The sequence below is a fragment of the Coregonus lavaretus genome (assembly GCF_964263955.1).
Source record: "Coregonus lavaretus genome assembly, chromosome: 15".
Taxonomy (NCBI): Eukaryota; Metazoa; Chordata; class Actinopteri; order Salmoniformes; family Salmonidae; genus Coregonus; species Coregonus lavaretus.
The window spans coordinates 47,673,457-47,811,407 of record NC_140002.1 but is presented as its reverse complement, the minus strand read 5'-3'; the positions used below and the strand labels follow the sequence as shown (position 1 = coordinate 47,811,407).

At 43.4% G+C, this 137,951-nt stretch overlaps 4 protein-coding genes across 5 annotated transcripts; 3 read left to right on the top strand and 1 right to left on the bottom strand.

Moving 5' to 3' along the window:
* The first annotated feature begins 14,046 nt into the window (after nucleotides 1-14,046).
* h2ax (H2A.X variant histone) lies at nucleotides 14,047-14,711 on the top strand. The gene has a single exon (XM_084177970.1). The coding sequence runs from the start codon at nucleotides 14,114-14,116 to the stop codon at nucleotides 14,540-14,542; it is 429 nt and encodes a 142-aa protein (XP_084034096.1). The 5' UTR covers nucleotides 14,047-14,113; the 3' UTR covers nucleotides 14,543-14,711.
* An 828-nt stretch (nucleotides 14,712-15,539) lies between these two features.
* On the bottom strand, nucleotides 15,540-34,668 carry hmbsa (hydroxymethylbilane synthase a). 2 transcript variants are annotated; one of them, XM_084178650.1, is made up of 15 exons: nucleotides 34,469-34,666; nucleotides 29,308-29,361; nucleotides 24,836-24,908; nucleotides 24,370-24,419; nucleotides 24,157-24,212; nucleotides 23,340-23,417; nucleotides 22,980-23,057; nucleotides 22,663-22,738; nucleotides 21,367-21,480; nucleotides 21,084-21,122; nucleotides 17,339-17,458; nucleotides 17,050-17,103; nucleotides 16,727-16,813; nucleotides 16,285-16,473; nucleotides 15,583-16,216 (listed from the first exon to the last, which is right to left on the bottom strand). In XM_084178650.1, the coding sequence occupies exons 1-14, from the start codon at nucleotides 34,493-34,495 to the stop codon at nucleotides 16,306-16,308; spliced, it is 1,074 nt and encodes a 357-aa protein (XP_084034776.1). In that variant the 5' UTR covers nucleotides 34,496-34,666; the 3' UTR covers nucleotides 15,583-16,216; nucleotides 16,285-16,305. The 2 variants fall into 2 exon arrangements, with proteins under 2 accessions (XP_084034775.1, XP_084034776.1); XM_084178649.1 differs by having other exon boundaries at nucleotides 15,540-16,473; nucleotides 34,469-34,668.
* A 19,864-nt stretch (nucleotides 34,669-54,532) lies between these two features.
* On the top strand, nucleotides 54,533-65,682 carry arcn1a (archain 1a). Its single transcript, XM_084178741.1, has 10 exons — nucleotides 54,533-54,696; nucleotides 58,954-59,217; nucleotides 59,554-59,733; nucleotides 59,930-60,141; nucleotides 60,348-60,509; nucleotides 60,749-60,914; nucleotides 61,148-61,295; nucleotides 63,476-63,584; nucleotides 63,740-63,944; nucleotides 64,149-65,682. The coding sequence occupies exons 1-10, from the start codon at nucleotides 54,694-54,696 to the stop codon at nucleotides 64,236-64,238; spliced, it is 1,539 nt and encodes a 512-aa protein (XP_084034867.1). The 5' UTR covers nucleotides 54,533-54,693; the 3' UTR covers nucleotides 64,239-65,682.
* Nucleotides 65,683-67,039: 1,357 nt separating this feature from the next.
* Nucleotides 67,040-137,422, top strand: phldb1a (pleckstrin homology-like domain, family B, member 1a; the record flags this gene model as incomplete). Its single annotated transcript, XM_084177591.1, has 24 exons — nucleotides 67,040-67,174; nucleotides 91,479-91,589; nucleotides 92,967-93,090; nucleotides 94,735-94,905; nucleotides 105,829-105,954; nucleotides 112,259-113,460; nucleotides 123,167-123,418; nucleotides 124,551-124,727; nucleotides 125,322-125,459; nucleotides 125,855-125,983; nucleotides 127,902-128,057; nucleotides 128,363-128,563; nucleotides 129,183-129,335; nucleotides 130,031-130,156; nucleotides 130,473-130,631; nucleotides 131,067-131,213; nucleotides 131,448-131,570; nucleotides 131,773-131,863; nucleotides 133,307-133,454; nucleotides 134,009-134,099; nucleotides 134,381-134,527; nucleotides 135,275-135,494; nucleotides 136,668-136,753; nucleotides 137,282-137,422. 24 exons carry the CDS (start codon nucleotides 67,040-67,042, stop codon nucleotides 137,420-137,422), a joined length of 4,554 nt encoding a protein of 1,517 aa, XP_084033717.1.
* Between the last annotated feature and the right edge of the window lie 529 nt (nucleotides 137,423-137,951).

The following is a 137,951-nucleotide window of genomic DNA, read 5'->3' as shown; positions in this document are numbered from 1 at the left end:
TGCTTGAAAATATGAAGAGTGGTACTCAGTGATGTGTTGTGTTTGATTTACCCCAAACATAATGCTTTGTATTCAGGACAAAAAGTTAACTTCTTTGCCACATTTTGTTGGAGTATTACTTTAGTGCCTTATTGCAAACAGGATGCAGGTTTTGGAATATTTGTATTCTGTACAGACTTCCTTCTTTTCACTCTGTCATTTCGGTTAGTATTGTGGAGTAACTACAACGTTGTTGATCCATCCTCAGTTTTCTCCTATCACAGCCATTAAACTCTGTAACTGTTTTAAAATCACGATTTGCCTCATGGTGAAATCCCTGAGCGGTTTCCTTCCTCTCCAGCAACTGAGTTAAAAAGGACGCCTGTATCTTTGTAGTGACTGGATGTATTGATACACCATCCAAAGCGTAATTAATAACTTCACCATGCTTAAAGGGATATTCAGCGTCTGCTTTTTTTATTTGTACCCATCTACCAATAGGTGCCCTTCGTGCGAGGCATTGGAAAACCTCCCTGGTCTTTGTGGTTGAATCTGTGCTTGAAATTTACTACTCGACTGAGGGACCTTACAGATAATTCTGTGTGTGGGGTAAATTTTTACTCCTGAACGTATTTAGGCTTGCCATAACAAAGGGGTTGAATACTTATTGACTCAAGACATTTCAGCTTTAGATATATATTTTTTGTAAACATTTCTAAAAACAAAATTCCACTTTGACATTGTAGGGTATTGTGTGTAGGTCAGTGTCACACAATCTCAATATAATCCATTTTAAATTGAGGCTGTAACACAACAGAATTTGGAAAACGTCAAGGGGTGTGAATACTTTCTGAAGGAACTGTATGTTTTTTAGGGGTTCAAGCAATTTGGTGAAAAAATTCAAATTCCCATGAGATGGTAAGCCATAGGGGTGCAACATTGCATGACGTTAAAGGGCCATGGGCCACAACTTCTCATGCGATGCCATGCCAATTGCCCACATGGTGGCGCTATAATAAACAATTGAAACTTTGAACGCTCACGCCCCTCACCCCGTGTGACGTAGCGTTGTAAAATTCGGTACATAGGTCCCTCTCCTCACAAGGAACAAATTTGCGTTAAGGACCCATAACAAAGATTTTTATAACTAACCCAAGCTAGACCACAGCCTGTCGTTTCCAATGGGAACAAATTAGTCATAGTGGGCAGAACCAGCAAGAAGGGGGGCAGAGCCAAGCACAAGTTAGCGAGATCCTATTGGCAGCTTCTAGCATGTATTCACATTTTTTGGTTAGGGAATGCCAATTCTGTGAAGTGTGCGAGTGCAATAATTTAATTTGCCCTTGCACTCCTTCTAAACAATTTTTTACTAACTTTGACAAAGGGTAAAATCTACAAACTTTGTCCACTCTGTTCGTAACAGAAAACTGTATTAAGGTCAAATGTTTCATTTATGAGAAAATTTGCATGTCTGCCAAAATCCATCTCCATTGCTGGCCACTGGGCTTCCTCTCATCACCATATTTGGTAGTGAGTAGAAACGCCAGTCGGATGCTTCACACTTATACATTCGGTTAAATATTTTCTGCCATTTAGAATTTATAAAAAAACACTTAAAATGCTACTTAGAATGACCGATCTGCACGAAACTTGAATATGGCATCTATGGACCAAGATTTCTCAACGTAACATTTTACAGACTAGTATGTTAAACAACATGGCCGCTACTGACCAATAAACATACAGGTGGGTGTGGTAAGGCACATAAATGCATGTAAATCAGACACTGTTATTCATATCGTAAAAACACTTAGTACACATGTTCCAAACATTGTCAAGACTCAACATATGCAAGCACATTCCGATCGACCGCATGGTGGCGCTATAATGGGCACGTTTATATCTCTTGACCAATTTGTCCTGATGGTGGCACAATGGGCCCACAGCTTGATCGCCGCATTGCTGCTTGCAGCTATATGTTTTTTGGAGATTTTCCAGGCAGCCAACTTGGTCCGTCCTGTGTTGTACAGGTACAGGTTTGAATATCATGCGAAAAACAGGAAAACTATTTTAACTTTTGATTCTTAAGAGATCCTTTCTATTTGAAGTCTAAAGTATGATGTGATCATTTAAATGTTTAATTTATTTGAAATAAATTATTTTTTTAAACACACTGCTACCCATCATTTGTCACATCTCTAGTGTAGCGATGTGTCGTTTGAATGTCATACTGTATGTTGAACAATGCTGAACATTATGTTGAATTGACCTTAACCAACTTTAGGTTTCCTCCCCAAAATACTTTCTCTACCTCCAAGGCAATGGGTCGTAAAAATGGCTGCTCCCTTTTCTCAACTCTGGACCCAAAGGAGGGAGAAGTAGCTCCAGCTACAGTAGGCCGACGACAGCCCTGGACTTTGCCTTTAATGGCCTGAACTGGTAACTGATAAATTAGGGGGAAAGTACCTTTTTAGGGAATAGTACTTGTAATCCAGCACATAAATTGGGACGGAAGTGCCCACGCACTAAACAGGCTCCGAAAAAGACATAAGACTTAAAAGAGCTTGTGTAGCCTGAACGTTACACTTAAGCTAACCTTCTTCAAGGAAAGAAGGAGAAGACTATTAGAGCACAGCCTCTGCAACTCAAGCAAGGAGCCAACGGAGAAGAGCAACAAGCATAAGGACACCAACTCCGGACCAAAGGAGCAACCTGAAGGAGGAACCACCCAACTCAACAAGAAAGGACACACAGCCATCTTCCTTTGTTCTCCTCCATGCAGCCTGAACAATCAAGAAGCCACAACAGACTTTGATCGCAGACTGAGAATAACATAATTTTATGTTCAGGATCTCAAGTTCTTCAATTCTTGTCTTTCATTCTATTTCCTAACTTTTCATGATAATTTTCATTATGTTTGTAAATATTTTGATTAGTGTTATTAAATATTGATCGTATAAAGAAATTGTGTTTGTCTTGTTATTCTGGTAAAGAACTCCCAATTGATTCTCAAAATAATTCACACCTTCAGATAAGTCAATATTACTATTGTTCTAATTGTAGTCTTATAGAGTTATTCCTAAAATATCTCATAAACCAATACTATTTTTGTCCAATACTGGACTGGTGCCCTGTTAATAACCTCATAGTAATGTGTACCACTACCACACTAGGCTAAACGTGTGAGTGAGAAAGGAACCCCAAAGATTCACTTTGGTGTGGGGGTAGAGTGACAGACGGTGTAGATTGCCCAGTGAATATGTCGACCAGTGGAGGCTGCTGAGGGGAGGATGGCTCATAATAATGACTGGAACGGCGCAAACGGAATGGCATCAAACACATGGAAACCATGTGTTTGATGTATTTGATTCCATTCCACTGATTCTGCTCCAGCCATTAACACGAGGCAGTCATCCCCAATTAAGGTGCCACCAACCTCCTGTGATGCCGTCTCCTGTGAATTTCTACATTTGCGAGAGACTACAATTTCCATAACTGATTGTGGCAGGCGATGGCACATATCTAGCCCATTTAGTCATCTAATCAAGGGACACAGTAAAAAAAATATTTAATGAGGGATCGTTTTTTTGCAGGAGGGATGAGCAGATTATGTTCCAGAACAGATTCCAAACTAGCAACACGGCTGTGCAGACATACTAATATTTTTTATGGAAAATAAATAATGCATTTTATTTTTCAAAACCAGATCTGACCTACCCTATCTACCCAGCTACCTCAGGAGTAGCCTGCTCTCAAGACAACTGGTGCCGCATTCAAAACAACTGGGAACTGCGCACAATTGGGGTGGCGCACAATTGGCCCAGCGCCGTCCAGGGTATGGGAGGGAATGGCCGGCAGGGATGTAGCTCAGTTGGTAGAGCATGGCGTTTGCAACACCAGGGTTGTGGGTTCGATTCCCACGGGGGGCCAGTATGAAAAAAATTAATAATAATAAATAAAATAAATAATGTATGCACTCACTAACTGTAAGTCGCTCTGGATAAGAGCGTCTGCTAAATGACGTAAATGTAAATGGGAACTCGGAAATCTAGGGAAAAAACGAGATCCGACTGGGAAAAATAGTTTTGAAAGAAAGGTCATCCAACTCGGAAACTCGGGCCTCTTTCTAGAGCTCCGACTTCTGACCTGAAGATCACTGACGTCATGATTCGACCTCATATTTTTCAGAGTTCCCAGTTGTCTTGAAAGCACCATGGGGCCTCTGGAAAAAAACGAGGTCAAATCATGATGTTGGTGATTGGCACTCGAAAGGTGACCGAGTGTCCAACATGGAATTCTGAGTTGGATGACCATTCAAAACGATTTTCCCCCAGTCAGAGCTCGTTTTTTTCAGAGTTCCCAGATATCTTGAACACACTGAAGTCGGAGATTTCCAAGTTCCCAGTTGTTTTGAACACGGCATAGTGCTCGCCAGTTTGTATTCCTAAAACCCGGAAATAAGTTATTTCTAGTTCATTCAGGCATCCCTTTGGGAAAAATAAATGGTGAAAGAATAATGTTTTGGAATAAACGCTGAAAATAATGTCTGAGGTTAACACAAGTTTAGAAGCAGGGTTGGAAATGAACGCCGCCACCCCCCAAATGCGGGTAGATTTTGTCATTGGCGGGTAAGAATGTATATTTCACCAGCCACGTTGGCGGTTGGTCACACAGCATTTGGGAACTATTTTTCTTATCCAAAGCCCACATGTAGAAGTTGGTCGAATTGACAAGAAAGGCTACTAAAGTATGACTTTGTCCTTGTGTTTCTTGGCCAGTTAGGCTACATTGTTTTGTTGACATGCTAGATTGTTTTTCAATAGTTAGTTTTAGTTTGCTGCTGTTGAATTTTTTTTTATCAGACAAGTGATTGACCAAATTCTATATCGTGGCGCTCCGCCCCATTAGAGGGCTCTGCTCCTACAGTGAGGGAAAAAATTATTTGATCCCCTGCTGATTTTGCCCACTGACAAAGAAATGATCAGTCTATAATTTTAATGGTAGGTTTATTTGAACAGTGAGAGACAGAATAACAACAAAAAAATCCAGAAAAACGCATGTCAAAAATGTTAGAAATTGATTTGCATTTTAATGAGGGAAATAAGTATTTGACCCCCTCTCAATCAGAAAGATTTCTGGCTCCCAGGTGTCTTTTATACAGGTAACGAGCTGAGATTAGGAGCACACTCTTAAAGGGAGTGCTCCTAATCTCAGCTTGTTACCTGTATAAAATACACCTGTCCACAGAAGCAATCAATCAATCAGATTCCAAACGCTCCACCATGGCCAAGACCAAAGAGCTCTCCAAGGATGTCAGGGACAAGATTTTAGACCTACACGAGGCTGGAATGGGCTACAAGACCATCGCCAACAGCTTGGTGAGAAGGTGACAACAGTTGGTGCAATTATTTGCAAATGAAAGAAACACAAAAGAGCTGTCAATCTCCCTCGGCTTGGGGCTCCATGCAAGATCTCACCTCGTGGAGTTGCAATGATCATGAGAACGGTGAGGAATCAGCTCAGAACTACACGGGAGGATCTTGTCAATGATCTCAAGGCAGCTGGGACCATAGTCACCAAGAAAACAATTGGTAACACACTACACCGTGAAGGACTGAAATCCTGCAGCGCCCGCAAGGTCCCCCTGCTCAAGAAAGCACATATACAGGCCCGTCTGAAGTTTGCCAATGAACATCTGAATGATTCAGAGGAGAACTGGGTGAAAGTGTTGTGGTCAGATGAGACCAAAATCGAGCTCTTTGGCATCAACGCAACTCGCCGTGTTTGGAGGATGAGGAATGCTGCCTATGACCCCAAGAACACCATCCCCACCGTCAAACATGGAGGTGGAAACATTATGCTTTGGGGGTGTTTTTCTGCTAAGGGGACAGGACAACTTCACCGCATCAAAGGGACGATGGACGTGGCCATGTACCGTCAAATCTTGGGTGAGAACCTCCTTCCCTCAGCCAGGGCATTGAAAATCGGTCGTGGATCGGTATTCCAGCATGACAATGACCCAAAACACACGGCCAAGGCAACAAAGGAGTGGCTCAAGAAGAAGCACATTAAGGTCCTGGAGTGGCCTAGCCAGTCTCCAGACCTTAATCCCATAGAAAATCTGTGGAGGGCGCTAAAGGTTCGAGTTGCCAAACGTCAGCCTCGAAACCTTAATTGGAGAAGATCTGCAAAGAGGAGTGGGACAAAATCCCCCCTGAGATGTGTGCAAACCTGGTGGCCAACTACAAGAAAAGTCTGACCTCTGTGATTGCCAACAAGGGTTTTGCCACCAAGTACTAAGTCATGTTTTGCAGAGGGGTCAAATAATTATTTCCCTCATTAAAATGCAAATACATTTATAACATTTTTGACATGCGTTTTTCTGGATTTTTGTTGTTGTTATTCTGTCTCTCACTGTTCAAATAAACCTACCATTAAAATTATAGACTGATCATGTCTTTGTCAGTGGGCAAACGTACAAAATCAGCAGGGGATCAAATACTTTTTCCCCTCACTGTATTGGTTTACCCCGCAGCCTAGGCAGCGAATAGCCTGAGAAATTAATTATGCACACCCTGCAGCCAATGGGAGTACAGGTGTCCCTATATAAGGGGACGCGCCCCCACAATCAGCCTCCCATTATCTTCAGCGACTTGGACAAGACTGAAGAAGCCACGAGAAGAAGAGGACAAAGCTCGGGCCGAATTTCGCCGTCGATTTCCAAGCTCTTGACGTCATCCTAAAATGAGCACACCAGGAAGTTCTTCCATGGCGGCGTCTGTGGACTCACACCACCTATGTTTTGTGTGTTTGGGACCACAGCACGCCAGGAGTGGCCTCACGGATCCCTTGCAATGTGCCAGCTGCGCCCTCCCTCCTTTGAAAGAGAGGAAGCAGCGGTGGGCTTTTTTTGGGAGGATATCCCTCTAGAACAGTGGGCACAGTTAAACATGGTACTGTGGCGTCCTCCATTCTCTCCCCCGCGTCCAGTCAAACGTGGCAACGCTTCTAGCCGCCCTTCGGGTGATGCCAGGTGGATTTTTAATGGAATATCTACATAGGCAGAATTGCAAAGAAAAAGATATGGCCTTTTAAAATGATAAACTTTGATTAGCAAACACAACGTGCCATTGGAACACAGGACTGATGGTTGCTGATAATGGGCCTCTGTACGCCTATGTAGATATTCCATAAAAAATCAGCCATTTCCAGCTACAATAGCCATTTACAACATTAACAATGTCTACACTGTATTTCTGATCAATTTGATGTTATTTTAATGGTCAAAAAAATTGCTTTTCTTTCAAAAACAAGGGCATTTCTATGTGACCCAAAACTTTTGAACGGTAGTGTATGTGGAAGGCTCATGGGAGTCACCTCTAATGGCGCGTTCGCCGGTTAGAGCATATCTCCCGTTTACCAGAGTGGACGGTAGACAGCAGGGTATTTCCCAGGGAATCCCCAGACTTGAGAGGGCCATGGCTGCGTATCTCGTTCCGGGTTCGAGTTCCTGGCCCTCCTTTAAGAAGGCCACTCTGCCAACACTCAAGGACCGATTCAGAGCACAGCTGGTAGAGAAGTCCTTTGTGTTGGGAGCCCAGGCTGTAGCAGCAGCAAACAATATTGCCCTCCTCGCAGCCTCTTTGTACCGTCTCATCATGGGTAGGTCAGCGCTCACAGGAAAGGAGATCGAAGAGGCGTCGAGAATTTCCGGCGCCATACTTCATCTCACACAGGCGTTGGCTAAATGTGCGGGGAGGTCCATGGCCACTTCGGTGGTCGCGGAGCGACACCTCCGGGTGTCCTTGACGGCCATGAAGGAAACCGACAAAACCGCGCTTTAGAACACCCCCATTTCTGACGGCGGTCTTTTTGGGGTCGCCGTCAAGGAACCGACGGAGCGTTTTGGCAAGTTGGATGAAGAAAAGAAGCAGCTCTCTAGAACCTGCAGTTCCCTGCCCAGACCACCATACAAACCTACCGCCTTCAGCAGACCCGGCTCTATTGCTCGGCGTCGTGCCCGGCGCCAGACGGCAGCCTCCAGCAGCACGGGAGCGGGCCACGTCCCCCCTGCAGCGCCGGAGATACCAGCCGTCCCGCCGAGAAGAGAGGTCGTCAGCGCATCCACCTGGCATCACCCGAAGGGCGGCTAGAAGCGACGCCGCGTTTGACTGGACGCGGGGGAGAGAATGGAGGACGCCACAGTACCATGTTTAACTGTGCCCACTGTTCCCCACCCCCACCCCCACCCCATTGTTAAGGGGATAGCGGAGCCTATGTGTTGTTTGCTCGACTTTGCACACCGACCGTGGCTGAAAGTTCTCCTGTACGCATTTCCACCGCTGTCCTGCATTCTCCCACTACTAGCTTGGGTAAGGTCAGGCGGGCTGTCAATCATATTGATAGCTCCCGATCGCCCAGGGGCTCCATGGTTTGCAGAGATGATTCAGATGCTGGATTTGCCACCTTGGCCCATCCACATCGATGGGACGCGTTGTCTCAGGCAAGAGGCCAACCCCTGATGGTCTGGTTCCTGAGAGGAACAGGTTAAAGCGCTGTGGGTTATCTGATGCAGTGATCAGAACCATACAGGGCTCACGTGCCAGTTCCACATCCAGGACTTATGCCAGTAAATGGAACGTGTTTTCACAGTGGTGTGTCACAGAGAATGTTGACCCCGTGTGCTGTCAGGTCGAGAGCGTCCTCTCATTCCTACAGTTTCTATTTGATAAGCAGCGCTTATCATTAAAGTGTTCGCGGCGGCGATTTCTGCTTGTCATGAGGGTTTTGGCAGAGACACCGTCTTCAGCCACCCACTAGTGAAACGCTTCCTATTGGGAACTTGGCGGCTTAGGCCAATGCCTATAGCCACGCTCCCTCAGCTGGACTTTGCTTTGGTACTCGAAGCGCGTTGTAAGCCTCCATTCGAGCCATTGAACCAAATCCCCCTCAAAATGTTATCTTTGAAGATGGCACAGTTACTCGCTCTGACCATTGCTAAGTGTGTCAGTGATTTGTGCGCTCTTTAGAGGAGAACCGACTGCCTTGCCATTCATGTCGATCTGAGCAGGGCAGTGTTATGTCCTAACCCAGCATTTATGCCTAGGGTTATTAAGAGTTCATACAGATCACAGATTGTAGAGTACAGATCACAGATCGTCTCCCCCTCCACACGCTGAGAGGAGAGAAGAACAGCTCCATCGCCTGTGCCCATTGCACGCCTTGGCACGCTAAGTGGAGCGCACAGTGGCGATTAGGTCATGTGTCACGGTGCTGCGGCTCTCGGTAGACTCTAAACAGCGTCTGTCTCATTGGCTTTGTGATGGCATTGAGACGGCTTATGAGGTTGCAGGGCGTCCATTGCCTCTGGGTATAAGAGCCCACTCCACGCATGGAGTTGCGGCTTCTGCTGCCCTTTTCAGAGAAACAGGGGTAGAGGATATTTGCGTGGTGGTGTCCTGGTCGTCCCTTTTATCCCTTTAGATACATCTTCCAACTCTCTGGCTCAGTCCGTACTCAGCGTTGCTGATGGGAGGACTTGAACTAAAGGAGAAAGATGCTGGGTCAATGGGCACGTTCCCAAGAGGCCCGCTTTTTCTCTATTAGAGTGACATATGAGACATGACTCCTGACTGATGTTCAGTGCAGTAGAGTTAATATATTTCTTAGCTGCCCACCAGTTTAAGACAGTGTTGGGGCGGAATGATGAGGGAAATAGTATTTGTAACCTTGTATTACATTACTATTATACAGCATTATTGCTGTCGGAGGGTTCAGTTCAGTATTTGCCCCTGTTTTATATACTCGTTTTTTACCCATCATACCTCAGATTGAATGTGGTGGATTACTGAATACACAGTATATGATAACACCTTGTGTTATATAACTGTTGTGTCCGTGATTGAGAGCACATCATATATTAACTGTGCATGTGCACACAGTGGCGGCTCCTGAAAAAATTCTCAGGAGGGGCAATTTTTCTGATGATTTAGGTGACCTACACACATTTTTAAAAAGATATGTCCAGCAACAACATTTATTTATTTATTTATTTTTATTTATTTATTGTCATTTAGCAGACGCTCTTATCCAGAGCGACTTACAGGAGCAATTAGGGTTAAGTGCCTTGCTCAAGGGCACATCGACAGATTTTTCACCTAGTCGGCTCGGGGATTAGAACCAGCGACCTTTCGGTTACTGGCACAACGCTCTTAACCACTAAGCTACCTGCCGCCCCGGCATGAAGACAGGGGCAGCATATAAGTCAATACCAGAAGCATTTATTGACTGATCTCAAAAGTGTTGGCTTACAAAAGCAAAATAAGTTATCACAGTAAAAATAATCAAGGGTGTTCTTTCACATTCCTCAACACTGCATAAACAATATGTATGGCTTTGTAAAAATGAACAACCATATTCTGGCCAATTGTATAGATTTGTAAATATGAACAACCATATTCTGGCCAATTGTATAGATTTGTAAAAATGAACATGAACAGATTTTTTATTTTTTTGAATGGCAGTACCTTTCAAACATGTCTGCTTGCAGTAAGGTAGCACTCACAAGGTGGCCAGAGAAAGAGAACCTTTCTTTGGTGTGATCCAGGATGGTGTTGCAGACCTCTTCAGACAGCCTCTGCTTCTCCTCTTCTCTCAAAGCTGTTCTGGGTCTTTTGGCTCCTGTTGCTTCTTGCAGCTGCTGTTGAGAGGAGTCCCTGAAGGCAAACAGACCAATGTGTTTGTTGGCTTTGTACAGTATTGTTGTCTATGTGATGCACAGGTATATGCAATGTATCCATGTATAGTACAAATACTTCAGTTCCACTTAAAATGGGCAGGGATGCATAAAGTCTTTAGTGTTTAAGTTAGCCTTTGTGTCTCACATAGCCTGGATGTTCAGCACAGTATACAGTGGTGCTCATAAGCTTATGATCCCATGCTAAAGTTGACTAAAAAGAGGAATAAAAAAGAAAAGAAAATTGGTGTCCTTAAAGGTTGGATTTTCCAACTTTTTTAATTAAGTCATTAAGATCAATTTCCAAAAGATGATTTTTTTATTTTTTTATTCCTCTTTTTAGTCAGCTTTAGAATGTGTTCATACACTTATGAGCACCACTGTACAGTACACATAGTATATAAAATAAGATAGATTACACCACTGGCCATATATAATGACAATAATGTAATTTCAAACACAAATGCAGTCTCCTTTCATGCATACATTTTCAAATAAAGCTCTGCTTTGAGAAAGATCGAATGATATTGTTTAATCTTTATCTTACCTTATGGCCTGCACACTGCTTGCGAAGCTGTCGAGGGCACGTTTGATAAAGACAGCATCGATGTCCTTATTCTGTAGCTTCTGGTACGGTGGGCTGGTCAAATGAACCCAATGAACCCGTCCGGATGGCTTCAAAACATTCTATGAGGTCGTCTCGATTCTCGTAGACAGTGTTCACGACTCTGCTGTTGCTAACCTCATCGTTGTGGCGGCGGACAGCTAGCCTGTATCCCTCATCCAGTTGAGTGGCAATATTCACTCTCACCAAAGCAGACAATCTCAAACAGCTATCAATGTGGGTCTTTGACAGCTCATTTTTCTTAATCTTTTCTGAAAGATGGTGCATGTCGGTTACACCAGTCGCTGTCCAAGCGTTGCTGTCTGCCGTTCATGGTTACGTTACGTTACGTATGACGAAAGCGCGTAAGTGCAAGCCCTCAGACACCCATAGAGAATGTATTGAAAGCTCAGAAATTTGAAAAAAATATATTTTACATTAGAGGCTATGAGAGACTTCTGGGCGATTTTCATCCTGACTGAAATCGCCCCAAAACGGGCGGGGACATTTGAAGCACGACTTTAGCCTGATTGGACATTTAGTGGCTGGCAGATCAGACGTGAACACTGAACTACTGTTGCCATGATATAATTGATTAGAAAAAAAATCCCTTCCTTTTCCCGTTTGGCAGTGCGTCGCCCATATCGCCCTATTGAACACACCGCCCATGTGTGCACATTCTGGGTTGATGTTTTTTGTTCCCTCTGCCCGCTACTATCTGGTTCTCCTTAGACTGAGTGAGGCGGATTGACTGATAAAACGGTCTAGGGCGACACCTTGTGTCACTTCACTGTAATATCAGTTGTTTTTTATTTTTATTTTATTCACCTTTATTTAACCAGGTAAACCAGTTGAGAACAAGTTCTCATTTACAACTGCGACCTGGCCAAGATAAAGCAAAGCAGTGCGATTAAAAACAACAACACAGAGTTACATATGGGGTAAAACAAAACAAAGTTTAAAAAAATACAACAGAAATACATATATATACAGTGTGTGCAAATTTAGCACGTTATGGAGGTAAGGCAATAAAATAGGCTATAGTGCAAAATAATTACAATTAGTATTAACACTGGAATGATAGATGTGCAAGAGATGATGTGCAAATAGAGATACTGGGGTACAAATGAGCAAAATAAATAACAATATAGGGATGAGGTAGTTGGGCGGGCTAATTTCAGATGGGCTGTGTACAATATTTCAGATCACTGTGTGGGAATATTGGAACACAAACTGCCTGATGGTTCAGGTCAGTGTTGGTTCATGTCCTTTTCTCTGCCCGCTAGTTTTTGGATTATTCCTCATACTGGGTGAGGCGGATTTACTGATGACACGGTGAAGGACGACACCTGGTGTCGCATCACTGTTGAGTGTCAATTATTGAAGGGATATTGGAGCGGTAACTGTCTGCTTGTTCAGTTCAGTTGGGCTCTTGTATTTACTTTTCTGCCCACTAGTCTTCGGTTTCCTTAGACTAGGGGAGGCAGATTACTGGAGGCACAGTGTAGGGCGACTCCTTGTGTTGCAGCACTTTAGTACTATCGTTACCACCAGCCATCTGAAATGATTTTGGCTCACCTAATGATTGTGCTTGACTGAGTATGGATCAATCCCCAAAACGTTTATTCATGTTTTAGTCATTGTTCTCCTAGATGTGTGCTTCTACATTTCTAATTAGGAGCACATCGTGTAGGCCCTACTCCTTGTAAAAAAAAAAAAAAATCATCGTAGAGCCCTGAACCATACAAATAAATAAGCCGTATCACTCAGCATTTTGTGGAAGGTCAGGCACTTCGTTGATTATTGATGTTCAGTTGTAGAACTGTTTATCTGTTTATTATTGGATCTAAATGATTTATTTTAACACACATTGACGCAGGTAACAACAATTTAATTTAATTAAACAATAGACCCCATTACTTACTAGTAATACATCTCTGAGTGACTGCTACATTATTATTTTTTTCTCCCTGCCACATTGGCTGTTCGACCAAAAAAAAATCAATTTCCCACCCTGCTTAGGAGATCTTATACGTTTTGTTCCATGCTATAATAGCAGTCAGTTAACATGACCTTTATGAATTATGAAGCCTTTGTGATTTAAGTGTTTTTATTATTACATAGGCTAAATTCTTCAAATTCACAAAAAATGACCACAGACCTTTTTTCGGCGTTTATCCAAAAACGCCATTCATTTTCCTCATAGGCTTTGTCCAACGAACCATGACCTACAAAAAGACGTCATTACTATTTCTCTCTATTGTTTGTAGCAGTAGCACTACCCCCGCTCCCCAACAATTCGTTGTTTACCAAAATATACTTTGCCCTACTCATCTGTGATATACTTTGAAAAAAACGCCTAGCTATGAACTCGCTGATTAATGTTACAAATAATTGTTTGGCTTTCCTCAAAAATTTAAATTGGGTGGGAGGGTATTTGATTGGCGTGACATTTCCCCCCCGAATTTGATCGACAGCAATATGATGCAATGACAACAGAGACAAGCACAACAAACCCAATCAAACGCGGTCCTTAGTATGGACTACTCTGATTGGTTTACTATCATACCCTAATTATGCACAGAAATGCAAGGCCAATGAGGGTTCATCTCTTTCAAGCAGTCACTTCTCAACGCCAATTATATGCGCCCTCACATTTCAATCTCCAATAGGATTTGAAGGCGGGATTAAATTGTAGTGTTTATATTCCGCAGTAGTTCCTTTGCCATCCATTAATTCTTTGAACCACAGCTTGTTAGTTTCTTCTGTACACCTGAGTCTTGAGAATCTACATCATGTCTGGAAGAGGCAAAACCGGAGGAAAGGCCCGCGCTAAGGCGAAGTCCCGTAGCTCCCGCGCTGGTCTTCAATTCCCCGTCGGTCGTGTTCACCGTCTGCTGAGGAAGGGCAACTACGCTCATAGAGTAGGCGCGGGTGCTCCCGTGTACATGGCTGCTGTCCTCGAGTACCTGACTGCTGAGATCCTGGAGTTGGCTGGCAACGCCGCTAGGGACAACAAGAAGTCCCGTATCATTCCCCGCCATCTGCAACTGGCTGTTCGTAACGACGAGGAGTTGAACAAACTACTCGGCGGCGTAACCATCGCCCAGGGAGGTGTGTTGCCCAACATCCAGGCGGTTTTGCTACCAAAGAAGACCGGGGCGGCCGCTGCACCAAGCGGGAAGGCGGGAAAGAAGGCTTCCTCACAGTCCCAAGAATATTAGATAACTATGTAACTAAACCGCCAACGAACTCTTACACCCAAAGGCCCTTTTAAGGGCCACCCATACATTCTGAAAAGGGTTACATTTCCATTCCTATTTTCCTTTGTTGAAAATGTGCTGTTTTTTTCGCGCTTAAAATTCTTATGTTGCAATAAATTCTTTTGATACATATTGTGTTCTCCTGTTTTGTATGCAATCGAAGGCTAAACAAGTGTTGACTAACATCACTGTTTGAGAGGGCTAACCCAAGTATTTGCGACAGGGTTGAACATGCTAATAGCAACTACGCTACTGTTGGGACATGGCTAACCAATATAGCAACCGTAGATCTCCAAAAGGACATGCCGTGGCGAATACCTTTAGCTTGTCCGGACCACAAACCAACTAGATGTTAAAGTATTTATGTACTGTGCGTATACATCTCATCGCTCCTTGGGAAATGTCGCTAACCCTGGATGTAAAAGGTTCGCGTGTAGTCACAACTAAACAAACACTAATCTGGTGAAACAAAGGCGATGTGAGGTTGTATCCATGAAAGTGGTCAGGAGCAACACTCCTGTAGCTGAATTATCAACTAGTAACAACCTCGTCGGTAGTGCGGCGCGATTACCCGACACTTGCTTTTAAACGGATTACTGACCGACATAGGTTCAATTTAATTCCATTTCGTATTTCTTCCTGTACGCTCATTGCGCAGTTTCTCTAGCGATAAATCAGGTCAAACCCGAACTGTGCGATGTAGGGAGTTGTAGTTTTCTACATTGTAGTTACGTTTTCTGCGGTAAACTATGACCGTAATCCATTGCAAGAATACACGGTCTGTTTCTCTTTTACACATGCTACAGACATAATTCGCAATCGAGAAGGATATCTCTACCTGAAAATAAACGATCTAAGTGATAGTCAAAACTGCCGTATTTACTTTCAAGAACTAAAATAGCGATTGTCACAACATAGGCAGCAGCTCACTGAATGAAATGTTAAACATGAAATATTTGGTAAAGTAACGTGAATAAATAGTTAACTGATGAGCAGTCACTACCATCATGGGACTTTTATTGTTTTAGTCTGTAACAGCATTCAACCCGCATTTAATGTTTTTAAAAAATCAGCCCCTGCGATCATTTTTTAAATAATCGAAATGACCTCAAAAACCACTAATCGCTCAGTACTACTGGTCGGTATTTAAAGAGCTGAAGCAGATATGTGCTTTCTATGAGGCATTCATAACTCAATGTATACAAACATGGCACTATCGGTATGAGACATTTTCCAGTAAGAGTTGATAATTATATAGTCATTTGTGACAACATTCTCTTGCTGTCAATATATTTAAAAAAGGCCAAGGGCCTTGCCTGAGATGTGTCATATGGTTAAGTTGTAATAGTGCATGTGGAGTTGGTCAGTCCTACTCACATAAATCTGTGTGTGGTGTTGGTTTGGTACATTCCTAACCCTCAGCATCTATACAAATCTTCACCTAGTATTTACCCATTCTCAAGAGTAGTAGGTCATACATTAATAGGATCATATACATTTAGCTTATACAATAATACAACTGAGGTGAATCCATACATATGCAGAGTAAACATTATTCAAGGCCCTGCCCGACTTCTGCTGGTCTTGGATGCTGATGGCTTGCACAGTGTCTGGCAGCCGGTCACAATTTGCTCCCTACTCGTTCCCCTTGGCCGAAAGGTTAGAGAGCCAAAGGAAGGGGTAGGGAGCAAATTGTGACCCGCTGTAGGAGTGGAGAGAGGGCCTTAGCGGGCGTCGTTGAGTTTCCGAGCAGTGGTCAGGATCTCCATGGCTCCTTTGCTGAGCAGGAGATCGGCCAGGTCCACCCCCAGCTTCTCAGCTGCTACCTGGGCACACTGAGGCACATTGTGGGCTGTTACCCCAACATGCTGGATGTCTGCTGACTCCTCTACCTGAGAAGAGGAAAGTGGAGACAACCAATTAGATAAAATATCACATTCACTTTCTAGGAATACAATTAAACTAGCCGGGAATCCAAACTTTCACCACAATGTTGAAACTGAGCATATCAGTTTAGATTCCAGGACAATCGTAAGCATGACGACCATACAAAAACAGAAAATATCACATACAGTAAATAATACATTCGGAATATGGCAGTGAATACGGCATGACGGCCATATAAAAACAGGCCCTGTCCCCAACCTTATTGCCTGGGTCTACACTGGTCTCCATGGTCTCCTTCAAGCTGTCAGCTCCATCCAGACTGTACACAGCACCTGTCAGAGAGAGCTGGAAGAGAAGAGAAGAGCATTAAAACACATGAGCACACTCACTCTCATCAATTACAGAAAACGTAATTTCTACAGTTTAGGCTTCCTGGTTACTTGAAATAACCAGGAAGCCATTGGAAGTGACTGAATAAAATCAGTACAGCAAACTGCTTAGAGGTTCCTCTGCTCAGCTCTATGGTTGGTGGTTTCTGCATCTATTCCCGATTCTGATTAGATGTCTAACTATTTCCTTACCACAGAGTCCTTCACTTCTGTGTTCACAGCAACTGGTACACTGCAACCTCCCTCCTGTGTACACAAAGGACCAAGCAGCAAGGGTCAGAGTGATAGTATAGGAGAAGGGTTTGTAATACTGATGCACACAAATTATGATCCATACACCAAAGAAATTGATTGTGTGAGGCTAGAAAGACATTATTTCTATAAGCAGCAGCTTTTAAACCGTAACTATTCTGCAGCTGCCAGCTGGTGTCCTGTATGTTTTTGTCAGGCGTGTGTATGGGGAAACGCATGGTTAACTTGCCAGGCGTCTGAGGAAGGCCCTCTCTGCGATGCAGCGCAGCACAGTCTCTGAGTGGTGCAGGGTAGACACCATCTGTAGGATGTCACAGTCTCGCGCCCGCACCTCCACGGCAAGGGCACCCTGGGGGATACAGACTCTTAAAGGCTCAGGGCAATCAAAAACGTGATTTTCCTATGTTTGTATATACACACACACACACACACACACACACACACACATACATACATACACACACATAGTGCATTCGGAAAGTATTCATACCCCTTCCCTTTTTCCACATTTGTTTACGTTACAGACTTATTCTAAAATGGATTAAATAAAACATTTTTCTCATCAACCTACACACAACACCCCATAATGACAAAGCGAAAACAGGTTTTTAGAAATGTTAGCAAATGTATTAAAACTAAAAACTGTTTTTGCTTTGTCATTATGGGGTATTGTGAGTAGATTGATGAGGGGGGGAAAAACAATTTAATCAATTTTAGAACAAGGCTGTAATGTAACAAAATGTGGAAAAAGTCAAAGGGTCTGAACACTTTCCGAATGCACTGTGTGTGTGTGTGTGTGTGTGTGTGTGTGTGTGTGTGTGTGTGTGTGTTTATATATATATATATATACAGCACCCGTCAAAAGTTTGGACAAACCTACTCATTCAAGGGTATTTCTTTATTTTTACTATTTTCTACATTGTAGAATATTAGTGAAGACATCAAAACTATGAAATAACACATATGGAATCATGTAGTAACCAAGGAAAGGAAGACCCAGAGTTACCTCTGCTGCAGAGGATAAGTTCATTAGAGTTACCAGCCTCAGAAATTGCAGCCCAAATAAATGCTTCAGAGTTCAAGTAACAGACACATCTCAACATAAACTGTTCAGAGGGGACTGGGTGAATCAGGCCTTCATGGTCGAATTGCTGCAAAGAAACCACTACTAAAGGACACCAATAATAAGAAGAGACTTGCTTGGGCCAAGAAACACAAGCAATGGTCATTAGACCGGTGAAAATCTATCCTTTTGTCTGATGAGTCCAAATTTGACATTTTTGGTTCCAACCGCCGTGTCTTTGTGAGACGCAGAGTAGGTGAACGGATGATCTCTGCATGTGTGGTTCCCACTGTGAAGAATGGAGGAGGGGGAGTGCTGGTGTGGGGGTACTTTGCTGGTGACATTGTCAGTGATTTATTTAGAATTCAAGGCACAATTACCCGACCTCAACCCAATTGAATTGTTTGGGATGAGTTGGACCACAGAGTGAAGGAAAAGCAGCCAACAAGTGCTCAGCATATGTGTGAACTCCTTCAAGACTGTTGGAAAAGCATTCCAAGAGAAACTGGTTGAGAGAATGCCAAGAGTGTGCAAAGCTGTCATCAAGGCAAAGGGTGGCTACTTTGAAGAATATAAAATATATTTTGATTTGTTTAACACTTTTTTGGTTACTACATGATTCCAAATGTGTTATTTCATAGTTGTGATGTCTTCACTATTATTCTACAATGTAGAAAATAGTAAAAATAAAGAAAAACCCTTGAATGAGTAGGTGTGTCCAAACTTTTGACTGGTACTGTATAAAGCTGTCTAAAACTGAGAAGTTTTGAAAAACAGAGGTACATTTTTTATCTTTTTACCTTTCTAACGCTCATCCCCCTGGGACGAGCCCAACCAAAACAAAACTAATCTCCAATATGGCAAAACGTGCCAGATGACATTTCTCCAAAAAGTACGATATTTGTCCCCATGTGCAGTTGCAAACCGTAGTCTGTCTTTTTTAATGGCGGTTTTGGAGCAGTGACTTCTTCCTTGCTGAGCGGCCTTTCAGGTTATGTCGATATAGGACTTGTTTTTACGGTGGATATAGATACTTTTGTACCTGTTTCCTCCAGCATCTTCACAAGGTCCTTTGCTGTTGTTCTAGGTTTGATTTGCACTTTTCGCACCAAAGTACGTTCATCTCTAGGAGACAGAACGAGTCTCCTTCCTGAGCGGTATGACGGCTGCGTGGTCCCATGGTGTTTATACTTGCGTACTATTGTTTGTACAGTTGAACGTGGTACCTTCAGCCGTTTGGAAATTGCTCCCAAGGATGAACCAGACTTCTGGAGGTCTACAATTATTTTTCTGAGGTCTTGGCTGATTTCTTTTGATTTTCCTATGATGTCAAGCAAAGAGGCACTGAGTTTGAAGGTAGGCCTTGAAATACATCCACAGGTACACCTCCAATTGACTCAAATTATGTCAATTAGCCTATCAGAAGCTTCTAAAGCCATGACATCATTTTCTGGAATTTTCCAAGCTGTTTAAAGGCACAGTCAACTTAGTGTATGTAAACTTCTGACCCACTGGAATTGTGATACAGTGAATTATAAGTGAAATAATCTGTCTGTAAATAATTGTTGGAAAAATTACTTGTGTCATGCACAAAGTAGATGAACTAACCGACTTGCCAAAACTATAGTTTATTAACAACAAATTTGTGGAGTGGTTGAAAAACAAGTTTTAATGACTCCAACCTAAGTGTATGTAAACTACCGACTTCAACTGTGTGTGTGTGTATATATATATATATATATATATATACACATACACACACACACATATACTTTTCCCCCCTCACTGTATGTATGTATGTATGTATGTATATATATATATATGAAGACACACGCACACACTCAGTGGCCACTTTATTAGGTGCGAAAATGGTTCGCTCCTACAGACATTGAGTCACGTGGCCTTGACTTGCTATATAAAGCAGGCAGACAGGCAGAGGCATTCAGCTACTGTTTGATTGAAGGTTAGAATGGACAAAATGAGTGCCCTACGCGACTTTGAGTGTGGTATGATTGTCGGTGCCAGGCGCGCCGGTTCCAGTATCTCAGAAACGGCCAGCCTCCTGGGCTTTTCACACACACGAGTGTCTAGGGTTTTCCCGAGAATGGTGCGACAAACAAAAAACATCCAGTCAGCGGCAGGTCGAAGGAGAATGGCAAGAATTGTGCAAGCTAACAGGCGGGTCACAAACAGGCAAATAATGGCGCAGTACAAGTGGTGTGCAGAACGGCACAACTCGTCAGTCCTTGTCACAGATGGGCTATTGCATGGCCCCATCCTGCCTGGTGTCAACAGTACAGGTTGGTGGCGGTGGTGTAATGGTGTGGGGAATGTTTTCCTGGCACATGCCCTGAAGAATTCAGGCTGATCTGGAGGCAAATGGGGTTCCGACCCGGTACTAGATGGGTGTGCCTAATAAACTGGCCACTGAGTGTATATTTCCACATTGAGGTTGGAATACTGTGAAATTGTAAAAATGCCCTTTCAGTAAATTAGTTAATAAACCAATAAGAAAGAGTTCCAAAGCTCTCTGCCAATAACAGCTAGTTTTCAGTTTTCCCCTCCCCACTCAGACCACTCCCAGACAGTCCTGGCAAAATTCTTGCTTGAGAAATGTCTCTGCTAAGAAGCTATTTTTATTTATTTTTATTGAAAACAAATCACAGTAAGTTACTTTATTGTTACCTACAAATAATTTAATATAGAGATAAAAACAGCTGTTTTGGACCTTTAACTATCATCAAAGGATTCATATGCCTTTGGTCATCCAAGATTAAATATTTTACAGTGAATCTACACCAACATGCAGAACGGATGTGCACGGTGTGGCACTTATGGCGTAACGGTTATAGCGGCTGGCAGCCCAGGTGCTTCCTGTAAATATACACAATAGCACAAAACATGTACCCACCTGGCCAACAGCATACATACAGTCCTCAGGGCCAAGAACCTGTAGAGACAAACCCAACAAACATTTAATTTCTACAGCAGCTACAATAGCTACCAAGAGACATACGACACAACAAAATTATCAAATAATTTTTCCTAGCATATTGATCAACTTAAGGAAAGGGGGATACCTAGTCAATTTATAGGTATGCACTGTGCAATTGTATTGTTTTGTGAAAAGTTTTGTCTTGTGGGCCAGGCACACCAGAGATGTTTGGGGAGGCTGGTAGCTGGGTGTACTGTACCTGGCTGACTCGTGCCTCCCACCCCATCCTCTTCAGCCCTGCTGCCGCCAGGATGATGGCAGCATAGTCCTCCTTCTCATCCAGCTTCTTCAGACGAGTGTTGAGGTTACCTCGCTATAGTGCTCAGGATAAGGAACAATTACTAGGGGAGACAGGGCAATTGTAACACCTTGAATTTCGCCAAACAGAAACTAGCTAGAGTGATTAAACACACAGTACATGCCCAATTAGGTTTCCTCCCTGCTCGAAAAGTTAAAGCCAAATATCTCACGTTTTATGGGCAATTTCTTTTTTTTAGGGGTGAAAGTAGTATTTTTAAAAATTGGCTGTATTTTTCTTACACTGCCCTGAGCAATAATGTCCAATAAATCCAACTACCATAATTTATGCACTATATGTTTGCTAAACATTGACATGAATGACGTGTGTCACTATTCAAGATGGCGCTGACAGACATGGCAGCTCTGCTTCTAGCTTCTAAGCAACTTTGCAGTATTTCGTTTTTTTGTGTCTTATTTCTTACATAAACATTTTCACAAGCATTTCGCTACACCCGCAATAACACCTGCTAAATATGTGTATGTGACCAATAAAATGTGATTTGTTGTCTCTTGCTAGGCACATGAGGTTGTGTCATGGCTGCTGGGTTGGGGGCAATTGTAACACAGTTAAAATGACCCTGAGCCAAGCAGCCAAATTATGAAAACAAGTTATTTTAACTTTAAGATTGTATGAATTATACATTAATTGTACAAATAATAACTGTAAATAGCCTTGGGGTCCTGTAAAGTGCCAAATAAATTGTAAACGGATATAATCTCGGCACCATCGACTATTCAGATGTTTTGAGAGGAACCGAATGGCCATGTAATTATTGGTTACGTACATAGAAATAGTCATATTTCTTGCAAAATCATTACATACGTCTATGATATGACTATTCATAAACATAACTTTTTTAAATTAAGGTACATTTATTTGGTTGATTTTGTAGGTGTTACATTTGACCCCAGCTACTGTTACAATTGCCCCTGGCATGGGCGACTTTTCGGATTAAAATCAATATTGTGTTCCGACTGTCTTATGTACAGACATAAGGTACAGGTATGAATGATTAGGTGACAGATATATAAGAAACCTGAATGCCTGGCCTAGTTCAAGTGTTCTCTGAGCAATAGAGTAGGACAAAAACTGTTACAATTGCCTCCAGTCTCTCCTACAATAGCTACATGCATGAATACTGACAGCAACGAGACAGACAGTAAATCATAGCAGTTCTGCATTAGAAAACGATACAATGTCTTTAAACTCCAGGTGAGGAAACCTCTTCTTCAGCTGAGCAGCCCGACGCAGAGAGCTAGTACCGATCACACTGTGAGAACAGAACAGACACAGGCATCAGTGGAGTTTGGTTTGAAAATCATCCATTGAAGTATTCTCTCAAAAGGATCAAATATAGATATACACATTGACCATTGTAACAGTCATGCCATGTCCTCGTCTTAAAGATGGATGAAGATTTTATAGGCTGTGTGATGTGCCAAGTTTACCACAGAACACTGAGAATTGGACTCCATCATTCACTATTCTCCCTGGCACAGTGGCACACCTACCTGCCATCTGGCAAAGTGTCCAGGGTGAGCCCACTGTTCCTTGGATGTAGCACCACTGCATCATGTGGGCTTTCACGCCTTAGAGAAACATTGGAAAGGAAGAGAAAGCGTATACGCAGAGAATCTTAGTATTCAAAAGGGATACCTTTTTTGCAGAAAAGACTCAATGAATGTGAAAACTAAAACTCATTTCCATAGATCAGTTCAAAATTGATTTGTATGAATGGACATTCATTGGAAGACATCAGCTTCCGGCTGTTGTTGTTGGTGCTATTCATCCCACAACACTGTCCAACTATAAGAAGAGTGTGGATGACAATGGACAGTGCTGATGATGTAGTAAGTAGGGTTTGTACTCACTGAAGCACTGCTCCTATAGTGAAGCCATTGGGCAGAGTTGTAGGGAGGTCTTTGAGAGAGTGCACTACTAGGTCTACCCTGTTAGAAAGAGAGATGCTGGTTATAGAGGAGTAGTACACTCCCAAGTTTTTGCATTAGCTCCGCAGCCTTGTCATTTCAAAACACCAAAATAAACCCCCATTTCACAATATAGTTATTACTATAATAAAGAACTGCGTTTTATTTTCCAACCTCTAATGCACTCATATACAAGTAACTGACAAAATAAATTAAACACCAACATAGTGTCTTAATAGGGCGTTGGGCCACCACGACCCGCCAGAACAGCTTCAATGCACCTTGGCATAGATTCTACAAGTGTCTTGAACTCTATTGGAGGGATGCGACACAATTCTTCCACGAGAAATTACATCATTTGGTGTTTTGTTGATGGTGGTGGAAAACGCTGTCTCAGGCGCCGCTCCAGAATCACCCATAAGTGTTCAATTGGGTTGAGATCTGGTGGTCTAGCCATGGTAGTCAAAATAATGGGCATTTTTATACATGACCCTAAGCATGATGGGATGTTTTGCTTAATTAACTCAGGAACCACACCTGTGTGGAAGCACCTGCTTTCAATATACTTTGTATTCCTCATTTACTCAAGTGTTTCCTTTATTTTGGCAGTTACCTGTATGCGTTCTTATGCAATGAAATTTGATACAGTTCGGAGTTCTGTCAACAGAGGGCGCTGTTTATCAGACTTGCTACTTGTCACCAGGAGAGTGTCACTCAAATCGATACTGTAACTACTTTCATTAACATTGTCCATACTTACTCATTCCTCTCCAGAGCATTCTCCAGCTCCTTTGTGAAAAGACTTTTCTCACCAATCTGAAACAACCAAGACACTTTGAGACGCTGAAGTAGACAGACATACCAGCCACGTTGCCATTCCACCAGCACTGATAAAGTTAATAAAAATAGCAATGGTTTGGCAATGATCTCAAACCTACAAATACATTTCAAGCATTATTTATTCAGAACAAACCTTTGATAATGCAGTGTCCAAGATTTTGTCGCCAATCGTGGACATGGCAACTGGAATGAATGTAAAAGTAGTGCATTACAATCATGACTATGAATGACAGTGGTAGTGAGGTCATCAGTTCCATTTCAGCAGATTCTCTTTAAAGACAGTCAGAGTAACAAAGCCGAAAGACAGTAAACTGTGTGTCAGTACAGTTGTATGCTTTACACCATCTTCTCCCAAACACAATCTACTATTTGTTCAGAAACTGAAAAGGCTGACAGAGGAGAGAAATACAGAGAGAGTCTGGGAGTGAAAGAGAGAAAGCAGGAATGAAAGAGAGAGAGAGTCAGAGAGTGAAAGAGAGAAACGGGAGGGAAAGAGAGAGAGAGCGGGAGGAAGAGAGAGAGAAAGAGAGAGTGGGAAGGGGAGAGAGCGTGTATGGCTGTATGAGCGTTCTTGTATTACGCATCTCTACTTTTCTCACCTATTTCCAGATGGACATCTGGATAAAGTGCCTTCAGTTTCTCTGCCACATAGTCAGTCTGGATGCGAGCCAACTGAAATATAAAAATACATTATTTTATATTATTACATGCATTATGTAGATATGTAAGGAATGATGTGCCAGGTGCAACTGATTTATCATTGCTTTGTGCAGATGTGGGCACTTGGCAGAATGAACTTGCCTTGAAAAGGCTATGACATGGACATTAAAGTGAAAAATAAAGTGAAATTACAACATTGAACAGTGAACCAACATAATTTTGTATAAAATATCTAATAATGAGAGAAAGAATAGCGGTTTAGCATTTGGTTAAGTTAGTGTGGGAGAGGTGGAAGAACTATCGTTATCCATCAATAATGATAAACCACCAGGTATAGGTATAGACAACCTAGATGGGAAACTATTGAGAATGGTAGCAGACTGCATTGCCACCCCTATTTGTCATATCTTTAACTACAGCCTAAAAGGAGTGCGTGTCCACAGGCGTGGAAGGAAGTTAAAGTAATTCCACCACCTAAAAATAATAAAGCACCATTTGCTGGCTCTAACAGCCATCCAATCAGTTTGCTGACTATTCTTAGTAAATGCTATTTTTCAAAATAACAAGTTAACTACTGACCATTCAGTGACCACTCGTGTCCTGTGGATAGGGGCATTGTCATCCTATGGGGGCATAGCCATGGCAGCCAAAATAATGGCCTGCCCAACATTTTTATACATGACCCTAAGCATGATGCAATGTTAATTGCTTAATTAACTCAGGAACCACGCCTGTGTGGAAGCACCTGCTTTCAATATACTTTGCATCCCTAATTTACTCAAATGTTTGCATTATTTTGGCAGCTACCTGTAACTCTCCAACCATGTGATGGTAGGTGATGTAAACTGAGTTTTTTCAATAACAAATGAAGATCAATAACATCAAAGGCTGCACTGAAATCTAACAATACAGCTCCAACTATCATCTTATCAATATATTTTAGCCAATCATCAGTCATCTGAGTCAATACAATACAAGGGTGAGATTCCACACCGGAGTAGGCAGAAAATATTTTTGGTATCTCAGATTGTTCTGGCAAGTCTCACATATAAACGTCATTGGGAGGAAGGCTTTTTACATTTGTATCACAAAGATATTAATTTTTTAAAATCATGATGAAAGTGGCCATTTCAGGCCCTTTTTAGACCTATACATGCCTCCTGTAAGATGTTATGATCTTTGAACCGTACATTAGACAGACAACATCTTGGTCTCATTAGCCTCCTTATAATCTATAGCTTTAACATATGGAGTATATCTAGATTCTGAAATAAAAATGTTCACATTCATTCATTCATTCAACATAAAAAATATTCATATGAATATCTCAACTGTACACTTTTTGCTTTTGCTTTTTAGACATTATTTGGATCAATATGCTCTTCAAATATGTCACATTTCCGGAGTGGGCTCTCTGCTAATTCTGAAGTTATGATGAATTATATGAGCAACACCAACACAGTAAATGGGTCAAGGGTGTGACCATTGAGCAAGTTGAGGAAGCTGAACTCCTAGGAGTAACATTGGATGGTCAGTTATCATGGTCAAGTAAGTCATATTGACAAAGCTGTATTAAAGATGACTGTTATAAAAAGTTTCTGTGTTTTTGACAAAACTCGACTGTACTAGTTGTTCAGGCGCTAGTTTTGTCCGATCTTGATTACTGTCCGGTAATTTGGTCAGGTGCATCAAAGAATGACCTTGCAAAGCTGCAGCTGGCTCAAAACAGAGCAGCACGCCTTGCCCTTAACTGCACACACAGAACTAATATCAACAACATGCATGATAGTCTTTCCTGGTTGAAGAGAGATTGACTACTTCTCTTCTTAGGAAACATTTGTGTGCTGAAAATTCCTAACCACTTGTATGATCTACTTGCATACACTTCAGATAGACATACATATCCCACTAGACATGCCACTATGTGTTTCTTCACGGTACCCAAACAAAAAACTGATTTAAATGTGTCGATCAGTTATGTAGAGCAATGTCATCATGGAATGCTCTGCCACTAGAGGTTACTCAGGCAAAAAGCAAGTTTAGTAAAAACTTGCACCTCTCCTCTTTCTAAAGATCTAATTTAACTGTACTGTATATACAGTGGGGAGAACAAGTATTTGATACACTGCCGATTTTGCAGGTTATCCTACTTACAAAGCATGTAGAGGTCTGTAATTTTTTATCATAGGTACACTTCAACTGTGAGACACGGAATCTAAAACAAAAATCCAGAAAATCACATTGTATGATTTTTAAGTAATGAATTTGCATGTTATTGCATGACATAAGTATTTGATCACCTACCAACCAGTAAGAATTCCGGCTCTCACAGACCTGTTAGTTTTTCTTTAAGAAGCCCTCCTGTTCTCCACTCATTACCTGTATTAACTGCACCTGTTTGAACTCGTTACCTGTATAAAAGCCACCTGTCCACACACTCAATCAAACAGACTCCAACCTCTCCACAATGGCCAAGACCAGAGAGCTGTGTAAGGACATCAGGGATAAAAATTGTAGACCTGCACAAGGCTGGGATGGGCTACAGGACAATAGGCAAGCAGCTTGGTGAGAAAGCAACAACTGTTGGCGCAATTATTAGAAAATTGAAGAAGTTCAAGATGATGGTCAATCACCCTCGGTCTGGGGCTCCATGCAAGATCTCACCTCGTGGAGCATCAACGATCATGAGGAAGGTGAGGGATCAGCCCAGAACTACACGGCAGGACCTGGTCAATGACCTGAAGAGAGCTGGGACCACAGTCTCAAAGAAAACCATTAGTAACACACTACGCCATCATGGATTAAAAATCCTGCAGCGCATGCAAGGTCCCCCTGCTCAAGCCAGCGCATGTCCAGGCCCGTCTGAAGTTTGCCAATGACCATCTGGATGATCCAGAGGAGGAATGGGAGAAGGTCATGTGGTCTGATGAGACAAAAATAGAGCTTTTTGGTCTAAACTCCACTCGCCGTGTTTGGAGGCAGAAGAAGGATGAGTACAACCCCAAGAACACCATCCCAACCGTGAGGCATGGAGGTGGAAACATCATTCTTTGGGGATACTTTTCTGCAAAGGGGACAGGACGACTGCACCGTATTGAGGGGAGGATGGATGGGGCCATGTATCGCGAGATCTTGGCCAACAACCTCCTTCCCTCAGTAAGAGCATTGAAGATGGGTCGTGGCTGGGTCTTCCAGCATGACAACGACCCGAAACACTCAGCCAGGGCAACTAAGGAGTGGCACCGTAAGAAGCATCTCAAGGTCCTGGAGTGGCCTAGCCAGTCTCCAGACCTGAACCCAATAGAAAATCTTTGGAGGGAGCTGAAAGTCCGTATTGCCCAGCGACAGCCCCGAAACCTGAAGGATCTGGAGAAGGTCTGTATGGAGAGTGGGCCAAAATCCCTGCTGCAGTGTGTGCAAACCTGGTCAAGACCTACAGGAAACGTATGATCTCTGTAATTGCAAACAAAGGTTTCTGTACCAAATATTAAGCTCTGCTTTTCTGATGTATCAAATACTTATGTCATGCAATAAAATGCAAATTCATTACTTAAAAATCATACAATGTGATTTTCTGGATTTTTGTGTACCTATGATAGAAATGACAGACCTCTACATGCTTTGTAAGTAGGAAAACCTGCAAAATCGGCAGTGTATCAAATACTTGTTCTCCCCACTGTAAGTATGTGAATATGTATATATGAATAGTGTGTAAATAGTTTTTAAAAATGGTCTCTTGGTGCCTTGACAATATATTACTTTTAATTGTAATGTAATAATATCTTATGCTGTTCTTGTCTATAATTGTTCTTTACCCTTTCATGTATTTTATGTGGACCCCAGGAAGCGTAACTGCTGCATGTGCAACAGCTAATGGGGATACTAATAAACGTCAAGTTAACCACAAATGTATGCATTGTCATAAGTTAAATAGCCTGTGCAGTATCTGTGACACATGGCCACAGACACTTGTGTGACTATCACAATGGTGACAGATCAGGGATAAGCTCTTATCAGATGAGTACACACAGACCCACCCTTTTCAAGATGACCTCCCTCCCTAACTTCCCAACTGAAAAATCCTTACTAATATAGAGGTTGAATACAGAGGCTTTTTGAGAATATATTTTACTATGATGACTAAATGATTTTAAGTCAACGTTTGATGACCTGAATTAGTGAACAGTAACATTAATGACATGAAGTTATCAAATATCCTACAGTAGATCATCTGAACAAGCTTGTGAATTAATTAATTATTTGATTTTAATTTAGTCACATGCACAGATGTAGTTGCTGTGTACAGTGAAATTCTTAAGCTCGGAGCGCCAACAGCGCAGGTGTGAATAAAAATAATAATAATAATAATATACATTTACAACTAAATGAATGACTGAATAAATGAATTTACCTGGCTCTTCCTGGTCCCCATCCTAATGACCCGATTCACTGTTCCGTTTCCATCCTGTTAAAAAAGATAATAAAAACACAAACTTCCTTATAAGCGATCTTCCTCATAACTCCAGCTTGTTAGGCAAGTACCAGGTTAAACCTTAATCACTCACTCTAACACACTTATAAGGTCCTTCCTCCATTATTTCGGCTGACTTAAAGGTGGATCTTCCTGGTAAGGGCGAAAGAAGACTAGAGCTCTTCCTCAGGCTCTACAATGAAGTATCTGTGAGGAGTATGTGATGAGCACTGCTATGAGTGTCTTTGCCCTGTAGTGTCTTAAGACTACTGTATAGTGCCTCCACTCTCTGTCTCCTGGCATATGCTGAGAAATTGTGTCAGTTGTTGTGTGGGTGGGTGTGTGTGGTAAGCCTACACATTGACTTCATGCTGTATTTAGGGCTGAATTAAGAGTTTCGGCTATTCTTTTCACATTTCTTCCAATCATTGCCAGTGCATGTTCTGTGATTGTAACACTTATCAATCCAATAATATAATACAATCGTACAAATTGAATAACAGAATATTATTTTAATGGCAAAAACAGAGATAAATAGAGAGATTTTGATATCGTTTTTCCAATTCTCTAGTAGACATTTTATTCGTTTGCAGAGAGTCTAAAAGCTAGGCCAAACCTATATGTCCAAACGGAAGGTTAATTTACAAATCTGTGCATAATGGCATGGTGTTTTATGTACAAATCCTATGAAGTAGCCTCGTAGGACTAGGCTTATCTTGTGAATTTAGCCTAATGCATGGATTGCATAAAGAAGGATTGCGCTACCCTGCCGGCTCACAGGCTGACCCCAAACTCCAGTGATGGACACCTTGCATAGCCACGGGGCAGGGGGCATGGGTAAAGACCCATCTGAGACAGCAATTTTACAGTCCATTGTTATAACCTACTACAGGTCTAGACACTAGCCTCTCTATACGATGAACAAGTGGTAGCCTAAAATAGCGGTATAGCAGAGAGAAATGCATAGCCTATAATGGAGATGATACCCCTGTTTTGGGATAACCTATGCATCCTTCATTCCTCCCATCCTTGAAGACATCACCGATAGATGGATAGGTGAAAGGAGATTTTCCATCATAGACTACCAACCAAGTTTTGTCAGATCAGTGATTATTTCTATAGCCTATGATCATTGATCATCACTTATCTAATACAGAAAGTATTCAAACCCATTCCCTTTTTCCACATTTTGTTACGTTACAGCTTTATTCTAAAATTGATAAAATTATTTGTTTTCCTCATCAATCTACACACAATACCCCATAATGACAAAGTGAAAACAGGTTTTTAGAAATGTTTGCATATTTATTAAAAATAAAAACAGAAATACCTTATTTACATTAGTATTCAGACCCTTTGCTATGAGACTCGAAATTGAGCTTAAGTGCATCCGATTTCCATTGATCATCCTTGAGATGTTTCTACAATTGATTGGACATGATTAGTCAGAATCGAGGCAAAGATGAACGGAGCAAAGTACAGAGAGATCCTTGATGAAAACCGGCTCCAGAGCACTCAGGACCTCAGACTGTGGCGAAGGTTCACCTTCCAACAGAACAACGACCATAACCACACAGCCAAGACAACGCAGGAGTGGCTTCGGGACAAGTCTCTGAATGTCCTTGAGTGGCCCAGCCAGAGCCCGGACTTGAACCCAATCTCTGGAGAGACCTGAAAATAGCTGTGCAGCAATGCTCCCCATCCAACCTGAGCTTGAGAGGATCTGCAGAGAAGAAATGGGAGAAACTCCCCAAATACAGACGTGCCAAGCTTGTAGCGTCATACGCAAGAAGACTTGAGGCTGTAATCGCTGCCAAAGGTGCTTCAACAAAGTACTAAGTGAAGGGTCTGAATACTTAGGTAAATGTGACATTTCCGTTTTTTCTTTTTTATTCTTAATAAATTAGCAAACATTTATAAAAACCTGTTTTTGCTTTGTCATTGTGTGTAGATTGATGAGGGAAAAAAACTAATCAATTTTAGAATAAGGCTGTAACCTAACAAAATGTGGAAAAAGTCAAGGGATCTGAATACTTTCCAAAGGCACTGTATACTAGGGTTGAGGTTAGCGCATCTGACTAGTGATTATTTGTTTTTTCTCCCCAATTTTGTGATATCCAATTGGTAGTTACAGACTCGGGAGAGGCGAAGGTCGAGAGACACGCTGCTCGCTTAACCCGGGAAGCCAGCCCACCAATGTGTCAGAGGAAACACTGTACAGCTGGCGACCGGCCCGCCACAAGGAGTCGTTAGATCGCGATGGGACAAGGACATGCCGGCCAAACCCTCCCCTAACCCGGACGATGCTAGGCCAATTGTGCGCCGCCTCATGGGTCTCCCGGTCGCGGCCGGCTGCGACACAGCCCGGGATTGAACCCGGGTCTGTAGTGACGCCTCTAGCACTGCAATGCAGTGCCTTAGACCGCTGCGCCACTCGAGAGGCCCCTGACTAGTGATTTTTTGGCTCTCCCAAAAGCAACACAGGCCTAATAATAACTATATATATATATATATATATATAGCTGTAAAGTAATGAGTAACCATTTTAGAAACTCATGGGACATAGTCTTTGGTTGCATGTTATTTTATGTCAATCATATTGCTGCTATAGCCTATAACTGATGCTTCATGGTCTTATGTTGCCATCTATTATAAATATTTAGCAATTAAAAGTTATTAATTCACATAAAGACATTGGTGAGGCAGCTGAGAAATAAAGTGTATTTTTCTTATTAATTCCTGAGATCAGTCTCAAACCTGTCGCACCTATCCCACGCCAATTGCTGGACTTTTAAATAGAGGTTACTAGGTCAAACCCAGTTCAAACCACATTAAAAAATAATATTAATAATGTGGCTTATTTATCAAGTGTTCTGCCTTTCCATAATAAATATCATAAAATAACTAATAAAAATAAGAAAAAAACTGCAAAATGCTTACATAGGTTTTGATGTAAAGAAATAATCAAAATGCTATTTAGCACTATAAATGGTATTTAGTAACATAATATTATTACTAAAATAGTTTCTACAAGTTTTAGGCTACCCTACCCTAAAATTAGGGTTTGGGCTAAAATAGGTTATGCGTAGGTTTAGGGTTTTTAAGGCAAAAAACGGTATGCGTTTATAGCTCTCTTGCTCCTCCCTGTGGCCTTCTGCGGGTACTACATACCTCATTCGCGACACTTGCTAGGCTCATAATCTGAGGTAACAACTGCGTCAGATCTACAAATCAATCAGCTAGACCTATCCATTTAGTTTGCAACTCAGTGAACCTGCGCAGCATTCGATCAATTCCATGCCCACGAACGAACAGATTTCGACGCATATCAAATGACCCAGCAGCCATTTAGAAACAAATCGTCAAAAAAAAAAAAGTTCTCTTTTCACTACAAAATGTCTTCCGGCTGTTTAAATTGGCCACATCTTGAAAAAGAGGACAGGGACATGCATTTTGTTTAGGTTTTACACCTTTTTCTGAAAATAAATATGGTTAACCTTGACCAGAAAATGTTTAACGTTTGATGGCTATGCGCCAGACATCGCTAGCACTGTGGGTCACCACAACGTGTACCCAGGCGAACAGTGAGCTTGCCGTAACCTTGTTAATTACATTTTACATTTTAGTCATTTAGCAGACGCTCTTATCCAGAGCGACTTACAGTTAGTGATTAGATATATATATATATATATATATATATATATATTTTTTTTTTATACTGGCCCCCCGTGGGAATCGAACCCACAACCCTGGCGTTGCAAACGCCATGCTCTATCAACTGAGCTACATCCCTGCCGGCCATTCCCTCCCCTACCCTAGACGACGCTGGGCCAATTGTGCGCCGCCCATGAGTCTCCCGGTCGCGGCCGGCTGCGACAGAGCCTGGATTCGAACCAGGATCTCTAGTGGCACATTTAGCACTGCGATGCAGTGCCTTAGACCACTGCGCCACTCAGGAGCTCTTAATAATAAGTTACCTGAGGTAAGTATACAGGGTTAACGCCAGCAGGTCTCATTGCCAACAATAGCGAAGCTGACATTGTGATGCAGAACAATGGGCTGGGAATAGAACGTTTGAATGCTGAGTTAGTGCCACGGTGCTCAACAGAACTAATAGGAGCTGGCAGGGTGAAAAACGCCCTAAAATAAGGTCTATTTTTTTTCAAGAACACTTCACAACTACGGCAAGCAGCTGGGACATATGGTAATATTATGAAACTGGGCTCCATGGCGGATGCAATGAACTAGTTTTATCAGAAAAAGGCATTGTTAAAAATGTGATGTGTCCAGCCTACTACCGTTGTCGCCCCACCCCTTCTTCTGTAGAGTTTATCTGCAGCTGGAATCCAACATTATTGTGCATTAACGCCACCTAATGTACTGGAGCATCCCCGCCTCCCGCTAACCTAAAAATGTACTAATATAAGTATAAAGAGGGGTTCCTGCAGATGCGGTAATGCCCACATACAGGAACGCCCCGAATTACGGGTCGCAATTGCACCCTTCTCCAAGCTAGCTGCTGTGGTAGACAGAGCGCAAAACGCGTATTCTACCACAGCAGAGTTATAGGTGCCGGTTTGGAGAAAAAGTCGGATCAGACGGTTTCTATACAGATATCCACACATTATACTATCCTGACCGACGGACAAGGAGTTACGGATTATAGATTAGCTTTCAATAACAAGATTTTCGTAAACAAGTACCTCCCCCCCAAAAAATACATTTTGCCAGTTATTTTTCGGCCTCTGCATTATAATCACCCAGGACGCCCATGTGCGGCGTCCTTTATAGGGCTATTAACTAGCTAGCTACACAGAAACAAGTCAATGTGAAATATATATCTGGAGTGATTCATTGAAAGCCAATTAACCACTTCAGAGTAATACATGTTCTTATAACTGATATCTTTCAGCATTACGTGATCGCGTGCTGGATTATTTCTTGAAAGTTTCCTCCTCGAGTAGCAAATACCAAATGCCCATTCATTTGTTTAGCCAATAGCAGCGCGTGATATGTAATTTTTCACCAATCAATGTTCAATGAAGGCGGTCCCAAAAACAAAAAACTCAACTCCTCGTGCACAGTACTCTCAGGTTCTTACCTGTTCGTTTAGAACTTCACCAGACATCTCCCCGCAAACATAAACTGCCCAGCGATGTTATCAAAATGGTCTTCAAAATCATTCAAATATATATGCTGTTATCATAACGAAATAGTAAATTAATGTAAAGTTCCAGTCCACCTTGGATCAGTGACCTCGACGACAATGTCACTTCCGTCAGAGTAAAAATGAGGCGGGGCGAGTGTAGTTATGTGGCGCGTTCAAGGGAGTCTGACTATGCAGGCAGCGCTGCTCAGTCTGTCTGTCCGTCTGTCCGTCCGTTTGTTTCTTTGCCTCGCCATAGTTGAGAGACCCAAGGCATAGGCCTACTTTTCTTACTGATAGCATGGAATATAGTTCATAACTAGTGCAGCTATATAAAAGGCATATTGCCCCATAATATTTACACATGGACAATGGTTTCTCTGCTAATAGTAATATACTGTATTGAACATTAACTACTTATTTCAATTGACAGTCTTGTGTAAACACATTTATTTGTAGAATGAACGTTTTGTTTATTGTAATGGCCAAACCTGGGAAATAAAATGATGGCTGATGGGTTGCAGTGCACTTAGCTAATAAGTCTGTGTTATTTGGATTCAATGCACTTTGGGGGAATCATGGCGGAAGTGGATGTGGAGAGTGAAACGAGAAGCGAGTTGAGTGGAGTTGGAGAAGATGAATGGAAAATAGTAGTGTTGAAGAATGGAATGAAAATAATAAAGTGTTGAAAACTGAAGGGGATGATAAGTGTATGTCAGACAAGGATTTGTTTCTTGTTTGGATGTGATTTTTGGATAATGATGTTTATCTGGGAGATCCGTTTGGGGGTTTCAAGGAAGGTGAATCTTGTGCTGGTAAAAATGGGATCCATCAGCGTGACCAGGAGTGGGCTTGTCCTGATTAATAGTGTATCTGACGAACAGAGGAAGATGGCAGTGCCTACTGGGCACAGACATCAATTCAACATCTATTCCACATTAGTTCAACATCATTTCATTGAAATGACGTGGAAACAATGTTGATTCAACCACTGTGTGGGCATCACGAGAGTTATGTAGTGCTTCGAACTCCGGAGTAGGGCACCTGTTAAGGGAGTCATCTCTGGGGTGTCATTGGATATCCTTGCGACAAGAATCCCAGGTGTGGTTAGCGCCCGTTGCAGTGGCGTGGCGCAGTTTCGTGGGTGTGAACAATAACTTTAAAAAATGTCAGCATAATATATGCGCAAACTGTTTCGACTGGGAAGCATGCGACAGGCTTAAGAAGGTAAGAGGTTGATGTGGCAAAAGTTAGGGCGGTACATCAGATTTCAGAAGATGTGATGCCCTCCCAGGCTCCTGGATAATTGATTTTAACAGATGAAGGAGGGAGCATTTTGATGAATGATTTTTTGGTAGTTAATATGAGTTGTAGTTTTTTTTCACATTATATATTTGTCATTTTAAAAAAAATCCTCCTGCACAGTAGGCGACGGCAATACAACTTTTTGGATGTAGTCCGCTGTAAAACCCCAACGAAGAAGAAGATTCAATCAAAGACAGAAGGGGAAACCTAGACACGTCACATGGACTATAAAGCTTATGCGTCTGTTTAGAACGTTTTCTCGGCACAGAGCTGGAGATGGAGTTACGTTGGGATGCCACTGCTAGCAAAGCCGGGAGAAGAGGAATATTGGAACAGGGACATGGAAAGGTGGATTTCGGAGGAGGAATGGAGGAGGAAAAAGAGGAAGAAGAGGTCAAAGAGAATGAGGAAAACAGGTTGAATCTGAATTTGATGAAAATGGTGATAAAAAGGGAGATGGTGTGTCGAAAAAGACTGGGTCAAGTACAAAAAGAGTAAGATGTCCGCCAGACCGAGTTCTGGAGGTGAAATGGAAGTGAATGAGGGAGATTTAAGTGCGGTGGAAGGTGTGGTGAGGAGCTCGGAGCCCAAGCCTTGCATCAATGGACATGGTTATGACAAAGTTTGGCCCAGTGGGAGTGAGATTCTTGGAGAAAGTGGATCCAGGCCTTTTGGCTGATCCATATGTGGTATCAGGTTGGGTGGAAAAGATGTTGGGTACTGTTAAATGTGTGAAGGTAACCCGAAGTGGACTTGTGATGTTTGTTTCTGTTTCTTCCACCCAGTGGGGGCGGGCACTCTGTGCCACGCAACTCGGGTCAAGATCATTGAAAGGAGTGATTTCTGGGATAGTGTTGTGTGAAGGCGGAGCAGTTGAAGTTTAAGATTCCTGGTATTTGTAATGCCCATCATTTGGTGCGACGCAGACCCAGCGGGGAGTGTAGTGAAACAGAGGTGTCAGTCTGTCCTTTTGAGTTTTTATTCTTTATCTAACAAAGTCATGTTAGCATGTATAAGTTACGCTGTTAGAGCTTTTGTGCCGAATCCACTGCGGTGTTTCAGGTGCCAAGATTATGGTCATGTGGCAGCAGTGTGTAGGAGGAAGATTCCAAAATGTGGGAAGTGTGCAGGAGGGCATGGGACAGAGGATTGTGTAGTTTCGGTGGGAAAAGTTGTGTCAACTGTAGGGGTAACCATGTTGCTGGGGCTCGGAAGTGTCCGATGCAAGAGAGGCAGGTTGAGGTGGCCATGGTCAGAAGTGAAGAAGGTGTCTTATGCTGAGGCAATCAAGAAAGTAGAGGAGGATGGCTCAAGGGTTAGGGATCCTGAGAGGATCCCTGTGAGTAGTAGATCTGTGCCAGCACAGAGGGAAAGGCCAACAAGTGATATATGCTTCTGTACTTGGGTGTACGAGATTGAGTTCACAAGAGTTACAGAGTGTGTTGAGTGGTGGTGTCCTGTCCTCCGAGGCCGTTGGCGTGGTTCAGGAGCAGATAGGGTAAAAGTAATGGGATGGAGTAGTGTGTTTTTTAATGACTGTAGGGTTACTTGGAAGGTTGTTCTTCCATTTTGTATCACAAAGTGTAATGGATGTATACTATAGTCCAGTTGGGGACGGTAATGCAACATATTGGATGCCAACCGCCATTAAAGCCCACCGAAGAAGAATAATGTTTTCTTACCACCAAATATGGTAGTGAGAGGAAGTCCAGTCGTGGGTTGTGGGAAAGGATGGAACTAGGTAAAACTGGGCCGACATCCTGCACATTTACTCAGCGATGAAACATCTGATCTCAATACATTTTTCTGTTCCCAAAACTAGAATATGTTACGAAAACACTGCACTAAGTGTTATAGACCTGACGCTTTGCCAAAGAAGGAGTGCAAGGTCGAATTGAGTTTGTGCACACAGAATTCACAGAGGAGGCATTCCCTAATGGAAATATGCAAATACATGCTACAATGAGCCAATAGGATCTCGCTAGCTCGTGCTGGGCTTTGCCCACCTCCTTGCTTGTTCTGCCCACTATGTTTCATTTGCTCCCACTGTACACGACACAGATTAACCATCTTGGGTTAGTTATAAATATATTTAATTCAATGCACTCTTTTGAATGAGTTCTGCTTGCTGCTGATGGTAAATAGGGCTCCAACGAGGGGTTCCGGAAGTGGATTCTCGAACCTCGTTACCGGTGGTGATTTCAAATATTAGCGATAGCATATTACTGTGCAACGTAGACATTCTATCTTCTTCCGAGATTGCAAAAACAATTTGCATGTTAATGTAGTGGTAGTGCCCATCAGTTATGAACGTTTCGACCTCTGTGTTGAGAAGTCGTGTTTTATACGGTTAGTTTCTGGTATCAAAGAGCACCATAAACGACACTAACAATAAGCCCATTTCTGCCGCCTGAGAAACTGACCTTGGGACTGTTCTAACCATTCTCACGTGACCAACAAGTTACCATGGAACTACCGCCAGAGTTTGGAGTTATGTTTTGAAGCCAGAGGATGAGACTGAGTTGTATTTCACTGTTAGTTTTACACAAATAGATTTACATTTTCAGTTAATTAAACTGACAATTGTTTATTTTTTATTAAAAGTACTGTTGCTTGTATACATTGTATGCATGTGCTTACTGTGACTGTCACCCTGATATTTGGCACGTTTGAGTGGTAAGGCTAAAGCCTGTCACATACTTGCCAGTTGTAACAGTTTGTGATGTTTGTTTTGGTGTTCGGCAGGTTTTTTTCCGGCTGTTCGTGCACACAACCTTTTTTCTTGAGGCAAATTGAAGTTCGGTAGCCGAAGTCTACACCCCTTTGTCGTTGATTGGTCAACAGCACTTCTCCTAGTAGGAGTGGGAACTATGGATGGGAATCTTTAATGAAGTGTTTGTTGTCATTCAGAGACAACTACACTGAACAAAAATATAAACGGCAACATGCAACAATTACAAAGATTTTACTAAGTTACAGTTCATTTAAGGAAATAAGTCCATTTAAATAAATTCATTAGGCCCTAATCTATGGATTTCACGTGACTGGGAATACAGATATGCATCTGTTGGTCACAGATACCTTAGAAATAAAGGTAGGGGTGTGGATCAGAAAACCAGTCAGTGTCTGGTGTGACCACCATTTGCCTCATGTAGAGCGACACATCTCCTTTGCATAGAGTTGATCAGGCTGTTGAATGTGGCCTGTGGAATGTTGTCCCACTTCTCTTCAATAGCTTTTCGAAGTTACTGGATATTGGCGGGAACTGGAACACGCTGTCGTACAAGTTGATCCAGAGCATCCCAAACATGCTCAATGGGTGACATGTCTAGTGAGTATGCAGGCCTTGGAAGAACTGGGACATTTTAAGCTTCCAGGAATTGTGTACAGATCCTTGGGGCCGTGCATGGGGCCGTGCATTATCATGCTGAAACATGAGGTGATGGCGGAGGATGAATGGCACGACATTGGACCTCAGGATCTCGTCACGGTATCTCTGTGCATTCAAATTGCCATTGATAAAATGCAATTGTGTTCATTGTCAATAGCTTATGCCTGCCATACCATAACCCCATCACCACCATGGGGCACTCTGTTCACAACGTTGACATCAGCAAACCACTCGCCTACACACGCTGTCTGCAATCTGCCCAGTACAGTTGGAACTGAGATTCCTCTGTGAAGAGCACACTTCTCCAGCGTGCCAGTGGCCATCGAAGGTGAGCATTTGCCCACTGAAGTCGGTTACGACACCAAACTGCAGTCAGGTCAAGACCCTGGTGAGGACGATGAGCACGCAGATGAGCTTCCTTGAGACGGTTTCTGACAGTTTGTTCAGAAAATCTTCGGTTGTGCAAACCCACAGTTTCATCAGCTGTCCGGGTGGCTGGTCTCAGACGATCCCGCAGGTGAAGAGGCCGGATGTGGAGGTCCTGGGCTGGTGTGGTTACACGTGGTCTGCGGTTGTGAGGCCGGATGGATGTACTGCCAAATTCTCTAAAACAATAAAGGCGGCTTATGGTAGAGAAATTAACATTAAATTATCTGGCAACAGCTCTGGTGGACATTCCTGCAGTCAGCATGCCAATTTCACGCTCCCTCAATACTTGAGACATCTGTGGCATTGTGTTGTGTGACCAAACTGCACATTTTAGAGTGGCATTTTATTGTCCCCAGGACAAGGTGCACCTGTGTAATGATCATGCTGTTTAATCAGCTTCCTGATATGCCACACCTGTCAGGTGGATGGATTATCTTGGCAAAGGAGAAATGCTCACTAACAGGGATGTAAACACATTTGTGCGCAAAATTTGAGAGAAATAATTTTTGTGCGTATGGAAGAATTCGGGGAACTTTTATTTCAGCTCATGAAACATGGGACCAACACTTTATATGTTGGGTTTATATTTTTGTTCAGTGCAGTTTTCATGAATTGTTTTTCAATTGAGAAGTACTGCACCAAACATCTTAATGTAAAATTGAGCGACTAAGACCTCTTTTGCAAAAACATTAACATTAATTACAGATTTCATGATTTATCTTACATGAATTCAGAATATTTTGAGGAAGTCTTATCAAAGACAGTACAGTATGAAGATGGGTAGAAACTGCTTCTCCAATCAAAATCCCTGATTATATTTGTAGGCGATGTCATGGCGACTTTGGCTAGCTAAGCTCATGCACAGAAACACATAATCAGGTCCAGCGGTGTAGTGGTGCTGGGAGAATTGGGTATACTCTAATATTGCAAAACAAAATAAAAAATGGCCCTCCCGGCGAAGGAAAGGCGCCCTGTGGGAAAATGTATATGAGAAACAGTGACATACAGTGCATTCGGAAAGTTTTCAGACCCCTTGACTTTTTCCGCATTTTGTTACGTTACAGCCTTGTTCTAAAATTGATTAAATACATGTTTTTCATCATCAATCTACACACAATACCCCATAATGGCATTCTCTCAACCAGGTTCACCTGGAATGCTTTTCCAACAGTCTTGAAGGACTTCCCACATATGCTGAGCACTTGTTGGCTGCTGTTCCTTCACTCTGCGGTCCAACTCATCCCAAACCATCTCAATTGGGTTGAGGTCGGGTGATTGTGGAGGCCAGGTCATCTGCTGCAGCACTCCATCACTCTCCTTCTTGGTCAAATAGCTCTTACACAGCCTGGGGGTGTGTTGGGTTGTTGTTTCCTGTTGAAAAACAAATGATAGTCCCACTAAGCGTGAACCAGATGGTATGGCGTATCGCTGCAGAATGCTGTGGTAGCCATGCTGTTTAAGTGTGCCTTGAATTCTAAATAAATCACAGACAGTGTCACCAGCAAAGCCCCCCCACACCATCACACCTCCTCCTCCATGCTTCACGATGGGAACCACACATGCGGAGATCATCAGTTCACCTACTCTGCGTCTCACAAAGACACGGCGGTTGGAACCGAAGATCTCACATTTGGACTCATCAGACCAAAGGACAGATTTCCACCGGTCTAATGTCCATTTCTCGTGTTTCTTGGCCCAAGCAAGTCTCTTCTTCTTATTGGTGTCCTTTAGTAATGGTTTCTTTTCAGCAATTCGACCATGAAGGCCTGATTCACGCAGTCTCCTCTGAACAGTTGATGTTGAGATGTGTCTGTTACTTGAACTCTGTGAAACATTTATTTGGGCTGCAATTTCTAAGGTGTAGTTAACACTAATGAACTTATCCTCTGCAGCAGAGGTAACTCTGGGTCTTCCTTTCCTGTGGCGGTCCTCATGAGAGCCAGTTTCATCATAGCATTTGATGTTTTTAGCGACTGCACTTGAAGAAACGCTCAAAGTTCTTGACATTTTCCGGATTGACTGACCTTCATGTCTTAAAGTAATGATGGACTGTCGTTTCTCTTTGCTTATTTGAGCTGTTCTTGTCATAAATGGTCTTTTACCAAATAGGGCTATCTTCTATATACCAACCCCACCATGTCACAACACAACTGATTGGCTCAAACGCATTAAGAAGGAAAGAAATTCCACAAATTAACTTTTAAGAAGGCACACCTGTTAATTGAAATGCATTCCAGGTGACTACCTCATGAATCTGGTTGAGAGAATGCCAAGAGTGCTCAAAGCTGTCATCAAGGCAAAGGGTGGCTACTTTGAAGAATCTCAAATATAAAACATATTTTGATTTTTTTAACACTTTTTTGGTTACTACATGATTCCATATGTGTTATTTCATAGTTTTGATGTCTTCACTATTATTCTACAATGTAGAAAATAGTAAAAATAAAGAAAAACCCTTGAATGAGTAGGTGTTTTAAAACTTTTGACCGGTACTGTATATAAACTCAGCAAAAAAAGAAACGTCCTCTCACTGTCAACTGCATTTATTTTCAGCAAACATAACATGTGTAAATATTTGTATGAACATAACAATATTTAACAACTGAGACATAAACTGAACAAGTTCCACAGACATGTGACTAACAGAAATAGAAAAATGTGTCCCTGAACAAAGGGGGGTCAAAATAAAAAGTAACAGTCCGTATCTGGTGTGGCCACCAGCTGCATTAAGTACTGCAGTGCATCTCCTCCTCATGGACTGCACCAGATTTGCCAGTTCTTGCTGTGAGATGTTAACCCACTCTTCCACCAAGGCACCTGCAAGTTCCCAGACATTTCTGGGGGGAATGGCCCTAGCCCTCACCCTCCGATCCAACAGGTCCCAGACGTGCTCAAGGGGATTGAGATCCGGGCACTTCAATGGCCATGGCAGAACACTGACATTCCTGTCTTGCAGGAAATCACGCACAGAACAAGCAGTATGGCTGGTGGCATTGTCATGCTGGAGGGTCATGTCAGGATGAGCCTGCAGGAAGGGTACCACATGAGGGAGGAGGACGTCTTCCCTGTAACGCACAGCGTTGAGATTGCCTGCAAGAAAATAGTAAAAAAATAAAGTTAAACCCTAGAATGAGTAGGTGTGTCCAAACTTTTGACTGGTACTGTATATATATATATACAGTGAGGGAAAAAGTATTTGATCCCCTGCTGATTTTGTATGTTTGCCCACTGACAAAGAAATGATCAGTCAATAATTTTAATGGTAGGTTTATTTGAACAGTGAGAGACAGAAAAAACATCAAAATCCAGAAAAACGCATGTCAAAAATGTTAGATATTGATTTTCATTTTAATGAGGGAAATAAGTATTTGACCCCCTCTCAATCAGAAAGATTTCTGGCTCCCAGGTGACTTTTATACAGGTAACGAGCTGAGATTAGGAGCACACTCTTAAAGGGAGTGCTCCTAATCTCAGTTTGTTACCTGTATAAAAGACACCTGTCCACAGAAGCAATCAATCAATCAGATTCCAAACTCTCCACCATGGCCAAGACCAAAGAGCTCTCCAAGGATGTCAGGGACAAGATTGTAGACGTACACAAGGCTGGAATGGGCTACAAGACCATCGCCAAGCAGCTTGGTGAGAAGGTGACAACAGTTGGTGCGATTATTCGCAAATGGAAGAAACACAAAAGAATTGTCAATCTCCCTCGGCCTGGGGCTCCATGCAAGATCTCACCTCGTGGAGTTGCAATGATCATGAGAACAGTGAGGAATCAGCCCAGAACTACACGGGAGGATCTTGTCAATGATCTCAAGGCAGCTGGGACCATAGTCACCAAGAAAACAATTGGTAACACACTACGCCGTGAATGACTGAAATCCTGCAGCGCCCGCAAGGTCCCCCTGCTCAAGAAAGCACATATACAGGGCCGTCTGAAGTTTGCCAATGAACATCTGAATGATTCAGAGGAGAACTGGGTGAAAGTATTGTGGTCAGATGAGACCAAAATCAAGCCCTTTGGCATCAACTCAACTCGCCGTGTTTGGAGGAGGAGGAATGCTGCCTATGACCCCAAGAACACCATCCCCACTGTCAAACATGGAGGTGAAAACATTATGCTTTGGGGGTGTTTTTCTGCTAAGGGGACAAGACAACTTCACCGCATCAAAGGGACGATGGACGGGGCCATGTACCGTCAAATCTTGGGTGAGAACCTCCTTCCCTCAGCCAGGGCATTGAAAATGGGTTGTGGATGGGTATTCCAGCATGACAATGACCCAAAACACATGGCCAAGGCAACAAAGTAGTGGTTCAAGAAGACGCACATTAAGGTCCTGGAGTGGCCTAGCCAGTCTCCAGACCTTAATCCCATAGAACATCTGTGGAGGGAGCTGAAGGTTCGAGTTGCCAAACGTCAGCCTCAAAACCTTAATGACTTGGAGAAGATCTGCAAAGAGGAGTGGCACAAAATCCCTCCTGAGATGTGTGCAAACCTGGTGGCCAACTACAAGAAACGTCTGACCTCTGTGATTGCCAACAAGGGTTTTGCCACCAAGTACTAAGTCATGTTTTGCAGAGGGGTCAAATAATTATTTCCCTCATTAAAATGCAAATCAATTCACAACATTTTTGACATGCGTTTTTCTGGATTCTTTTGTTGTTATTCTGTCTCTCACTGTTCATATAAACCTACCATTAAAATTATAGACTGATCATGTCTTTGTCAGTGGGCAAACGTACAAAATCAGAAGGGGATCAAATACTTTTTTCCCTCACTGTATATATATAATTTCCTATTGATTGTTAGAACTGTTATGTATTTCCTTGTTGTTTTATACCTTAAAAAAACATCCTAACATCCATCCAATTTTCATCCATTGTAGTTTTCAATAGTTTATTCAAAGCACTGTGTGTTATATTTTATTTTATGGCCCAAGCGTCAACAAACTCAGAAGCCTCATTGCCACAAGCATTAATGTGTTTTACATTATGGTCATTGTTAGTGGAAAGTAAACATTTATTGTAAACCAGAATGGATGGGACTGTAATTGTTGATAAACGAATAATACCTTATTATGAGTGATAACTGTTGTGGGACACACATTTCTGTGAACTGTCTGAGTATCTAGCGCACGGTGGTGGAAGGTGGAGTCAGAGAGGTTGAGGGTGTAGAGACAGAGTCTGCTGGCATGGAGGCAAACAAGAAAACGTATTGAAGAGCATGGTGTTCAAGTGATGAATGGGATCAGCTGGAAACACTCATCATTCAACCATTAGAATGTTGTTTTACATTATATATAGGCATATACAGTATTCCATGAGAACCTAACCCGCTTTGGTGCGCTCTGCCAGCTGCAGGGCCGGCAGCAGAACGAATCAGTTGCAAGGGCTTTTGATTTCCATAGGCAGGCACGTTTTTTCAAAGGACCTCCTATGTGTGCATGCACTTGCACATTCACAATTTTTGTATGGGTGTTATGGTAAAGACCATAGACAGCTCGTGAGTTTAAAATTTGGGGAAGCTTACAATTTATCCTACAATTTCTACTGATCTGCGTGCCAGTTATGATTATTTTGATATGCACATTTTCGTGGAAGTTTAATTTCAGTAATAACGTTTTCGTTTCTCAAAATCATTGTCACATGGTTAATCATAAAAATATGAATAAAACATTGTTTACATCTAAAAGTTACAATTTAACTAAGACGAGTGCACTAGCCTACACTGTGATCCATTGCCAACTAAAGAAATGAGCGCATGGAAGTCAGACGTAGCTTATAGGCCAATGCAGCAGTTGGCTTATAACTTCCATCGTCAACTAAGTAAAATACATAGACCTAAAGCCGACAAAATAAAAACAGAAAAAAATATCCTGATGAAAATTCCGGTGCTTTCAAATAACATTAATCTCTCTACGCCGCCTGTCTGCCTAGAGTTTCCCGCACCAGTGAGCTCGGGACAGACAGCTGTTTTTTTTCTGACTCTTCCACTGGATATATGGGATAATCAGATCATGGTATGTTTCTCTTTCACAGGCTTGGTGATTATCGAGGCCGGGAGAGGACAATTATTATTCGCAAAGGATGTAAAAATAAAATAAAAAATACTTTGTTTACTTAGGCTACTGTGTGAGGTGAAGAAAAACATGAATGAGATGCTGAGCTTATTAGTCGTCGACGTGGTGAGTTAAGACAATCAGAAATACCAAATGGGCACTTTCCTACATATACACGCAGCAGGCCAGGTATGCCTACTTCTATGCCTGCTCAGACGCGTGAGCTCCCTCTAGGTTCCTAGAGAGAAACCAGACACATGCTCATTGCTAACATGGAACACTCCAAACAAAAGACAATGAAAAAATTGACAAAACTTGTAAATGACGGTTATGAAATAAACCAAAACTCACAAGCATAGCAGGTTGTGAACTCTGAAAATAAAGTTTCCACTCCGATAATGAGAACTGTAGGTTGAATGACTGTAATTAATACATGTATTAACATAAATTAATGTAACCAAATGACGGAGGATTAATGGCACATTCACTAGGCCTACTGGGAAATGGATAAAACACAATTCACACAATTAGTGCGCAATAATTGGCGGGAGACAGCTGAGAGCATTCTGGAGAGCTGAGTGCATGTATTCTGGAGAGAGTCATGCCATATTTTCGCCACACACCCCTACCCTTCTTCTTGTTGCAACATTTTAAATTATACTCAAGACACATTTTCTTCACACATATTTGAGATGCTTTTCACTTTTCACAAATTGCGGTATTCCCAAATAGGCAGGAGTAGTCGCTCTGGATAAGAGCGTCTGCTAAATGACGTAAATGTAAATGTAAATGTAATTACAGAATTTTGGAAAAACCTCAATTTACTGGGCAATCGCCAACTTTCTTTTCCAATTACAACAGGCACCGGTAGCACCTGTATATAGCCTCGCTACTGTTATTTTACTGCTGCTCTTTAATTATTTTATTTTTTATTTTTACTTATCTATTTTTTACTTAACACTTATTTTTCTTAAAACTGCATTGTTGGTTAAGGGCTTGTAAGTAAGCATTTCACTGTAAGGTCTACACCTGTTGTATTCGGCGCATGTGACAAATACAATTTGATTTGAAATCAGAGATATGTAGGCTATATAATGACGAGATGCTCATGTCTTCGCCCTAACATTGGGAGTCGTTGTCCCAAAGGCGGGAAGGCAGGCTACAAGCTTATGTCTGCATAATATGCCCATAAAAACGCGTTGGATGAATATATACAGTAAATATTAGGACGAGCAATGTCGGAGTCCGGAGTATATAAACTCCCTTTTTCAGGACCCTGTCTTTCAAATATAATTCGTAAAAATCCAAATAACTTCACAGATCTTCATTGTAAAAGGTTTAAACACTGTTTCCCATTCTTGTTCAATGAACCATAAATAATTAATGAACATGCACCTGTGGAACGGTGGTTAAGACACTAACAGCTTACAGATGGTAGGCAATTAAGGTCACAGTTATGAAAACTTAGGACACTAAAGAGTCCTTTCTACTGACTCTGAAAAACACCAAAAGAAAGATGCCCAGGGTCCCTGCTCATCTGCGCAAACATGCCTTAGGCATACTGCAAGGAGGCATGAGGACTGTAGATGTGGCCAGGGCAATAAATTGCAATGTCAGTACCGTGAGACGCCTAATAATATAATAATAATATAATATGCCATTTAGCAGACGCTTTTATCCAAAGCGACTTACAGTCATGCGTGCATACATTTTTTTTGTGTATGGGTGGTCCCGGGGATCGAACCCACTACCTTGGCGTTACAAGCGCCGTGCTCTACCAGCTGAGCTACAGAGGACCTAAGACAGCGCTACAGGGAGACAGGACGGACAGCTAATCGTCCTCGCAGTGGCAGACCACGTGTAACAACACCTGCAAAGGATCGGTACATCCGAACATCACACCTGCGGGACAGGTACAGGATGGCAACAACAACTACCCGAGTTACACCAGGAACGCACAATCCCTCCATCAGTGCTCAGCCTGTCCGCAATAGGCTGAGAGAGGCTGGACTGAGGGCTTGTAGGCCTGTTGTAAGGCAGGTCCTCACCAGACATCACCGGCAACAACGTCGCCTATGGGCACAAACCCACCGTCGCTGGACCAGAAAGGACTGGCAAAAAGTGCTCTTCACTGACGAGTCACGGTTTTGTCTCACCAGGGGTGATGGTCGGATTCGCGTTTATGGTCAAAGGAATGTGTGTTACACCGAGGCCTGTACTGTGGAGCGGGAACGATTTGGAGGTGGAGGGTCCGTCATGGTCTGGGGGCGGTGTGTCACAGCATCATCGGACTGAGCTTGTTGTCATTGCAGGCAATCTCAACGCTGTGCGTTACAGGGAAGACGTCCTCCTCCCTCATGTGGTACCCTTCCTACAGGCTCATCCTGACATGACCCTCCAGCATGACAATGCCACCAGCCATACTGCTTGTTCTGTGCGTGATTTCCTGCAAGACAGGAATGTCAGTGTTCTGCCATGGCCAGCGAAGTGCCCGGACCTCAATCCCGTTGAGCACGTCTGGGACCTGTTGGATCGGAGGGTGAGGGCTAGGGCCATTCCCCCAAAAATGTCCAGGAACCTGCAGGTGCCTTGGTGAAAGAGTGGGGTAACATCTCACAGCAAGAACTGGCAAATCTGGTGCAGTCCATGAGGAGGAGATGCACTGCAGTACTTAATGCAGCTGGTGGCCACACCAGATACGGACAGTTACTTTTGACCCCCCCTTTGTTCAGGGACACATTTTTCAATTTCTGTTAGTCACATGTCTGTGGAACCTATTCAGTTTATGTCTCAGTTGTTAAATATTGTTATGTTCATACAAATATTTACACATGTTATGTTTGCTGAAAATAAATGCAGTTGACAGTGAGAGGACGTTTCTTTTTTTGCTGAGTTTATATACACTACCGGTCAAAAGTTTTAAAACACCTATTCATTCAAGGGTTTTTCTTTATTTTTACTATTTCTACATTGTAGAATAATAGTGAAGACATCAAAACTATGAAATAACACATATGGAATCATGTAGTAACCAAACAAGTGTTAAACAAATCAAAATATATTTTATATTTTAGATTCTTCAACTAGCCACCCTTTGCCTTGATGACAGCTTTGCACACTCTTGCCATTCTCTCAATTCTAGTGTATATATATACATGCATAAAGTGAATTCGGAAAGTATTCAGACCCCTTGACTTTTTTCACATTTTGTTACGTTACAGCCTTAGTCTAAAATTGATAAAATTGTTTTTTCCCCTCATCAATCTACACACAATGCCCCATAAGGACAGGACAAAAACTGGTTTTTTGAAACATTTCCAAAATGGAAATATCACATTTACGTAAGTATTCAGACCCTTTACTCAGTACTTTTTTTAAGCACCTTTGGAAGCGATTACAGCCTCAAGTCTTCTTGGGTTTGACGCTACAAAAAGCTTGGCACACCTGTATTTGGGGAGTTTCTCCCATTCTTCTCTGCAGATCCTCTCAAGCGCTGTCAGGTTGGATGGGGAGCGTTGCTGCACAGCTATTTTCAGGTCTCTCCAGAGATGTTCGATCGGGTTCAAGTCTGGGCTCTGGCTGGGCCACTCAAGGACATTCAGAGACTTGTCCCAAAGCCACTCCTGCGTTGTCTTGGCTGTGTGCTTAGGGTCGTTGTCCTGTTGGAAGGTGAACCTTCACCCCAGTCTGAGGTCCTGAGTGCTCTGGAGCAGGTTTTCATCAAGGATCTCTCTGTACTTTACTCCGTTCATCTTTCCCTTGATCCTGACTATTCTCCCAGTCCCTGACGCTGAAAAAAATCCCCACAGCATGATGCTGCCACCACCATGCTTCACCGCAGGGATGGTGCCAGGTTTCCTCCAGACGTGACGCTTGGCATTCAGGCCAAAGAGTGCAATCTTGGTTTCAAGCGGGCTGTCATTTGCCTTACTGAGGAGTGGCTTCTGTCTGGCCACTCTACCAAGGCCTTTCTCCCCCAATTGCTCAATTTGGCCGGGCAGCCAGCTCTAGGAAGAGTCTTGGTGGTTCCAAACTTCTTCCATTTAAGAATGATGGAGGCCACTGTTGTTGGGGACCTTCAATGCTGCAGAAATGTTTTGGTACCCTTCCCCAGATCTGTGCCTCGACACAATCCTGTCTCGGAGCTATACAGACAATTCCAACAACCTCATGGCTTGGTTTTTGCTCTGACATGCACTGTCAACTGTGGGACCTTACATAGACAGGTGTGTGCCTTTCCAAATTACAGACTTTTTAAATACCTGTGGCGGGGGGGGGGGGGGGGGGGGGGGGGGGGGACGACAATTTAATCAACTTTAGAATAAGGCTGTATCGTAACAAAATGTTGAAAAAGTCAAGGGGTCTGAATACTTTCCAAAGGCACTGTATATACACTACTGGTCAAAAGTTTAAAACACCTACTCATTCTTGGGTCTTTCTGTATTTGTACTATTTTCTACATTGTAGAATAATAGTGAAGACATCAAAACTATGAAAGAACACATATGGAATCATGTGGTAACCAAAAGAGTGTTAAACAAATATAATATATTTGAGAATCGTCAAATAGCCACCCTTTGCCTTGATGACAGCTTTGCACACTCTTGGCATTCTCTCAACCAGCTTCATGAGATAGTCACCTGGAATGCATTTCAATTAACAGGTGTGCCTTCTTAAAAGTTAATTTGTGGAATTTCTTTCCTTCTTAATGCGTTTGAGCCAATCAGTTGTGTTGTGACAACCCTGCTGTATGCAGAAGATAGCCCTATTTGGTAAATGACCAAGTCCATATTATGGCAAGAACAGCTCAAATAAGCAAAGAGAAACGACAGTCCATCATTACTTTAAGACATGAAGGTCAGGCAATACGGAACACTTCAAGAACTTAGGAAGTTTCTTCAAGTGCAGTCGCAAAAACCATCAAGCGCTATGATGAAACTGGCTCTCATGAGGACTGCCGCAGGAATGGAAGACCCAGAGGTACCTCTGCTGCAGAGGATAAGTTCGTTAGAGTTACCAGCCTCAGAAATTGCAGCCCAAATAAATGCTTCACAGAGTTCAAGTAAGAGACACATCTCAACATTAACTGTTCAGAGGAGACTGTTTGAATCAGGCCTTCATGGTCGAATTGCTGCAAAGAAACCATTACTAAAGGACACCAATAAGAAGAGACTTGCTTTGGCCAAGAAACACAAGCAATGGACATTAGACCGTTGGAAATGTATCCTTTGGTCTGGAGTCCAAATTTGAGATTTTTGGTTCCAACCGCCGTGTCTTTGTGAGACGTAGGTGAACGGATGATCTCCGCATGTGTGGTTCGTGAAGCATGGAGGAGGAGGTGTGATGGTGTGGGGGGGCTTTGCTGGTGACACTGTCTGTGATTTATTTAGAATTCAAGGCACACTTAAACAGCATGGCTACCACAGCATTCTGCGTCTTTGTGAGACGCGGTGTGGGTGAACAGATGATCTCCGCATGTGTATTCCCCACCGTAAAGCATGATGGAGGAGGTGTTATGGTGTGTGGGTGCTTTGCTGGTGACACAGCATTCTGCAGCGATACGCCATCCCATCTGGTTTGGGCTTAGTGGGACTATCATTTGTTTTTCAACAGGACAATGACACCTTTTTTGGTTACTACATGATTCCATATGTGTTATTTCATAGTTTTGATGTCTTCACTATTATTCTACAATGTAGAAAATAGTAAAACATTTAAATTAAAACTTGAATGAGTAGGTGTTCTAAAACTTTTGACCGGTAGTGAATGTGTGTGATGGGATGTCTAGATGTTATGGAAAGTATGTGGATATAATATGTAGTATATCTGTAGAATACATAGGATAGAATAGTATATATACAGCAATAGCTGAATAGGATGGTATTGACAAGAATACAGTATATACATATGAAATGAGTAAAACAGTATGTAAACATTATTAAAGTGACCAGTGTTCCATTATTAAAGTGACCAGTGATTCCATGTCTATGTACATATGGCAGCAGCAATAGTATTTTTGTCCAGACAGCATCAGATACATGGTATACCCGTACTGAGACAGAGGGGCGCTGTTTCGCTCGATCGGATGCTTTATCTGATATTGATTCGTCTTTCTGTCGGCGCCCATCTCGGTCAAATAAATGATCAATATTTTAATATTTTATTTGGACGGGCAAGGAGGTATGGTAGGGCGGCCCAGGCCCCCTAAGGCCCGCCCATAATGCTGGCACTGGCCAGCTGTTTGCCAAGTGTGCTAAACTGAACCATGCAAACAAACCCTGCTGAAAAATAACATTACTCCAAAATTAATAACTGTAATGGTTCTAGTGACCACAAACACTATGCACGTTTATATAAATTGGTGTCTATTAATTGAGTAGCATTTAGAACACAGGTCAGCAGTTCAATCCGATTTCAACCAAAAACCAGATCACAACCAATATAAGAGGTATTTTTCATGACGTCAAAACGACGTAAAAAAAAACGGCAGTCAAGCATCGATCATCATCACCAGAATAAGACCCTCAATATTTATTGGAAAGCGGCATCAAGATCACAGTGCTTTTTCACCACCCTGTGAAGTTCATCATCATTTATTTCATCTGTAGACAGATAAACTGCATGCTTTACCGAGTCGTAGTGGGAGGACCACACACCATACCATCGCAACTCGCAGTTTACTTCGATATGATGGTTATTATATCAATATTTGCGAATAAAGGTATTTCCTCCATAATTTCTCACATAGCCTAATTAATTTTACTGACACAAAAAGATCCCACCATGTCAAACGAACAAATTATCTGTCGGCATTTATACAATTGTACCGAAACTACCTTCATCACAGCTGTCCTGATTTTTTTTTTATAAGGTATGACTTTACTCGCATAAAAACTGTGGAGGGAAATGTGGTTACAGTGATGCAGATGCACCTCCCCAGACTTCACTCCTCGACTTTCGTCTGCAGTCGGTTGCTTCAGCCTTACCACTCAAATGAGCCCAATGAACTACAGTAAGTAGACCAGACCATGGAGAATGATAAGAAGCTTTTAGTGGCCAAAAGGCCATATTAGCATGGGCAGCGCCATTGAGGACTTACACCATTTTAATGTAGTCAACTGGGTGGGAATGTTCCAATTTCATTGGCTGATCCCTCCTGGTGACCCTGTTGGAGTCATGTCCAACTGGGTAATCAGGAGGGATCAGCCAATCGTGAAGAAGAAAATGTACCCTTCGCTAAGCCACCCTTGGTTACTCTTGCAACCTCGGATAACATTTTCCCGGGAAGCCCAATTTCCAATTCAACCACTGGCGAAATCCCCTCACAATGATCTCAAACTGTGTTTCTAATACACAATGAAATTAAACACAGACTACTCCTTGCTAATCAGGAAACTCTTGGGTATGTTGTGGTGGACTGTCAATACAATTGCTTCACAGGAACCTGGTAAAATTATGTCTGAAGTGTAGCTAGCCACTGAATGGCTCTGAATTCACTGTCAGCATGCAGTCAAAGCTATAACCACTTTTGTCTAGAAGCACAGTTTCTACTGCTCCTACAGTTTTAATTCGGTACTGCAGTTTAACTGATGCCTGGCCCAGAAAAATACAATTTCCATAGACGGCCACATAGAGAAGTAAAATTAGAAAATTCCTAATATGACACATTTTTTTCCCCCAGCACTCACAGATGAAGATATTCTTTTTTTTTAAATCATCCAATGTCTTCCATGTTTTTGGATGACTTCGTCGCTGCTCACACTGCTCCCTGTACACACTGAGTGCTAGTGCGCATGTGATGTTGGTCCATATAAAACGGATGCAACCTGGATATAGAAGGTCCATGAATCAGCGTATGCGAACATGAGTAGATTACCGTGAAAACAACGGTCAGACATCTTGGACGCAGTCTCCAGTTCTTATAATAAAGAGCAATAGTAATGGAGTCTTTTTGTAGGCACTAACTCCGCTATGGTTCGTTGGACAAAACCTATGGGAAAATGAATGAAGTTCTTATACATTTTATTCTATGAGATAATCATCATTTAACATCACTTTTTGTGAATAGTGAAGCATTTATGTAATTAAAAAATGCACATAAAGCACAAAATTCATAAAGTTAATGTTTACTGACTGATATTATCTCATAGAAAAAAATACCTTATTTTCGGCGTTTATCCCAAAACCCTATTCTTTCCCCATTCATGTTCGCCATAGCCATGGCTGAACGAACTAGAGGTAACTCATTTCCGGGTTTTAGGACTACAAATTGGCGAGCTCTATTATACATCAGTGGACCAGACCCAGCTCCATTGGTGTCTATGGGAGAACCAACCCGTTAAGTAGACCGGAACTTACCATTTTTTAAAATGGTAAACGGCTTGAGAGGACTATCTTCACTTATCTACCATCTTTGACCCTATCTTCCACATGTTCATTTTTTCGTCGCTGCCTTTCTGGTCGTCACTAGTTACCACAGCCACAAAGTCATAAACCCCGCCCATTTATACACTTTCTCTTCCTACATTTACATTTTAGTCATTTAGCAGACGCTCTTATCCAGAGCGACTTACAGTTAGTGCATACATTTTCATACTGGCCCCCCGTGGGAATCGAACCCACAACCCTGGCGTTGCAAACGCCATGCTCTACCAACTGAGCTACACGGGACTTAAAATCAGATTTGAAACCTAACCTTAACCATAATCACACTGCTAACTTAAACTTAAAAGTAAGACTAAAAAGCGAATTTTTACGACATTAATCTTTACGACATAGCCAATTTGGACTTTGTGGCTGTGGTAACTAGTAATAACACATACCTTGCTGACGAGCTCTTTCCGGTGGAGACGTGGCTAGAGGTCCTTCCATATTGAGCCTGTAAGTTAAACAGACGCAAGTTTCACTCCGCATTAATATTATATTTTAGACACTAATACGTGGTATTATATTACGGAAACTGCACAAGGATTTGTAGCACAAGGGATAACAACAAAATGGTGAGTTATGAAATGTAATTGATCTACTGTATTTAGCAGCTAGCTAGCTGTCTTGTTCGGCTTGACTGTGAACATTGCAGTTGCAGATAGCTAACAATTTAGCTACAGTAGCTAGCAAGTTAACATTGATCATTTTGCTGCGTATGCAGGCAAATATACTTCCCTTAAGTATATATTGGGCCGTATATCATTAGCTAACGTTAGCTAGCTATCAATAGCGCTTTCATGCACCATCTCATCGATAAATGCCAGCTCAGCTAACGTCAGCTAGTTAGCGTTTACGTCTGTTTTGTAGCAGCAGGCCTCACTAGCTAGCTAACGTTAGCTATATTGGCTTTCAGCTAGTTAATTGTGAGTCATTTAACTGGTATTGGTTAGATGGCAAAGTTTACAACATAGCCACTCTATAAATGACTAGTGAAATGTCTAGATGTCATTCCCGGCCTAGCATGACTCGAGTTAAAATTGAGGATCCCAGCTTCTATACCAAGCTTGCCAATGTAATACCTGTGTGAGGCTACCCACAATAGTGGAATGGTCCATGCTATCCGGGAACCCTAGGACGTCCCTACCCCGTTGAAGTTAACATTTTAAAATGGGTAAGGGTTAGGTGGAACCACTACTTGGGCTTGAGGAGAGGAGGAATATGACAAGATCTCAGTCTAACGTCCAGGATCCTTCAATTCAAAGTCCGTCCCAACATTAGCCAGCTCTGCAAACGTTATGTCAAAAAACGTTCGGTACTTATTAAAATATGGAGTTTCGCAGAGCAACTTAAGTAATTACTGCCGTTACGCACGGTATGTACAAAAAAATATCTAAATACAAATAAAATCAATGATCTTTATGGAAACTGTACTGCTACCGAAGGTATCAAAAACAATAGATAATGCTAAAGAAGGTTGGAAAGTTATATATTTTAAAAGTATTACAATAATTAATTAATTTGACAAACCGTAAAAAAGAAACTGTTCAAATCCCACTGTGGATTTATTAGACTGCATAATTGCATTGGGGGCATACATATATGCACCTATGGAGTGTGCACCCATGAAACAGGGTATCAGCTATAGAACAACCAACATTGAACAGGAGCTCAGGCAGTATAAAATTTGAGGTGCTGGTTCTCTGCTCCGGTGGGCTCCTGCCCAAGTCAAGCACTGCTTCTTATCCCTTGCGCAAATAGCTTACAATTGTGTCTTTCCCGAGCTCACTGGCGCTGAAACTCTGAGGGCCCAGAATATTTTATACAATGTGGCAAGTTCGCTAGCGCAAGCTTCTGGTTGGACCCAAGTTAATAGTTGATACAATGCTTCAAGTTCCTTGCAGATAGCCAATATGATTAATAGGCTAGATTTATTTATCAGTATATTTTCTAAGCCTGCAGGCTGCAATGTTTTTATTTGTTGGCTTTATGTAGGCTATTTTTACATGGTTGGCAATGGCAATAGAAGTTACTTTTGATCATTTTCAACAAGCCATGAGGTCGAAGGAATTGTCCGTAGAGCTTCGAGACATGATTGTGTCAAGGCACAGATCTGGGGAAGGGTACCAAGACATTTCTGCAGCATTGAAGGTCCCGAAGAACACAATGGCCTCCATCATTCTTAAATGGAAGAATTTTAGAACCACCAAGACTCTTCCTAGAGCTGGCCGCCCGGCCACACTGAGCAATCGGTGGAGAAGGGCCTTGGTCAGGGAGCTGACCAAGAACCCAATGGTCACTCTGACAGAGCTCCAGAGTTCCTCTGTGGAGATGGCAGAACCTTCCAGAAGGACAACCATCTCTGCAGCACTCCACCAATCAGGCCTTTATGGTAGAGTGGGCAGACGGAAGCCACTCCTCAGTAAAAGGCACATGACAGCCCGCTTGTAGTTTGCCAAAAGGCACCTAAAGGACTCTGACCATGAGAAACAAGATTCTCTGGTCTAATGAAACCAAGATTGAAGTCTTTGGCCTGAATGCCAAGCATCACTTCTGGAGGAAACCAGGCACCGCTCATAACCTGGCCAATACCATCCCTACGGTGAAGCATGGTGGTGGCAGCATCAGGATTGGAGGGAAAGATGAACGGAGCAAAGTACAGAGATCCTTGATGAAAACCTGCTCCAGAGCACTCAGGACCTCAGACTGGGGAGAAGGTTCACCTTCCAACAGGACAATGACCCTAAGCACACAGCCAAGACAACGCAGGAGTGGCTTCGGGGCAAGTCTCAATGTCCTTGAGTGGCCCAGCCAGAGCCCGGACTTGAACCCGATCGAACATCTCTGGAGAGACCTGAAAATAGCTGTGCTGCGACGCTCCCCATCCAACCTGACAGAGCTTGAGAGGATCTGCAGAGAAGAATGGGAGAAACTCCCCAAATACAGTTGTGACAAGCTTGTAGCGTCATACCCAAGAAGACTTGAGGCTGTAATGGCTGCCAAAGGTGCTTCAACAAAGTACTGTAAAGGGTCTGAATACTTACAGTATGTAAATGTGATATTTCAGTGTTTTGGAAAAAGTCAAGGGGTCTGATTACTTTACGAATGCACTATACTTCCAGTTGATTTGGGCATCCAATGTATGGGACATTGCAACTCAGATGCTAGTCAGCAGGGGCGAACTGGGACCAGAATGCGGCCCTGGCATTTCTTTTTCTTTGAGGTCCCGACACCGCCCTGTTTTTTTTTTTAGTTGAGGCCCCCATTTATTAGTCAGATAATGATTATAGGCCCATTAGGCTAAACATGGGCCAGTACACCCCTGCTAGTCAGCCTGCAAAGTTAACACTTCTAAGATAAGACTAAACTAGAATTTGTGGGCTTGCTTCAGGTGAATAAAAATATTTGTAGCCTACCATTGCCATTTGATCTTTGATATATTAAATTAGTGAATTATTTCAAAAGGCATAAAACGTGTTTGCTTTTAATGTTGCAATGTTATACATCAAGGGTGGTCAACCATCCTCCAGGAAAGCTAATGGGTGTGCAGGCTTTTATTCCAGTCCCCCTCTAACAAACTACATTCTAGAAATTAGCTGCTCAACCAGACCTTGATAAACTTGCTCTGATGTGTTTGAGCACTCCCAGTAGGGTTGACCATGTGTTTTATTCAGTTGCCTAACAGGTATTCTACTTTGGGGGGGGTTAAGTGCCTTGCACAACAACAGGAGATGGTACATGGGATCAGAGAGCATCCTCCCAGTGTCAATACCACAGTACGCTTAATTTTCTATACGTACAGAGAGACGCCGCTAATGGTTGGTCATGGAAGTTTGGGAGAAGTCATGGAAAAGTCATGAAATTCCATCTGTCAAAATGTGTATGAATCCTGATAGAAGCAACACTCCAGCATGTCACGCCTGTATGGAAGGACATCATATATGCACTGCTGTTAGTTTGAGAATATAAAATAACATCTATTAAATGTAAATGGGTCCAACGGAACATGATTTGTGATCACGGATGCTTATGAAACTAGTGTTTTTTTTGTTGTAATTTTCTGTGATCGGGATAATGTTCTTTCAGGACAATTCGAAACAACTCAGTTGGCTAGTTCAGCTATCTGTCAAGCAATGGACGGATTGTAACTTGATCCTACTACTACGATTGGATATAGGGAGGCTGTAACTCCGATCCCTTTCACATCTCCTCACATCTCTCTCCATCGCTCACATCACTTGGTGCTGTTTACTGCCACTATGAGCACTAGCTCAATTGCGATGACATAGTATCGAACAAAGAGAGCGAGTGTAGGAAAAAAGCTGCAATGACGATGCACGTTCTGTCTGAATGACTCATCTGTCCGTAGTTTGAGAAGTGAGAACGCACGCGCTCGCTGATCTACAGCTTCCTTGGTCCATAAACATGCAAGAAGATTCTTGGGTAGCTAAACCTATTGCCAACCTTTTTTTATTTAGGTATTACAATCATTTAATCCGACATCAACTGTCAATTTATGGATACGATTGCAGCTAGTCAGATCAGCACACCAGTAAATGACTAACGTTAGACCCCAAGTCAGATTGCTCGTTGCCGAAAATGGTGCATGTTCATAATGATAACCAGCTAACGTTAGCAGGCTGCTTTGGCTATTGTCTATCTGATATCTTAGCACCATGTTTATCTAGCCAGCTAGCTAGCATAGTAGCTAAGGTGTTCCTAATATTTTGTACACTCAGTGTATATTGTAATATTAGCTGAATAGGAGCAACACTTGAATATGTTGGACTCACTCATTGCTATTCTGTAACTACGGCCTCCTCTTGTCCCAGGTGCTGTTGGCAGCAGCGGTGTGCACCAAGGCGGGCAAGGCCATCGTGTCGCGGCAGTTTGTGGAGATGACCCGGACGCGCGTGGAGGGCCTGCTGGCCGCCTTCCCCAAGCTGATGAACACGGGCAAGCAGCACACGTTTGTGGAGACTGAGAGCGTGCGCTATGTGTACCAGCCCCTGGAGAAGCTCTACATGGTGCTCGTCACCACTAAGAACAGCAACATCCTAGAGGACCTGGAGACACTACGTCTCTTCTCACGTGTGGTACGACACGAGGGGACCCCAAAAAAATCTCCACATACCCTCACAGATGCCCTGCTCACACACACATACCCTCACAAATATCCTTAGTCACCCACCCACAGACTCACACGGTCTCACCCACACATACTTCTAGGAGCGGCAGAGGACACCCATTATGTAAACAGTTTGTTAAGCGTAGCTCAAACAGTGTTTTCAAGTTGAAAGTAGCGTGAACCATATTTTTCAGTTTGGCAGAGCCTAAACAATGTGTGCCACTGAGTAAAAGTATCAGTAGGGATAATTTATGTGAAGAATAGAGCATTGATGACTAAGTGACCAAATCTATTACTCCTTTAGATCCCAGAGTACTGTCGGGTGCTGGAGGAAGGGGAGATCTCAGACCACTGTTTCGACCTGATCTTTGCCTTTGATGAGATCGTGGCGCTGGGCTACAGGGAGAACGTCAACCTGGCCCAGATCAGAACATTCACTGAGATGGACTCTCACGAGGAGAAGGTGTTCCGCGCCGTCCGAGAGGTGAAAGGAGAGCAGCAGCAGAACTAATGAACAGATTGCCATTACATTATTACTGAGTCTAACAGCAGTCTGAATGAAGGGGAGCAGCAGAACTGAACACCATTACATTATTATTGTAATATAGCTGAATTACTAAATCCAACACTAGTCTGAAAGAAAGGGTTTTTGGTTTTCCTTTGTTTTCTCGCCATCTCAGACCCAGGAGCGAGAGGCTAAGGCAGAGATGAGGAGAAAGGCTAAGGAGCTGCAGCAGGCCAGGCGGGACGCGGACCGCTCAGGGAAGAAGTCTCCAGGGTTCTCCGGAGGGTTCGGCAGCACAGGCAGCATGTCCAGCAGCAGCAACGCTACCATCATCACAGACACCCTCATGGAGCCAGAGAAACCCAAGGCCTCACCTGTCCCTGCTAGGTACTACCCTCGGTAGATTAGGGTTTTGAGATGTTTTGATTGTTGTGGTGAATGTATCCTGTGTTTTATTTGTGAGATGTATTTATTAGTATATTTGTTGGTTTTTTTAGGCTCAATGGAATTTGTGAAACTTGTTTTGTCAGAATGTATTTTTAATACTGTAGAAAGTTAGGCCTATGCCTCATGAGTTATGTATTCATCCACAGGGCTAGTGGTCCCAGTAAGGCCCTGAAGCTGAGTGCCAGAGGGAAGGAGGTAGATGACTTTGTGGACAAGCTCAAGTCCGAGGGACAAGTCATCATGCCCAGCTCAGGGAAGAGGCCCTCCGAGGCATCCAAAGCCCTGCCTCCACCAGTTAACACAGAGAGGTGGGTTTACCAGGTTCTATATTATATCCCACTGATTACAGGCAGCGTGTTTGAGGAATCAGTTTGCGCAAGGCGAGGCGCAGAATCGCTAATCTTGATCCCATAATGAGGAGTTATTTGGGATGCAAAGTGATTGTAGATCAGTGATTCTGCACAGTCCCGACTGCAATGTAGTTAGACTCAAACACCTGCAGGTTAATATGTCCAACTGTCTCTAACCTCTGCCCTCTGGTTCCCAGTGTGCACCTGCGTTGTGAGGAGAAAATCAGCCTGACCTGTGGGAGAGACGGAGGGCTACAGAACCTGGAGGTCCTGGGCATGATCACCCTCCGAGTGGCCGATGACAAGAACGGACGCATTCGCCTCACCATCAACAACGGAGATAAGAAGGGAGTCCAGCTGCAGGTAGGTTCCAAACAAATACATCATTGGTTCCAAAGGGGGAAAGGTTCACCACATCACCACGACAGTTATACATGTCAAGGCATTCATGGATTTGGGCTGTATAAATCAAGGTTCAAAATGGCCGCAGTTAGTTGTATTTGCTTTCGGTGCAGCATGAGCACGGTTCCACGTTTTATGCCATGGGAACTTTAACAATGTGTTTTATCGTTTTTCTCCCTCCCTGCTCTGTCCAGACCCACCCCAACGTGGATAAGAAGATGTTCACCACAGACTCCGTGCTGGGCCTGAAGAACCCAGACAAGTCCTTCCCTCTGAACAATGACGTGGGCGTGCTCAAGTGGAGGCTACAGACCACAGATGACACCCTCATACCACTAACGAGTCAGTAGACTTTACTAGAGTATTACGTGTTTCTATACTAGTGTATTTCCTCAGTGTTTCTCTCTCTGGAGAGCTGGAATACAATGTTCCAAGCATTCCAACTATAGTGTTCCAAGCATTCTAATAGGTTGTTATTAATAAAACGTCACAAGGTGCAGAGTGTTCGATTTGCCTGCTGGGGGGCAAGGAGAACCCCAGCTCTGCTAAAACCATGCCGTTTTCAAGGGATTGTTAAATAAATGTTAACTATTTGGTTGTAATATCATCACCTCTTGAAGAGCATAGTCATAACTACAGATTTCTGATTATTCCATGCAAAACAATTGCGCACAATTAGCTCTATCAGAGTTATACAGCAAGTAACTGCATGCTTTTCGTGAGCAGTAAACATCAATTAATCATGTAATTTCAGATACGTGAGGGTAGCCTCATGACATCTCTCCACCATTAATTGGATATTTGAGTGATAAAAAACTATACCTGTCAAGTATGAGTGGTTTATGTAAATGTACCATCCTTTATGGGCTCTGCCTGTCAAGCAGCAGAAGGGAGCATTTGCCGACGTACTGTTAGCTGATGATGTGTACTTTGCAAGCTACCGGTAGAAAGGGAGGACTTGCCGAAGTAAAGCTCTTTCCAAAAGCCTAATCTCTGATGAAGCAAGCTGACACGCTGTTTGCTTAGCTAGCTAGCTAACTACATGCTAAATGGATAGGCTACCCTCACGTACCTTAAAATACATGATCAATTGATGTTTGCTGATCATGAAAAGCATGCAGTTCTTGCTGTATAACTCTGATGATGGAGCTAAATGTATAATAATCGGAAATGTGTAGTTCTGATTATGCTCTTCAAGAAGTGGCATGTTTTAAAGTGAAACTGACAGCGTTTTAACTACTTTGCAGATATGAAACAAACAGACACTCATAATATTAGTCAAATATCAAATTCCCAGTTTATGCTTCAAAACCAACTTTAAGAGGTTTCAAAAATAGGTTCTATTTGACTCAAAATTCCATGACGTACAGTAAGGCATTGTTGGTAGAATAGATGGATGCCGTTCAATACATAATTAATACAATTCACCAATACATTTCTTGGTAGTCAAAAAAATATTGCTATCAGGTTGTAAATCACAGCTGGCCTGATACATTGTTTGCTGCCGCCACCCTATCGCGATGCACTGTTTCAATGACTCAATTTGAACAGAAACGGACAACTGTAACTAAGACTGGGAATGTCAATACAATCAAACTAGTAAGGGCAATGATCACAAGTCAATCATAACCTGACTAATAGGCTAGCGCACGTGTCAAACACAAGGCCTGCGGGCCAAATGGTACACTCAAACGAGTATAAATGAGTCAACAGTTGAGTCATCTACTTCATGACATTATAGCCTGATGGGCTTGCATCGGGGAATTCAATTGCGCTGCTGTCCTGTGTTGCGTTTACAGCGCGCAGCGGAGGGAAAGTGTACCACATGCCACAGTACTAGCTAGTCTACTGAAATGTTGCAGTCTGGCTTCGGTTTTTAAAGCTTGACAAAAAAAATAAGATTATTTATATTTTTTGGTTAAATATGTTAAAATGCTATATACAGCATCCTATGTACCAGTCAAGTTTGGACACACCTACTCATTCAAGGGTTTTTCTTTATTTTTACTATTTTCTACATTGTAGAATAATAGTGAAGACATCTAAACTATGAAATGACACATGGAATCATGTAGTAACCAAAAAAGTGTTAAAACAAATCAAAAATATATTTTAGATTTAAGATTCTTCAAATAGCCACCCTTTGCTTTGACAGCTTTGCACACTCTTGGCATTCTCTCAACCAGCTTCATGAGGAATGCTTTTCCAACAGTCTTTGTTCGGTTTTATTTACTGCAGTGTCTATTAATTGTCCAAATGAACAGCTGCTTTCCCACTCTATATTGCTATAGAATTTTCCAAAATGCCTTACTATATGTAATTCCCAAACATTCTATGAATTTATGAAAATGTGAAAATAACAATTTCTAAGTGCTTGCTTGTCAGAATGTAAAAAAATAAAATAAAGTGACATCTTCCTGGGGGTGTATATGGACAGATTTGAATAAGATTTCATGTTGCAAAAAATACTGTCAGTTCCACTTTAAGCATTCTAACTGTTGTGTTCTTCTACTTCTCCCCAGTAAACTGCTGGCCCTCTGAGAGTGCCACTGGCTGTGATGTCAACATAGAGTATGAGCTTCAGGAAGAAGCACTTGAACTGAATGATGTAGTCATCTCTATTCCCATCCCGTAAGTAAACCACTCTGAAGCACCTCAGATCCCATTTCTCATTTTATCCTTTCCTTTCTATACAATGGATTCCATATTAATTTCTAATACTATGGTCTTAGACACTGTTGCAGTCTGTCATCTGAGTTTAATTTCATATCTATCTGTCCCTGCAGGTCAGGTGTGGGTGCGCCTGTGATTGGTGACCTGGACGGAGAGTATCGCCATGACAGCCGGCGGAATGTTCTTGAGTGGTGTTTACCCGTGGTGGACTTCAACAACAAGACAGGAAGTCTGGAGTTCAGCATGGCAGGCCAGCCCAATGATTTCTTCCCTGTCAACGTCTCCTTCGTCTCCAAAGGAAACTACTGCGACATAACTGTCAGTCTTATTTATATTATGATTCACTTTTATTTCACCAGGCGAGTCAGTTAAAAACAAATTCTTGTTTACAATGACGGCCTGTAAGTCTCTACACGCTCTGACTGGCTTTAGCAGTTTGTGAGACCATGTAGATGTACATCTATTGTATTAACCTAATATTTCCATTGTGACGGTGTATAATGACTCCTGTTACCCCTCTAGGTGGCCAAAGTGTCCCAGGTAGATGGAGAGGTTCCAGTGAGGTTCTCCTCAGAGACATCGTTCCTGGTCGACAAGTATGAAATACTGTAATATATTCACATACAGTACTACCAACCAACACCACGATGACAAGATCGGTGGATTGACATATGAAAAAACAAAACAAAATGAAAGTGAGAAGTGGACTTGAAACCCTTTTCAAAAAGAAAAACCCTTCGCACCATGGCTTGGCTTGCCAGCATTTGGTGTCTTTGTACCTTTTTACCAGAAATCTATCAACTGATCGACCTATAGCTGTATGTAAAAAGAACCGCTCAATGCACCTGCAAGATGGAATGGTAAAGTCAAACGGGACAAGGTTGGGTAACTGTATCAGGGTTAGGTTGGGTGGACCTGGGGGGGTGATGACATCTGGGGTGGGCTATGTGAATGACACTCATTGGCCCAGTATGTATCAAATCCTTTGACAGACAGAATCTGTGAACTATCGGCTAATAGTTTTACAGATAAGTCGTAATCATGTACAGAAATACACTCTTGATACACATACTCCAATACAAACAGGCTTGCGGTCCATAGTATAACACTACAACCACTCTTTGCTTTAGCCAGAAGAACCACACATTGTGATTGGTACTGAACTGACCTAAATATTAGCTAAAATGATTGAGGTTACATGTTTTATAGTTTAGCTTCGCTCGCATTTGAAAGACCTCGTTATTTAAGAATTTATTTTTTATGACACTGCTCTGTCTACAGGTTAGTTAATATATGATGTATAATGGCATATTTGTTTGTGATATGCTATCAAATCAAATGCCTGGAGTAGTTCAATGCTGAAAAAAGTTGGTTTTGTACCATACCAGTACAACTCAAGCACTGTAGTTGTTTGCATTTTTTGCAATGGAGGGAGCTCATTCAAAGAAAAAGTCCTGTCTGAGATTTGGACTGTTATAATAAATCTGTTTATCAAATGGAAATTATCAATCCGAGAACCATAACCCTCTAACGCTCCAAACATCAAACCTTTATATGCCATTTATCAGATGCTTTTATCTTAATCAATTTACAGTACAGTGAGTGCATACATAGTATAACGTACGTAACCCCAACGGGAATCGAACCCACGACCCATGCTCTTACTAACTGTGCCACAGGAGAACCCTGTCCATCACCACCACCCACAGTCCAACCGCCAACCAGCCCTGTTGCAACAAGCCCCCATGGTTATGTATGAATGAATGTCAGGGCTCTTCTCTTGTTTCAGAGTGTGTCTATATAAATGGCCATATTCACCTTGACTGTGCTAATGATATACAATTGAGAGAGGGAAAAGTTAAATAATATTTGTATTGTTGTTGGATTTTTTTTTCTTCGTTATTCTGAATTGTGTGTGATTCAGATTGTTGGTCGATGGGGAGATTGGAGGTAAATAAGTGAATCAGACTTTTGTAACCCTATAGAATAATGATCATGGGTAATTAACATTCCAATGTAAACATTAAAAAGATTAAAGTGTATTATAAACCCTGAAGATGATCCTATAATGAAATATTTTCAGAATGAATGATGTGCTTTACCAAGGTCAGTTGTGTCATCATTTCTATAAGCAGTCTTGTCTAGTGACGGCATGCAAAACATGGTTTCCACAATCAAAGTATGTTTGAGTACTGATAGATGTGGTACTATGTTCTGTGGTTACTAGAGTAGTAACAGCGTGTGAAAAAAGGTTTTACATTATTTGATATGGCATGGATGTACAGGTCACAGGTGGAATACAAGACCAGAGTTTAACATAATCTGTTGGTTTGATCCAAATGTCTGATGTTCTGATTTCTTCCATGCACTCAATGCTTCCAATAATCCCAGTCATGGTATGTAAGTGTTAAACCTTTTTGAGGTGAAGCTTTGAGAAAACTGTTCTGTCCCTGTCTACTATTCAGTAGGGTAACACTGTAGCAGAACGCTGCACAAAACAAACAAAAAAGTATTTGTATTGGGCAAGTTCCGGTAGTACCTCCCGGTTTCAATCCATTTCTAAACGTTTTCTCCCTACTGAACAGGTGGTCCCATGAGCTCAACCCACCTCCATAGAGGATATTCGGGCCATGTCACTAGAGCAACTGGATGATCCTTCAACAAGTTCTGATTGAATCTGGGGGGAAAAAAACATTATTTTGCTTTTATTCCATCCTTTAATGTCATAAGAACATTTTATAAAGGGATTTCAGTGGCAGAGAATGCATGTCGGAATTATCTGTTTTTTACTGCTCTGTACTTGAGGGTGGAGTGAGAGAGTGTGTGTGTGTGTGTGGGGAGGAGAGAAAGTAAGGGATTAATGATTCAGCTTCCCTGACCCGCTTTCGTAGCGTGTGTGATGGAGACATAAGATCAGGAATATGTGGAGAGTTGAAAACAGTCAGGAGGATTGGAGGGTGGTTGAGTTTAATGCATATAGCTAAATCATAAAGGAGGATATTACAACTGTAATGAGAGAAAGGCAGACGTATTATAGCTAGGGAATGTTTGCCATGTGCCACACACACTAATGCATGGAATTAGTGTCTGGAGGAGGTTAGAGAGGCAGCAACTTCCTTATTTGGGGTAGAGTGCGTGGGACGAGAGAGCGGGTGTGTCGCAGTTTGGAAATGAATGGACGTACAGTTCAGTGCTGTTTGGTGTGGGACGGACAGTGTCTCAGAGAGAGAGGTAGCCACAACCTTAGAGGTCTCTCCTGGAACAAAGTGTTATCTGTTATTAGTTCTGAGGAAGAAGCTGTTTCTTTTGGACTATTGCCTTCTTCTTCTGTAGTTCTTATTGTGGCTGGGGTGTGATAGTCCTGGAGTGAACCTGCATACATGTAAGGAAAACTAAAGGGGAGACACCTGGGGATGTATTGTGATTCTCAGTGGGATGATGGCACACAGACAGGGATGATGAGTATCCCAGGATACTGCAGTGACAGAGGGGAGGCTTTCTCCTCACACCCAGCACCCAGACTAAAGTTCAAGAGGGTCAGATTCAAGGTAAGTTATTCGTTTTTATCTGGCAACTGGTAACGTATGCAATGCCTATGATGTTTTTTATGTAACTGATCACACAAACATTGTGTTTTATTGGGTATAAACAGTAAAATATATGTTTAATTTAGATGTGCTAGATACACTGATGTGCAGATGTATCTACTAGTAGGCATACTTTTAAAAAATTAAAAGCACATTGAGAATTTCTTCCTGATATTTTTATTAATTTATCTTAGGTTTATTCCCACATCTTGGTACATATGCAGAAACATAGTGTCATTAGACAGTATTCCACATTTTGTTGTGTTACAGACTGAATTTAAAATGGATTAAATTGAGATTTTCTTGTCACCGGCCTACACATAATACCCCATAATGTCAAAATGGAATTATATATTTTTTACATTTTTACAAATTAATAAAAAAAATGAAAGCTCAAATGTGTTGTGTCAGTAAGTATTCAACCCCTTTGTTATGGCAAGCCTAAATAAGTTCAGGACTAAAAATGTGCTTCACAAGTCACATAGGTTGCATGGACTCTGTGTGCAATAATAGTGTTTAACGTGATTTTTGAATGACTACCTAATCTTTGTACCCCAAACATACAATTATCTGCAAGGTCCCTCAGTCGAACAGTACATTTCAAACAGATTCGTCCACAAAGACCAGGCAGGTTTTCCAATGCCTCGCAAAGAAGGGCACCTATTGGTAGATGGGTAAAAATAAATAAGCAGACATTGAATGTCCCTTTGAGCATGGTGAAGTTATTCATTACACTTTGGATGGTGTATCAATACACCAAGTCACTACAAAGATAGAGGCGTCCTTCCTAACTCAGTTGCCGGAGAGGATGGAAACCGCTCAGGGATTTCACCACGAGGCCAATGGTGACTTTAAAACAGTTACAGAGTTTAATGGCTGTGATAGGAGAAAACTGAGGATGGATTAACAACATTTTAGTTACTCCACAATACTAACCTAATTGACAGAGTGAAAAGAAGGAAGCCTGTACAGAATATAAATATTCCAAAACATGCATCCTGTTTACAGCAAGGCACTAAAGTAATACTGCAAAAAACATGTGGTAAAGCAATTACTTTTTGTCCTGAATATATACGTGGCGTTGGTGGATGGAGCGAGACATGATGTCCCAGATGTGCTCAATTGGATTCAGGTCTGGGGAACGGGTGGGCCAGTCCATAGCATCAATGCCTTCCTCTTGCAGGAACTGCTGACACACTCCAGCCACATGAGGTCTAGCATTGTCTTGCATTAGGAGGAACCCAGGGCCAACCGCACCAGCATATGGTCTCACAAGGGGTCTGAGGATCTCATCTCGGTACCTAATGGCAGTCAGGCTACCTCTGGCGAGCACATGGAGGGCTGTGCGGCCCCCCAAAGAAATGCCACCCCACACCATGACTGACCCACTGCCAAACCGGTCATGCTGGAGGATGTTGCAGGCAGCAGAACGTTCTCCACGGCGTCTCCAGACTCTGTCACATCTGTCACATGTGCTCAGTGTGAACCTGCTTTCATCTGTGAAGAGCACAGGGCGCCAGTGGCGAATTTGCCAATCTTGGTGTTCTCTGGCAAATGCCAAACGTCCTGCACAGTGTTGGACTGTAAGCACAACCCCCACCTGTGGACGTCGGGCCCTCATACCACCCTTATGGAGTCTGTTTCTGACCGTTTGAGCAGACACATGCACATTTGTGGCCTGCTGGAGGTCATTTTGCAGGGCTCTGGCAGTGCTCCTCCTGCTCCTCCTTGCACAAAGGCGGAGGTAGCAGTCCTGCTGCTGGGTTGTTGCCCTCCTACGGCCTCCTCCACGTCTCCTGATGTACTGGCCTGTCTCCTGGTAGCGCCTCCATGCTCTGGACACTACGCTGACAGACACAGCAAACCTTCTTGCCACAGCTCGCATTGATGTGCCATCCTGGATGAGCTGCACTACCTGAGCCACTTGTGTGGGTTGTAGACTCCGTCTCATGCTACCACTAGAGTGAAAGCACCGCCAGCATTCAAAAGTGACCAAAACATCAGCCAGGAAGCATATGAACTGAGAAGTGGTCTGTGGTCACCACCTGCAAAACCAGTCCTTTATTGGGGGTGTCTTGCTAATTGCCTATAATTTCCACCTGTTGTCTATTCCATTTGCACAACAGCATGTGAAATGTATTGTCAGTGTTGCTTCCTAAGTGGACAGTTTGATTTCACAGAAGTGTGATTGACTTGGAGTTACATTGTGTTGTTTAAGTGTTCCCTTAATTTTTTTGAGCAGTGTATTTCTGTATTTCATTTTCAAACATTTCTAAAAACATGTTTTGACTTTGTCATTATGGGGTATTGTGTGTAGATGGGTGAGAAAAAAACTATTTAATCAATTTGGAATTCAGGCTGTAAAACAACAAAATGTGCAATAAGTGAAAATGCAGTGTCATACAATAGAAAACACAAGTAAAAAGATATGATCAGCCTAACTTTATGGAAAGTGCATCATCAGTAAATCACAAGTCATAAACAATGAATTAGCATACCACAAAATCAATAAATATGCATATCAAATGTATTAGGTGATAGAGAGTGTAATTTGCATAGTTTGAGAGCCCTAGCCAGAAAGACCTCTGGTGTATTGCGGCTTGTTGCAATAGAAGATGATTGCCTTGAACTCCTCAGATCATACTGTCTCTGTGTAAGGGTTGGAAACTTGTGCAGTGGGACTTGTGTGGTCTGCTCTACAGAGATGGGAGTGAGTTGTAGGGAGTGCCAATGATGCGGCAGAAGAACTTGAAGTTCTGCTACAAACGTCATTGTCTCAGTCTCTTGGTCTTCATTCGTAATGATTAAGAGTTGCATTATAAGATACAGTCTGTTCAGCATCAGCTGTGTCCCCTTCATAACAGGTCTTTGTCATCATTGCCTTCACTGCCCTGTACGGTGTACTCTCCAGCATGTACTTTCCAGTCCTCTCAGCTCAGGTATGCACGATGCCTTTCTTAGAAACCTTAGCCGGCCATAAGGAATGAATGAGTATACAGGGGAGATATTTTTCCTGACATGGATGTGACGTTCTTCTCTTGAGCCAGCGAAGTCCATTAAGTTCAAGAGGTCCATAAAGAGCCCATTTATATGGTATTTACTTCCCCCTTCACTGGCTCTGGGTTCATCCCTCATTCCCCCTAGTCTACATAACAGACAGGGATGAGAAATAAGCATACAATATATAAGGTATAGCTACAGAATGGTTCAGCAACGGGGAGTATATATTTAGAGCAGTTTGGATATTAGGGTGCGTTTACACAGGCAGCCCAATTCGGATCTTTTGCTACTACATGGTCTTTTGACCAATTAGATCAGATCTTTTGCCAATAATTGGACAATAGATCAGAATTGGGCTGCCTGTGTAAATGCAGCCTTAGTGAACTTGAACCTGTTCTCAGTTTGAAGCCTTATTGGCAGAGGGACTGCACTTCATTGTCTTAGCCGCAAGGGGGCACTAGTATAACATTTATCCCAGCATACCCTCGCTCCTGTATGTCGTTCTGAAGTCCATCAAGAAACCAGTCAGACCATCAGATGTCAGTCACACAAATATTGTGATGCATTGATGGTTTTTATCAGTCCTATGCTTTAAAATTGATGAATGAATGAGTGTGCTCCTTCAGTCACTGAACAGTGGTGCCAAGGGCAACATCTTTGATAAATCTTGGTCTGTTGGTTCCCACCGGTCATATGCTGTTGGTTAAATCCACTCCTCTGTGGATGGACTGGACCCCCTCCCTCCCTCCCCCCTTCCCTTGTACCCCTTTCCTACCCAATGTAGTGCCAATTAGCCCTCTGTGAATTGCTGGAAAATTCCAATCACCTTAGAACAGCTCCCCCCTCCATTAGCCTGCCTCTCTTTCGTGTTCTTTAATGAGAGCTTTCATCTAATTCTTCCCTGTGGCCGCACACTGGAAGTTAGGGAGCTGAACTTCGACTGCATGGGAAAGGAGGTAATGGGCTTCCTGCTCTTATAATACAATATAACTTTATTGTCCATTTGTGACCTTACTCCATCCATTAAGACTCAGGGGGAGACTGCAGTGTTTCCTGGGAAATTTAGTATTGTGATGTGTGGCTAGTTATGGTGATCATTTTGGTATCAGACAATGGAGTTTCCTATGGTGCATTTTGAGACACTTTCTCCCATTCCTTGTTTTGGGATGATAACCGGTGGGCTATGTATCCATTTATGATGCAGGGTGTTGTGCTGGGTATTGCAGTAGTGACTACATATTGTTAGAACTCCTAGCTACTAGAATAACTGCTGCTGTCTACAGCTCGTTCACATAGACTATTCACATCACTTCAAAAACACTTCAGACTACATGCTGGGACACTTGCTGTAACTCATCCAAAGTTTAACTTCTCTCATGTCTGTCTGGGTTATAAACCACATGGGTATTGAGTGTTGATTGTCAGCTACATTTCCCTGCCACCAATAACAATAATTATCTGTAATTAATTGCTGTCTGTGAGTGGAATATGTTTATTTATTTACAATTCACCCCCAGATTTAGTAATTTAGTATACCCCACGCACATTAAAGACATAGGCGGGCGGAAAGGCCCATAACCCAGTAGGAGGGGTAGAGGGTGGGGATGTTTGCGTGTGCGTTGGGGTGTTTTATTTGTGGCAAAACCAGCATGACGCACCAAAGAACTGAACCAAACCCAGGACAGCAGGAACCAATTACGACGTCCTAGACAACGTGTCCAAGAGAAACAGCAGTCTGCAATTTCCATCTCTGAGGGAAAAATGTGAAAATATCCACTGGCTAGGTTAACTGTTATTTCCATACTGGCGTTCTCTCCAATGCTGTCTAAATTTAAGAGCACACCGTTTCTCATTCACATATGTCACAAAGTGATTTTATTAACCTTTCCATCATTGTTTTCGTACTCTTTCGGGGTTATTCTGGTTGTGTAGTGGTTATGGTTTAGCCTCAGGATAGCAAACCAGTAATGTAAGCTCGCGGGATCAGGTGGCTCGCGAGGCTAGTTATGGTTGGTGCTTTTGTAAATTATGTTTCCTTTTCCGATATTACCATATACCTTCATTCCTAAATTGGAGAACCTGTCGAACATCTCAAATTAACCCTGATTATAACAAACGAGGTGCACATTGCTGTATTGTTTTAGTCATTGGGAGAAACCCATGACTATATGACTCTCAAACCCTATGATGGCACAAATGAAACTGTCTTATCTGAGTGTGTCAGTGTGTTGTCTCATCCTCAGTTAAATGTCTCTCTCTCTCTCTGGTCCAGGGGTCCGAACAAGTGGGCTGACGCTCAGCTACAGAATAAATGACAGCCTTGTGTAATCTGAGAGAGAGAGAGAGAGAGAGAGAGAGAGAGAGAGAGAGAGAGAGAGAGAGAGAGGATGGATGCAAATGGTAAAAAAAGAAAAGATGGACAGGGAGGGAAAGAGAGAGAGTGGGTGTAAGAAAAGGGAGGGAGAGAGAGAGGGTGGGAGCAGAGAGAGAGATATGTAAAGAGGCTGGCTGTCTCTTTCCCATCCTCCGTCTCTGTCAGTCTGTACAATGTGTTTGCCTTAATCGCTAACCACTTTAAGAATGTGTGAACTAAAGTGAAGACTTCACTGGAGAGACAGCATACCAAAAACATCCTCAGGATACATCTCCCTAAGGATATCACCAGCTAGGACATTTCTCTTCTCTCTCTCTCTCATGCAATATGGGAATCATGCCTTGTCTCTGAAAAGTCTTGGATTTGAAAGTTTCTGTGACTAAACACTCTTCTGAGACCAGGTAATTCTATTTTTATTCTATTTGCTGTGTTTGTGTATGAAGGTGTTAAATGTACACTGAATGTACAGAACATTAGGAACACCTTCCTAATATTGAGTTGCACCCCCTTTTGCCCTCAGAACAGCCTCAATTCGTCAGGGCATGGACTCTGCAAGGTGTCGAAAGCATTCCACAGGGATGCTGGCCCATGTTGACTCCAATGTTTCCCACAGTTGTGTCAAGTTCTCTGGATGTCCTTTGGGTGGTGGACCATTCTTGATAGACAAGGGAAACTGTTGCGCGTGAAAAACCCAGCAGCGTTGCAGTTCTTGACACACTCAAACCGGTGCGCCTGGCACCTACTACCACACTTACATATTTTGTCTTGCCCATTCACCCTCTGAATGGCACACACACAATCCATATCTCAATTGTCTCAAGGCTTAAAAATCCTTCTTTAACCTGTCTCCTCCCCTTCAGCTACACTGATTGAAGTGGATTTAACAGTTGACATCAATAAGATATCATAGCTTTCACCTGGTCAGTCTATGTCATGGAAAGTTTTGTACACTCAGTGTATATGTGACACACAGTGCAACCTGCCTTTTAGTGCTTGTAAATATCAGAAGGGTATTTTTCCCATTGGGTTGCTGTCCTACAGCAGAATGAGTTTTTGAAAGACTGCACACTGCATTTCATTTCTCTCAGAGTGAGATTGCGGAAAAATATAAATTCAGAGAGGGAAAGTTTTAGGGGAAAATATGGAAATGGAAAAACAGGGGAGAAATGTCATATTTACTCATCACTGGAAACAAGTAGTAGCCTATCCATGACCATGCATACTTTTGGTCACAGTCACACATAGGATATAAATGGAGATACTAGACAGCACACCATACTAATATTGCAGTGTGTAATGCAGAGGCAGCAGAGCTGGGATAGAGGGGTGGCTTTGTCTGCCCTCAAGCTGAAGGATAATGGGTCTATTGTACCAGTGTGTGTCAGGGGTCCTAGTCTCACATGGCCCACTTATTCCTGCACTGTGTGTGTGTGTGTCTGTGTGTGTGTCTGTGTGTGTGTCTGTGTGTGTGTGTCTGTCTGTCTGTCTGTCTGTCTGTCTGTCTGTCTGTCTGTCTGTCTGTCTGTCTGTCTGTCTGTCTGTCTGTCTGTCTGTCTGTCTGTCTGTCTGTCTGTCTGTCTGTCTGTCTGTCTGTCTGTCTGTCTGTCTGTCTGTCTGTCTGTCTGTCTGTCTGTCTGTCTGTCTGTCTGTGTGTGTGTGTGTGTGTGTGTGTGTGTGTGTGTGTGTGTGTGTGTGTGTGTGTGTGTGTGTGTGTGTGTGTGTGTGTGTGTGTGTGTGTGGGTGTGGGTGTGGGTGTGGGTGTGTGTGTGGGTGTGTGTGCTGACCATCACAGTAGGACTAGACCACAGAGCTCCATCAATTGAGCTCTCATATTTATAATTGTGGAAGATCGACCAGGAATGTCTGGTGGCATTGACATTTATGAAACTCTGTATGCTCAGATCAGATGTACGGTGCGATTATAGTATGAGTGCCATGTTTGTGCTAGTTAAAGTTACACACGTGCACTATAATAGCTAAGAAACACAGCTGTTGAACTCCCATGGCCGGATATTGGTGGAGGACTAGAGAGCACAGGTGTAAGCCAAAGCGATTCTGGGCCAAACCCAGCAGGTTCAGTGAATGGAGGCTTTCATGTGTGGGAGATCAGGCTGCTTCAGAGGCTCAGAGGCACTTCGGTAATTTGCTGCAGCTTTGCATTCTTGTATCAATTGTTTCTCAGACTGCAGTGGAAGAAATGAGTGTGTAACGTTATCATAGTAACATGCTGAAAAAGAAGTACTTGTCTTTCTGAACTGTTGTGCTCCCACTTCTTCAGTCATTGGGACAGAATGACTATTTGTGGATTAGAAGCCGTATTTATTATACAAAAATTAAATTTGTGTTTTTTCATTTGTTCGTTTGTGTGTGTGTTCATGAATTCCATCAGAGAGAAACAGAATAAGAGAAGGAGAGATGAGGGCTGGAGTCGCTGTTGGAAACATTACACCTACTCTACCCAGGTTAATGTGACGTGATGTGAGAGGGGTACGGTGATACCAGCAATTTGGTGTTGGCCTTTTCTTTATATTTTCTTTTCCTATTCTTGTGTTGTGCTCACACCTGTGTTGAAGGCTGGTAGGTATTTATTTTCAGTGCACATTCAGGTAGAACAATTGATAATGAATCTGTTTCTCCTGGTGTGTGTGTGTGTGTGTGTATGTGTATGTGTGTGTGTGTGTGTGTGTGTGTGTGTGTGTGTGTGTGTGTGTGTGTGTGCTCGTGCATGTGTGTATGAGAGACTTTGAGTAGCCACTCACTTTGCTGGTGTGCTGAGACACAGAGAGCTCTTTTGCATGCAGTAGTAGATAATTGGGTATAAACTGGTGGAGCGTAAAGACGTCTAGCGAGTTCATAAGATGATGTTGCCTATTCAGTGATGGTACAGTGGCGTTATGATGGTGAAATTCAAAAATACATTTTCACACCCTTTTTCCACTTCTCACAACTTCTTGTTTATTCACTGAATAGAAACTTGCCTGGAGGCTCAGTCTGTAGCTAATTGAATTGAAGCAGCTGGATTCAGCAGCGAAGCAGGAGAACTGTGGTCATCTGAATGTGCTCCGGTTTAGGTGGAAATAACTTCTCCTCTAGTCTGTCTCCATTTAGTACTCACTGCTCACCCCTGTCTAGAAATATAACAAGGTGTGAAATCCTTATGGTAGCTGCCACACCTGTGTTGGGGTGGGAATAGAAAATACACAGAGTAAACGAAACATTAAGAACACCTGCTCTTTCCATGACATAGACTGATCAGGTGAATCCAGGTGAAAGCTATGATCCTTTATTGATGTCACTTGTTAAATCTACTTCTATCAGTGTAGAAGGGGAGGACACAGGTTACAGAAGGATTTTAAGTCTTGAGACAATTGAGAAATGGTGCCATTCAGAGGGTGAATGGGCAACTCAATATTAGGAAGGTGTTCCTAATGTTTGGTATACTCAGTGTACAGCATATTTTTTTTATTGATTCTAAATGGTATTCTTTTAATTGTTTCTCAATGGCTATCTGAAGACAGCTGAGTTAATGTTCATGAACGTGTTCCCTGTTTATGCTTAAACCAACTACAACCGTTATCCCACCTGTGTTCCCCGGACCCCTACCTCCCAGACTCTGTGCAAGTGTGCTGGCTTAAATGCTTTAATGTGGGCTCTATTCACAGTATGCCTGAATGGATAATCATAATCTCCACAGTGAAAAGAGCTCTCACTGCCACAGGAAAGTGACTGAAACCTGTGGAGCCCTCTGAATCCATGGATAGGAACAGTGAAGTGACAACATACAGTGGGGGAAAAAAGTATTTAGTCAGCCACCAATTGTGCAAGTTCTCTCACTTAAAAAGATGAGAGAGGTCTGTAATTTTCATCATAGGTACACGTCAACTATGACAGACAAAATGAGAAAAGAAAATCCAGAAAATCACATTGTAGGATTTTTAATCAATTTATTTGCAAATTATGGTGGAAAATAAGTATTTGGTCAATAACAAAAGTTTCTCAATACTTTGTTATATACCCTTTGTTGGTAATGACACAGGTCAAATGTTTTCTGTAAGTCTTCACAAGGTTTTCACACACTGTTGCTAGTATTTTGGCCCATTCCTCCATGTAGATCTCCTCTAGAGCAGTGATGTTTTGGGGCTGTCGCTGGGCAACACGGACTTTCAACTCCCTCCAAAGATTTTTTATGGGGTTGAGATCTGGAGACTGGCTAGGCCACTCCAGGACCTTGAAATGCTTCTTACGAAGCCACTCCTTCGTTGCCCGGGCGGTGTGTTTGGGATCATTGTCATGCTGAAAGACCCAGCCACGTTTCATCTTCAATGCCCTTGCTGACGGAAGGAGGTTTTCACTCAAAATCTCACGATACATGGCCCCATTCATTCTTTCCTTTACACGGATCAGTCATCCTGGTCCCTTTGCAGAAAAACAGCCCCAAAGCATGATGTTTCCACCCCCATGCTTCACAGTAGGTATGGTGTTATTTGGATGCAACTCAGCATTTTTTGTCCTCCAAACCCAACGAGTTGAGTTTTTACCAAAAAGTTATATTTTGGTTTCATCTGACCATATGACATTCTCCCAATCCTCTTCTGGATCATCCAAATGCACTCTAGCAAACTTCAGACGGGCCTGGACATGTACTGGCTTAAGCAGGGGGACACGTCTGGCACTGCAGGATTTGAGTCCCTGGCGGCGTAGTGTGTTACTGATGGTAGGCTTTGTTACTTTGGTCCCAGCTCTCTGCAGGTCATTCACTAGGTCCCCCCGTGTGGTTCTGGGATTTTTGCTCACCGTTCTTGTGATCATTTTGACCCCACGGGGTGAGATCTTGCGTGGAGCCCCAGATCGAGGGAGATTATCAGTGGTCTTGTATGTCTTCCATTTCCTAATAATTGCTCCCACAGTTGATTTCTTCAAACCAAGCTGCTTACCTATTGCAGATTCAGTCTTCCCAGCCTGGTGCAGGTCTACAATTTTGTTTCTGGTGTCCTTTGACAGCTCTTTGGTCTTGGCCATAGTGGAGTTTGGAGTGTGACTGTTTGAGGTTGTGGACAGGTGTCTTTTATACTGATAACAAGTTCAAACAGGTGCCATTAATACAGGTAACGAGTGGAGGACAGAGGAGCCTCTTAAAGAAGAAGTTACAGGTCTGTGAGAGCCAGAAATCTTGCGTTTGTAGGTGACCAAATACTTATTTTCCACCATAATTTGCAAATAAATTCATTAAAAATCCTACAATGTGATTTTCTGGATTTTTTTTCCTCAATTTGTCTGTCATAGTTGACGTGTACCTATGATGGAAATTACAGGCCTCTCTCATATTTTTAAGTGGGAGAACTTGCACAATTGGTGGCTGACTAAATATTTTTCCCCCCACTGTAATACACAACGGAACATTTGTAACCCAAAAATGAGCAACAGTAGAATAATGTGTTCCCAGTGTTCTACCACCCCATTTCCTCCTGTCCAAGCCTTCCTTTGAACAAACACACATTCCATCATGCTCCATTGCCAGGGAGGCAACCGGCCTCCTCACACACTTGCACATAAACATGGACACACACACACACACACACACACACACACACACAGACACACACTGGCCGAGGAGAACATGTTGTGTTGCCAGAGAAAGACTGACTCATCCTCAGTATAAGTGTAGCTTCCAGACCTGAGGCTATGCGGCGATGGTATTCAGACACGCTGGCACATGCAGCGGGTCAACCATACTGTTTCACTGAAGCAGACCTGGGTTCAAATACTATTTGAAATCTTTCAAATACTTTCAGAGTTTGCTCTAGCCTGTCTGGAGTGCCTGCAGACGGTCTGGGTTTACAGTTTTGGAACTCTTGTATTGGTCCACTAAGCCAGGCAAGCTCGATCAAGTATTTCAAATTATTTCAAAGAGTATTTGAACCCAGGTCTGAACTGAGGAGAAGTGTGGTCACGCGAGGACATGCTATCCTCTACTGATAATGTGCCCCAGACCCAGACTTTATGGTGGTGGGAAATGCTGAAATCTCAGAGACTGATCTTATACCCAACACTTTGAATTAAGATCCAGAGGTCTCCAAGGAGTCAGTAATAATAGATTGGAAGTTTTGATTGGAAACTTTGAACAATAACATACAGGGCCGGACTACCGCTTTTGGGGCCCAGCTAATTTACTGCATTTCAACTAATTTTGCCATGGTGCAGAGAGAAACATTTGCTGTTTTATAATGTTATTTTACACATTTTGTCATGAGGCTAAGAAAGTACTATTTTATAGCTCATCTCATGTTTTTGGTCACATTTTGCCATGAGGCTGGAGAACATTTTGCAGTTTTAAAGCTAATTTCCTGCTATTCTACACATTTTACCATGAGGCTGAGAGAAAATGTTGCAGTTTTAAAGCTAATTTCCTGCAATTCTACACGTTTTGCTATCATATGCTATCTGGGGTAGGGCTGTGACGATTATGGAATTTTGGGTAACGATTCATTGTCATGCAAATGAACATGGTTATTGTCATATTTGACATTTTTGTTGAAAAACGTTTTGAGATTGTAATGCATCATAATGCATCTTTGGAAATTAGCTACGACATAGCTAATCAATAAAACACAGCTTTGGTGACACCCCTGTCTCAAAAACAAATGGTTTTGAAAGCTTGGAAATTTTGGAAATGAAACCTTTCTTCCCGGCCGTTCTGCTCTTAAAATGATGACCAATTTACCCACTTCATGTAAAAATGAAAAACTGCTATTGGGTAAACTACTGTAAAACTACTTGAATATAACATTGAATCCCCCCTTCTCCTAAAATGAATGTATTAAGCCGATTATGTAGATTATTTTTTTTCACGTTATTGTCCATAATTGTCGGTGAAATTATTTTACGATCTCCCGAGTGGCGCAGCGGTCTAAGGCACTGCATTGCAGTGCTAGAGGCATCACTAAAGATCCGGGTTTGATCCCGGGCTGTGTCGCAGCTGGCCGTGACCGGGAGACCCATGAGGCGGCACACAATCGGCCCAGCATCGTCCGGGTAAGGGGAGGGTTTGGCCGGCTGGGATGTCCTTGTCCCATCGCTCTCTAGCGACTCCTTGTGGCGGCCGGGCGCCACAAGGTCAGCAGCTATTGTGTTTCCTCCGACACATTGGTGCGGCTGGTTTCCGGGTTAAGCGAGCAGTGTGTCAAGAAGCAGTGCGGCTTGGCGGGGTCGTGTTTCAGAGGACGCATGGCTCTCGACCTTCGCCTCTCCCGAGTCCGTACAGGGGTTGCAGTGATGGGACAAGACTGTATTTACCAATTGGATATCACGAAAAAGGGGTAAAAAGTACCAAAAAAATAAAAATTTAAACAAATAGAAAAAAAACAAAAAAATACAATAATTGTGCCAGCCCTAATCTGAGGGCCCGGGTCACATGCCCTGCATGCCCGTTCGGTAATCTGGCCCTGATAACATATTATCTTTGAATTCCTCTTTTGGGACTTTTAACTTCTTATGAATAGTTCAGCATCAAATGAACATAGTACTCCTACTACAATACTTTGTACTCTCTAAGGCCCATCTCTTTAATTTTTGAGCTGAACTCTCACTATTTAACATACTAGACATATCTATTAACATCCCCATAGATGTTCCTTGCAGGCTGGAGGTGGATGTTTAGTGAAATGCTTCTCGAGGTCCAGCTGGAGCATCCACTTCACCATCCCCAAGAGACCTCCACGTCCCTGGGTTGGCTCACAGGAAACAGCCCTGCTCTCTAGGCCGGATCCTGGAGGAATCCATTCCATCTGGTTACTTGGTTGTCTGCCTTTATTTGTTTATGTTTTTATTTTGTTGAATGATCCATCATCTGCTCTCCATTTGCTCCTTCACTTCTTTGGCCTTGACCATGGGAACAGACATGAGAGATCAGAGATCAATAGTGGACTCACTCACTCTCTCTCTCTCTCTCTCTCTCTCTCTCTCTCTCTCTCTCTCTCTCTCTCAGCCAGATAGTTCCTGAGGGACATCTCAACAGCAGGCTCATAAATTCTCTCACATCCTGTGGAAAGATGTTGTATCTCTATATATCATTATCAATGCTCCAGTGATCATCTATATCATATAAAACAATTCCCAAATGGTCCCGAAAATTCCCAAATATTCCCACATTTCCAGTCTGGAAAACCCCTCTTTGTTTTGCCAACAATACAGAGACCAACAGCAATAAGCTGCCAGGTGGAATTCCTCTGATGACTCAAGGTCTTTTCCCTCTTTTCTGTCTCCTCCTCCTCCTCCTCTGCCTACGCTACAACTCCACGTATTTCCACTGTGGGTCCCCGACCTCCTGTGACTGTCAATGTCTGCTTTTATAAAACACTGGAAATGCTGAGTGTTCAGTGTTATTAGTGGTTCGTATCCATAGCAAAGCAGAGTTGGGCTGTCCAGCTGGGCTCATCTGTTCTGCCTGAACTTTTTCCGATCAATGAAAGGACTGTCTGTGGATGAGGAACAGATTGGGATTGGTCAAGTTCACTCTCTCTCTCTCTCTCTCTCTCTCTCTCTCTCTCATTCTCTCACTTGACCTCATGGCTATTTGTTCTGTGTGTGTTTAGACCAAAGAAGCTGGCGTTGAACATTAAATGACACCCGAGGGTTACTCAGGGTGTCTGAATAGGAAGTTCAGGGAAGTCCTGGGAGGTACAACCTTTGATCTGATGGCAGATCTATTTCGGAGGACACCTCTGATGTTGTTGCCCCCCTGTCATTAATGATGGGAGTGCAACGAGTGTAACGTTGCCCCCTGGGGCCCCCTAGAGCTCAGCTTAGTGAGTGACTGAAGTGAACGAGAGGTTAGACGTAAACAACCATGTGTCCGCGTCGCTGCTCCAACTGCTCTGTGGAATACACTACAGAAATTACAAGAACTTTACCGCAACTTGGATTCCCTATGAGTGGAGATGGTGAGTGATTGACTGCTATACCCTCTGAAGTTTTTGACATGTTGTCAGTATTGACCTTTAATACGTTATTGATATAACTCAGAAGTCAATTCATTTAAATCCTGTACATTTTCTATTATAGCACCATTCTATACAGATGTACTGTATCCACGTTTTTCGCCGTTCTCCAATGTCCCCTTGTCTCTCTGTTTCTTCATTTAATTTTACTTTACTTTACTGTGAAAGGGGAGCAGGGATCAGCCCAGAGCAGAGCCCAGACTGTGTGGCTGGCTAGGTCTATTTCTAGCAGCCCATGGCAACTCTGCAGGGCATAATTGCCCCCATAATCACATGTTACAGAGGAAGGCCCAGCATTTACAAGCATGACATCTCTCCCACATGGGTGTGTGCACTGTATGAGATCAGAGTGGCCTGTGTTGTGTAGGAGTCTGTGTGTGTGTGTGTGTGTGTGTGACATTACACTGTCCAGTGCTCCCTGTCCCTCTGTGTCTGTGTGGATGAGTCTGTTGACTACTGGGTGGTCAGACAGGGTAAGACAGGGTTAAGGAGCCAGTGGCCAGAGCCAGTGGTGAACAGGACAGAAGGATGCTCTGTTCTCTATGCCATCGACTCTCTGAGAATCCAACACTGGAGAGGATTGTCAGAGATGCCCATGTGGCACTACCCAGCTGCTTGGGCTGAAATGACATCACAGAGAGACAGAGGGAGACACAGAGGGAGAAAAAAGCTTTTTGCCTATTTTGCTTATGTGTACCAATGGCAATTACTGTAAAGTACTATGGACAATATTATAAGGGGGAAAGCAACAGGTAATACCACTGTATTACTACAGTAATATCACTGTATAATGAAGTAAAGACAAAACCTATTTTTATCAACTGAGCATAACTAAGGATTCTCAGTCATACTATCTACAATAACTATTGAACTACCTGAAATTCACAGTAGCTCTGTCTTTGCTTGCTTGAGCAAGCAAAGCTTCACATTCCAGCAATCTCCCTGATAAAATGCAGAACATGCATGAGAGGGAGAGAAAGGGAAAGAGGGAGAGGCTTTAGAAAAGTTGTTGTCCCCAGATAGCGTCTTTGAGGGTGAAGGAGAGTTCCTTATCTACTCTTTAGCCATAGAAACCATAAAACTGCCAGATAACCAGAACCAGGTAATGATCACTTATCAGTGTGTTGGCTTTAGGAGTTGTTCCCCATGATGTGGATCTGTCTCTGTCTGTTAGTACGTTAGTGCCTTCGTACGTTAGTCTCACGCGATACAGTGCCTTGCAAAAGTATTCAGCCCCCTTGGCGTTTTTCCTATTTTGTTGCATTCCAACCTGGAATTTAAATGGATTTTTATTTGGATTTCATGTAATGGACATACACAAAATAGTCCAAATTGGTGAAGTGAAATGAAAAAATAACTTGTTTCAAAACATTCTAACAAATAAAAAAGGGATGCGTGCATATGTATTCACCCCCTTTGCTATGAAGCCCCTAAATAAGATCTACTGCAACCAATTACCTTCAGAAGTCACATAATTAGTTAAATAAAGTCCACCTGTGTGCAATCTAAGTGTCACACAATCTGTCACATGATCTCAGTATATATACACCTGTTCTGAAAGGCCCCAGAGTCTGCAACACCACTAAGCAAGGGGAACCACCAAGCAAGCGGCACCATGAAGACCAAGGAGCTCTCCAAACAGGTCAGGGACAAAGTTGTGGAGAAGTACAGATCAGGGTTGGGTTATAAAAAAAGATCAGAAACTTTGATGATCCCACGGAGCACCATTAAATCCATTATTAAAAAAAGGAAAGAAAATGGCACCACAACAAACCTGCCAAGAGAGGGCCGCCCACCAAAACTCATGGACCAGGCAAGGAGGGCATTAATCAGAGAGGCAACAAAGAGACCAAAGATAACCCTGAAGGAGCTGCAAAGCTCCACAGCGGAGATTGGGGTATCTGTCCATTGGACCACTTTAAGCCGTACACTCCACAGAGCTGGGCTTTACGGAAGAGTGGCCAGAAAAAAGCCATTGCTTAAAGAAAAAAATAAGCAAACACGTTTGGTGTTCACCAAAAGGCATGTGGGAGACTCCCCAAACATATGGAAGAAGGTACTCTGGTCAGATGAGACTAAAATTAAGCTTTTTGGCCATTTAGGAAAACGCTATGTCTGGCGCAAACCCAACACCTTAGTGAATAGTTAAACACGCTCAAGTTTTCTGTTTTTTTGTCTTATTTCTTGTTTGTTTCACAATAAAAAATATTTTGCATCTTCAAAGTGGTAGGCATGTTGTGTAAATCAAATGATACAAACCCCCCAAAAATCTATTTTATTTCCATGTTGTAAGGCAACAAAATAGGAAAAATGCCAAGGGGGGTGAATCCTTTCGCAAGCCACTGTATCTCAGACAGCACTGGCCCGATTTTGATGAAACTTGGGTGAATGATGTGTCTTGGATAGAGATCCGGCATTTACAAAATGTCACTGATTGGCTAGATGGTGGCGCTATAAGAAGAGATTGAAAATGCTAACTTTGAAAGGTCATGCCCCTCACCCCGTTTAACCTAAAGTCATGGAATTCGGTACATAGGTCTCTCTCCTCACACGGAACAGATTTGCCTCGCAACACAATATTTTACAGACTAGTACCTAAAACATGGCTGCTATTGACCAATAAACATGCACGTGGGCATGGTCTGGCACATAAATGCATATAAATCAGTCAATGATATTGGTATTGTAAGAAAATTTGGTACACATATTGCAAAAAATGTCAAGACTCAATATTTGCAAGAACATTAATATCGACCACACGGTGGCGCTATAACGAGCACATGTTTATATCTCTTGATCTGTTTGACTCAGTGATGAAATTTGGCACACATGCTCAGGGATATGAATATAGCTAACCCAGGCAATATCTCAGACACCACTATGAATGATGCATCTTGCCTTAGAGATCCATCATTTACTAAATTATACTGATTGGCCCAAGGGCGCTGCATCATTCGTGGGGGACGACATGTTTACTGTTGCCTTGTTTAACTTTAGCATAGGATATGGTTTAGGTTTCTAAAACAACATCCTAGATGGATGAAGTAGGTGGTAATGGGGGGTTATGCTAAATGTTTGTCTGCTTCCGTTTGTGGTTGAGACGGTTCACTGGATATGTTTGGAACAGTGTAATGGGACATAATTACTTAAATTCAAGTGTAGAGACTAGAGAGGACTACAGAGACCGATGAGCAGGTGGAGTCTACATAGCAGTCCACACAGTCACTGCTGTGACATAGAGCATGTTATGTGTATGGTAGGCTGGTAGCCATAAAAGGTTCAGAGTTAAGAAATGTGTTGGCAACATCAGCTATCAACTGATAATATCAAATGTCTTTCTGTAAATACAGTAGTTCCCTTTCAGTAGGTACTCTCGATACAACACAACTACGGGGAGTCGTAATCTCGCGACTTAGACTGAAGAGCTAAAATCATGCGTGACAATGCCAATTAAATCCACGCCTTGCTCAAAGCCCCGCCTTCCACAGGTGATAAGCATGAGGCTCGGATTCATTCCTTCAATTCTTCCACTCTTCACTTCGATGTGAGCAGGAATGATTCACGCTACTATAAACAAACATTTTGTGAGACTCTCTGACTTTGCACCAACTAAACTGTCCCTCTGTGGTAGAGCGTGCTCATCCCCTGGACATTGTGTGCTGGAGTTTGTATTTGTTCTCTTAGTTTCCTAACCACAAACCAATTTATTATTCTTCGGATTGTTTGGCCTGGCTGTAGCAATGAGTAAGATGGCTAACGAGACCATGCCCAAATTCATAAAAAGATACTCAAGTGTGTTGTCTTGTATGTCTCGACTCGCTTGAATCAGTTTGTGTGCGAGACTAGGAGATGGTGCCAGTAACAGTAGCTTGTCCGCGGCTGGCACTGTTCCCATAGTCCACGGCTCAGGTTCTCTTGACAACCGTGTAGCATTCTTGAGGGGGCTTGGTGTTTCCGATAATGACTTCCTCTCCCAGGTGCCAGTACTTCAGCTGAGTCTGAGTTGCGGGACACAGAGATGGATTGGGTCTTTTGTCTGGCGTGATGTATGCGGTCGGTGCCCGCGCTCAACCCAGCTCCTGTGCATTCTGTCGCTGGTTACGGGAAACTACTCGAAGAGAGAGGGCGGCCAGGTTCAGTGGGTACCCCCCCGCCACCTGTGTCTGCCTTCGTCAAGCACCGCTTGCCTCTCTTCCCATACTTGTTGATGAAGGGTCCGATCCCACCTTCGTGATCCGGTCCTATGTAGACTTAGCTAAGCAAGCACTTAGCTAAGCAAGCACTGTTATGCTCTTTGACACTGTGATCAAAGAGGCTAGGTAGCCTAGCTTAGACTAAAAAGTCTACTGGCTTACGTCGGCTAGCATGCGTAACTTACTAGCTTTCCTCCGGTGTTATGGTAACCCCATTCCTATTTCCAATTCCTGGAGTTGGAGGGAGTGGAGGAAGCAGGGCTTGTGTGCACCTCAGATGAGGAAGCAGCCACCGAGCGAACCTCTGGAGCGAGGGGCCTTAGCAAGGGTATGAGCGACCGGTGCGCCCCTCCACAAAAACATTGCTGTGACAACAGTGCCCCCACATTTGGCACATTTGGTCAGCCATTGCTGGAGCCCCCTGTGCTCGTAAGGGGGCCGGGCTTTATGCAGGCTATATAGTCTCATGGAAGCAGAACTTACTGTTGTTGGAAGCTTGTCCATGTTTAATACCCCCTCTGTTACCCCGTGTTCCATGGTGTTTACATGGTCCAAGGGGTATATCAATCTCCCCAGGGTGAGAGTAATAAGTTGTGCGAATCACTCTCTATCCACAAGGGGGAACCCCTCCCCCATAGGTGGCTCATTACTGGGATTAATTGCTGATTCCTGCCTGTAGCTCACTAGTCCCTATGAGGTATCTAGTGATACAGGTTATGGCCTCTATAGGCGATTGGCTATTGGTAGCGGAGTCGAGGGAACGAGCAGGGTTGGACACGACCATGCTATTATACCACACACAGTCTCTGTAGTTCATATGAACTCCGATATGAGCTGTCTGTCTCCAGCTTAATGCTTTGAATTACTAGGAATTAGATTAAATTACGAATCGCCCCTTTCTGTTACCACAGAAGCTGTCTGTCCCATTCCCAGCTAGATTACAAGGTGCTTTGTTGCCAGTACCTATGACTGGTCAATAGGGTAACCTCCATGATAATGGAATTTTTCCCTGGGTCTATTTTTTATGTGTGCGTTTCAGCACTGTGTGCCAGCCAGTTAGCAGAACACATCTTACCGCCTAAACCGAGTGAGGCTCATTGTGACAACAGTACCCCCAAGTGGCACCGCCAATCGGGGTACATCACTGATCGTCGGAGCCCTTGTACCCAGAGTGGGCCGGGGCTTTAGGCAAACCTTGGCACATAAACAAAACATTTTCAACCCCAAGTTCCACAGTGTTCACTGGTGTCAAAAGGGTTGTGAGTTCAATGAAAAGTGTCCCTTCTCCACGTTCAGACACACAGTTGTCAAGAGTGGTGGAAATGGAAAAATAATCAGTCTCTCCCTGTCCACAAGATGGCGTCTTGCCACTTCAGATGGCACTTCACGCGAGGCTCGCTGTCTGCTTCGACCAATGGTGCGCATGCACGGTGTCGCACTGGATCATGCAACAGTGACGTTGGGGTCCGGCTACAATTTGTTGTGTGTCATCACTTCGACTGTTTCCAAGTCCTCATCGCACGTTTTGGGGGAGGAAATATCCTCCCTTCTCCAGAAGCAGGCAATCCGAGTGGTTCCTATGTCAGAGATCCAGGACAGCTGGTCGGTATAGTCGGTATTTTCTGGTTCTGAAAAGGGACGGGACTTTGTATCCCATTCTAGACCTACGTGCCCTCCACAGGCACCTCAGAGTCTACAAATTCAGAATGCTCACGAGCCACCCGGCTATTACAGTCGATTGCTACATCCATGCTACTGTCCCGTATTCAGTCTCTAGGCTTTATAAGAAACCAGAAAAATAGATGTTTGACTCCATCTCAGCGCATTCTGCTTCTGAGTCTCAAGCTAGACTCACTCGCGTATCACGCTTTTCTATTCCCACAGAGGGTGTCCGGGCTCTGCTTAGACACATTTTGTCTGGGTCACACAGTGCGTTTTTGCCAGTGCCTGTGCCTACTGGGGATGAAGGCTTCTGTGATAGAAGTTGTTCCCCTGGGCAATTGTTGATGCAGCCTTTCCAGCACTGAGGGCTAGCCACTCACCTGGACACATCTCACACCCTTAAACGGTCGCTTCGGGTATCCCTGTCAGGTCTACGGGCCTTGGCCCAGTGGTGGGACCCTCTGCTATTGTCAGGGGGCTCCCATGGGCTGAGTTGTATCTTGCAAGGTGATCACGACAGACACATCCCCCAGAGGGTGGGGTGCGCGTTATGAAGGCAACTTGATTCGGGGGGTATAGACAGTGGTGCGGAACGCACTGCATGTCAATTACCTGGAGCTCCTAACGGTGTATCTGGCACTCAGGCGCTTCCTCTTGCTTTTGTCTGGCCGGCATGTGCTGGTCAGTACCGACAGTATGTCAGTTGTGGCATACATCAACCAACAGGGAGAGACTAGGTCTCTCTCCCTCCTAACCTTGGCTCGCTCCCTATTACTGGGGAGCAGTGCGCACATGCTCTCGCTTCAGGTGATGCATGTCCCCGGTTGCCTCAACTCGGGTGTGGATCTGCTAACGAGGGGGGGTCTTCTCCCTCAGGAATGGAGACTACACCCCTGGGTGGTTGCCCATATATGGGAGAGGTTCGGCAGGGCCGACATAGATCTTTACACATTGCGAGAAAACACAGTGTCGTCTGTTTTTCTTGATTAGGGACCCAAGTGCCCCCTTCGGGAACAGACGCTCTGGCGCACCAGTGGCCTCGGACCCTCCTTTATATATTCCCCCCATGGAGCTGATTCAGCCCACGTTGGAGAGGGAGGGCTTATAGTTGATTTATGTGGCTCCCCGTTGGCCCAAGCAGCCTTGTTTCGCTGTGATCATTCGCCTGTTGGGCGGGGTCCCGTGTCAACTCCTGTTGCACAGGGACCTGTTGTCCCAGGCGCACCGGCAGGTTTGGCATGCGAAGCCAGAGATTTGGTTACTGTGGTTCTGGCCCCTGAGAGGGCCAATCTGATGGCTAGAGGTTTACCTCTGAACATTATTGCTTTTATTCAGTCCGTCTCTGGCGACTCTTAAGGTGACGTTGCTTCCGAATGCGGCCTTCGCCCCGAAAGTCATGGTTATGTCCTACAGGTCTTTAGCTTTGAGCTATTTCCCTTTTCGCCTTCTCCTTTTGCTCTGAAGAGCAACAGAGGCTGCGTGTCCTGTGTCCAGTACGAGCTTTATGCAAGTACGTTGAGCAGTCCTGAGATATTCCGTTATATGACCAGCTTTTTGTCTGTTTTGCTAATCCAGTTTGCGGCAGGGTGCTCTAAGCAGTGTCTCTCCTGCTAGGTTGTGGAGGCTATCTCCTTGGCATTTGGCAGCAAGGGGCAAGGGTTACCTAGCTGTGTACGCGCCCACTCCACCAAGGGTCTGGCAGCGTCTTGGGCATTTTTCAAAGGATTGATTGTAGGGAATATTTGTGCTGCGGCCATTCGGCATCACACCATGCATCTTGCGGGGTGAACCTCTAGGTGGTCTGCCATGGGCCGTTTCATTTGGTATCCGTTGCAGCCAGCTTGGGGCAGGATTTAATTTCCCCATAGTTGTACCGAGAGTACCAACTGAAAGCAAACGTAACGTTATGACTATAACTACTGTTCCCTGAAGGAGAGAACCGAGGTACAATGCCTGTTTGGCCCTGCGCCTCCTGATTCTGGGCTCATTGAAGAGCGTGACTGAATTGAAGGAATGAATCCGAACTTCGGGCTTAACCCCTGTGGAAGGCGGGGCTTCCAGCGAGGCCCGGATTTCATTGACCTTGTCAGGTGTACTTTAGTTCTTCAGTCGAAGTGGGCGAGAGTGCGACTCCCCATAGTTGTGTTGTACCTTGTTTGCCTCCTTCAGGGATCAATAGTTATGGCTATTTACATTTTGTTTGGGCTCAGATCAACTCAAAGGTATGGAATGTTGGTGAGACAAAAATTGAGTGAGTGAGTGGTTGGAGGATTCTTGAGCTAGAGCAGACCAGACAGACATGACTCTTCAGAGTTGTCTATTGTTTGTATTTGTGTGTCTACAACGTCTATGATTTGTGTATACTGTAGTAGACATGTCTGATCCTAAGAAGCTTTTCCTCTTCACTGAGGTGAAGACGTGTCCACAGCTGGACCTAATCTACAGTATCTGTCTGTGAACGCAGTGTGTGTGTGTGTGTGTGTGTGTGTGTGTGTGTGTGTGTGTGTGTGTGTGTGTTGTGCGAGGCTGAGTCACAGACAGTGATTCAGGGTGAGGGGAAGCAGCCAGGGTAAATATATACTTTTTTACATTTACATTTTAGTCATTTAGCAGACGCTCTTATCTCGAGCGATTTACAGTTAGTGCATTCATCTTAAGATAGCTAGGTTGGACAACAACATATCACAGGCATAGAAAGAAAAATGATCCTCAATAACGTAGCTGTCAGTAGAGTCAGAGCTAGAAGGGGGGGGGGGGGCAGTTCCTCTTGCTGTTCCTTAGGTAAGCACCATGGTCTTGTAGTGGATGCGAGCTTCGAATGGAAGCCAGTGGAGTGTGCGGAGGATTAGGGTGACATGAGAGAACTTGGGAAGGTTGAAAACCAGGCGGATGCTGCATTCTGGATAAGTTGCAGGGGTTTGATGGCACACATCGTCAGTGTGTGGGTCAGTTGAAATTACCAGTGGTGGAAAAAGTACCCAATTGTCATCCTTGAGTAAAAGTATAGATACCGTAATAGAAAGTTCTAAATATACTTAAGGATCAAAAGTAAATGTACTGTAATTGCTAAAATATACTTAAGTATCAAAAGTAAAAGTATAAATAATTTTAAATTCCTTATATTAAGCAAAGCAGACGGCACCATTTTCTTGTTTCAAAATTTTACAGATAGCCAGGGGCACACTCCAACACTCAGACATTTATAAAAGATGCATATGTGTTTAGTGAGTCCGCCAGGCCAGAGGCAGTAGGGATGACCACGTGTTCTCTTGATAAGTAAGTGAATTTGACAATTTTCCTGTCCTGCTAAGCATTCAAAATGTAATGAGTACTTTTGGTTGTCAGGGAAAATGTATGGAGTAAAAAGTACAATATTTTCTTTAGGAATGTAGTGAAGGAAAAGTTGTCAAAAATATATATAGTAAAGTAGAGTACAGATACCCCAAAAAACTACTTAAGTAGTACTTTAAAGTATTTTTAATAAAGTACTTTACACCACTGGAAATGACATTTCGCCATATGCCTGATAGACAGTGTGTGGATCCCATTTGGCACCTTATTCCCTTTATAGTGCACTACTTTGACCAGAGCACTATAAAGGGAATAGGGTGCCATTTGGGATGCCGCTAGTGTAATCTTCTACTGTTGTCCACGTAGGCAACGTTCCTTAATATCAAATATCAAAAAAGCTGACTGCATATTTCCTATGTTAACAAATGATCAGCTGGACAAATATATACAGCTTCTATCTCATGATCAGGAGATGGCGATAGAGCCCATACTATCCATTCATATCACTTAATAGACAGCCTAGAAAATGTTACAAATCAATGAGATTACTATATAAGTCTATTTTAGGATCTTAATTTCTCTAGTTGAGCTGTTATCTGGGACAGCAGGGATCTCTAAGGAGAGCAGTGTTTCTATATTGAGTGAGTCATGTCGTGTGTGTCCTCAGTGTGTGTGTGTGTGTGTGTGTGTATGTGTGTTACTACAGGATATCTTCATGTGTGTCCTCTCCTCTGTGTGTGTTCCGACAGGATCTTCATGTGCCAGAAGGTGTGATTGACAACCCAGACGACATGGACAGCCTGAACAGGAACGTATTGGAGCATCATGGACGACAGACTCACCAACACCAGGTCTTACAGGTGAGTCCAGTGTGTGTGTGTGTGTGTGTGTGTGTGTGTGTGTGTGTGTGTGTGCGTGTGTGCGTGTGTGTGCGTGCGCCTTACAGGTGACTCAGGTGCCATGGGTGTGAGTCAGGTGCCATTCTTCACAAGCAGAAAGCAGTGCAGATATATTCAACGTAGCTGTCATGAGAAATCAAATGAAGTGACTGACCCATAAGGAACAATGTGTCAGGCACAGTAAAGCGTAGTTCAGTGTGGTAAAGCGTAGTAAAGGTCAGCAAACAATAAGACCAGTGCTTACAGCTAAGGTCAGGAGATGGCGGGGGAGGATAAGGGGCTTAAATAAACTACTGTGACATTATGAACTCTAGGAGAGAAATGTTGGTTAACTTTAGACAGACAGGAGAACCCAAAAGGTCTGGGCTCATGAGGTGAAATCAGTGGTGACTGAATAAATCCAAGGGGAGCAAATTATGGTATAGCAAAAGCATTTCATCATGTAAAATGTAACAAGTAAAGCTTCTAAAATTGCTTTATCAAGTACTTACTTTGAAGTAGTAGTGTCTGTGTAATTTACACACGCACGCACGCACAGGAAATACTTACCTAGCTTGTTAAACTGCAGGTGAAAGGCTGAAACAGTGCCTTCTGGGCATATTGGCTGCTTGATCTGGGCAACACTAGTTGTATCTTCATACCTTCTTCAAAGAGCAGGGAAAATTGTAACTATTTAAAGACAGACTCCAAAGGCATGATTTAATGTAAGCAGCCCAAAGGTGAGTCATCTAGCTGCCATAAAGCTACTTCGTCTTCTTTTTATGCATTATAGGCTACGTATGGAGTACATAGACTTGGATCAAATGCAAGAAAAATATCAAATAGGCCTACATTTGAATATCAGTTAATAAATTTGCTTTCATATGTCATGATTTTGTGTCCTGATAGTGTACTGTAAGACCAGTCCATATTTGACTGACACACATGGACAGACTTGTGCTTTTGTCTTCAAAGCAAAACAGACAGGTCTCTCCCCGCTTGCCCCAAGGGGGGGTGAACCCACTTATCCTGTCTAGCTAAAGCCTCTTATTAATCCTATAAGGGGAGCAGTGGGGAGTGGGGAGTGGGCCGTGGGCAGACACAACACAGCTTAGATTGGGCAGACACACACAGACCAGTCTGCACTAATGCTCCAGTAACACTTCAAGGAATAAAGGAGAAGGAGAATCACTGGGACTCTGCTCTCAGGAAGATAGCCATGTGGACATGGGTATGCAATCACTGAAATGCAAAGATAAGGGAGTGCTAGGACTGAGCAATCATAAGTCTCATCTAAAATTAGTCTCATGTCTCAGGTCTAATGCCAGTTTTCTTCTGTCTTGTTTTTGTAATTACCAGAGCACTCCATTGGACCTCATCGAGACGGGCAAGTCACTGAGGTTCCAGGCAGAGCGCCCCCACCTGGTCAGTCTGGGTAGTGGCCGTCTCAGCACAGCCATCACCCTGTTACCCCTGCAGGAAGGTAAGCACTTCTGCATCTCAGAAACATTAAAAGGGGTCTTCTGTTCAATGCTTTGTTCATGCAGACTGGTCTTGAGGAAGGCCTTGTGCTGAAACCTTGAAAAAATATTAATAAATAGAGAGATAACTCCTAAATGGTTTCCAGTTACACCAAGAAATATTATGACATAAGCTACAAAAGGTCCATTACAGGAAATGAGCTGACAAAATTTCCATTAAAACTATTACACACATCATCGCAGACTGGTTTCCTAGAAGCATTCAAGTATTTTCCATAAGACGCTGATTGAGAATGATACCAGACATTCTTACACAGTAATGAACAAAGCTGGTACTTCTGAAGAGAAAAAGCCCTAACTGATTATTTATGGTAATAATTCTATCCATCCATCCATGCACACACTTATTCCCTGGCAAAGAGCCAGCTGGTGGATGATATCATAGGCATCAGAGGGGGGGAGGAGGGGAGAGAGGGAGGGAGGGAGAGAGGGATGAAATGAAAGTGCCGTACTGTAGCTGAACAGTGGAGCCAGTGTATTCAGAGCCCTGACATATCTAATCATCCTAAGAATGACAACTAGAGGACTTTGTGATATGGACAGGATGGAGAAGCTGAAGCTGAACACAGGGATTCATGCTAAAGGTCTGAGATACACCATAACACCATAAAACACTGAAAGGGAAGAATAGGACCATGGCCTGACCTCGTCTTCACCCCCTTAAAAAAACCCAGTTCAAGCACTCTCTCTTTCTCTCTCTCTCTCTCTCTCTCTCTTTCTCTCTCTTTCTCTCTCTCTGCACACACTCCCCCTCTGCCCTCTCACCCTCAAAATTGTAACTCTGCCAGTGCCACTGTGGTAGTTCCTCCCATGTCTTGTGATTCCTTTATCCCCATCTGTCCGTCTGGAGGGCCCAGACGCCAGAACAGGAGCAGTGCTGGGAGGCTGGGGGGAGGTGAAGTGGAATGGCCCACTGGACATGGAGATAGTGAATAGGAATCTAAGGCAGCCTGCTGGGGTATTCTCAGTGATGTCTCTCCTCTATGTTCCAGGGCTATTTTAACAGCGTGGTGAGGCCAGGGGAAAGGCAAGGGGCTTGTTAGATGAAGAGAGGGAGGGGACTTTTGGGGTAAAGTGTTTAACCCCTCTTGGGCTTGTGGAGTCATGTGCTCCATCCCTTGATTCTTGTCTCTCATCCCTTCCCCCGGACAGACAGACAGACAGACAGACAGTAATGTCATTTATCTATCTATCCTGGAAGCACTCAAAACAGGAAGACAGTGGTTAATCTAATACATTCCCTCTGACCACCGTCCGTCTGCCATCTGCCATGCTCAGAGTGGTCTGTCTCTCTCAGGGCTAGCACCTGCTGTGAGCTTGACTCTACACTCTACAAGTGGCTTGGCCCCTTGACCCCAGGCTCTATTCCTTTACTGTGACATCAGTGTGATCAGCGTTCCACTGACTGACTGTGGCTTTGAACTACAGTCCCAGTCCTTCTCTGAAATAATTTACTACCAAACGTGGGCATGATTGAATAGAATACTTTAATATCCCATAGGGATATTCTTTCTGATGATGTCTGATGATGTGTTTAAAGGATTAATGTTGACATGTATATGTAACTGACCGCTGTGTTCTTGCAGGGAGGACGACCCTGGGCAGTGGGAACACAGACATCCCTCTGCAGGGGCCAGGCATCGCTGCCCAGCACTGCTATATCGACAATAGGGCAGGCAGTATCACCCTCAACCCCTGTGGGAACCAGTGCTCCATTGATGGTCTCCCCGTCTCCAAGCCTGTACGCCTTTCACAAGGTACTATATAAATAACATAATAGCAATAAACTGCTTCATAAAACATTTTTACAATGTTATAAGAGTGATTTTGATTATTACCTAACATGCCATGCCATAGTGTCTTCATATACAGTTGAAGTCGGAAGTTTACATACACCTTAGCCAAATACATTTAAACTCTGTTTTTCACAATTCCTGACATTTAATCCTAGTAAAAAATTCCCTGTCTTAGGTCAGTTAGGATCACCACTTTATTTTAAGAATGTGAAATGTCAGAATAATAGTAGAGAGAATGATTTATTTCAGCTTTTATTTCTTTCATCACATTCCCAGTGGGTCAGAAGTTTACTTACACTCAATTAGTATTTGGTAGCATTGCCTTTAAATTGTTTAATTTGGGTCAAACGTTTCGGGTAGCCTTCCACAAGCTTCCCACAGTAAATTGGGTGAATTTTGGCCCATTCCTCCTGACGGAGCTGGTGTAACTGAGTCAGGTTTACTGGCCTCCTTGTTCGCACACGCTTTTTCAGTTCTGCCCACAAATTCTATAGGATTGAGGTCAGGGCTTTGTGATGGCCACTCCAATACCTTGACTTTGTTGTCCTTAAGCCATTTTGCCACAACTTTGGTAGTATGCTTGGGGTCATTGTCCATTTGGAAGACCCATTTGCGACCAAGCTTTAACTTCCTGACTGATGTCTTGAGATGTTGCTTCAATATATCCACATCATTTTCCTTCCTCATGATGCCATCAATTTTGTGAAGTGAACCAGTCCCTCCTGCAGCAAAGCACCCCCACAGCATGATGCTGCCACCCCCGTGCGTCACGGGTTGGGATGGTGTTCTTCGGCTTGCAAGCCTTCCCCTTTTTCCTCCAAACATAACGATGGTCATTATGGCCAAACAGTTCTATTTTTGTTTAATCTGACCAGAGGACATTTCTCCAAAAAGTACAATCTTTGTCCCCATGTGCAGTTGCAAACCGTAGTCTGGCTTTTTTTATGGTAGTTTTGTAGCAGTGGCTTCTTCCTTGCTGAGCGGTCTTTCAGGTTATGTCGATATAGGACTTGCTTTACTGTGGATAAAGATAATTTTGTACCTGTTTCCTCCAGCATCTTCACAAGGTCCTTTGCTGTTGTTCTGGGATTGATTTGCACTTTTCGCACCAAAGTACGTTCAGCTCTAGGAGACAGAACGCGTCTCCTTCCTGAGCGGTATGATGGCTGCGTGGTCCCATGGTGTTTATACTTGCGTACTATTGTTTGTACAGATAAACGTGGTACCTTCAGGCGTTTGGAAATTGCTCCCAAGGATGAACCAGAGTTGTGGAGGTCTACAATGTTTTTTCTGAGGTCTTGGCTGATTTCTTTTGATTTTCCCATGATGTCAAGCAAAGAGGCCCTGAGTTTGAAGGTAGGCCTTGAAATACATCCACAGGTACACCTCCAATTGACTCAAATGATGTCAATTAGCCTATCAGAAGCTTCTAAAGCCATGACATCATTTTCTGGAATTTTCCAAGCTGTTTAAAGGCACAGTCAACTTAGTGTATGTAAACTTCTGACCCACTGGAATTGTGATACAATGAATTACAAGTGAAATAATCTTTCTGTTGTGACGAGGTGAAATGAAGGAGTCAGGCGCAGGAGGTAAAATGCCGAAGTCCAGAGTTTAATGCATTCACATCAAACGCCCCAAGCGTCAAAAGGAACAAGCTCAAGGGAAAACATACACCTTGGTATAAATACAATGTTGAGTAGCTCAACCGAGCTACACGCTCTCACAATAAACAATCACTCACAAAGACAAGGGGAACAGAGGGAACACTTACTGTATACACATACTAATTAGGGGAATGAGCACCAGGTGTGTGTGATTGACAGGACATGACAAGTGGAGTGATGAGAATGAGAATGAGATCGGCAGTAGCTAGTACTCCGGTGACGACGAACGCCGAAGCCTGCCCGAACAAGGAGGAGGGGCAGACTCGGTGGACATCGTGACATCTGTAAACAATTGTTGGAATAATTACTTTTGTCATGCACAAAGTAGATGTCCTAACTGACTTGCCAAAACTATAGTTTGTTAACAAGAAATTTGTGGAGTGGTTGAAAAACGAGTTTTAATGACTCCAACCTAAGTGTATGTAAACTTCCGATTTCAACTGTACCTGTACCTGTCTGTAGCCTAGTATCGCCAGTTGGACATCTCAAAATGAAACCAGGTTTTCATTTCACTAAATCACCATGGTCGTTAATTGAATGCTTAGTAGAACATCTCCTAGCTAGGTTTTTTTCCATTAATAAGAAACACAGGCAAGACATAGAACCGCCCATGCTTTATGGCTCATTTATGACCTTGACCTAGATGGAAGGGAAACTTGATTAAACAGGCTGTAATAATTGCTTCACACAGTCAGCTCCTCTCTCTCTATCGCTCTCTCTCTCTCTCTATCGCTCTCTCTCTCTCTCTCTCTCTCTCTCTCTCTCTCTCGCTCTCCCCCTCTCTCTTTCTCTCTCTCCCTCCCTCTCTCTCTCTCTCTCTCTCTCTCTCTCTCTCTCTCTCTCTCTCTCTCTCTCTCTCTCTCTCTCTCTCTCTCTCTCTCTCTCTCTCTCTGTCCTGCAGTTCCACAATTGTTTTAGTTAGATGTGCTGCATATTACTTCTGATTTCTCTAAACGAGTAAGACAGAAAATCTATATGCTCTCTTCAGTAATGTAATGTATGGACTTTCAACCCAACCAAAGGAGATGCCATGTAAACGGTTAACATGACCCCAATTTGACTTCGCAAAACAAAAAACTGTTTAAGGGCTGGCTATTCATGAATCGTGAATATATTTTCATATAAAATAGCTAAGTGGAGTAGGGATGCATCTTTGAATGTAATCTAACCACCAAATATATACACTCCCAGTCAAAAGTTTGGACACACCTACTCATTCAAGGGTTTTTCTTTATTTTTACTATTTTTTACATTGTAGAATATTAGTGAAGACATCAAAACTATGAAATAACACATATGGAATCACGTAGTAACCAAAAAAGTGTTAAACAAATCAAAATATATTTTATATTTGAGATTCTTCAAATAGCCACCCTTTGCTTTGATGACAACTTTGCACACTCTTGGCATTCTCTCAACCAGCTTCATGAGGTAGTCACCTGGAATGCATTTCAATTAACAGGTGTGCCTTCTTAAAAGTTAATTTATGGAATTTCTTTCCTTCTTAATGCGTTTGAGCCAATCAGTTGTGTTGTGACAAGGTAGGGGGGGTATACAGAAGATAGCCCTATTTGGTAAAAGACCAAGTCAATATTATGGCAAGAACAGCTCAAATAAGCAAAGAGAAACGACAGTCCATCATTACTTTAAGATATGAAGGTCAGTCAATTTGAAACATTTAAAGAACTTTAAACGTTTCTTCAATTGCAGTCGCAAAAACCATCAAGCGCTATGATGAAACTGGCTCTCATGAGGACCACCACAGGAATGGAAGACCCAGAGTTACCTCTGCTGCAGAGGATAAGTTCATTAGAGTTCCTACAGACTCAGAAATTGCAGCCCAAATAAAAGTCACAGACACATCTCAACATCAACTGTTCAGAGGGGACTGTGTGAATCAGGCCTTCATGGTCGAATTGCTGCAAAGAAACCACTGGAAATCTCATGTCTCCGGTGGAAATTTGTCCTTTGGTCTGGAGTCCAAATTTGAGATTTTTGGTTCCAACCTCTGTGTCTTTGTGAGACGCGGTGTGGGTGAATGGATGATCTCCGAATGTGTAGTTCCCACTGTAAAGCATGGAGGAGGAGGTGTTATGTTGTGGGGGTGCTTTGCTGGTGACACTGTCTGTGATTTATTTAGATTTCAAGGCACACTTAACCAGCATGGCTACCACAGCATTCTACAGCGATACGCCATCCCATCCCATCTGGTTTGGGCTTAGTGGGACTATCATTTGTTTTTCAACAGGACAATGATCCAACACACCTCCAGGCTATTTTACTAGGAAGGAGAGTGATGAAATGCTGCATAAGATGACCTGGCCTCCACAATCCCCCTGACCTCAACCAAATTGAGATGGTTTGGAATGAGTCGGATGGCAGAGTGAAGGAAAAGCAGCCAACAGGTGCTCAGCATATGTGGGAACTCCTTCAAGACTGTTGGAAACGCATTCCAGGTGAAGCTGGTTGAGAGAATGCCAAGAGTGTGCAATGCTGTCATCAAGGCAAAGGGTGGCTATTTGAAGAATCTCAAATATAAAATATATTTGGATTAGTTTAACACTTTTTGGGTTACTACATGATTCCATATGTGTTATTTTATCGTTTTGATGTCTTCACTATTATTATACAATGTAGAAAATAGTAAAAATAAAGAAATACCCTTGAATGAGTAGCTCTGTCCAAAGTTTTGACTGGTATTGTACATAGGCCTAACTCTAGTATATTTGTTCCAACATTATTACCATGGTATTAATTATTTGCTATAATGTAAAGTGCTAGGAATTGGGTGGGGTGCAGCATTGATGACAGAAGTGGTGAGAAAGAGTAAGGTAACGTAGACTAACAACCAGGTTATAAAACAATAGAAAACTTAACCAATCTCTAATCCTGCCCTGGGTTATGCATTCCATTTGCAAAAGCTCGTAGTTTACTGGGATATGGTCCCATAATAAAATAAACTCCACGCCCCCTCCCGCGTTTTGCAGCCAGGGCTGGGCAGGCAGCTTGACAATAATATCATTTGTGGACTGGATAGCCGGTGTGTTGGACACGGAGCCAACAAACAGCTGTTAGGACGACACCGACAATAAGGCATTATTACTCCAGATTTAGCTTTGTTGGATAAAGAAACGACGGGAAAGTGGAGTAGTCTGTATGTAGAAGTGTGTGGCTGAGTTTTACAATTGCTGTTGTTGCCTACTATCTGCGTTATTTTTGGAACTTGGATAATTGGCCAGCAAAATGCTATTGATGAAGCATATGACAAAAGACTGCTTAGCCTAAAGGGTCTTCTACTTCACTTTAATCGGACGTTGGACATCTGCGCTTTTTGTGCTGAAGAAGCAGGTCGTCAAGGAGCGCACGGAATTTTATTTATCCTCACAAAGACGCTGCAGACGCACGCGCTACATGCACGTTACAATTAAATTACAAAGGAAAGGGAGCTCTTGCTTTTAAATGACAATTATGCCAGTGAATATATCAAATTAATTGTAGATACACGTAAGTGCATAGACCTATTTTATTATTAAAGCGCAATTCCGCCACTTTTCAACCTCTTATTAATGATCTCCAGCGCCTATTATATGAAAAATGCGCGTTAATATGCTCTGTGGTTAAAAAGATAAGAAAGGTCCTAAAAAATGCTTCTCTGTGACATCACATGATAGGATTAAAAGTTACAAAAACAGTGGTTCTCATAGTGTTTGAAAATCACTGTTTTTAAAATGTTTTGACTTTTGATGATGTCATCTGGTAGAACTTTTTAACATAATATTTTTTCAACGAAACGTAGAAATGCACCGTTTTCACATATGTAGACACTGGTATTGTGCTAGAGATGATTAAAATGAGGTTGAAAAGAGGTGGAATTTCCCTATTACTCATTATTTTCAATTGTCTGTCAGATTCCTAATTGTGAGAGAGTGGGGGGGGGGGGGGGGGGGGTTTGAGCATAGCCTGAAGTTCCTCTTGCTGCTCCATAGGCAAGTACCATGGGGGGGGGGGGGGGGGTATTGCAGTATTCCAGACTTGAGATGACAAGTGCCTGGATTATGACCTGCGCCACTTCCTGTGTGAGGTAGGGTCGTACTCTACAGATGTTGTGGAGCATGAACCTGCAGGAGCGAGTCACTGCTTGTTTGCAGAGAACGACAGGGTGTTGTCCAGGGTCACACCAAGGTAATTTTCACTCTGGGAGGGGGACACCGTGGAGTTGTCAACCGTGATGGAGAGGTCTTGGAGCGGGCAGGCCTTCCTCGGGAGGAAGAGCAGCTCCGTCTTGTTGAGGTTGAGTTTGATGTGGTGGGCAGACATCTAAGCTAGATATCTGCCAGGTACGCAGAGATGCGTGTCGCCACCTGGGTGTCAGAACGGGGGAAGGAGAAAAGTAGTTGAGTGTCACCCGCATAGCAATAATAGGAGAGACCATGTGAGGATATGACGGAGCAGAGTGACTTGGTGTGTAGAGAGAAGAGGAAAGGGGAGAGGGCCTATAACTGAGCCCTGGGGGACACCAGTAGTGAGAGTACATGGTGAAGACACAGATCCTCGCCACGTCACCTGGTAAGTGGCCTGCCAGGTAGGATGCAATCCAAGAGTGTGCAGAGCCTGAGACGCCCAGCTCTGAGATGGTGGAGAGTAGGATCTGATGGTTCACGGTGTCAAAGGCAGAGGATAGATCTGGGAGGATGAGAACAGAGGAGAGAGTTTTGGCAGTGCAGAGAGCCTCCATGACACAGAGAATAGCAGTCTCAGTTGAGTGACCCATCTTGAAGTCTGACTGTTTAGCGTAAAGAAGATCGTTCTGAGAGATAGTGAGAGAGTTGGTCAGAGACCAAAGAGAAGAAAGAAAGTATACTGGTCTGTAGTTTTTTACGTCAGAGGAGTCGAGTGTTGGTTTCTTGAGGAGGGGAGTGACTCGGCCCATTTTGAAGTCAGAGGGGACGCAGCCAGTGGTCAGGGATGAGTTGATGAGGAATGGGAGAGGATCTCAAGAGATGGTCTGGAGAAGGGAGGAGGGGATGGGGTCGATCGGGCAGGTTGTCGAGCATTATATCAATATTAAATGTCATATTAGTACATTTTTATGTACAGTATGTCTTGAATGTGTTTTAACCTTGTGTTGTCTACGTGTGTCATTCATTTAATTAAATTGTATTTTAATACAAAACTTCGCTGTGATCTCCTCCACGACGCGTTCATCTCTGTGCCTTGACTCATTTCGTCAGCACATTGGCACATTCGAGGGCGCCGAGAGCACTCACCTTGGTGCTCTGTAGGGTCCTGGCCACTGCCTCACAGGGCCCGAACAGTGCTTCACTACACAGTATGCTGAAGTAGGTTCTTCCTTTGAGCGCCTGTTTGTGCAGTCCCCCGATTTCTGCTCTCGTTTTCCCTTGACACTCTTGTCATCCTTCAGTATGTCTAGTGAGGAGAGGAGAGTGCTGCAGACGAGTGAGATGGCTTTCGTGCGCATGCACCACCTGGTTGGACACAGGCCTAGGATGTTGGTCACTACTTCTTCCACACCAAAAAGAGACTTGTACTACTGTTTACGCTTGTGTGGTTCTCTTATGACGACTGCCACGCCCTGCACAACGTTCAGTGTGTCAGCCACAAGGCTCACCTCGTGCGAAAACTTCTTGCAAAACCAAATCCAGTGACTGGTTACTACAGTGCAAATACATGGACCCTGTACATGCCTCTTTCAGTTGAGCCTGCACACCTGAAAAACGGTTTGACATGCTTCCTCCATCAAAGCAGTATCCCTGGAGCCGTTCCAAGGGAATATTTAACAACGCAAAAAGATGTCCTTCACACACAAGAACAGAGTTTCAGCTGTAGAGTCGGGGGCGTCCAGGTTCTGGTCGACATACTGGAGATTGTTCCATGGTGCACACGTCAGTGGTGCCATCAGCAGTCAGGCCATAGAAGGGACACTGATACGCGCGACACAATCTCCCTCTGTACGGCGTGAGCCAGTTGTTGAATAATCTCATTCTGTATTGTGTCCGACATCCAGTTGTCTCTCCTGTGAACCCATTCCTGTTCCTTTGGTATATTGTAAGTGCGTTCTATCATCAACTTGTAAAGCACACCGTCACGAGTTGTGCCACCTCTGAAAGGAACAACAGCTCTATTCCTGGCAATGCCCTGTTCTGTAACAGCCATATCTGAAAACAAGGCACTGATTTGTGTCAGTTTTAGTAAACAATGTTTTGGTGCAACAACACAAATTCTTACACCTCTTCTGCAGGGGGTGCTGCCGTTTTGCCATTTCACCACAACTTGACGGCGTTATGACAACTTGCTGGCAGTGGGTTCAGAACAACAAGGATAAAAACTATACCAAATAAAATATATATATATACAGTGGCTTGCGAAAGTATTCACCCCCCTTGGCATTTTTCCTATTTTGTTGCCTTACAACCTGGAATTAAAATGGATTTTTTGGCAGTTTGTATAATTTGATTTACACAACATGCCTACCACTTTGAAGATGCAAAATATTTTTTCTTGTGAAACGAACAAAGCTTTGCAGCTCCTTCAGGGTTATCTTTGGTCTCTTTGTTGCCTCTCTGATTAATGCCCTCCTTGCCTGGTCTGTGTGTTTTGGTGGGCGGCCCTCTCTTGGCAGGTTTGTTGTGGTGTCATATTCTTTCAATTTTTTAATAATGGATTTAATGGTGCTCCGTGAGATGTTCAAAGTTTCTGATATTTTTTTGTAACCCAACCCTGATCTGTACTTCTCCACAACTTTGTCCCTGACCTGTTTGGAGAGCTCCTTGGTCTTCATGGTGCCGCTTGCTTGGTGGTGCCCCTTGCTTAGTGGTGTTGCAGACCCTGGGGCATTTCAGAACAGGTGTATATATACTGAGATCATGTGACACTTAGATTGCACACAGGTGGACTTTATTTCACAAATTATTTGACTTCTGAAGGTAATTGGTTGCACCAGATCATATTTAGGGGCTTCGTAGCAAAGGGGGTGAATACAATGCACGCGCCACTTTTCCGTTATAAATTTTTTAGAATTTCACTTCACCAATTTGGACTATTTTGTGTATGTCCATTACATGAAATCCAAATAAAAATCCATTTAAATTACAGGTTGTAATGCAACAAAATAGGAAAAACGCCAAGGGGGATGAATACTTTTGCAAGGCACTGTACTGTATACCACCATCTAAAAGGGCACTTGGCAAGTGGAAAGGCAAAGGGGCATGTGCTCTGCACAGGTAGACTCTATCTGTGCATGTGCCTGGGAGTGAACTATTTTAAGGGTGAAATGTAACAATGTACTTTAGGCTACTCACCTGTTGTTCATCTCTCTCTCTCGGCCTGCTATTCCACTGGCTTGTTCCTAGAATTAATCTGCTGTTCTTGTTACCGTTAAAACATCTCCCCTTGACCCTCTCACCCTGGATCCGGACCACCACGTGCTGTCACCCTAGCTCCCTCCCTCCACACCTGTCCTAGAATGGAGCGTGGATCACATTCCGCTGTTGTTGTGTCAATACAGTAGATTGTCACTGGCACTAAGGAACATTTTGACCTGAATCCTCTGACCAACCAAATTATGGCAGGGAACAGTGTAACAGGGAATCATAACAATACATTGATTAGGGACCTTTCAGAATTTACGGGACAGGGTACTTGGAGAATTTGTGGGAGGGTCATACTTTTTCAATTTCAGTCCGGGGAAGTATTGTATTTTATTTATTTCTCAGTGTTTTAGAATTAGTTGCTTATTATATCTCAATGTGTGCCCGATGCCTCCCCTCAGTGGTCCTCTGTAGCTCAACTGGTAGAGCACGGCGCTTGTAACTCCAGGGTAGTGGGTTCGATCCCCGGGACCACCCATACACAAAAATGTATGTACGCATGACTGTAAGTTGCTTTGGATAAAAGCGTCTGCTAAATGGCATATTATTATATTATTATATATTTCTAATTCTCTGCTGGGCGCGCAATATCACGTTTGTGTGCGCCTATACTTTACTGTGGTCTCAATCAAATGAGCCATAGGCTGAAGTGTATGAGCAGAGAAGCACATGGTAAAGTTATATTTCTAAGACAATTTCCTAAATATGATAAGCAATTAACATCAACATTGCTATGTTGCCATGTAATGTTTTTGAGACTAAGAAGTTTCTCAAACTGCATATCTAAGGCTCTGGTGTAAAATATATTTTCATTTCATTGAGGTATGATTTTCTCCATGTACCACTTATTATAAAAAAACGTACAGTCCCTTAGGTCTGCAGTACATTATGTCATTTCTCTCTCTGTAGTTTTGTGTTGGCTGAGACTTGTCCTACACAGCATCTCCTAACATGTTACCTCATAGACAGTCTATAGATCTCTCTCTCTCTCTCTCTCTCTCTCTCTCTCTCTCTCTCTCTCTCTCTCTCTCTCTCTCTCTCTCTCTCTCTCTCTCTCTCACTCTCTCTCTCTCGCTGCTTGTCCTCCTTACACAGCCAGGGACATTTTCATAATGAAATGGCCTTCAGAAGTCATAACTCACCCTGAGGTGTCTATCCTCCACTGAAACACGCCTGGCTGAGATTGATTAATCAGCTCTTTACTCACTACCATGTCACTAGCCAGCCCCGTGGTCTGAGTGGTGTGAGTCAGAGACAATGACTGTGTATGAAGGAGTCGGAGATGACGAGAAGAGTATGAATAGAAACGAGGACTAAGCTTCATCATTCTGTTTTGATGTAGGTTTGTGTGTGAGGTGTGTGGAAAGCTTAATAATGCAGCACTGGCTATCTATGTCTATCATGATGGATGTGAACCACAACTGGAGGCTCCAGCTTGACTCTCAGATGTTTAGTGGCAGGGGAAGTAGTAGGCTGAAGCTCAGCGTTGTAGCGCGGTTGAAATGTAAAATATCATTTTCAATTGAGCAGGCATACAGTATTGCCTTTAAATGTCAATCAAGCGACAACGCCGATCTGATCCAGTCCTAAGTGGTTTGAAAAGAACAACACTGAAATATGCCCTCCTGTCCTGAAGAACATGGTGTTAGTTTGTACATGTAATAGAGGTGGGGTAGGATAAGCTCCTGTTTGTGGTTACAGGGGACGTATCAGCCACTCTGGCCAGTGACTGCAGAGGTGAACAAGGGGACATAATATGGAGCTTTAGCTGTTTTCACAACACCACTGTTCTATTCTCACCACTCTGTTGTGTTCTCTTGTCCCTCCAGGGTGCATGCTGTGTTTTGGTCAGTCAGCCTTTTTCCGCTTCAACCACCCAGAAGAGGCCCTCAGGATGAAGAGCATGCTACCTGGAGGAAGCCAGGGGCCCAGCGCCTACAAGGCCCACCACACAGGTAACCATCACATCTCAACACTATAGGAACCACACAAGTAATGATAGAGCAGGGGTACTATTTGAGAAGGTCCGGTCAAACACATTTCCTAGGTGGCAAAGATCCGGATGGATGTTGTCATTTATCGGCATAGTAACAAACCCCCGCCTGGCAATCCATGCAACCCCAAACTGTTCAAACTGCTCACACCCCTCTTGTTGGCCATTTTAAAGCTCAGTTCCTGCAATTCTACACATTTTGCCATGGAGCGGGGAGAACATTGTGCAGTTTCTAAGCTAATTTGCTGCAATTCTACACATTTTACAATGGCTTATGTGTGTTCATATGGTACCTGAGTGACTCAACTAAATCAATGGGGGCCCCCCTGGGTGTCGAGGCCCTCAGCACGTAATCTGGCCATGATAACTACAAGATTTAGATAGCTTGTTAGCCTAACCTACCTATCTAGCTAACGTGAGCTAGTAGTTGATCAACAGGACATTTCTGACAGGTTATAAATAGCTCTCTAAGGTCTGTCAGTGAATGACATAACAAGAGGAAAACGACCAAATTTCAAAATGACACCTTGTGCATTCTATTATTATAACTCTCAACAGCAGTAAGTTGAAAACCCGACTGAGTCCCCCCCCAAATTCTATAAATCAATAAATGTTCTGGGTTCGGATCGGGGCCGCGGTCCGCCAATTGAGGATGGCTGTGATAGAACATGCTGCAAGGTAATGACATCACACAGGTAAAGACCAGCGTCTAACCATCACATCATATCAGATGACACCACATCATAGCTCTACACAAAGACCAGCATCAAGCCATCATAATAGACCCAATAGGAACCCCGCAATTTATGTCAGATTTAGTGTTTCAAACTCATTGTAATCGATGACAGAGAGTAGTAGACAGTACAGTTCCACCCTGTCTGGTGACATTCAGTTGATACTACAGAAATATGCACTAGCTGAACAAACCAATACATCAAGCTACTGTACCTTCAAACACTGACCCAATATGAATTGACTGTAATTAATGAGGTGGTCGTTGACAGGGTTTCTAGATAACCGAAGGGACTGACAAAAGAAGGAAGATAGATAGCGCTCCCTCTCCCTCTCGTATGGCACCATTTTGAGCCTATTGTGAAAGACTGCCTCTTAAGGTTATGACCCTGTCTCTCTGTCAGTTCTCTTGGCTCGACGTATGACAAACCATGTTGTTGCAATATGTGGTGGGTGGTGGGTGTGTCCTTCAATGTGTAGGGGTCAAAGATTGGTATTTTATGGACAACAAGACAATCTCCTAATACAAGAAATGACTGGAGAGTATTAGCCTCTAAACAGCCTTTATACCACAGCGTCAGGCACGTTAGATAGGAGTCGACCTGTGCTGAGCACATGCCACTTTGCCCTTTTGGGTAGTGGTACATATATATACAGTACCAGTCAAAAGTTTGGACACACCTACTGATTCAAGGGATTTTCTTTGTACATTCTACATTGTAGAATAATAGTGAAGACATCAAAACTATGAAATAACACATATGGAATCATGTAGTAACCAAAAACGTGATAAACACATCAAAATATATTTTATATTTGAGATTCTTCAAATAGCCACCCTTTGCTTTGATGACAGCTTTGCACACACTTGGCATTCTCTCAACCAGCTTCATGAGGTAGTCACCTGGAATGCATTTCAATTAACAGGTGTGCCTTGTAAAAAGTTAATATGTGGAATTTATTTATTTCTTAATGCGTTTGAGCCAATCAGTTGTGTTGTGACAAGGTAGGGGTGGTATACAGAAGATAGCATATTTGGTAAAAGACCAAGTCCATACTATGGCAAAAAAAGCTCAAATAAGCAAAGAGAAACAACAGTCCATCATTACTTTAAGACATGAAGGTCAGTCAATTTCAAGAACTTTGAAAGTTTCTTCAAGTACAGTTGCAAAAACCCTCAAGCACTATGATGAAACTGGCTCTCATGAGGACCGCCACAGGAAAGGAAGAGCCAGAGTTACCTCTGCTGCAGAGGAAAAGTTCATTAGAGTTACAGTTGAAGTCGGAAGTTTACATACACTTAGGTTGGAGTCATTAAAACTTGTTTTTCAACCACTGTGGATGTATTTCAAGGCCTACCTTCAAACTCAGTGCCTCTTTGCTTGACATCATGGGAAAATCAAAAGAAATCAGCCAAGACCTCAGAAAAAATTGTAGACCTCCACAAGTCTGGTTCATCCTTGGGAGCAATTTCCAAACGCCTGAAGGTACCACGTTCATCTGTACAAACAATAGTACGCAAGTATAAACACCATGGGACCACGCAGCCGTCATACCGCTCAGGAAGGAGACGCGTTCTGTCTCCTAGAGATGAACGTACTTTGGTGCGAAAAGTGCAAATCAATCCCAGAACAACAGCAAAGGACCTTGTGAAGATGCTGGAGGAAACAGGTACAAAAGTATCTATATCCACAGTAAAATGAGTCCTATATTGACATAACCTGAAAGGCAGCTCAGCAAGGAAGAAGCCACTGCTCCATAAAAAAGCCAGACTACGGTTTGCAACTGCACATTTGGACAAAGATTGTACTTTTTGTAGAAATGTCCTCTGGTCTGATGAAACAAAAATAGAACTGTTTGGCCATAATGACCATCATTATGTTTGAAGGAAAAAGGGGGATGCTTGCAAGCCGAAGAACACCATCCCAACCGTGAAGCACCGGGGTGGCAGCATCATGCTGTGGGGGTGTTTTGCTGCAGGAGGGACTGGTGCACTTCACAAAATTGATGGCATCATGAGGAAGGAAAATTATGTGGATATATTGAAGCAACATCTCAAGACATCAGTCAGGAAGTTAAAGCTTGGTCGCAAATGAGTCTTCCAAATGGACAATGACCCCAAGCATACTTCCAAAGTTGTGGCAAAATGGCTTAAGGACAAACAAAGTCAAGGTATTGGAGTGGCCATCACAAAGCCCTGACCTCAATCCTATAGAAAATGTGTGGGCAGAACTGCAAAAACGTATGAGAGCAAGGAGGCCTACAAACCTGACTCAGTTACACCAGCTCTGTCAGGAGGAATGGGCCAAAATTCACCCAACTTATTGTGGGAAGCTTGTGGAAGGCACCCGAAACGTTTGACCCAAGTTAAACAATTTAAAGGGAATGCTACCAAATACTAATTGAGTGTATGTAAACTTCTGACCCACTGGGAATGTGATGAAAGAAATAAAAGCTGAAATAAATAATTCTCTCTACTATTATTCTGACATTTCACATTCTTAAAATAAAGTGGTGATCCTAACTGACCTAAGACAGATCATTTTTACTAGGATTAAATGTCAGGAATTGTGAAAAACTGAGTTGAAATGTATTTGGCAAAGGTGTATGTAAACATCCGACTTCAACTGTATGTACATGTGGGTAGAGGTAAAGTGACTATGCATAGATAATAAACAGAGAGTAGCAGCAGCATAAAAAGAGGGTGTGGGGGGACAATGCAAATAGTCAGTGTAGCCATTTTATTAGCTATTCAGGAGTCTTATGGCTTGGGGGTAGAAGCTGTTAAGAAGCCTTTTGCACCTAGACTTGGCGCTCCGGTTCTGCTTGCCGTGCGGTGGCAGAGAGAACAGTCTATGACTAGGGTGGCTGGAGTCTTTGGCAATTGTTAGGGCCTTCCTCTGACACCGCCTGGTATAGAGGTCCTGGATGGCAGGAGGTTTGGCCCCAGTGATGTACTGGGCTGTACGCATTACCCTCTGTAGTGCCTTGCGGTCGGAGGCCGAGCAGTTGCCATACCAGGCGGTGATGCAACCAGTCAGGATGCTCTCGATGGTGCAGCTGTAGAACCTTTTGAGGATCTGAGGACCCATGCTAAATAGCCTTATAGCCAACAACTAGCTGGCGCTTGTGCTGTCAAATAGTCCCACATGCGCAATCAAGGGATGTGCTACTTTGATGAGTGAAGAATCTTAGCAAGCCTGCATAGTGATCAAAACGAACGACATCCATAGATATAGAACAAAAAGAATGAACAACTGGTTCGCGTCTCTGGCATGTATGAATTTACTTATCAAAATGAAAATATCAATGAAAACATGTCATTTCTATTCTATACCAGTAAATGTGTGCTTTAGTATTGTTTTCTTTGGCAACTGTGGTATAAGTGGGATAAATGGCTCTGCGTTCTACATTACCTTGGAACTAATGAACTCTGCGGACAGATTGTTCATTCTCCTCTGACCTTAGTGCTGCAGCTGGTCTGAGAGCCACACCCGATCCTGTGTGTGTGTGTGTGTGTGTGTGTACGAACCACGCTTTCCTGACTGGGCCCAGTGAGATTGCATCTGCAGCCTGTGATTGAAGTAGAGAGTTTTTAAATTTAGCAGCCCCAGATCCCTATAGGATTACAGCACACACAGCTGAGAAACAAAACCTACAATACACACAGGGTGTGGTCACAGTAGCCTACATACTGTACTATATACAGTAACTGCATGTTTTAGTAGGATCTAAAATTCTTAAGTGTGTGTGTCTGTCTGTCTGTCTGTCTGTCTGTCTGTCTGTCTGTCTGTCTGTCTGTCTGTCTGTCTGTCTGTCTGTCTCTCAGTCATTGCTGAAGTGTGCGGCCTACTTTAGAAATATATATACAGTGGGGAGAAGAAGTATTTGATACACTGCCAATTTTGCAGGTTTTCCTACTTACAAAGCATGTAGAGGTCTGTAATTTTTATCATAGGTACACTTCAACTGTGAGAGACGGAATCTAAAACAAAAATCCAGAAAATCACATTGTATGATTTTTAAGTAATTAATTTGCATTTTATTGCATGACATAAGTATTTGATACATCAGAAAAGCAGAACTTAATATTTGGTACAGAAACCTTTGTTTGCAATTACAGAGATCATACGTTTCCTGTAGGTCTTGACCAGGTTTGCACACACTGCAGCAGGGATTTTGGCCCACTACATACAGACCTTCTCCAGATCCTTCAGGTTTCGGGGCTGTCGCTGGGCAATATGAACTTTCAGCTCCCTCAAAAGATTTTCTATTGGGTTCAGAGGTCTGGAGACTGGCTAGGCCACTCCAGGACCTTGAGATGCTTCTTACGGAGCCACTCCTTATTTGCCCTGGCTGTGTGTTTCGGGTCGTTGTCATGCTGGAAGACCCAGCCACGACCCATCTTCAATGCTCTTACTGAGGGAAGGAGGTTGTTGGCCAAGATCTCGCGATACATGGCCCCATCCATCCTCCCCTCAATACGGTGCAGTCGTCCTGTCCCATTTGCAGAAAAGCATCCCCAAAGAATGATGTTTCCACCTCCATGCTTCACGGTTGGGATGGTGTTCTTGGGGTTGTACTCATCCTTCTTCTTCCTCCAAACACGGCGAGTGGAGTTTAGACCAAAAAGCTCTATTTTTGTCTAATCAGACCACATGACCTTCTCCCATTCCTCCTCTGGATCATCCAGATGGTCATTGGCAAACGTCAGACGGGCCTGGACATGCGCTGGCTTGAGCAGGGGGACTGGCTTGAGCAGGGGGACCTTGCGTGCGCTGCAGGATTTTAATCCATGACGGCGTAGTGTGTTACTAATGGTTTTCTTTGAGACTGTGGTCCCAGCTCTCTTCAGGTCATTGACCAGGTCCTGCCGTGTAGTTCTGGGCTGATCCCTCACCTTCCTCATGATCATTGATGCGCCATGAGGTGAGATCTTGCATGGAGCCCCAGATCGAGGGTGATTGACCATCATCTTGAACTTCTTCCATTTTCTAATAATTGCGCCAACATTTGTTGCCTTCTCACCAAGCTACTTGCCTATTATCCTGTAGCCCATCCCAGCCTTGTGCAGGTCTACAATTTTATCCCTGATGTCCTTACACAGCTCTCTGGTCTTGGCCATTGTGGAGAGGTTGGAGTCTGTTTGATTGAGTGTGTGGACAGGTGACTTTTATACAGGTAACGAGTTCAAACAGGTGCAGTTAATACAGGTAATGAGTGGAGAACAGGAGGGCTTCTTAAAGAAAAACTAACAGGTCTGTGAGAGCCGGAATTCTTACTGGTTGGTTGGTGATCAAATACTTATGTCATGCAATAAAATGCAAATGAATTACTTAAAAATCATTCAATGTGATTTTCTGGATTTTTGTTTTAGATTCCGTCTCTCACAGTTGAAGTGTACCTATGATAAAAATTACAGACCTCTACATGCTTTGTAAGTAGGAAAACCTGCAAAATCGGCAGTGTATCAAATACTTCTCCCCACTGTACCTTTAAAACACTGACTGGTTCCTTCTCCTGTCTTACCATAGACTCCCACACGGTGCTGAATGGGAACCACCAGCCTGCCCTCCATGAGAGGACCCGTTCCGGCTCTGGCCCACACCCAGGCCCCATGACCAGCACCATAGAGAGGGACCTCCAGGACATCATGGACTCTCTGGTGATGGATGACCCCCAGTCCTCCGGGAAGATGGCCCACCACCCCATCCCTCAGTCCCCCCTCTCCCCCATGCTGAACGGGGAAGGGCGTTACCTGCTCTACCCTTCCACCAGCCCTGGGGCCATGTCCGTGGGCTCCAGCTATGAGAACGCCTCCCCGCCCGGCCCCTTCTCCCCGCTCTCCTCTCCTCTGTCGGCTGCCAGTAGTGGTGCTTTCCTGGGGCCTGGTACTTCTCCAGTGCCTGCCCACTCCTCCAGCTACACCCTCACCACCCAGACCCCCGTCCCCCAGCCACGGACCTCCCCTCCTGGGGGCTACAGTGGACCTGCTGATGTGCAGAGGATCCCGGAGAGCCCCAGGCCTCTGAGGAGGGCCCTAGCGGAGGCCTCGCCAAGCCCCACTGCTTCCCGTAGAGGCGTGGGTCAGGACAGCCCAGTAGGCAGTTCAGAGACTCCCAGAGCAGTACATGGAACATCCCACATCCCAGTCTCCAGCGCCAGACTAAACTCTAAACTCTCTGGATGTCAGGCATCCACGGCCCCCTCCAGCCCTAGGGTGAGGGTGGGCGGCTCAGGCTCTCGTCCCCCCAGCCCCCAGCACTTCTCCCAGGCCCAGTCCCACACAGACAGCCCTCAGCAGACACGTAGGACACCAGAGCCCTCTGGACCCTCTAGCCTGAGGGAGCTACCCCCTCCCAGCCCCTCCATGTCCCGCAGAGGGGCTTCTCCAGCACAGGGCTCCCTCCAGGATAGGGGGCTGCGAGCCAGGAGTCCCTCTCCCACCTCCGGGGGAGGCAGGCAGCAGAAGGGCAGCCTGGGTACCGCCTTCACCCCAGCCCTGGGCTCTCTGTCTGGGGCAGGAGCTGGGCCCTCTCCTCTCACGAGCCCCCAGGGCCAGAGGAAGAGGTCTGGTAGCACTGGGGCCACCAAGGACTCCAGGGGGCCTGTACGGCCCCGGACCCGGGAACGCAAGAACAGCATCTCAGAGATCAGCGACAACGAGGATGAGCTGCTGGAGTACCACCGCTGGCAGAGAGAGGAGAGACTCCGCGAGCAGGAGATGGAGAAACTGGTGAGTATTCAGGTGTGTGTGCATGTGTGTGTGTGTGTGTGTGTAGAGGTGGTGTGTGGAGGTGGGGGGGCTATATGTGCTCAGAGGAGTGGAGTTCTATAAAGAGGTGGTGGTGTCTATATGTGCTGGGTGGGTGTTCCAGTCCAGAGGAAGCTTGCTTTGAAAGGGATTGCTGCTCCCCCACTCCTGTGTTGGGTATATATAGAAGTCAGTGAGACAGCGACGCCCTCAGCACATGGACCTTCAGACTCCCTAAGGAATTTACACAAGCATGTCACTCTGATTGCGTCCCAAATGACACCCTATTCCCTATATAGTGCACTACTTTTGACCAGAGCTCTATGGGCCCTGGTCAAAAGTAGCACACTTTTTAGGGAATAGGGTGCTGTTTGGGACACATACCTCTGACTGAGCCCAGGGACCCAAGGGCAGGGTGGCTCAGTCACCATGCAAACACACACAGACACACACACAAACACACACACACACACCACGCCAGCAGCCCAGGGATCTGGGTTCATACTCCTGGCAGATAGCAGCTGATGAGACCACAGGGGGGGGAGCATTCCCCTCCTGTTACCCCATTTACAGACGCTATTTCAGGAGCCAAGAAGTCTCTGGGAACAAATAGGACAGTTACTGACAGCATTTAGCAATATAAGCATGGGAGAGAGCCAGAGAGGGGGCAGAGTGTTTGCATGTATGGAAGAAAGGTCAGGGTGGTCAGAGCTGTGGGTTGGGAGGGAATGTGTCAGTGGCCTCATTTATAAACGTTGCGTACGTAGAAAATATACCCCAAAACATGCGTCAGTTTTCACACAAAAGTTGGCATTTATAAAAAACGGAACTTGACATGAGGAAGTGCTTAACTTCCCGCAAACTTTAGACCATGCGTACACACAATATCTAGTGGTTGAAGTGTTGCATTGCAAGCAGGCAAGTAGTATTTTGTGAAAATTGGTTATATGATGACACCCTTATGCATAAAAAAATAAAAATATAGTAACAAGATGCAAGCATTTGCCATTAGTGAAATTAGCGAAAATCTATTTATTTTATCTTTGCAATCTAAAATAATTACAGATAGGAATATATTTCATATGAATTTATTTCATTTCCATTATCATTTGCAGAATAAATTCCTCACCTTTTCTGACTGTGATGGTTTCAAATAAAATAAAATAACAAATTATAATACAATTGTATTTGTCACATGCGCCGAATTCAACAGGTGTAGACTTTACGGTGAAATGCTTACTTACGAACCCTTCCCAACAGAGTTAAAAATAAGAAAAATATAAATAAAAACACAAGAGGAATAAAATACCAAGTGGTGATGCGGTCAAGATACTCTCAATGGTGCAGCTGTGGAACTTTTTGAGGATCTGAAGGCCCATGTCAAATCTTTTCAGCCTCCTGAGAGGGAAGAGGCGCTGTCGTGCTCTCTTCAAGACTGGGCGGGTGTTTGTGGACCATGTTAAGTCCTTAGTGATGTCCGAATGGACAAGTAAAAACAAATCACACAAAAATCACAATATCCAAGAATTACTCAAATCAGATTTGGATCAGAGAGGCCAACATTGGAATAATATTCAAATCTATTTTTCATGTACATAAATAAAAAAGCCTATGTGCATATTGGCTACATGTCCAAACCGATGCTGACATGTGGGAGGCGCTAGAAAATGTAGCCAAACTTTAATGAGACTTTTAATACATAAATATAAGCTAAACACCAGTCATGTTTCACAAATATAATGAAGGATCATTAACATTAACGTCTAAAGGCTTGATTCTGTCGACATGCTCAAGGCACGGTTCGTTCATCTCAAATGAATACATACATCTGGCCCTTCATTGGACACTGTGTTAACAAACCTCCAAACGAGCTTCAATGCCATACTACACTCCTTCAGTAGCCTCCAACTGCTCTTAAACACTAGTAAAACTAAATGCATGCTCTTCAACCGAACGCTGCTTGCACCCGCCCACCCGACTAGAATCACTACTCTCGACGGGTCTGACCTAGAGTATGTGGACAATTACAAATATCTAGGTGTCTGGTTAGACTGTAAACTCTCCTTCCAGACTCACATTAAGAATCTCCAGTCCAAAGTTAAATCTAGAATCGGTTTCCTATTTCGCAACAAAGCCTCCTTCACTCATGCTGCCAAACATGCCCTCGTAAAACTGACTATCCTACCGATCCTTGACTTCGGCGATGTCATTTACAAAATAGCCTCCAACACTCTACTCAGCAAATTGGATGTAGTCTATCACAGTGCCATCCGTTTTGTCTCCAAAGCCCCATATACTACCCACCACTGTGACCTGTACGCTCTTGTTGGCTGGTCCTCACTACATATTCGTCGCTAAACCCACTGGCTCCAGGCCATCTATAAATCACTGCTAGGCAAATCTCTGCTTTATCTTAGCTCATTGGTCACCATAGCAACACCCACCCGTAGTATGCGCTCCAGCAGGTATATCTCACTGGTCATCCCCAAAGCCAACACCTCCTTTGGCCGCCATTCCTTCCAGTTCTCTGCTGCCAATGACTGGAACAAATTGCAAAAATCTCTGAAGCTGGAGACACTTATCTCCCTCACTAACTTTAAGCATCAGTTGTCAGAGCACCTTACCGATCACTGCACCTGTACACAGCCCATCTGAAATTAGCCCGCCCAACTACCTCATCCCTATATTGTTATTTATTTTGCTCATTTGTACCCCAGTATCTCTATTTGCACATCATCTCTTGCACATCTATCATTCCAGTGTTAATACTAATTGTAATTATTTTGCACTATAGCCTATTTATTGCCTTACCTCCATAACTTGCTACATTTGCACACACTGTATATATATTTATTTCTGTTGTATTTTTGACTTTGTTTTGTTTTACCCCATATGTAACTCTGTGTTGTTGTTTTAATCGCACTGCTTTGCTTTATCTTGGCCAGGTCGCAGTTGTAAATGAGAACTTGTTCTCAACTGGCTTACCTGGTTAAATAAAGGTGAAAAAAAAGACCGGAGAGTGAAGGACAGTGCCTGTTGCACACCACACATCACCCACCTTGAATCTGAGTGGTCAGCATTTTGATAATATTTAAACATGAAACGTAATTGTTTCAAACCTGGACATTTTATGTAATTTTATGAAGCATGTCTTACTTTGTATCAAAGTAGCCTAGCTTAGCCAAAATATGACCATAGAAATGTTGAGGGATCATTTCTAACAGATATTTTCATCTATGAGAATGGTGTTTTCCTGCTAATTGCATTTTGGAACATTCACGCATAGCCTACAGCCATGTGCGTATTGTTGAGCTTATGATATAAAGAAATACAACTTTATCAACATTTTAAGCCTAATGATCAGCCTCATTGCTTAAAAAAATTAAAATGTGCAGTGGTTGTATGAATTTTGGATCTGCCGTCCCAGATCTGTCCCAGAGTCTGTTTTGTACTGTATACATATTTTCTATCTTCCCAGGGAGATGGGACACCCTTAATTTCGAGCCCTGGAGGGAATTATTTGGTATGAATTGTTATGTTGCAATATTTTATAGGCTACTAAGGATGGCCAACCATCCTCCATGAGAGCCTTAAAAGGGGAGTGTTGTATTTTGAGATATGCAAAGAACCCAATAGGCAGAGTGTAACCACAGCTTTGTCTGATTCTATATGATAAGAAAAGTTAGTAATACATTTTAGTGGCATCCTTGCATCCTACAATGTTGTAAAAATTGGTTACAGACTTCAAGAAATCTGTAAAAGATCAGTCCTACTTAATAATTCCATGATCCAGTTGCAGAGGGAGGTGTTCAGTCCCAGGGTCCTTAGCTTAGTGATGAGCTTTGTGGGCACTATGGTGTTGAACGCTGAGCTGTAGTCAATGAACAGCATTCTCACATAGGTGTTCCTTTTGTCCAGGTGGGAAAGGGCAGTGTGAAGTGCAATTGAGATTGCGTCATCTGTGGATCTGTTGGGGCAACAACACATCTGCCACGCTGATCCTCAACACGGTAGCCCCTTAAGTTTATTTAGTAAATGTTTTCTTAAATATTTTTTCTTAAAACTGCATTGTTGGTTAAGGGCTTGTAAATAAGCATTTCACAGTAAGGTCTACACCTGTTGTATTCGGTGCATGTGACAAATACAATTTCATTTGATACAACAAGGATACTATTCGTCCCATCTCTCATTTAAATGGAACTACTTCACAGTAGTAAATAGATAAGCTATTTCAAGTATTTTGCTCTATGCGATCCAGAGCACCATTTAAAAAATAGGCTACAGTAGAACTTAAATGGATACTTCGGGATTTTGGCAATGAGTCAGATGAACTCGTGGATACCATTTTTATGTCTCTGCGTGCAGTGTGAAGGAAGTTGCTAACTAGCACTAGTGCAATTGCTAACTAGCGTTAGCGCAATGACTGGAAGTCTATGGGTTTCTGCTAGCAGATACCCATCTGCTATGGTGCTGATGGTCTGTCCATCTGTGTTTCTGTGTGTCTGTGTGTGCATGCACATGCATGCATGTTTATGTAATCGCGAGATGATCAGATATCACAATTCGTTACACAAGATTACACTTATCCTCACAATGTTATTTTATGAGTAAGACAGATAAAGGGACACGCAGGGAGAAGGAGAAGATAATAAAGATAAAAGGATCAGAGCGAGCGAGAGAGAGAGCTTTTCTGTTGTCCTCTCTCCTGTCCTGTCCTGTCAGTGAGGTAATGTGGGTCATGGTGTATCTGTGGTCTAATTCCCAGACAGAGTAGGGGCAGAGCAGCCCATGGAAATGGAATTGCTAGAATGGAAAAAGACCCTCAGACCACAGCAATTTGACTGTACAGTCACAGCGCTGACTGAAATTGGCATATTGGCGCACGTTTTTAAGGACACACCTAAAATATTTCCACCTCTCCCAACTCAGCAGGCTGATGTTAGACAGGTCGTTTGCCGAAAAATGCCAGTGTGGCAGTTTTTGCAAACTTTGACACTTGCACCTCCTTAAGGACAGCCGAAAATAGAGCCCACAGTCTGAAAAACAGGTCTGCTCACTCAACAGTTTTAACTAACTCAAAGATATCCTGTTTCCGGCAGAGCCATAGATAGAGATTGGTTTCCGTTGAAGATTGAGGTCATTATCAGAGGCCCATACCTTTGTACTGTATCTGTTCCTGGTTTACCCCCACCTGCCCTGGCTGTTTGACTGTTGTTGCGTTTGGAACTCCTTCTGTTTGTAGTTTAGGCTACTCACCATCAGGGGGCAACAAAGTACCATATCCTTGAACCTACAAAAGTGGAGGACTTTTTACAGTAGGATTAACTGGTGCTAGGCAAGTTATTAATTGAACCTGTTACTAGATATAGTGATGTCAGTTCAGCCTGTTCTCTTTGTGTCATGCTGTGGTAGACTGACTTCCAACATCTCCCTTTGTAATTTCATCATATTCACTTTGGGATTAACAGTGTTAAGACTTGAATTAATGACACAAAGAACAAACTGGCAGTTACCTTTCTCACTGTTCCACTGAACTAAATGTGGGAGCCTTGTTGCTGTTGTTAAACTCTGAATCCACTCTTATAGGAGTAGGAATCTGGAGTTATGGGCTGTAAGGAATTTTACTTTATGATCCCATGTAAAGCAATCAAAATATGTGATATCCTGCCAATAAGGTTGAGTGTTCACGCTAAACCATAAGGAATGTCTGAATGTGTGTAGGTATATTATCGCTGGGCCTTCACAAGCTTTTCTCTCTTCTCTCTCTTGTGCATATTTCCTCCCTGGTGGTTTCACAAACATGTTACATGGGTCAGTAGTGGGTGGGTGGCATGAGACATTTGTTATTCTGTCTCAGTCACAGTGTTGTTTACACACACACACACACACACACACACACACACACACAGACGCACAAACACACACGCTCTCTCTCTCTCGCACGCACGCACGCACGCACACACACACACACACACACACACCGTTAAGTACCCTGTTATGACCCTCTGCTGAGGCTCATGTTGTGGACTTAACCTTAAGTAGACAAAGCTTTGTATATGGCTCTAAATGCAGATTCTGACACCTCTTTTCACAAGAGTGAGCGTTTCCAATATGCCTGTATTGATTTGAGATCCCTCTTCTGTCTGGGCAACTGAGGTCATGAGTTCATATGATTTAACTCTTTGCCAAGAGTTTTGACTAAATAATGTTCTGTAACACTGCCATAATGTCTACAAATGCACCTATACTGAGTTGTACCTTGTAGGTGCAGTATGATTCAATTTGTTATATGAGAGTGACAAAACATAGCAGTATGTGTCTGTGAATACATTGCATGACTCCCTCTGCCTGTTTGCAGGTCATGGTGAGCTGTGGTATCTCAGTCATCTCATGCCACTATTTTCATTTAGCCTAGCTTCTCTGGCCTGAATGGTGTGGAGTAATGGGTGGCATGACCTGCTAATGGTACTGCCAACCTGGCTGCTCAACAGGCAGACTAGAGGCCATACAGTATATGGTAGAAATGAAGTAGGACCTGCATACACGATTGCTTCACCACATACCTTTAATCAGGCTAGTAAATACACAACATTTCAATCCAATTTTTCTTCAGCGAGCTCAGCACCCCTAACAAGTGATGTGTGTTTGACTATACATACTATATGTACTGTGTGTGGTACACAGGGGAGTGGGGCAGAGTGGCTTGTGGAGATACATGTGAGGGGAAATGCCTGCAGCAGATGGTGAGGTCAGAGGTGAAAGGTCACTGAAGTCACTGATGGGGTCACAAAATTGGAAGCAGCAGGGGGTACTAAGGGAATGATGGCAGCATTGTCTGTTCTGGTCTGTGTGTGTGTGTGTGTGTGTGTGTGTGTGTGTGTGTGTGTGTGTGTGTGTGTGTGTGTGTGTGTGTGTGTGTGTGTGAGCTGTGTTTTTGTTTGTGTTAATGTGTCTATATTGAGTATGTGTTAAGTTTGAGTATGTGCGTATGTGTATATTTCTACTGGAAGTAAGTGTATTGGTTTACACCTTTATTTGGTTGGTGTATATGTGAGTTAATATTAGTTAGGGTTAGCTTAGGGGCTCTCAACATATCTGCTTCCAAAGAGGTGGTCAAGCGGCTAGAAATTGTGCTCTATGGAAGTCTAAAATATACAGTTGAAGTCGGAAGTTTACATACACTTAGGTTGGAGTCATTAAAACTCGTTTTTCAACCACTCCACAAATTTCTTGTTAACAAACTATAGTTTTGGCAAGTTGGTTAGGACATCTACTTTGTGCATGACACAAGTAATTTTTCCAACAATTGTTTACAGACAGATTATTTCACTTATAATTCACTGTATCACAATTCCAGTGGGTCAGAAGTTTACATACACTAAGTTGACTTTGCCTTTAAACAGCTTGGAAAATTCCAGAAAATGATGTCATGGCTTTAGAAGCTTCTGATAGGCTAATTGACATCATTTGAGTCAATGTCTGAATGTGTGTAGATACTTAGATACTCAGAAAGTAGATGAGGTATATTATCGCTGGGCCTTCACAAGCTTTTCTCTCTTCTCTCTCGTGCATATTTCCGGACCTAGCCTATACAGTGTGAGTCTGTACTCCTGAGTGGCGCAGTGGTCTAAGGCACTGCATCGCAGTGCTAACTGTGCCACTAGAGATCCTGGTTCGAATCCAGGCTCTGTCGCCGCCGGCCGCGACCGGGAGACTCATGGGCGGCGCACAATTGGCCCAGCGTCGTCCAGGGTAGGGGAGGGAATGGCCGGCAGGGATATAGCTCAGTTGATAGAGCATGGCGTTTGCAACGCCAGGGTTGTGGGTTCGATTCCCACGGGGGACCAGTATAAAAAAAAAAATGAAAAAAAATAATATGTATTCACTAACTGTAAGTCGCTCTGGATAAGAGCGTCTGCTAAATGACGTAAATGTAAATGTAATTGGAGGTGTATCTGTGGATGTATTTCAAGGCCTACCTTCAAACTCAGTGCCTCTTTGCTTGACATCATGGGAAAATCAAAAGAAATCAGCCAAGACCTCAGAAAAACAATTGTAGACCTCCACAAGTCTGGTTCATCCTTGGGAGCAATTTCCAAACGCCTGAAGGTACCACGTTCATCTGTACAAACAATAGTACGCAAGTATAAACACCATGGGACCATGCAGCCGTCATACCGCTCAGGAAGGAGACGCGTTCTGTCTCCTAGAGATGAACGTACTTTGGTGCGAAAAGTGCAAATCAATCCCAGAACAACAGCAAAGGACCTTGTGAAGATGCTGGCAGAAACAGGTACAAAAGTATCTATATCCACAGTAAAACGAGTCCTATATCGACATAACCTGAAAGGCCGCTCAGCAAGGAAGAAGCCACTGCTCCAAAACCGCCATAAAAAAGCCAGACTACGGTTTGCAACTGCACATGCGGACAAAGATCGTACTTTCTGGAGAAATGTCCTCTGGTCTGATGAAACAAAAATAGGACTGTTTGGCCATAATGACCAGCGTTATGTTTGGAGGAAAAAGGGGAAGGCTAGCAAGCTGAAGAACACCATCACAACGTGAAGCACGGGGGTGGCAGTATCATGCTGTGGGGGTGCTTTGCTGCAGGAGGGACTGGTGCACTTCACAAAATAGATGACATGGCTTGCAAGCCTTCCCCTTTTGAGTGCACTTCACAAAATAATGTGGATATATTGAAACAACATCTCAAGACATCAGTCAGGAAGTTAAAGCTTGGTCGCAAATGGGTCTTCCAAATGGACAATGACCCCAAGCATACTTTCAAAGTTGTGGCAAAATGGCTTAAGGACAACAAAGTCAAGGTATTGGAGTGGCCATCACAAAGCCCTGACCTCAATCCTATAGAAAATGTGTGGGCAGAACTGAAAAAGCGTGTGCGAGCAAGGAGGCCTACAAACCTGACTCAGTTACACCAGCTCTGTCAGGAGGAATGGGCCAAAATTCACCCAACTTATTGTGGGAAGCTTGTGGAAGGCTACCCGAAATGTTTGACCCAAGTTAAACAATTTAAAGGCAATGCTACCAAATACTAATTGAGTGTAAGTAAACTTCTGACCCACTGGGAATGTGATGAAAGAAATAAAAGGTGAAAGAAATAATTATCTCTACTATTATTCTGACATTTCACATTCTTAAAATAAAGTGGTGATCCTAACTGACCTAAGACAGGGAGTTTTTACTGGGAATAAATGTCAGGAATTGTGAAAAACAGAGTTTAAATGTATTTGGCTAAGGTGTATGTAAACTTCCGACTTCAATTGTATGTGTAGTAGAAGAAGAAAGCCTGGGTGGGGCCAGAGAGAAAGGTTAACACTCTCCCTGCTCTTTATCAAAATACAGACCTAGCCTATACAGTGTGAGTCTGGTATGATGGCTAGAGGACCCCCTGAAAGGGACAGTTATGCTCATGCCAGCTCCGTCACTTCTGGCGTCTGGTTACAGTCAGCCAATAGGAACAGCCGATGGCTCAGAGACAGCTGCCTGGCCCGGACAATGTCACACAAGGACAACGCAGAGCATTTTAGAGGCAATATGAGCTGTGTCATTGTGTGGTGTGCAGGCTTTCTTACCCCTTTGCTCGGTGTGTGTGTGTGTGTTTGTGTGTGTGTGTGTGTGTGTGCGCGCACGTGTGTGCGCACGTGTGTGCATGTGTATGTGTGTGTAGGAGCGACAGAGGTTGGAGACCATCCTTAGCCTGTGTGCGGAGTACACCAACTCTCCCCAATGTCTGGGTGGTGAGACAGGGAGTACAATAGGGCACTTCCCTGGACCAGTGGAGGGGGGCGCTAGAGAGAAACCCTGTACAGAGACAGGTGGTGGGGCGACCCAGCGAGGAGGAGTGGCTCAGAAGCAGAGAGAGAGTGATGAGGAGAACCAGAGAGAGGAGTCCAGCAGCACAGAGAGCACTCACCAGGAGGTGAGAAAAAACACACGCACAAACACACACACACACACGCACGTGCGCATACGACGCAGGCACTCACACACACAAGCATTCTCGGACGGTGCAATTGCCGTACCATGCGGTAATACAGCCCGATGGTGCATCTGTAGAAGTTTGTGAGGGTCTTAGGGGCCAAGTAGAATTTATTCAGCCTCCTGAGGTTGAAGAGGCGCTGTTGCGCCTTCTTCACCACATTGTCGGTGTAAAGGGACCATTTCAGGTCCTCAGTGATGTGCACGGCAATGGACTTGAAGCTTTTGACCCTCTCTACTACGGCCCTGTTGATGTGGATCCCTTCACACCGATTTGCTCTCTCTACTGTGTCCTGTAGTCCACTGTTGTGTCATCAGAAAACTTGATGATTGAGTTGAAGATGTGCGTGGCCACAGTCATGGGTGAACAGGGAGTACAGGAGGGGGCTGAGCACACACCTCTGTGGGGCCCCCCTGTTGAGGATCAGCATGGCAGAGGTGTTGTTGCCTACCTTCACCACTTGGGGTCGCCCCGTCATGAAGTCTAGGATCCAGTTGCACAGGGAGGGGTTCAGACCCAGGGCCCTGAGCTTAGTGATGAGCTTGGAGGGCACTATGGTGTTGAAGGCTGAGCTGTAGTCGATGAACAGTATTCTTACATAGGTATCCCTCTTCCAGGTGGGATATTGCAGTGTGCAGTTGATCTATTGGGGCGGTATGGAAATTGTAGTGTGTCTAGGGGTGTCGGGTAAGGTGGAGGTGATATGATCCTTAACTCTCAAAGCACTTCATGATGACAGAAGTGACTGCCACGGGGCGATAGTCATTTAGTTCAGTTAACTTCACTTTCTTGGGGACAGGAATAATGGTGGACATTTTGAAGTAAGTGGGGACAGCAGACTGGGATAGGGAGAGATTTAATATGTCCGTAAACAATCCAGCCAGCTGGTCGGCACATGCTCTAAGGGCGCGGCTTGGGATGCCGTCTTGCAAGGGGTTAATACACTTAAATGTCTTACTCACGTCGGCCACAGAGATCGGGAGCACACAGTCCTCGTGAGTGGTATGGGCCCACGTCGGCGGCTCGGTGTTCTCTGAATGTACTCACATTGGTGCATGTATGCTTTATCCAGCAGGAGGACTCAGGGTCAGGGTTAGGTGTGGGTGTGTCAGGGTTAGGATCAGGTGTATCTGGGCGTCAGGAGCAGCAGTATCTGGAGGAGGAGAGGACCAGGGTTCTGTCCAGGGTGGATGAGCTGAAACACAGAGTCACAGAGCTGGAGCAGCAGCTACAGGAGTCCAGACAGGAGGTAGGTTAACAAACAGCAACCCTTAAGCACTGCACTACTCTCCAGTTATGAGTACACCGTTAAAATGAAGTGCTTTGTAACACTTAAACTAGTGGCGACTGTGCTGCCACCAATTTAAAGGAGACTAAATCTTTACTTTGCGGCAGGTAGCCTTGAGGTTAGAGCGTTGTGGGCCAGTAACCAAAAGGTTGATGATTCGAATTCTGGAGCAGACAAAAAATGAATACAAATAATGTTGCTGTGCCCTTGAGCAAGACACTTAACCTTAATTGCTCCAGGGGCGCTATACAATCGCGACCCTGGCCGTGACCCCTCTACCTGCGGGTGTCTCAGGGGGAGTTGCGATATGCAAAAAAACACATTTCCATTACACACTTCTGTGTGTAACAGGACAAATATAAGCACCCCCCAAATTATATTATTATAGGATAAACAGTAACTTCTACCTGATACAGCCAGCTGAGGATGGACTTTAGAATCTGGTTCCTCTCCAGGTTTCTTGCCGCTGTGCTTCTACTTGCTCTTTTTCTGAGTCTAGTCCGGGTTACTGTAAACTAAGCACTGTTGTCCTGTTTGCCTGTCTGTCCCTCCCAGGCGGAGATGGAGAGGGCTCTTCTGCAGGGGGAGAGGCAGGCTGAGCAGGAGCAGGTCGAGACAGAGACAGAGATAATCTCTCAGCTCCAGTCTAAACTCAGCCAGCTGGACAGGGCCACCCAGAGGGAGAAAGACAAGGTAGGACCATCTAGTAACAGACCACACACATACAACTGCTTGTTCACTCACAAGCACTCATCTAGCTACACACCTCCACGTGCACAGAGGTGTGCATGGAGCTTGTACTAGTAGTTGGACATCAAAGCTCTGCATCAATGATCAACCTTCATTTATATGGCCAAGCGTGTTGAGTCCTGATGCTCAGATAGCTACACACTTTTCAGCTTATTTTTTTTCCTGTTGACTCAAAAAGATGCTTGAAGCCTTGCAACCTTAACCCCCAGCACCCTAACCCCCTCACTCACCTACTACCTTTGACCTCTCTTTAAAGCTGCTTGGCTGCATGGCGTGGTTTTGAGCCGTGTATTTTTTTTCTTCTCCCTGGGACGGTGTGTGTGTGGTGTGTGTTCTAGGGGAGGGCTAATGTGTCTGCTGAGCGGCAGCTGCTGGAGAGACTTCATGAGGGGTACAGTGAGCTGAAGAGCCAGGTTCATAACTGTCCTGAATCTCTGAGGGAACAGTTACAGGAGCAGCTACGGAGGGTCAGTGCTCTTCACACACCCTAGTCCACTAGAACTAGAACTAGAACTAGAACACTAGAACTAGAAAACTAGAACTAGAACGCTAGGACTAGAACACTAGAACTAGAACAATAGAACAAGAACACTAAAACTAGAACACTAGAACTAGAACACTAGAACTAGAACACTAGAACTAGAACACTAGGACTAGAACACTAGAACTAGAACTAGAACACTAGAACTAGAACACTAGAACTAGAACACTAGGACTAGAACTCTAGGGGCTCTATTTTCGGTTGTGTCAAATGAACGTTAGTTTGCAATTTTGGCATGTAAAAATTGGCGCACTGGCATTTTCCAGCCCTAATGCCAACCTAATGGCAATTTATCTGTCTAACATCAGCTCACTTGCACTGAGGTGGGATCGGTGGCAATATTTGAGGTGTGTCCAAGCACAACAGTGTCAATTTCATGCAGTGCTAATGGTACGTTTTAAGACCCACAAAAAGCAGGTCTTAACGGTAAAGCAGTTGATAATGGCATGGATTTTGAGAGCGGAAGCGCAGCCTGTACAGCCATGACGCACAGTGCCCATGGAAGGAGAGATGTACTTTTTGTGCCGGTGAATCTCGTATTTAGAAATATAAAAAAATGGTTTCCCACCATTTCGTTTAATTTGATTAAAAACCAAGCACAGCCTACCCTTAATCAAGGCTGGTTTAACAGCATCACATAGGTACGTCTTTTTCTCCTTTCCATTAGCCAAAAGTAGCTCATGAATAAAGGGTTTTTAAATGGTTCACAATTCACATACCTGCATTTTGCTTGTTCAAGTAGGCTATCCATCCCCATTTAGGGTGGCAGGTAGCCTAGCGGATAGAGCGTTGGGCCAGTAACTGTAAAATCACTAGTTCGAATCCCAAAGCGTTTTAATTCACATAATTTTAACATTCTGTCATAAAGAGCATGTGTTCAACTTAATAAAAAACATGTTTTTGCATCGACCCACTCAGTTTTCCACCACAAAACACCAGAAAATGGCCAAAAAGAGTAGAACCAGAACCACTATGATTTTACTATTAGATGTTCAAAGCTACAAAATAAGTAGGGCTTTACAATGATGATGAAAACGAAACATTTTGAGGTTAAGTGTGTTAACAATTTCCTAGATGTCACAGAGGGTGCACAGAGGGACATGCCAAAATGCTGAATCTTGGCACAAGTTTATAGAATTTTACATGTGGTTATATTAAAGGGCACTTCATTTAATATAACAGGCTTTTAAATTCAATATTGGGGCTCAATTTCTACTTAAAATATCAAAGGGACGCAAAAAGGACCCAGGTACTGCTTAAGTGTATTGCCTTAGAAAAGAGCAAACATGTCAAAGCTGTGAATGAAATAACATTTGGACACTGGAGTTCATTCAGGACTATGGAAGTCTTATCGCTTTGCATGTGCTTGTTGTATTTTTTTTAATGTCTTTTTTTAAAGTAAGCTAGAAGTATACTGTGCCCTTTCTGCTGTGTATGTTGCAATATCATATAAAAATTTGCTTTACTAATTAAATAACTAGCTAACATGTTTTCATGTTGTTATTACTTCTGTTTGTCAGTGAATAAGACCTCCCCATTTTGAATTGGTGTGACCTGTCTGTGTGTCTGTCTTGCACTTGTCTGTATGTCTGTTTGTGTCTATGGCAAGATGCAGATGGCGCCGACAGACATGGCAGCTCTGCTTCTAGCTTCTAAGCAACTTTGCAGTATTTTGGTTTTTTTTGTGTATTATTTCTTATTGTTAGATACTACTGCACTGTTGGAGTTAGGAACACAAGCATTCCGCTACACCCACAATAACATCTGCTAAATATGTGTATGTGACCAATAAAATATGATTTGATTTGATCTGTCTGTCCATCTGTCTGTGTGTCTGTCTGTAGGAGGCAGAGGCGCTTGAGGTGGGGACCAAGCAGTTTGAGGACCTGGAGTTCCGTCAGCTGGAGAGAGAGAGCGGTCTGGAGGAAGAGAAGGAGACGCTCAGCAGACAGCTGCTCCTGGAAAGGGCAGAGTACCACCGCAGCGTGGCCAAGAGGAAGGTAGGACAAGACACACTGCTACACAGTAATCTACACCATATTGGTAATTATAAACCCTTTCACACTACTGAGCCGAGCCGAACCAAGCTGAACTGTAGTACGCTGGTCTGGTTAGTGGTTAAGCATCCACCACAGTTGCTAATACCGTGCTGATAAAATATCAGAACTAGTTCAGTACGGTTCAGATTGGCCCAATCGTGTGAGCGGGATAATAGTCATACTATCATGGAAAGTATGGAATTGAAAAAACATCGGAGCTTGCATTGTAAGATGGGATGTAAAGCGAAGTGCCCCTTGATCTTTAGGAGAAGATGGCTGCTCTGGAGGTGCAGGCCAACCAGTTAGGGGTGCAGGCAGCTCAGGACTGTGAGAGGATGGCTAAAGATAGGACCCTGGCCCTACAGCTGCTTCATAAGGAGAAGGACAGGCTGTCTACTCTGGAGAAGAGATATCACACTCTGACAGGAGGACGGAGCTTCCCCAAGCCCTGCAGCACCATGAAGGAGGTGAGAAGGAGGAACACAATCAATTGAATTCATCTTGATTTATCCAGGATAGTCTTTAAATAATACATTATTTGTTTCTTAGGCTTAAAAATTTTGATACTTTTTTGTTTGTTTTTGTTTTTAGAATAATTTGAAAGGGGGAGGTGCCTTACAAGCCTCTCTGTTTTGTTTTTTTACCTCTCCGGCACATGCTCTTTTCATTTGCCTTTTAAACTCTCATTATATTGTTTTGCATTTTCTTGTGTGCGAATAAATAAATAGTCAACTCAGCAGCAACTGTCACTGTTTCCTAGAGAGTCCTGGGATCTATAAAAGCAACCTACAAGCCTGACAACTAACAAGTGAGGCCGCAGTACCTCAGAGATGCTGAGGACTCTTGTTAGTGTAAATTGCTGACACATCACTGAGCTGGCCTCTCTTACTGAAAGGAGATCAGCTATGTTTGTCAAGCTGGACTCTCTAGTCTAAATGATATAGGTGAAAGCTATTGTACTGCTGGGTTGCTGTGATGAATAGAGGAGACTCGTTAGGGTTAGGATTAGTTGCTTACAGTGTAGGGTAACAGGTTTAACCATAGATATTTGAGTACACATTTGACTGAAAACTTTTACTGAAACAGGAAGTACCAGTGCTGCATATCAGCGAACCTGACCTGGTACAGGTAGAGGGGGAGGTTGTCCCTCCTCCACATCCTCCCTACCCTCCTCCTGCCTCCTTCTCTTCCTCCTCGTACACCCCCTCCCCTGACCTCTGTCCCACCAGGCCACAGGAGGTAAACACACTGACGCATGTGGACTGACTACACTACCCATAATGCAGCCTGACTACACTACCCACAATCCCCCTTCCTTGGGGACGTATCCTAACCTGGCTTGCTCTGCATTGAGTGTGTTGTGTCCACTAAGAGAAATGGACATGAGTGGTTTTTCAGAAGCTTGAAAAATAATCCCTTATTTGTTTTAGTCTGTCGGTGTGTCTTATGACAAGGTGGCCTGTGCCTGAATGTTTCTGCATCTACATTTGTATCGTTTGTGTTGGGGTTGTCTCAATTTGTGACGTCGGGATCCAGTGTGTTTGGACCAAGTGTCTGTCTGTTTTCTGTGGCTTGGTTGGCTTACCTTTACCCTTTGTGATGAGTACCAGTAATGTAGTTTGAGGTGACTTATTTTTTGTGTGATAATGATCATACACAAAATTAATTTTAGGAACTTAGTGCATGTGTGTGGGAATCTGTGTATGGGAATCTGTGTGTGGGTGTGTGTGTGTGTGTGTGTAGGGGTGTGTATGTACAAAAAATAAAAAAAATGTATGGACTCCCTACTGTAAGTCGCTCTGGATAAGAGCGTCTGCTAAATAACTCAAATGTAAAATGTGTGGGAGAGTAGGGGTATTTTGTCTTTGAATATACAATCTATCCCTTATTTCAACTTGTGTGTGCTTGTGTTGTGGGTGTTGGTGTTGATGCAGGAGTACCTCAGGCTCGCTGATGTCTATAAGATGTATGGGAGCTGTGGTCCTCTCCCAACCTACTCTACCTCCCCTGCTCCTCACTGCCTCTCTCTCACTGTTGCTCCAGCAGCTCTGCCCCGCGAGGTAGAATATACCACCTGCTTTCTATTATTCCCTCTGTTTCTGTTTTCTGTTTCAAAAGTTACTTTCTTTTATGAATCTTTTATTAAATGGCTTTCTTGGAGATATACCCTTGGTTAAAATTCTTACCTCTCTCTGCTCTCTCCCAATATCTACAACATTTGCCTTAATTGTGTGTGTGTGTGTGTGTGTGTGTGTGTGTGTGTGTGTGTGTGTGTGTGTGTGTGTGTGTGTGTGTGTGTGTGTGAGTGTTTGTGTGTGTGTGTGTGTTTGTGTGTGTGCGCATCCCTGCGCGCGCGTGTTGGTTATCTTTGTAAAGGAATACGTCACGGTTAGTCAGTTAAGCCAGATGTTGGGGATGCAGAAACTTGGCCCCTCCCCCGCACCTTCTATCCAGTCATTCCAGCTTGCGCTCGCTGACCCTGCCTTCTCCTGCCACTCAACTCCATGTGACCCCTCCCCCACTATCTCAGTCGAGGTGTGTGCCTCCCTCCTGGCTTTAAACCCCTAAAACGTTTATACGGTTTACGGAGATATGGAATAAAATGTATTGTGGATAAAGTTCTCTTGGGCTTTGGTATAGACAAACTGCACTTTCTCCTTTCTCCTAAAGGCTGTTTAGAATTTAGTTCAGTCATTTTTGGTTAATGGACCAACCTTTGTGAGCATAGAATGTTCTGAAATCACTTTATTAATTATGAATAACTTTATGACTATGTTATGAATGGTTCCTTTTACTGTCTGGGTAAAAGAAAGTCTTCGACATCAGCTTTATATTACTCATATCAAGGAATTTCCATTCTATTACTTCTTGTTTTTCCTGCCTCCTACCTCTTTTATGCTTCTCATCCGGTCTCTGTTGCTCTCCTGCTCTGCTCTCTGCCTGGACTCTCTGCACCACCAACCCCCTCAGAGCCAGCCTGAGTGGATTAGACCTCACAACCCAGCCCTTAAATTAGAGCGCTGGTACCAGGACATAATGTCAGCAGGGGAGCCACACCACCAGTCATGCCCTCCCCCTCTCCCTGCTAAGTCTCACTCCTCACGCAGACCTAGCCAGGTAAACCTCTCGCCTCTCTTTGCTTCAGTCTCCTATTTGTCCTGTTCTTCATTTCATTTCCTGATATGATGTTTGCCATTTTGATCAGGGTTGGGTTGCTGACCAGTGGTGGTGATTGTTTACATCAGTGTCTTTGATGCTACCTGGTCATCTTGGTCTTGTGCTGTGTCATGGAGACCTGTTCTGGTCACCTGTCTGACTGACTTGTTTGACTTCCTCTGGTCTTGTCTTCAGGTGTACCGGTCAAAACCAGATGGTGATGTAGTTCAGACAGCATCACGTTCTAGTAGTGTCAACGGTACTGCCAGCCCTCCACAGTCCAATGGGGTTACACTGGGCCGAAGCACACCCACCAAGGTAAGGGACTCTCTGATAATCCTCTACCCATAGATCATGGTGGTAGGAACTATAATATTATACTCTACTCTATTCTATTCCCTTCTCTTTTATTATATTATATAACATTCCGTTCCATATTATATTATGATATTCTCTATTATATTCTACATGTATACGTAATCCCTCTTCATAACTCCCCCCTCCCTCTGTCCCTTCCCAGGGTCTCCAGCTGGTGTCCAGGGAGCTGTCAGTGTCAGGCCCTCCAGACATGGTGATGGACACCAGGAGGCAGCTGTCACTGCAGACCAAAGGTAACAGAGCCCCTCCCCTTCCCCTGTCTGGTTCCACCCACTAGTACACATCAATGCTTCTCCCACTTCTACAGTATGATTCCCTCATAGCCAAAAGACCATGGACGTTACTGTACCTGTGAGACTAGAACCAAAACTATGATGTTGTTGGAGAAAATATAAACTGTAGGCAACTGCAGGGGGAAACTGGGGAAACAGTTGGGAAATTGTTTGATTGATTATATTACTATTTATTGATTGCATGTATTCTGCAGGATTCATTTGTAAGAGACCTGGGTATCAATATGACTCCCTGTTGAAATAAAGGTGAAATAAAATCAATGCAAAACCAGATGCAATGCCTCATATAGTAGAATACTGCACTTAAAATGGTGTCATTCTTGTTCTTACATTGTGGTTTCACAGAGTCCCTCCCATCTAGTTCAGAGTCCCTCCCACCTAACTCTGAACCTCTCCCAGTTGTAGACAGGTAGTGGGTATTTTCTTCCTATAGAAAAAATTTATGGCTCTTTTGCATTCGAGCCTATAACACAGAATTCAGACCAGCTATGAATATGCTGCGAAAATATTGCCCTCCATAATGTTTGCATTAATGATATGGCATCAACAGAGGCATACATAGAAGAATGATATACTGTAGATGTAAATATTTCCTTTGCTAATGGGACCCATCTCGTGGGCTAATGGGCATAATGGGACCCATCTCGTGTCAGACCATCCTTCTGTGAGCTGAAGCTGAAGCTCAGCTGGGTCATGCAGCAAGACAATGATCCAAAACACACAATCAAGTCTACATGAAAATTGCTAAAAAGCAACAAATTGGAAGTTTTGGAATGGCCTAGTCAAAGTCCAGACCTAATCCCAATTGAGATGTTGTGGCAGGACTTGAAACGAGCAGTTCATGCTTGAAAACCCCCACGTCACTGAGTTAAAGCAGTTCTGCATGGAAGAGTGGGCCAAAATTCCTCCACAGCGACGTGAGAGACTGATCAACAACTACAGGAAGCATTTGGTTGGAGTCATTGCAGCTAAAGGTGGCACAACCAGTTATTGAGTGTAAGGGGGCAATTACTTTTTCACACAGGGGAATTGGGTGTTGCATAACTTTGTTTATGAAATAAATTAAATAAATATGTAATTGTTGTGTTATTTGTTCACTTATGTTCCCTTTATCTAATATTAGGTTTTGGTTGAAGATCTGATAACATTCAGTATCACAAATATGCAAAAGTAGAGAAAATTAGAAAGGGGGCAAATACTTTTTCATAGCACTGTATATACAGTTAAAAACATGGGGATCCATAATAAATACAAATACAAATATCCTGGCCACTGTCAGGTCTAAACAACAGCCTGCTATGACATCTCAGTACCACTAGGTGGCGCGTGCGCTGCAGTCATTAGATAACCATTTCACTGCCCTGTTTTCACCTCCTCCCACAGGCCCTCCTCCCATGGTCCACCACTCCATCCTGCACCACCAGACACCCCCCTCAGGGGACCCGCAGTACGACACCCTCAGCCTGGAGAGCTCTGACAGCGTCGAGACCTCCGTCTCCACCGGCAACAACTCTGCCTGTTCTCCAGAAAGGTGAGAGACGAGACGGGGGGAGACGGGGATACCACGGCAACTCAGTCTGTTTCCATGGGAACACTCAAGTCTGCCCTCTCTATGTCCCTGACGATGATGGGTCACTGTGTTCACTTTTGTTCCCCTGACAACATGTTTTGTTACACGTCTGTTACCTTGACAACACGTTTCACACTAGCCTGTTGCTATGCCAACCCGCTCAAGCGGTAGGCGAGGAGAACCTCACCTGTTTGAGTTGTTTATGGGATTCCCCCAGGGAAGATACTACAGTAGAAACTGTTTCATATAAAACGGAGGCAGATATAATAGCAGCTCCATAGTGTTGTACAAAAGCTTCTTGAATGTTATCTACAGAGGAGTGCTGCTCTGGTAACTGGTACCGTTTTGGAGCTTTGTTGTTTGTAGACGGTTTGGAGTCATGTTTTTATTTACTTTTCATTCCCAGTGCAGTACTGTAGTAAACATCTAATTTGAGTACTGTAGTAACCTCCCCCCCCCCCCCCCCCCTCCCTCCCTGTGTAGTAGTAACATAACATCCCTCTCTCTTTGTGTAGTGGCAGTGGGCTTGAGGCCCTGAGGATCGAGGAGATGGAGAAGATGTTAAAGGAGGCTCAGCAGGAGAAAGCCAGGCTGGTGGAGAGCAGAGTGAGTCCAAACAACATGTCTCACACCAACACCAATGGAGCATATAACCTACAGATAATTATGGCAAATGGAGATTCCTTCTACTACAGTGCAACTGATTTTTTGTTGTCTCTACACCCCCATTCTCTTCTATCTGTCTCACACTCAATCCATGAACCCGTATTTCCCCTGACCAATCACCTTGCCATTGTATACCTGCTGCACTTCCTGTCTCTCTCATGTCTCTTCCTCCATCCTTCTCTCCATCTGCTCGCCCCTCTTTTCCTCCCGCCCGTCCCCAGGAGAGGGAGGTGCAGGCGCGGAGGCAGATGTTGGAGGAGGAGCGGGGGAGGCGCGAGGAGGCCGAGAGGAGGCTGCAGGACGAGACGGCCCACAGGCAGAGGCTGGTGGAGGAGGAGGTGAAGATGAGAGAGAAGCACTTCTCTCAGGTTAGTGGAACAACGCAGCAGGAGAGGAGGACTGGATGGAGGGAGGATGGAGAAAGAGGGCGGGTGGAGAGAATGAAAGACAAGAAATGGGGAGTGAGGGTGGGAAGATCAGATGGTGAGTGAAGAGAGAAAACAAAGAGAGAGGGCGGGGAATGGAGAGTTTGAAGGAAGAAGAGAGAGAGAGAAAGGGAGAGAGAGAGAAGGGAGAGAGTGCGAGAGAGAGGGTTCACAGTAAAGTATGATATATATATATCACGAGTGCTTTTATCTCAGTTGATTGGGTTTAATTGTCTATATTTTCTGCAGTGAATAATGAAACTAAACAAACATCCTCTGGGATGATAAAGGTGCACCTGGCGTGCCTAGTTAAGTAATACTTATATTATCATACATATTAAGTCTCCCCACTACACTGCTGCCTCAGCTTGTGTTGTAAATGGATGGAACTTTCATTCACATAGTTATAGACATAAAAATAGAATTACTAGAAGGGACATAGCCGAGCCTCAGACCACTGCAATTGAAATAGAATACTCATGGGCACACTCAACATGGCCGTCGGTCCACCCATCACGAACCATTTATTTGAACGGGATGTCCATTCTAGTCATTCTATTTTTATGGTGAAGCCTCTTTGTGGGGTGTGTGTTAGTGTGTCTGGGGGTGTTGGGATAAAGGAAACAGACAAATCTAAGTGTCTCTGTGATAATAAAGTAATCTTCACCTCCCTCTCTGTCCTCTCCCCAGGCCCGCCCCATGACACGATACCTACCCATCAGGAAGGAGGAGTTTGACCTGCGTTCGCACGTGGAGTCGTCGGGTCACAGCGTGGACACCTGTCCCTACGTCATCCTCACAGAGAAGATGTGCAAGGGACACCTGGTCAAGATGGGCGGCAAGATCAAGTCGTGGAAGAAACGCTGGTTTGTCTTCGACCGCCTCAAGAGGAACTTCTCCTACTATGCTGGTGAGGAAGGAAGCCATTCCCTAATTAGTCATCCTAACATCTTTTTCTATGAACTACGTAGGAAGGAAGCAATGGCCTAACCGCTCTATTAGTGGGTTAATGACAGAATTCTGTTATGTAGCCCAGAAGATAAGATATGGCACCCTATTCCCTATGGTGTGGTTTGACCACTTCTGCCCTGTTCTCCGAATCCCCCCCCCCCCCTCCCCTCTCTCTCTCTCTCTCTCTTTCTCTCTTTCTCTCTCGGATCACTTCCGCCTAGCCTTTTCACCCCCTCACTCCTGACGATGATGGTGGTGATGAAATAATCTGCAATACTTTGTGGTGCTGTGCGTTTCTAAGGGAGGCGAGGAGGCTGGGCTAGCTCCTGGCTGGCTTGGTCGTGACTAACAAAACCAAACTCACAACATCTTCAAAAACATTTATCTCATTACTAAGCAGATTTGGCTAATCAAAAAAGGCAAGATGGTGAAAGAGAAAAAGTGGGATGGATTTCAAAGGATTTGCTTTTTAATTGTTGTCGGCTATTGGTCTGCTTTTTTGTTTTCCGTGCACACTAAAGAGCCTCGCTGGCTACCATTGTTTATTTGAATAAGGATTAAATATATATATATATATATATATGTATATATATATATATATATATATATATATATATATATATATAAATGTTTCAGAAATCCTTTTCTTGCCACACAGCAGGGAGAATGAATTCTTAACTCCAAAATCAGTTTGACTCTATGAAACTCAGTTATCTTAAGGGCATTTTTAGACAGTCACGCGTCCATCCTAAGACTTATTAATTAATAGCAGTTTATATATTGGACTACACTTGACCATCAAGTATGTAGGCAAATCAAAAACAAAAAATGTATAAATACTTGTTGAATTCCAATTCAGTTCAATACAGTACAATGAAAAATAGGGTAGATTCACAAAGTAGACAGACTCCAATATCTTCTTTTCACGATTTCTTATGTTTTTTTTCTTTTTTACTTTCTTGAAGCAGCAAGAAAGCTTGACACAATTCAATTCAGTGTTATTTTGTCAGAGTGAAACAGAAACAGAAAGGTCTGTTATTGCATCAGTATAAGACTATAAAACACTGTGATTCTCCTTTCTCTCCTCTCAGACAACTTAAAACACTGTGTTTTCTTTCTGTCTTCCTCTCAGATAAGCATGAGACCAAGCTGAAAGGACTCATCTACTTTCAGGCTATAGAGGAGGTATACTACGATCACCTACGCAGTGCCACTAAGGTACAGAACCCTTCACTCTATCCGCTACAGCTTAACACTCAGTACATTGTCATTACATTCTTCAGTTCTGAATTTATTTTAAATGTATTTACTGTGATCACTTTTTTACTAGTTAATGTACAGATTTTGTTTTGTTTTATTACAATATTACTGTTTTGTTTGAAATTGATTTTAAATACTTTAAAAGTAATTAGCAAGAATGTAGGATTTTTGCAAAGAATGCTCTTACTAGATGTTATTTATTGGAGATAGATGTGCATTTTCAAATCACGGAACAGTGTGTTTAAGAGCTCTCGGCAAAGACAGAGCTGCAGTAAGTTATCATTAACTTATTTGTCAACTAAATGTATAAATATTTAAGGACAAGTTACCATGTATATTCTTAGTAATTTTGTGATAATTAACACCCTGTCAAATAAAGTTGAATTGATTGTACAATGTACTCTTTTCCACAAAGTATTTTTCACCTTGATAATACTTTCTTTTATTTTCCTTCCCCTCTCCCTCTCCTCCTCTCTCTCTCTCCAGAGCCCCAACCCGTCGCTGACCTTCTGTGTGAAGACTCACGACCGGCTCTACTTTATGGTGGCCCCATCTCCAGAGGCCATGAGGATCTGGATGGATGTCATAGTAACCGGGGCGGAGGGATACACACAGTTCATGACCTGAGGGACCGAGCTCTCCGGGTGACAGACAACAGGGTTGTGTTCATTAGGGCGCGTAATGGAAAAACATTTGAAAACCATTTGCAACAGAAAACGAAAATGTTAGTTTATTTTTGGACAAGTCCGAGTAGTTCCTCTCTGTTTCAGTCCTTTTTCTTCCGTTTGGTGCCTAATGAACATGACCCAGGAGAGAGAGAGACCACGGGGTTGCTGCTCCCAGATGTCTGTCTGCAGCTCTCTATGAGTCCCTGTACCTTTCAGAATTATAGATCTCTCTAACTCACATGGATAGGACTCTTCCTCTGTGTGATGGATGGATGTACTTCATGGGAAGTTATCCAATATACAGGTAACTGCCAAAATAAAGGAAACACGTGAGTAAATTAGGAATAATGAATCAATTAACATCCCATCATGCTTAGGGTCATGTACAGTATAAAAATGCGCGGTTGCCCATTATTTTGGCTACCATGGCTAGAACAGGAGATCTCAGTGACTTTGAAAGAGGGATCTTAAAGAAGCATAGGGGGTTT

Excerpts from the sequence above, each read along its gene's own strand:
- h2ax (XM_084177970.1), top strand. The coding sequence starts at position 14,114 with ATGTCTGGAAGAGGCAAAACCGGAGGAAAGGCCCGCGCTAAGGCGAAG.
- hmbsa (XM_084178649.1), bottom strand. The coding sequence starts at position 34,495 with ATGTCTGGTGAAGTTCTAAACGAACAG. Across the intron at positions 21,481-22,662 it reads ACCTGGAGTTTAAAGACATT|CGAGGTAACCTCAACACTCG; the intron begins GTATCGTTTTCT and ends TGAGCACTATAG. Across the intron at positions 16,474-16,726 it reads GTGTAGACCCAGGCAATAAG|GTAGAGGAGTCAGCAGACAT; the intron begins GTTGGGGACAGG and ends TCCTCTTCTCAG.
- arcn1a (XM_084178741.1), top strand. Across the intron at positions 60,915-61,147 it reads AGAAGGGAGTCCAGCTGCAG|ACCCACCCCAACGTGGATAA; the intron begins GTAGGTTCCAAA and ends TGCTCTGTCCAG. Across the intron at positions 61,296-63,475 it reads CACCCTCATACCACTAACGA|TAAACTGCTGGCCCTCTGAG; the intron begins GTCAGTAGACTT and ends ACTTCTCCCCAG.